The sequence below is a fragment of the Amblyomma maculatum genome, chromosome 1 (genome assembly GCF_055883805.1).
Source record: "Amblyomma maculatum isolate TAMU_Amacu chromosome 1, ASM5588380v1, whole genome shotgun sequence".
Taxonomy (NCBI): Eukaryota; Metazoa; Arthropoda; class Arachnida; order Ixodida; family Ixodidae; genus Amblyomma; species Amblyomma maculatum.
In genome coordinates this window covers 311,514,482-311,630,994 of record NC_139344.1, presented here as the reverse complement: position 1 = coordinate 311,630,994, position 116,513 = coordinate 311,514,482, and the positions used below count along the sequence as shown (strand labels likewise).

Here is a 116,513-nt window from a genome sequence, read left to right as displayed (position 1 = left end):
AATGAGGCGGTACAGGGAGATATGGGCTGGGCATCTTTAGAAGTACGGGAAGCTCAGAGTAAAATATTATATGAGGAACGCCTGAGGAAATTGGACAGTAACAGATGGGCAGCTAAAGTATTTAGATATCTATACTTAAGAAGCGTTGACTCACAATGGAGGAAAAGAACTAGGAAACTAACTAGTAAGTATGCTAGTCACAAAGACGGAGAAATAAAGAGCGTTAAGCAACAGGTGAAAAACACGGAAGGTAAAAATTGGATAAAATCGATGGAAAAGAAACAGAGTGTGGAATTATACCGAAAGTGAAAAAGGCAGATCAGGAAGGAAGCTTTCTTTGATAACTCAAGAGGCAGTGCCCTACTTTTTGAAGCTAGATCAGGGTGCCTTAGAACACGAAGCTACAAAAAGAAATTTAACAATGGAGATGACGCATGTGCTGTATGTGGTAACTCCAGTGAAAGAATTGATCATATTATACTCGAATGTAATGGTACCCATCCAGAAGTTGATGCAGGCGCAGTCACTGTTCCTGAAGCTCTGGGGCATTGAGGAAGGAAATAACTTAGGGGAGGCCCTGACGTCATTTTTTTGAAGCCGGCGCGGCCGCGCCGCGACCGGACGCTGCAACGTCTCTCCTCCTCCTTTACCCTCCGCATTCTCTTTCTCCGCGACGCTCACGTACCTAGGGCCCTTAGCAACGGTGTTGCTAGTGGCCCGAGTTTTCATAGCAACAGCGTCGCCGTTGCTAATGGCCCGACTTGGCTAACCCTAAATTTTGACGTCACTTCCGCCACACTTTCTCCAACGCATTGGGAATGGCAAGGGCCTCTCCTAATGAAGTTGTTTCCTTCCTCCATGACTGTGGAAAACCAGTTGCCTTCCCCTTCGCCGCGACCGATCACCACCACCCCAACGAGCTTCGTGACAGCGCCGGATGGGAGAGGAGGTAAATACCTCTCCTTGAGGGAAGGAGACCAGCCCTGTATACATGGACTCGACAGAGTCGGGTCGAGTAAGCCTGTCGAGTAAAAAACCAGTTGTCGGATTCATGTATACGCAGTCGGGTCGAGTAAAATAGCCGCGGAGCGGGTCGCGTTAACTCGCTTGCAGGAGGTAGGTTAACTCGCTTGATCCGCCTGTCTAAAAGCATGTAGACGCTGTCGAGTCAGGGAGTCGAGTTATGGCGAACTCTGGGATTAAAAGGCAACTGGATCGGCGAGGAGCGCGAGCGATGTTGAATGCTTTTTAGCCCTCATCAACGATAAAAAATAATAATCGAAGCTCTCAGTAGTAAAAAGCAGCGGAATCAAATACGAGTAAGAAACTTGCACAATCACTTCAAATCTCGACGCTATGCGCCGCTGCGATACTTATTCGCTGGAAAGCGAGTTCATATGTAGACACAAATCGGGTCGAGTAATGGTGACCTCGCTTACTCGACCCGGTGCTGTCGAGTTCATGTATACAGGGCTCAATGCGGGTTCCCGCGAGAAGACGAGAGAGAGCTTCTGGATCCAGCCGGCCACGAGAACGGTCGTCTCCCGCCGCCTCTCCCGGCGTTAGGCACACGCTGTGCACACGGAAGGACCCGTCGTGCACGACCGCCCGTCTTCCGGTTCCCAACGGCGAAGCGACCGGTAAATGCCGTACGCTTTCGCCGCCTCCCGCGGCCATATTCACGGCGCGTGCAAATGTCCGCCGCCGAAGTCGCACTCCCATTCCCCAGCCGGTGAGTCAGAAGTCCTTCTTACGTAGCCTTGCCCTTCCAAGCAAAACCTTGTTGATGTATATCTAGTCGGCATGCTCTGTATTATTTGCAAGTGCAATAAATGGTATTCGAGTATTAAGTATACACTCTCAAAATGACAAAAAAGAATTAATAAATGTGAGAGAAAGCCCGCTCCGAACCAGAGGTTATCGCAGGCAAAAACCAATTGAAAATAAAAGAAAATGGGAGACTCCCAAGAGAAGATTTAAAGAAAGCCAACCAGAAGGGTTTTCTGGCGGGCTAGTTGGTGCTTGTCGTTCATGATTAAACTGCGCGAAAAAAAACACGGACAGAGACAGAAAACACGTACACACACAGAGCGCAGAAGACAAAGAAAAATATGGCACAAATGTCGGGCGACAAAAGTGGTTTTTAGGGCAGAAATGCCCTGCGGCAAAATGGCTCATTATAGAGACGAAAAAAACAACACGAGGCTGGATCAAGCGTGCCAAGATCCTTGCGATGTGCTCGCAAGTGTTCATGATAAAGGAAGAGGCGGGGAACTATGGGAAGGGAAAATAAGTCAAGGAAAGAAGACGAGGGGAATAAAAAATGGAAGAGAATGGAGAGGGTTCAGTTCAGTTGGGGGGGGGGGGGGGGCAGTAAATAATGCAGGTCCCAAGAACAATAAAAAAAATTGGGAGAGAAAAGAAAACAAGGAGGAGAAACAGGTAGGAACAAGGAAACTGATGCGCAACTAGTGATAAAAAAAAGGCTGTGGTTAAAGGTACGTATGTCGGACGGGCCCGATCAATGGTCTTAAAGGTACGTCCGACGGACCTGGTGCGTTTTTCTTCGGGATACATCGGACGGATCCGGGAAATATTTTTCAGAGATACGGCGGACGGACCCGATCAGGTGTTTACGTCGTTGGGAAAGCCGGACGGATCCGGGAGGGGTACGGCGGACGGACCCGATTGGTGGGTGGGGTTCGTCCGACAGACCCAACCAAGGAGGTTATATAACCTCCTTTGGACCCAACGCATTTTTCTCCGATATGGGCCTTGGGATCCGTCGGGAAAGCCGGACGGATACGAGATCCCCAGATGTGGTTGTAGAAAATATTCTAGTTCACTGTAGTTGTAGGTTGTAGTAACAACATGGTAGCCATCATCACTATCAGCCTGATTATACCCACTGCAGGGCGAAGGCCTCTCCCATATTTCTCCACCAGGTTCTGTGCTAGCTGCATCCACTTGACCCCTGCGAACTTCATAACCTCATCCGCCCACCTAACTTTCTGCCGCACCCTGCTAGCCACATAGCCAACATGCCAACATGGTAGCCATATATAGCCAAATCGAAGTTGGTATGTGGTGTGCGATATATGTGCGAGGTGCAAGAAGTATGTACTACATACTGCATGCGTGAAATGTGAAATTACAAAGAATGGTACAATGGCAAGAATAGTGCCTATAATGATAGATATACTACGTGATGGCATGATGATAGGTTTACGTAAGTTGGACCGCGGCAGGGTGGCAAGCACGACCAGAGCGCAAGCGCATGTAATCGCGGTGTTGAATATCTACCTTGGTGTTGACGGCCAGCCCGCGGCCCGCACGCCCGCTCATTTGGTCCTCGTTATCATGTGGATTAACGTCTACGACGGTCGTTATGTAGTTATGTAGTTTTGATTCTACAAAGTTTCCTCACTTCCATCTGTGATGAGATGCGTCACGTAACGCATCGCTTCCTGCTCGCATTGAGGTTTGGTGCTGCAAGTTCTACGTAGTACATATACAAGCGGCGCTGAAAAAGCTGGGTGCCGCCGGCGTGTCTCTAACCCAAGCATCGAGTCATTCGTGTTTGTTGGAGGTGTGGTTTGTGCTTACCGTGAGATGCTGTGATGTACGGATTACGTCCTACTAGAGTGCTGTGTGAGACTACGATGAGTGCGCCGATGTCCGGACGGACATCAGTGTGTCCGTTTATGATCGGCGATGTTGCACGTGCATGTCAGTGTTTATTAGGTGCAGTGGTAATTTATTTACACGCGCTGTGCAACAATCAGACGAAAATAAGTCATCGACAATTTGTTAGCCTGTACTACAGAGCTCAAAACTCGGAAAATGGGAATGCTCATGATGCAGTTTTCGCATGTTGGAGTGGACCGAAAAATAAGTGCCCAGCCCACACCGCCGAGATGCGCATTACTACAGGTGAAATGGTTCAGGTTTCTGTAAAATAGCTGCCTAGCACAGCACCTTCCCAAATGTTCAGGCTTTGTTGTTGAAGGCCACTTTATCATAAATAATTCATTCTGGAGGCCTCGCCGTGCCCACGAAGGCTTGTGACGACTAATAGCCGGTGCTGTCCGTTATCATTGACGCAGTTGTCCCAGGTTGCGCATGCGCCCGTTCCATTTGGTGGCTTCCCACTCAGGCAGCCGCGAAAGATGAACGTCGTGGCTGTCTGCAACAATTGACACGTACTTGTGGCGTGATCCAAAGTTGAGGCATATGACACAGGAAGGCCGGTAAAAACAGGACAAAAAGGTTCAGATGGCTTCATTCTGGAGGCCTCGCCGTGCCCACGATCGAGAGCTTCCATATGGGAGCTTCCTCCATGTCTGCCTCAGCGGGAAGAAGAAAAAAATAGCTCACAAAGTGCGGCTGATGCGGCGGCGCAGCTTCTGACGGGTGTCGCCTATCGCGCAGCGCGGGGGCTCCGATGAGCATCGAAGTGAATTGACCTTGTCGAAGTCGTGCTCGCGGTGTACGCATTCCTATTACTTAAACTCTTAACGTTCCCTGCGCGGTGACCATAAGGCGCCTGGAATCGACTGTCTGATTCGACTCTCTTTGCGGATCATGCGTGGTCGGCGCCGGGCGGATGAAAGAGGCCAAGCCCACCGGTCCGAGTTACGCCGAGTCGCGGACTGAAGTTACAATGACAATTGAAGATACGCCTGGACAGTCATTAAACCTTTCATAACTCTCCATTCATTGGCCTCTGTGTACGCGCAAAAAGTAGATAACAGTCCATTTTTTACATGTTTACAGAGCAGTGATGCATTCGCAGCTCGTCTTTCCTTAGCGCGCAAGCCTTTACGCTTTGCGAAAACTACGTCTGTCTAAACTATCGGAATCGAAACCTGAGCACGTTTATCATTCGTAATTCGTTAGGTAGCACTTGACATGCGTAGTCGCCTGCAGGAAACCATGTCTTGATAGCTGTGTTTAATTTTTACAATAATAGAGCTGCCAATAGATGCATTATACACCCAAAATATAAAGTAAAAATTCATGGGAACAAATCTAGCTACTTTTACCTCCTTGCTAGATTTTTTTAGCTACTTTCACGATACCATTTCGCTACTTTTGGCTTTTGCTCACCGACATTTGGCAACACTGAGCAGCGGACAGCAGCCATGCCGAAGGACGACCGAAGCCGAAGCTGAGTACTTTTCTTTTACCAATTTTTATATGTAATCGTATAGTGGCGGCAAATTTAGAGTATAATTTAGCTTAAGATCAGAGACAGGGAAGTGAAAACATATAGGACTTAAATCGCTTAAATAACATAGAACAGCGCTAGGAAAAAGTATTTAGGCCTAGTCCGGAAAAATTTTCTGAGCAAGGCGAATTCTGTCGCAGAGTTGAGGCTATGGGGCGGCCGGCCAGGAAAGCAAAGGGTGGGGATCCTGGGGATCTCGTCCAGTGCGGAACGTGTGAGCGCTGGTGCTTCCTGGACGAGACAGGGTTTGAAAGCATGATGGAAGCTGAGGAGGCCAGCTTGAAATGCAAAATATGCACGGTGGTGGAGAAAGTAGAGGGGGAGCTGACCAAGGAGGTAGAACGGATGAGGAAGGAGCTTCAGGAGGAAAGGAAGAGAAGGGCGGAGTTTGAGACAAGAGTCGAGAAGGAGTGGGGCGTCAGGGTGGAGAACCTACAGCGCGAGTTGAGAGAGGTACGCGATAAGGCAAGCAGATTGGAAGATCAGGTGGAAGAGTGGACAAAGAGACAGGCAGAGGGACGGAAGGCACTCCACAAGAATGCAGGCAGTAATGCCACCCTGGACGACGGGGGGGCGGACGCGTCACAGGGGGCGCGCAGGGAGAATTTAGCGATTATGGGGGACACGAGCCCCGATGGTAACCGGAGGGAAGAGGGGACACAGGGGTCGAGACAGCAGGGACTGGATACCACTGACAGGGAAGAGACAGGAGCCGGCAGCAAGAGGGTATGGGTGGTAGGGAGCTCTAATGTCACGAGAATTAAAAAGGCAGTCTTAAAGACAGTGAAGTTTACTGAGAAAGTACAAGTGGAAAGCAGGCCGGGCGAGTGTTTTGGGCAGGTAGAGGAGAGGACAAGGGATATGCTCTGGGAAAATAGAGAAGGAGACAATCTGGTAGTCATCCATGCCAGAGTAAATGACGTGCTGAAGAACAGGGGACAAAACCTAGGCAGGCAGATAAGAACAGGGGTGGCGAAGCTACGGGCTACAGCTGAGAATGTGCCCATAGTGATGTGCACAGTGCCGGCAGTCAAGGGACAGGGCCCGTATGTAGCCCACCAAGTACTGAGGGCTAATGAGATGATCTGGGAGGTAGGGAAGGCCCTCAGGTGCGATGTCATGGATGTCATGGATGTGAACAGGGTGATACATGGGGATAGGAACTACCTCCCCTTCACGCCTGATGGCATCCATTACACCACACCAGCGGGATGGCAGCTTGGGCTGCGGATGGGGCGAAGGGCGCTAGCTTTTTTACAGGCGAGCAGATTGCCCCTGCATACCGAGAAGTAGGAGACAAAGATGGAGGGAGGAAGGGCAGGACGAAGGCACGGAGGAGGAAAAAGAAACAACCCGTAAATTTGGCCTTCATTAATATGCAAGGGGGTAGAAGTAGAATTAAATGGGATGAAATTCAGGAGCAGCTGCAAACTGGAAATTTTGTAGTATATGGTGTAGCAGAAACCCACCTTAGAGACAGTGAAGAACCTCCACACATTGAAGGATACTCATGGCTGGGGTGCAATAGAAAAGGGAAGGACCGAAAAGGAGGTGGCCTGGGGGCGTTAATCAAAGGCCAAGATTGGAAAAGGATAACAGAAAGCTGCAGAGAACATATATGGCTCCAGGGTAGAGTGGGAAACCTAGATACAATACTAGGGTTTGTTTACCTAAAAACAGGAAATGACTCGAATGAGGAAAATTCAGAACATTTAAGATGTTTAGCTAAAGACATAGAGGAATTTGGCCAGAATAAGGAAGTGATAATCTTAGGGGATATGAATGCCCATATGGAATTTTTTGATGGAGCTACCGATACGACAGGCAAAATGTTAGGAACATTTTGTGAAACCCAGGATCTCACAATAGTTAATTCAGAAATAAAGTGTGAGGGAAAAATAACATGGGAAAGAAATAACTCTCATTCCACAATCGACTATTGTCTGATGTCCCACAAGCTGTATGACAGGTTAGTAGGTATGGAAATTGATGAAGAAGGGGCGAAGAGCTTAGGAAGCGATCACAAAAGAATTAAACTCCAATTTGGCGGGACAGCGGCCGCAACAAAAATGCAGGTATGTGAAAGCAACCAGAAACTCAATGATATGCAGTTGGAAAAAGGGTCAAAGCGCATTGAAGACATAGTAAACCAACAACCAAACAGAGAATGGACATACGATGACCTAGTAGGAGTATTTAAAAGAGAGCTAAAAAAGGGCAAGATTAGAAGAGGAAAGAGAAAATATAAACAAAAAGCTGGTGGGATGCTGAAGTTAAAGCAGCCATAACGAGGCGTCAAGAGGCATCCAGAGAGCACAGATTAGCAAAGAAGAGGGGAGCCACACCAAGGGAAGTAGAATCCAAATGGGAGGAGTACCTTGAGAGAAAAAGGGAGGCGTCAACCTTAATCCAAATCAAAATAGGAAAAGCTGGGGTCCAGTGGATGATGGACATAAGTAAAAAAGATAAAAATGCTGCAAAGAGGTTTTGGAACCACATAAGGCTACAAGCAAAAAAGACGGAAGGGGTCCAACACTCACTGACCACAGAGGAAGGAAAAAGAGTGGAGGGAGAGGAAGCACAGGAATATGTTAGGCGCACAATAGAAACAGCCTTTGCCAGTCTGGAAGTGAATGCCGCAGAAGAAATGGAGAATAATGAGGACCACAGGGACGAGGAGCAAGAATACAAGATGACAGCAACACAATGGGAAAGAATAGAACGGAAGGTCCCCTTGGGAACAGCAACAGGACCAGATAGCATACCCATGGGATTGATTACCAGATTAGGACAAAAAAGCAAAGAAAATTGCGACAGTTGATTGAACAAACAATAAAGGGCGGTCAAGTACCAAAAGATTGGAAATTAAGCAGGATGAGACTAATATACAAAGGCAAGGGAAGCAGAGATAACATAAAGTCCTATCGGCCAATCACAGTTACATCAGTTATATACAGGGTAGCAATGCAGTTAGTAAAAGTAATGATGGAGGAATGGGCAGAAGGAGGGAATATCCTCGGAGAACTACAAAATGGTTTCCGCAAGGACAGAAGACTAGAGGATAATTTATTTGTGGTTACCCAGTGTATAGAAACAGCAGCTGCAAGTCAGAGACCATTATGGATAGCGTTTTTAGATATTAAAGGGGCATACGACAGTGTAGATCAGAAAAAACTGTGGGACCAGTTGAAGGAATATGGCCTGAATAAAAACCTGGTTCAGTTCATACAAGAAGTGTATGCAGATAATGAGGCAGTGATAGTATGGGAGACGGAAACAACAAAACCAGCAAAAATAAAAAGGGGGCTTAGGCAAGTGTGCCCACTGTCACCGCTGCTTTTCATGATATACATGAGCCAAATGGAAAGGCGCCTGGAGGAAAGTAATAAGGGATTCGATGCAAGCTATATGCAGGGAGGACAGATAGTAACACAAGTTCTACCAGGATTGATGTACGCGGATGACATTGTACTGCTGGCAGATAAGAGGGATGGGTTGCAGGAGCTGCTTAAGATCTGTGGAGAAGAGGGCGAAAAGCTGGGACTGCAATTTAGCAGTGAAAAATCAGGAATAATGGTATTTAATGATGAAAGGGGGGACGTGCTGGAAATACAAGGCACCAAGGTTGAACATGTGGAGAGCTATAAATACCTGGGCATATGGATCAACGAAGGAAAAAATTACCTAGAAAAGCAAGAAGGAATTACGATAGACAAAGGGAAAAGGAGTTCGGATATTATGAAACACAGGGCCCTCTGGAATTATAACAGGTATGAGGTTGTTAGAGGAGTATGGAAGGGTGTTATGGTACCAGGACTCACTTTTGGAAATGCAGTCCTGTGCATGAAATCAGAAGTACAGTCAGGCCTTGAAATCAGACAGAGAAAGGTAGGTAGATTGGCACTGGGAGCACATGGCAACACACCTAATGAAGGAGTCCAGGGAGATATGGGCTGGGCATCATTTGAGGTTAGAGAGGCAATTAGCAAACTAAAATATGATCAGAGACTAACCGAAATGGAGGAATCAAGGTGGGCACGAAAAATGTACAAGCACCTCTTCATGAAAAGCCTGAATACGAAATGGACTAACAGAACCCGAAAGCTCAGATTTAAGTACCTAGAGTTTGGAGATACACCGCAGCAAAACAGCAGCATTGAAAAGCAGGTAAAGGAGGCAGAAAGGAAAATGTGGGAGGAAAGAATGCAAGGAAAATCAGCATTGGGTATGTATAGAACTCGAAAACAGGATATAAAGAAAGAAAGTTTATTCGACAACTCACGAGGGAGCTCATTGCTGTTTGAGGCTAGGACAGGGGCCCTCAGAACAAAAACGTACAGGAAAAAATTTCAGGAAGTAGATATATTATGCGCGGCGTGCGGAACTGAGGAGGAAACAACGGAACATGTTGTTCTAAGGTGCCAAAAACTTCGTCCTGCCCTTCCCGCGGAAAAAGCGGCAGATCTGGAGAGAGCGCTGGGATTTGCTGGGGAAGATGGACGAATGGATGAGGAACGCGTTCTGATAACAAAAGAGAGGTTAGAGGATTGGTGGAAAAAGTCAAGAGAATAAAGAGAGGAAAAAAAGGGAGGGGGGCAGATACGGGCGAATTAGAAGCTAAAAATGGGGAAGAGATAAATATATTTCTTTTAATTTTTTGGCTAGGCGGCGCAAGCTGCCGTTCGATTCAAAGGGCAGAGCCACTATCATCCATCATCCATCCATCCATGCCGGGTTAGCTTTTCAAAGCAATGTCGACTGCTTTGATGGGGCGAGACTAAAACCCGCCATGAATAGGGTTTTTTCGGCTGAAATTTTGTCCCTAGATTTCCCCAAGCGCATTGAACGCCATGTTTTTACAAAGTACCTAAATGCTGACTATTATGTGCCTAGTTGAGTCTGAATTTGTCCCCAGATTCGTGGCGGGCTGGCGGGCTTTTCGGCTCTTTCCTCGTTGTCGCCGACGGCGTCCAGAGCTTTTGGATTAACGAGCTCTGGACGACGCCGTCGTCGGCGCATTCGGGCAGTGTTTGTAAAGTCTCTCAGTTTATTGCCGTGGTGTTGCTGCAGGGGAGGTAGTGCAACGCACCCTTAACATTAAACCATTCAACTGCAAAAGTCGGACGTTCGATTCATGGGTGCCGAGCAAATTTGCGATGTCTGCGTCAACGATCTGACATCGGCCGTCGCTTCTCACGTAAGCCATTGTCATTGCTGTTGTTTTTTGACATAGTGCGCTGAGTGCAGCGGTAGGTGGGTGTCGTGTCCATTTTTGTCCGCGAAATCAATGCGAGAGGTGTCATTTAGCAGTGCATTAAGCTAAACAGCAACCTGGTACTTAATTGTTTTTGAAATTAGCGTGCAGTTTGTCAATTACTTATATCTCTGTGGCATGGATGCCACCTTCTAGCTTTGGAAAGCAATCTGAAGACGGTGCAAAACTCGTGTGTTTTATCAGAACATGTATGGATATATAAACAGTATAGCAAAAATGACTTTGGAAGGAATTAAATTGTTTCCAACAAAGCTTTGCGCAAATACATTTTTTTTTTTCTATCAGGAGCTTGCGACAGCGCAACACGACAACGTAGGCACTATACTGTGTCAGCTTGCTGCTTATCTGCTTATCTGATTCTAATTTAAGATGATTAGCATTACCAGCATTTGTTGTTTTAGTGGTTATTTTATTACATATACAAAAGGAAAGAAAAGATGTTTGCCAGCCCCGGTATCTGATATCTGAAGCACCTGAACAGGGGCGGTGGAATTGAAGGGATAGTGAGGAAGGGGTAGAGGAAATCAAAGAGGTGAACGAGAGGGAGAAAGGGCAGGGTAGGTAAAAATAAAAAATATATATGTATACACTATGACACAATATACAGTAGTTCGCTTGAGGCCCAGAGTAACGAATGCAGCGAGCTGCCAAAATGCGGCCAGGAAGGTAGCTTGCTTAACTTCCTTCAGGTCACTTGCAGCTGCCTTGTTACTGTATACGTGTTAGTAAACTATAAACGTTGGCTGATATCTCATATGCAATGCTGCTTGGTAAAGCACTCACTTCATTTCAGTGTTTACATGTGTATATGCCATTTTTTGTTTTTACTGTCAGCAGTCTTGGAGACGCAGCCGCTCGTTTATTCTGGACAACTTTCGCATCCTTGGCTCCCTACATGTACAGTACATGTACCAAGGTATATATATGTGCATTATATTCAGTATTTTCATTTTATTTTTCAGTGCATGAGTATTGTTTCTGCTATGGATAGCAATTTGTTAAGTGACTGAAAAACATTTATAGCTACAATTAAAACATATGAGTGTCAATCTGTGAGGCCACATTAATGTTGCCATTGTCGTTGGTATTGTCTGGACATGCCACACCCTATACCCAATGAATTACCTGTATAGTCATTCCACCAAACTGAAATTGAATCTGGGTTGCAATACACACTTATACGCTACAATACCCCAGCACTCAACCCAACACTACGTCTCGTCTCGTAACTGCCACACTTGTTGGCTGCTTACTGCACCGAGCTACTCCAGCACTTACTGTTAGCACTACACACCCATATATTGTTTTTTATTTATTTATTTATTTCAAATACCCTAAGGGCCTTTGCGGGCATTGCATAGGGGGGGGGGGGATTAATCAAATAAACACAAATAATTTACATTACAAGCAAAGAAAAAGCTGTAAGCAGAAATAGGTGCACAAAAAACCACGAACAATTTATGTAGCGACATCTAGATGCTAGAATCTAAGAAAGAAGACATCTAGAATGAGAGCAGTTAGGGATAAGAGTAGATGGAGAATACCTCAGTAATCTGCGATTTGCTGATGACATTGCCTTGCTAAGTAACTCAGGGGATGAATTGCAAATAATGATGACCTAGACAGGAAAAGTAAAAAAGTAGGCTTGAAAATCAATATGCAAAAGACTAAGGTAATGTTTAATAGCCTAGGGAAGGAAAAAGTTTACGTTAAGTAGCGAAGCACTGGAAGTAGTAAGCGAATATATATCTATTTAGGACAGGTAGTTACAGCAGATCCTGACCATGAAAGGGAAATAACAAGGAGAATAAGACTGGGATGGAGCACATTTGGCAAGTACTCCCAGATTATGACTAGCAGTTTATCGGTATCGCTCAAGAGGAAAGCATACAACAGTTGCATCTTACCTGTACTTACCTATGGGACTGAAACGTGGAAGCTAACAAAGAGGGTTCTACTAAAGTTGAGGACAACGCAGAGGGCTATGGAAAGAAAAATGGTAGAGATAACGTTAAGAGATAGGAAGCGTGCAGAGTGGGTCAGAGAAGTAACTCAAGTCACTGACATTCTAATGGAAATCAAGAAGAAGAAATGGGCATGGGCAAGACATGTAGCGCGAGGAAAGGATAAGTGATGGTCGCTTAGGGCAACAAACTGGATTCCAAGGGGAGGAAAGCGTAGCAGGGGGCGGCAGAAAATTAGGTGGGTGGATGAGACTAAGAAGTTTGCAGGGGTCAAGTGGATGCAGCTCGCACAGGACCGGGTTAATTGGAGGAATATGGGAGAGGCCTTCGCCCTGCAGTGGGTATAGTCAGGCTGAGGATGATGATGATGATCTAGATGCTTAAATTAGCATTTCCTCATGGTATAGACATCCGCTCACTGGTCCTTGTTGTCATCCATGGCTTGGGCTTGCAACCTCCGACTGCTTGCTCCTTCACACCCTCGTAGGATAGTCGTGCATGGCGTGTGAGTGCCGTACATATAAACCAGTATCCTTCAGTGCTCTAACCTCACCCAGTATTATTGAGCACTAGACTGGCTTCAGCATTTTGCGCTGCCCTAGCTTAAGCATCTGTTGCGAAATTAAATATTAGCAGCCACATTCTCCTGATGTTATTCTTGCTTTAAATGGACATCAGTATACAGAACAACAGAATGATGATGGGAAATCGTATTTCCACAGATACAACACAAATGGAGTTTTAGGCCTCAGGAAAGCTTTAAATAAATATTTAACTTGATCTCAAACAATTCAGGCCTGCCATAGTCAAGCCCCCACTTCGCTAAAAAAAGAAAAGCAAACAAACAGCAACTGCACGCTAAAATGCAAATGCATATGGATACATTGACGTCATTTGAGAGGCTACACATTTCACATTCATGCGACGCAATCGTGCGCAGCCACTGTCACTTCCTTGATACTGTCCAGACCTGTACCTGCTCATTGTGCCTTACGTTCCCTATTCCTGTGAACTGTTTCAAAGCTTTCTCCTTGTCAGCGGCTTGTGTCACCTTCTTCCCACGCTTACAGCCACTTTTGCCCTTGCATGCAACATGCTTGATTCCATGATCTTGAAAAGGCTATAACAAGTTCTGCATGCACATGGAAGCAAATTTGTAAATATGTTGTAAGGCACAATGCTTTGGTCTTATACTGCTACACTTGTCTGTTTATTTGTTTATCTGTTATGTCTAGGCAAGTTCTGTTATGTCTTTTTTTTTTTTTTTTTGTCCTACTGTTATATGTGCTTGGTTTTTCCATAACCACTTCTCTTGATGTCATACGACTCGAGATGCTTGGGGCATTAAACCCCATAAACCAGTTACCAACCAACCGTCTCTTGGCACTAGCCTGATTTCTTTTATTCCACAGTTTTTCAGTGGCAAGAAAGCATGCTGTCATCAGTCTTTCCTTCCTCCATCCTTTTGATCGCTATGTGGTTATTTCTTTCCCTGTATCACATAAGGGGGACGTTCTCCCATGTATAGATAAATCAGCAACCGTGCGGTACCCGCTTATTGCAACATTCTTAACAAACCATATTCACTGCAGCTTAAATGTGGTGCTGTCATTATATCATAAGCAGAACAGGCCTCTCGGCAGCCCTGCTCCTGACCTGAAGCTCCGGATTCTACACGGCCTACCCCGACGTGAAGCAACTTTGCTGTGCTGCCTGTGGGTTTGTGTAGCATTCACAAATTCTCATTCATTTGTGATAGTGATAATGATAAGTGGGAGGCTTAGCGTGCAACAGACAAGGACAGGAGAGGCACACAGGACGAGCGCTAACTTACAACTGAAAATTGGAAGGGAAAAAGTACGAACTCGAGGAAACAATTCATTCATCCATAGACTAGGAACCGATAAGTGCGTAAGTGAAACGTCGGTTGTTCTGTTGAAAAAGGAAGCATCGTTTTTAAATGCTGTGTAAGTTTTTGTATGCTTCCGGTATTTCGTCTCTATTCTGTTTTATCTGCCTTTGGGTGGCCCTAGATTATCTTGAATTATCTTCCCAGTCATGCAAATTCAGGGCTTTATAGAGCATGCGCACATATTGTTTCCTCGAGTTCGTACTTTTTCCCTTCCAATTTTCAGTTGTAAGTTAGCGCTCGTCCTGTGTGCCTCTCCTGTCCTTGTCTGTTCCGCGCTAAGCCTCCCACTTATCATGTATTACCAACTAGCCCAGAACTCTACTTTGCTCTCGTTTGTGATAGGTATGGCTAATAGCCCTGCATGTGCAACCTGTGGGTCTGATGAGACTATAGGCCACATTCTTTGCGAGTGGACCACATACAATGTGGAAAGACAGTTTCTCTGCCCTGCACTAGAGTGTCTATATGGACACCCGCTGACAGAAATCAAGAATATATGCCATTGGCTACGGCGATCGTCTGCGGTGAAGACCTCCCAGGCACTGCTCTGCTTCATGAAAACCACGGGCCTGATCGGTAGACTGTGATTTTGCTGTGATGCGACGTGATATGGCTGTGATGTGACAGTGCTGACTTCATATTTCTGTAACTTTCTTTTACACATCACTTTTATATCCACTTACCCCCTTCCCCCAGTGCAGAGTAGCAAACCGGTTTCTTCTTCGGTTAACCTCCCTGCCTTTCCTCCTCTTCCAACACCCCTGCCTATAGTTACACTCAGAACTTGCCTGTGCAATGAACCTAAACCTGAAGTTGCAAACCAAGATGAGGTGAAAAGCAACATAAAGTACTGCAGTTCATGTTCAAGACTTTTATAGAGACTCCAATTATAGTTTGAGTCAACGGCAAGTATCCGAAGGCTTTTTGCTATGCAGCACGCACAGTGTGGATGTTCTTGATTGCATACAGCTCCCAAATTTATTAAACTGTCAGCACATAGAAACGAAAGAATGCGTCATTTCAAGCATTTAGTCGAGTATCGAGCACACTGGTGATATGTTCATGTTCTCCTTCTTTCCCCTGGCGGTCCGTGAATGGAATGGCTTAGCCGATGAAGTGGTTAATTGCTCATCACTAGATGGGTTCAGTTCACGGCTGGCAATTGTTCCTTGAGTACCCTATATATGTGTAGCCTGACCTCTGTACAAATATAGTGAAACATGTCTTCAGCGTGATTGTATTGTATCATATCCTTCTTTTCCATTTCTTGTTCCACACTGCCATATAGAATTATATATAAATTAGACAAGTGTGGATTGCCAGTATTCCTGTCATTTGCTGTTTCTATATTATGCCCCAAACCTGCAACAGCCTCCAAAAAGAGGCTAGCAGTATGTATGAAATAAAATAAACCAGTTTAGAAAGCTTGTGCCTTTCCTTGCTTTTTGGACGGAATACAAGTTCTCGGGCCATACAGGATCTGCAACTGCTATGGAGGGTCGCACGGACAAGCTAGGCGCTGCCCGATCAGTTTCATTGTCAGCATATTTTATGTATATACTGAGGGATACCCCCCCCCCCCCCCCCCCCCAATTTTTTTTTTCTCACTGTGGCTAAGGCCAGACAGGAAAGGAAAGAGGACAGGCCACTAAGGGATAAATTTAAGAGAATGTGTAAGGTCACTAGGGGTGAGTTGGCTCATTTTCCAAGGCTAGGGAACAGTGGCCTATCTTACCTTTTCTGCCTAGCCTTGGCCACACTGCCATAAGTTGTCTCCGAGTGTAATTGAAGTCGAAAATGACTATTAGTGGGATTTGTTTTTATGCTATGTATGGCGTAAATTTTTTTTCGTAGCCAAACTGAATCTCCCTTTCATGCCTGGCGTCTGCCTATAAACTCGTCGACTTTGCGCCTGATTTAAACGAAAAACGCCACCCTTCTGCGCAAATTAAATTTTCAAAATTCGCGGCCATTATCATCATTATCGTTTTTGTAGCGTCTCGCGCCATCTGTTGTGTATGTACACCAAAAAGAGAAAAAAAAATAAAACATTCAAGATGGCTGCCTCCATGTTTTGCGCTGAGATGCATAAGTGACCGTCTTTTTTTGAAGATTTCTCGTCCTGAATGTTTACCCATAGCAAAGTTTCACGGTCCTCGCTAATAAATAACACGTCCCGCATCCAAGGTGCTGCTTTTTCTTGCAGGTAAGGACATAAGACGTCAAAGGGCCGCCGCACGTCCTCGCGACGGCGCGATTGTTCCCGCTATACGAGATGTTGCGTTTTGTTGCGCCGGTTGTTTTGTGCTTTATGAAAGTTACATCTTTGTGCTTAGGTTCAGAAGTGTGCACCTATGTGCCAAGGAATGGGTGACGCCGGGACTAAGGAGGTTGAATCAGGACAAAGAATGTAGGCTTTTCTCTGGCTGTCCAAACTCTTACCGCTGTTTTTGCCCGAATTCCATCGCTTTTAATATAATTTATTAACCTTTTTTCCTCGCCCAGCACATTGATGAGCACTGTGGCTACGTAGGGCCCATCGCGCGGTATTCGAGGGAACTGCTCTTGATGGCATAGAATGCCACCACGGTAGGCAAGATTTCTCCTTTGGCTACTACTCTTGTCTGCACCCCTCGCTCTGTTGATGACATTCGAAACGGCACCGCATTTTCATTTACCTTATGGAATGAAAAACGCAAGCGGTTTAACTACTACCGAGGCACTTTTTTGTGCGACTTTTATGCTTCTGAGTGTTCTTTGCTAGAAGCTCTCCGGCACCGATGCTTGCTGCTTGTGCTAGTGGAACGGTAGTAGTGGCGTTCACGGTTTACATTGCTTGAAAGCAGTTTGTCTAGTGAACACTTCGCAGACTTGCAGCTTGTGTCAGCAATACGGCTATTTAATGCAGCAAAATGGAAAAATATTAATGCCATTGTCATGAGGCGAGCCCAAGCTTTTAAGAATGGAATTATCTAGTGGTTGCATAGCGTTTAACCCAACAGACAGATGACTCCACAGGCTGAGAATATTTAGTCAGCCATTTCCTTTCCTGTCCTGTGTACGTACCCTCTCTCTATTTTGTAATGTTGGTAATTTCCTACACCTAGAATAAAGCAGCTTGTGCTCTGCCCTGTGAACCATTTAACATCTGCTGTTCTAGACCTGCTCAGCACGAGTGCCAATGCTTTTTTGTGGGTAGTGCACCAATCAGGCCAGTAGAAGACTTTACTGCCAAATAGTGTCATAAGCTTGAGCTTATTGAAGGCACTGTGCAGCTGAAAAAAGCCATTTACAAATCGCCATTCCTTGCAACTTTCAGGCTCCAGGGTGTTTCCGAAATGCAAATTTATTGAAGAACCCTGGCTAGTTTTGTTCAAGCTTGGTTGCGGGTTAAAATGATGCACATTAGCCTGCTGGCAAGCTTGCACTGCAGTAATTTGCACAATGCTAACGAATTAGGAACAGCCCAACAGCTTGAGTAAGCTTGAAGCAACAGCTTGAGTAAGCTTGAGGCTTTGTCACTGCAGCCTCCTTGCACACAGCGCAGGTTGTGCACAAATGTTGCTTGTTTGCCAGGCAAAATCTTCTAGAAAATGTTTCTGCACCTGAAAAATGTTTCTGCACCTGCCTACAGGTACACCAGCTGGGAAAACTTTTCATGCCGTAGATCTGTTTTCAGCCATGTTCACTTGTACCCTGCTGTGGTGGCTCAGTGATAAGAGAGCTTGATTGCCGATCCCAAGGATACAGGTTTACTCTCAGCTGCGGTGGCAGCTGATGGAGGCGAAATGCAAGGCGGCTTTGTACTTTGCGATGTCAGTGCACATAAAACACCCAGGTGGTCAGAATTTTCTGGAGCTGTCCGCTACAGCATCCCTCATAGCCTATAGACATTAAACCCCATAAACCGAACAGAACACTTGTCAACTGTAAACTTCCATAAGGAGAAAATCTATGCAGCTCAAAAGCAGGCCCTGTGGCTGCAGACAGTTCACCAAAATGTATATGCGAAATTAATTGCAAAATAATGTACAATCCCTTTGTGCACGTTACATAAGGCATTGCAATCCAAGGCAAGCACAGATGGTGGAGGTAGGTGCAGCGTATGTCTAGTTATCAAAAGGCAGTATTTCTGTGCATATCAGCAAAGTATATGGGGTTTTATTTCCAGGCTGTAGGAGGGCCACAATTTTAGCCTCTTGGGAACCTTTATTGTGCACTACTAATACTGCTGCATATCATACGGGCATTTTCGCATATTGCCTCTATTGAAGCAGCATCACTTTTCTATGTAAAAGTGAATATTCTAGTGTCTCATTGCAGGTCTGCAATAATCATTGTAAAAATGTTGAGAATCTTTCAGACGACTGTGTACAAACTTGACTAACTACACATAACTTTCCGCATCCACAAAACCATATGCTGGCTTAGTCCTTTATCTCAGAGCTTCATTTGTCATTGGCAATTGTGCCAGTATTGCCAGTGACAAAAGGCACTTGTCCAACCTGCTCTTACATTGCTTGCACTGCCAATGAAAAAGGAATAGATTTGGTAAATACATTGATTGCATTTTCAACTCTACAGAGCAATAGTTATCCATGGAAAAAAAATGTGCATTTCAGTCTTTAGCACACATTTTTGGCATGACAAAAGTCATTTTATGATAGTGCCACACACAAAGAGTGCCGGTGGCGGTGATGCCTCAACAAAAAAGAGCTCTTTCGTAAAGTAGTTCAGACAGCAGCTTCGCTGACAATCTAGAATTTGTACCTGACAGTTACTCTGACCCCGTTTGCGATGTGCGTACACTGGTAAAAAAAACAAAACAAAGATGGCGAAGTGACAGCATGCTTTACTAATGAAGGAAACTTTTTAGAATTAGAATGGTATGAAAAACATTACAACTAAACCTGCCGATGTTAGTATGTTTTTCGGGAGTTAATTTGGCGGTTACCGGGTTAACGTGCAGCTAACTCCATATAATTAGCATCAATTAAATGCTGTGTATCTTGGGGACCATCATTAACAATGTGATGCATGTGAGCCATCACATGCTTGAGTTCATTAAACATACAAGATACGTAGGCACCTTTTATTCAGATAGCATTTGTATACAAAATCAAAAGCACCATGGCAATGTCAGAAGCAGCTTAGGCATATAAGCACAGCCTATTTTGAACATGATGTGGAACAGGTTCCTTAGCCCTCTTATTTTTCAAAGTCGGCTAACAAACAGATGTGCATTTGCAAAAACCTGCATGGTATGCAGATGAGCCATTCCTGCCACTAACAAAATGAGCCACTTCACAGATTTCCATATGGTCCTTCCAGTCTTTGAACTCTGCAAAAAGAAAGATTTTCCAAGTTGTCAAAAGTGAGTCTCAAAAAAAGACAGCAAGAAACAGAACTCTTGTAGACTGGAAAATACAAAATAAAAAAAAAAAAAAGTACAGGTATTGCCAACACCAACGGATTGCACAAGTAAACTGCGTATGTTGACATCAATTTTTGGAAGCAGATTTCAGAGGCTAGGCTACACTGCCATGCAGTCAGCCATAACTACTGCTGGATGAATGTCAACATATCCAAAATGAGTTATCAAGTTGTCCTTTGTGTGCCTTCATAGAGGCTCTGACTAGGCTCAAACATGGCAAATAGACTTGTCCTCCGCACTCATTGGTTCTTTACGATGCCTGTCACTGGAAAGGCTTGAACGAGAACATCTTCGGTGTAACTCCGCCTGGTTGGGTACTTGAAACAAAAGTTTAAGAAACACCATCACCAACCAAATTTTTTATTAGAACCCGACGTTTCGGGTCCAACTCGATCCCTTCCTCAGGGGCGACTAAAGTTTGAGGCCCGCAGTAGCAGGCACACGTGGCGAAGTCCAATTGTGTAGCAGAGCCAGGGTAGCGTCCCCAGATTCCTGTTCACTGCTGCAGCTGTCAGCCGGATGAACCGAAAAAAGACGTGACGTCTTTTGAAAGGGTTGGTCTCCACCACATCAAGTATGTTCACCTCGCCAAAGGCGATTTTGTGGTCGGCGCATTCGCAGTGCTCGGCGAGGGGGGTTGCTTTTCGAGTTCAATTGCCGGGCGTCATTTTTGTGCTGCAATATGCGCAGACAGATTTTTTGTTTCGCCGATATAAGAGGCAGAGCACTCTGAGCACGAGATTTTATAAATAACGCCTGGTTATTTTTCTCTAGGAATACGGTCTTTTGGTAGCGGCAGAAAACGGCAGACTGTTGAAGTAGGTTTGTGCGACACACAGACGTGTTTGCGCAGGATGCGTGCAAGCGCCTCACTGGTGCCCGCCACGTATGGGAGCACAATGCGAGGGCGCTTCGTCGTTTCCGTGTTGACCGACCCTCTTGTCCTGCAAGCTCGACGGCGGAAAGCACATTGGAATAAAGGCGCGTGTATAGCCATTCTTCTTCAGATCGGCTAAGCATAGGCCGCTGCCTGCTACTGCGGGCCTCGAACTTGTCGCCCCTGAGGAAGGGACCGAGTTGGTCGCGAAATGTTGGGTTCTAATAAATAATTTGGTTGGTGATAGTGTTTCTTAAACTAGTGGTTCATCACACCGATTAACAAGCTAATGGCAGAAGGAGCACAGGTAACGTCTTCAAGAGCCTACATATGCTCTTTGCAACCATGTGTTCTTATTCCATCATTTACTATCAGCCAAAAAGAACTCAGTACTCTGTTTGACAGCATTATCTGCACACTGGATTCACTTTTATTTTGTTGCAACAAGGTGCCAATCACGACAAAGGCACTGGTCATCGAACAACAGAATGCCCAGTGCTCAGTTTAAAGGCAACATGTTAACCTGCCAAGTACAATGATCAAGAACAATGTAGAAGCAGTGTTGTGTTGTGGCAATCATTCGAGGTAAATCTCATCATTGTACAACAAAATGAGTAAAAGCTGCGTCCAGGTGGCGTAAAGCGTGGAAAAAAAAAAAAAAAAAAAAAAGCTTTGCGGTATGACTTCCCCCTCAAAGAAGCATCGGCCCAATGCTCTACATTGAATAGAAAGGTAGGCAAAAATAAACATCAAGCAAAATATAAATAGTGTCCATCAGTTATAATAGGGCTTTAGGCACACAACATACAATTTCTGGACATGTATCACCTCTGGGGTACTGTCAGTAACATCTGGGGACAATTCCATAGCCCATTTCATCTAGATGAGTGAACTTGATTTGCGGAAACAGCAGCGTAAAATTTATAGTTTTCATTAAATCCACGATGGTGATTCAGCATCCAAACCTAGAGTCGGTCTGCTGGATTGTAATTTTCATTGTCATTGTAGGTTACGTTAGGCATTGGTGCCTTGCTGGCTTTTTATGCGCAACTGGGCGAGTCGGGCTGCTTCTGCACGCTGAAGGTAGGCAGTGACACTGAGGCTGTCCTTTTCCGTTACATGTGGCATCAGCATGACATCGAGCGCTGTATTAAGGCGAAAGCCTTTAAAGGGAAACTGCACCAGTTGTAGATTTTGATGAGTTTCAAGGAATCAAATGATTACAGCTTTCAGGTTAAGCATGCAAGATATCTTCGCGCTAGCATTTCAAACAATGGCGCAAATAGCGATTTAAACCGCTTCAGCTATCGAGCTTCTCCTCACCACACAGCGACGCTTGGGGGGCACATAATGACATCATTGACGGCACCAGTATGTTTCCCGCATAGAATGGCTTGGTTGGAAGAAGTAAAAACAAGGCTACCAAAATTGAAGGCCCAGGAATATTGTTTGATGGCATCAAAAAAGGCACAGCATGATGTGGGCGAAGGTAACGTAAAGAAAAAATATTACCGTCCGTGATGTCATCATCGAGCTTCTACGCAGTCCTTCAGTGCTGTGAGGAGAAGCTCGAATTGTAATCGTTGATTACTTCATCAGTTTTAAAGATAGCACACAAACACTTTGCAAGCATTACCGACAGCTTATGGAGAGTCAAATTCTTGAATGTCGCAGAATTCTCGAAAAGTGATGCAGCTGCGCTTTAATGGCTCATACTGTCGGCGTTCGTTCGGTCACAATATAGCTTTCGATCAAATTACATCACCTGAAACCGAAACTAATGTCATCGGAAAGGTAAAAATCCTGCATCCACCGGGAATCGAACCTGCATCCCTCGCATCGCCAGCCTAAGCTTTAACCAACTGTGCCACACCCGGGATCGTGAACTGCACATATATCTTGTCTACAGTGATTTGGTTTGGTTTGGTTTGCGGGGTTTAACATCCCAAACCGACTCAGGCTATGATAGATGCCGTAGTGCAGCACTCCGGAAATTTCGACCACCTGGGGTTCTTTAACGTGCACTGACATCACATAGAACACAGGCGGCCTTGCTTTCGTCTCCATTGAAAAGCGGCCGCCGAAGCCCGGTTACGATCCCGCATTCTTGGGAACAGTAGTCGAGCGCCGTAACCACTGCGCCACCCCGGCGGGCCCTTGTCTATCATGAGGATGAGTTAAAACACACATCATAATTCTCCTTGTCTGCGTGATGCTGATGCGGCCACTCCCCTTTGTAGCGAGGGATCACAGAGTTCTTCATTAGGCCAATAAATAAAGGAGAAGAAAAAGAACAAAATACCAACTGCTGTGCATTGGTCAAAAGTCCAGAAAAAAGAAATGAGGAAGGAAAAGGGGGGAGTCCTTCAACAATCTTTTCGTTTACGCCACCAGTCAAGGCGGTGCTTTGTCACCTCTACTGCCCTACCCAGGGTGTGCTCTTTGGGTGGTGACATCGACTGCAGACCAAGTGCTGTCGAAAGAGTCTCCATCAGTGCTGATGTCGCAGTTGTAGGGGGGAGGGCCACAGTTTCGGGCACTCGATCACAACATGCTGTATGGTTTTATCGGCTGCGTCGCACTCGGAGCACTTGTGCGCAGAAAACCACACCGTGCCTCGCAGAGTAACCCGCTGCCGTCCGCTGTCTCGTGTGTTGTCATAGATGTTCTCATTAGCGATCGTGTGTTTTGTGCTGGAGTCCACCGCCAGGGATGACTTTGCCCGTGCTTCGCTGTGCCATCTCTTCATTTCTGCTTCTCAAACCTGGTTATGGATCTGCTCTCTCCACGCAAGCTGGAATATCTCCAACAGGCCGGCTTGTGGAATTCCGTACTCCTATGCCAACCTTCGCGTTCAAAGCATCCATCTGGTGTTGGAGCACTTGAGTACGATGTACTTGTATACCTCGCTGGACCATCTATGGCGAAGTGCTCAGCTGGCGCTGCAAGGCAAGCTTGCGGTTGTCTCACATGCGACGATAGTAGCGCTGACAATGACGCTGCAATTAGTGATAATGACAATGACGGCATTAGCAATGATAACGGTGCATTTAGTTAATAATGATAATGAGAGCAAACGGATGCACCGTGTGCACCAGCAACGCTCAGCCTTTCGCACTTCTGCAGTGTAGATTCCACAGTGCTTTTGGAATTTTCGGGCTCCCTGCCATACACAAGGTGGAATGGAGTTGACCTGCTTCTCCGCTCCTAGCCGGCAGCAACAGCGCGGCAGGCTACTGTGCTGACATTAAAGCGAGAAACTAGTTACATCGGCTTAACTTTCAGGCCGACTGACTGTTAATGCATGCAAGGAGGACAATGCCACGGACAACGAGAAGTGGGTTTTTTACACGACAGATATGATGTGCTTCTCGCTTTCTACAACGATAATTAGTCTGAAGAAGCCTTTGGCCCTTTGCTTCGGCGTTGCGAGTCAGGTAGTCAGTTGCTACTATTATCCACTTGTTGCTAGATGTCAATGTCGGGAAATGACCTAGTAAGTCCATGCCGATCTGTTGGAATGGCCTCGCAAGTGATTGGTTTGGTTGTATATCCTGCAGTCTTGTTAGCAGTGTTCGGTGGCGTTAGCAGTCGCAGCAACTCCTGACATAGTGCGTGACATTAGCAGATAGACGAGGCCAATATGGGCCAATATTATTTAACCTGAATGCGACTGAGAGTAAAATAAAGTTTAGACGCCCAGCTGTGGGCTCATCATGAGGGGCCTGTAGGATTTCATCGAGAAGGCCCACAGGGACAAGTAAGTAGGCGGTCAGGGTGTGAACGCCATTATAAAGCGCAAGGGAGGCTAGTCCACGTTTGAACACTCTTAAGTGGCAAGGATGACTTTCCTTCAAGGTAGTCGAAGTCTGAGTGCTGAATTTGCGTGAAGTAGGCCCCAAAATAGCATCGTTATTGTCTTCTTCCAGCACTTTTGGACAGGGGCTCGTGAAAAGCAGTACCATGTGTGCGTGGCCAAAATAGGTGTTTAGAGCAGCTCTTGGAGCAAGCAAATATGCTTTTTGGAGCAGCTAAATGGAGCAGAAAGCAGGACAGACGTGCTGAAACAGCTATGGAGCGGAAATGTTAATGTTTTATAGCAGAAATATCGGCTTTTTGAAGAAACTTCAGAGCATGTGGTCAATTAAATCTCCAATAAGTCATAAAGGCCTTTCTACCCTTCTTGGCAGCAGAAATTGTGCTGCTTACAAACAGGCCCGCTGTGTTCTGAAGATGTTTTACTGCACACTGACTGTAACCAACATGTGACCAGCGTGCAGTTTAAAGGCCCATTCACGATTGAAGATTGCAAAGGGTGTGCGATTAAGGAACCGCTCAGACTGACCGATGTTCACACTTGCAAAGGCAAACGGTGGGTCGCTTTCCCAAATTGGCCTCATTCAGAACGAGACTTGTCGACCTTGACTGCTCACCAAAACAGAAGCCGAATGTAAACCGAACTTCGATTCATATCAACTGTGTTGCTGATTGGTTACCGATTTAAGACCAGGAAGGAAACGTTGGACATGTGCCTTTTTATATATGGGAGTGCTTGTTGTTAAACAAGCTAACTCTCAAAACGTAAGAATAATGTGCTTCAGATTGTATGCTTAAATAATACAGCATGAGCACATCTATTTTGGCCTTCTCGACAATCTCTAGACGAAGCCCAAAACAAGTCCAAGGATCGCTAAGGTTGCACACTATAGTGAAGGCTTGCCAAAGTAAAAATAATATGCGAATGAAATATTTTTGCTGAAGAAAGAAAAAGGCTCTTAGTGACCACAATCCACGGCATGCATGCAAGAGTGCCGCAGTCACCATGAATAGCAGAAAGCATGGGGATGATATCGTGTAACGTCAGCGCCCAAGGTTGCCAAACCATAAAGCTGCTTTCGCTATTAATAATAAAAAATCATTATAAACTATCTACTGCACTGAAATCTCAAATTTCGAGGATTTATAATTTATGTGAATGGAGTGAAATGCAATAATCAGTTTATGCTCAGATTTTAGCTGTCATGACCCCTTTAAGTGAATATAAATAGTTCAAGCATATGGTACCAACATAAGAAACACTACAGAATTATATGAAAATGTCACTGAACTACGAGCACGTGAATGATTAAGCTGCTAAATTTGAAAATAATACACAAGACGCGGGCAGGGTCATTAAACAGAGCCCTAGAATATAATTTTTTCCATCTCCTCACCTTCAGGTGCATTATCTGCTCTGGTTTAGAGCTCTGCTCTTAGTTTAGTGACTTCATATAAAAACAGAACCTCATCTGGACGTAGAACTTCTCTATGCGAAGAGTGATTTTTCTGTCATGGGCAGAATATCCAGGCTCGGGAACATCTGGGCTTTTCAAAAACATCGCAAAATTATGAATGTTGCTTGTCTTAATCTCAATTATTGAAATGAAATAAATAATTTAAAGAAATCGAATTTTCCAGCGTGTTTACGAGCTTTGCAAGCTCTGCAGACGTATAAAGAAGACCTCGGTGGTCAAAATTTGAGATGAATTCTTTTTTTTTTGTTTTGTTTTTTTGCACACATAATTTGCTCAAAATTAGATACAGAATAAGTACTACATTTTGATTTGTGCCTGAACTTTCGAGCCACATATCTTGCAATATACCGGGTGCACGAGGCATTTGAGGATGCAATGTCGGCTTCAGGCAGAGAATATCTCCAGCAAATATATATATATTTTCACCAAACTTTAGGAGATATTTTTCTTACTGTTTATTTTCACATTACTCAATGAATGCGCCACTTGCAGCAATAACCAATTCAATTCGGCTTCGGAAATGGCTGCATGCACGGATCAGGTGGTTCTTAGAGGTACTGCCCATTGAGTTCGCAGTGGCGACCTTAAGAGTTTTTTGTATTATGTGGCCTTTTGTCGGCTTCTCTCTCAACGACGCCAGTGATTTCAAATCTGGACAACTAGGAGGCCACAAGTTGGGAGTGATGTGGTTATTGGAAGTTGTTGGCCAGCCACTCGTGGGTGACGCAGGCGGTGTGGGCGAGAGCCGAATGTTGCTGAAAGACACAAGATTTTCCTTTCGAAACAGTATCAGTCCAGGGCTTCACAACGGTGGCAAGCACCTCTGCGTACTCGGCAGCATTAACGCGGAGTCCTTCTGCAAAACAGTGTGGCAGCATGACATCACCCTTGTTGCCGACGGCTGCTGACACCATCACAAACAGAAATTTTGTCTGCAATGCTGTCGGCACCTCATTAGCGCTTCCGTAAAGCCATCTTTCATTATGGCAATTAGCTTTTTGGTCTTGATCGAAGTTCTTTTCATCTGAAAGAAAAAAAAAAGCATTCCAGGCTCTTCAGCTTGCCTAGCAAGCGCTTGGACCAGAGCAGACAATTCTCCCGACCTTTACCAGAAAAGAATTGCGGCCTCCTCATGACACAGAAATGGTACCTCACGTCCTCGTGCACAGCAAGCCTGGCAGCTGACTCTACGACATCGAGCTCCTTTGCAATGTCCCACATTGACTTCTCTGGGTTGTCACTCACGATGACTTGCAGCCTCTGAAGAAAATCAGGTGTTCTGACGACGTCTGACCGCTGACTGTGCTTTTTCCTTTTCGCCACAGCGTCACAGCACATCAGTTCTGTCCGCACTTTGTTAACGAAAGGCTTCGCAACATTCAGAAAGTTGGCAATTTCCAAGTCGCTGTGGCGCACGGCCAGTGCGATGAGGACTGCATGGCGTTTCATTTCCTGTGTCAACTTGTGCTTCCATTATGCAACAAACTGCGCAGTATAAATGATAAGGGGTCAACCAACAAGAAGCCGCATGCCTAGATACATATGCTGAGCCTGCTGGTGTCTATGGCGATAAGGAGTAGTAACCTCAAATACCTCATGCACCCAGTGAGCTACGAGACTGCTATAACTGTGCCTAGTGACGGGCAATCGAAGTAGCTTCAACGTCCTCGAGCCTTCCCTCGTGAAGCAGGTGGTCAAATTCATCATTCGCAAAGAACACGCAGTGAGCAAAAAAAAAAAAAAAAAGAGAAATTACAGGCTCTCAATTTGTGTTGGAAGTTTTCAGGTGCAATCAAATCCATTCGCTACAACCCATCATGCTTCGAAAATCCTAATGAAAAGCATGGGTGAAAAATTGTTCAGAGTGCAATACGAAAGACCTGCAGTAGACCTGCAAGTAGTGCTAAAGGAACACTGAAAGAAAAAGTAGGCTTGCAGCGATGGTATACTGGCTCCTAATCACAAAAACACCACTTTCACTGAAAACAAAACTCTTATAAGGTAGAAAAAAGAGAACAGAAATGCAGGCATTGCAGAAATACAGAAATCGCAGATGCATGCACAATGACATGCAAGGGATCCCGGAGGCTGCCTAACATGTATTATGGTTGCATGTTTGAATTGTTAATTTTTGTTTCAAAAATGGCAAAAAGACAGGCTAAATATTGGAAGCCAAAAATAAATTTGCGCTTGGCAGTGCCACAGGCAGTCAGTTTCGTTGTGGTATGTTTTGGTTCTTCGAAGTCACAGCTATGCATTTGGCATCACCACATGGTTTCATTTTTGATATACATGCTTTGGTTTACAAGTGCGGAGCAGCAGAGTTTTCCTCTGATGAAGTTCATGCCCCAGTAAGCGCTTCTCTATTGAAAAATCTGGTATGAAATGCACACAGGATTAAGTTACAACTTACTGGGCAGAATAAACCTGCACAGACCCGAGTGGAGCTGGGAAAGAAAAGAAAGGCTGGAAAAAGTAAGATTTAAATTGCATGGGTGCTTAAGAAAAAAAAAAAAAAAAAGCGACAAAAAAAAAAAGAAGAAAAAAAAAACGGCCTCGAACAGGATTTAATTCTAAGTCCTTTGGAGTTTTAACTGAATGTCTTAGCCATTGCGCCACACGAACAGCTGAGACCTCTCGCATTACATTACTTGTGTAGTGCAATTGCATTTTTTTACACACATTTTTCACTCACCGCTAAACAATTGCATCCCAAGTGTGCTGAATGCTTTTGCTGGCTGTTGATAGTGTCACCGATGTCTCATATCTATGATAAGCATAGGAGTTTGCCAAACTATCTCGTAATATTTCTATTTCTCTATTTTCTACTCTCCCAGTGTGCATGCACAGACCTTACTGGCACATCAGTTTGCCATCTGCAGGGCAGCGACGCTAGAGTACACCACATAAGGTGTAGACACGCAAGGAAGCATTGAGTGAAAGGGAGCTCAGTTGGTTCATATTAAGAAATACAATAGTGAAGGAAACTAAATAAATTGAGCAAAACAGGCCCTGTGTACCCCTTTTTTCTTTTAACTTTCTGCCACAATGCATTGTTCACCCCTTGCTGCTATTCAAAAAAGACGGATCTGTAGCAGTCTTTACTCGTCACTCGTGATGGTAGCTCGGCAATGTCTGTGGCCGCATCCATAGCTTCGCTAGCTACAAACTTTGCCGCCACGCCGGCACTCGTACATTCTATCCTGTTAGTCAAGTGACCTCAACTCTAAAAAGCACCGCATGCTCTGTGGGTGCAAAGGTCAAGATTCACTGCGAGAACTTTGCGGTCAAGCTCAAGATCTATGCCTGGTGCAAACAAATAGACGGCTTTGGCGAACTGTAGCTTTAATTTCAGCTGCTGCTAGATTGCACTGCTCGCTATGCATCAAGAATCACGGAGTCTATGTCTACACCATCGTTTGCATCATTTTCCCAAGTCTAAATCCCTTGGAAGGAAAACAGACCTCTTCAACTTCAAATCGAAATATCTCGGCAATAAATGTGTCTTGCTGCCGGACAAGTGACAAAAAAGTCACGAAACACTGCACTACTGGAATCTGGCAACAAAAAATATTGTGATGGGTCCCATACTGCAGAAAATCTGGCATCCATGAAAAATTATGGGCATGTATCTGGCAAGTGGCAGGAAGGTGACGCAGCACTGCAATGACTGTCCGTCAGATTGTGTGACAACACAAGGCTACATGACATGACCAAGTCAGCAGGTGCTGCCACACAGGGTGCTTTTTATGGTATCAAGTTAAAAAGGAAAACAAAGAGAACATCGCTTGGAGCAATTACGCACCACTATTTGTTTCTTGCAGGTGTATCCGTGACAAAGGTTTGTGCATGCAGGGCTACCTGGAATCACTTGAGGCAAATCCTTGAAGCCTTTGTTATGAAATATTAAATATTGCAGAGGTTCAGCTCTCTTTAAACCAAGTCAAAAGCATTAGCCATCGGCCGGTGCCGCATTTGTAGCTGCCGCTTCAGTCTTGGCTTGATTCCGCATTTGGTAAGCTTCTCGGCAATAGGCTAGTCTGGCTTCTCGTTCGATGTCTTGGCAACCTGTCTGGCATGGTTGCAGTCTCTGTCTTTGGCGCAAGTGGATTCCTCTACATCACACTGCCTCCTTTTGTCATGCCGCCTGGTGAATTCACCCAACACTATGCTCGCGGTCTCGACTGCACTTACCCAGAAATGTTTTAAAGCAACGAACAGAATATGGGTGCACAAAACACAGACAACAGAACATGTTGGTGCCGCTGCAAATGAATGAACGAAATAGCTATTAGAAATGACAGCAGTGCCTACTCTGCTGGCAGAAATCTTGAGCAAAAATTTCTCATCAATTGGCCCTAATTGGCTATACAAGGCCATGTGACATTTTCCCATGAAAATAGCAGTGACTGAAATTTTTCATACTTTCACAATCATCTTTTAGCAAATAATGACCTGCTTTTGTTTCGCACTACATGCGCCATAGTGTCAGCAAATAAATTGCAATGCTGTTTGTACAGCAAGCGACTGCAGGCAAGGGACACGTCTGGGTGATATTTTTGAGGTAGTCGTGTAAGCAAGTTTCCAGGGCAAAAAAATTATGGCATGTAATTTCTTCCTAACAAAGATTACCAAAGTACTGCCTGCTGAGAACTTATTCTCGGCAAATAATTTCAACAGTGTATGGAGCAGAGCATGAATTCGGGCAGCCCAAAAACCTGGGCCGGGCTGGAAAATTGCCGTTTTTATGGGTCTAGACCTGGCTCGGGCTTGACATGCAGGCCTGGGCTTGCAGCTTGCAGTGGCGGAACGAGGCCAGGCTGGGTAAAGCTGTGTATGGCTTCTTTTGGAGATAGAATTCCAGCACTAAAATCATTCCGGTGGTTTATGAATAAACCACTACTAGTACATATGTTGACAGAGAATGAGAGAGAATGACAGAGAGAGAGAGAGAATGACAGAGAATGAACAGAGTTTAATCAGTGCCACTCGGTGTTTTGTCCAAGCAATTTAGTACGAACATGCCAGGCTGCATTCAATGAAACAAGTGAAAAAAGTTAAAAAGGAAAGGCTCAAAACTCGATAGCGAACTGTACTACAATGGAGGTGTTATGAAGTGCTGTAACCTGTCATGCATGACACAGCCCGTTTGCATAAGCACGTGCCTACTGAAGTACTCAACACCATCAGCTTAGGATTTCTCAGAAATCAGTGAGCAAGAGGGTAGCTTCTAACCTTTGTGTTACCGCTAACGGCTGGACATTTGAAGCCTTATAACAGCCCCTGGACAAGGACCTTCAATTGACTGCTCGGCAGGCAGCCATCTGTTCATAAAAATTCTGACTCCCCCCCCCCCAAAGAATGTCTCTACGCTACAATAAATGCTGTAGGATAAGAGCTTATTGCTTTAGGAATCTTTACATATCCAATAACATATACATGCAAAATGAACAGACGCTACCGCTTTTCGTCTCCACAGAGATGTGACAATGTGGCTGTGATTTCTTCAATGAATATGTAAATTTTGGTTTTTTCTGCCCTTGCCCACTAATGTTCCTGGGGCAAAGTTGCCAGGGGCAGTATTTTTGTAGGTGATTAAGCAAAGAACTTGCACCAAGAGCCAATTGCTTATAAGGAGTCATAGTTAAAATGCCCATAATCCACACCTTTTAAATGTACATTGTGCTAGATAGCTTTACATAAAATGTCTTGTCAAAATATTCTTCACCATGCCTTTGCTTCTGTCGGTGCTTTAACTGTGCCCTTCTCAACCAAGAATATTTTGCAAGGTTTGTCTCTCATCTTGATTTATTGTTATGTGCTAGTTAAGCAATACATTTTTAAGGCGCCTGTTCAGACTTACTTTGCAGGTTTGGCACAGGCCCTGTCGTGGAAGCGCAGGCCGGGTCCGGGCCATTAATCATTGCCGATGGGCTTGGAACCATGGATCCGGGATGGTCTTCAAACGTGGGCCAGGGAAGGGGCTGGAAAATCCAACCCGTGCAGGGCTCTAGTAAGGAGTGTAAGAAACTAAAGGTACAGGAAAAAAAAAATCACACACACATAAGGGGAGTTCAGTAGCGAGTTCATTACTTCGAAGCACCTCTACGTGGTCTCCGTGCTACAATGGAGTTGTCTAAACGGTATTTACGTTATCATTTCTGTTGTCTCAACAGAGCTTATCCTTTTGTCGTACCCGACGCAAACTAGGCAAAATTTCATCAAGGGTACGCAGAATATCATCCATATAGCTGCCGCTTTTAGCTGTGAAAGGTTCAGTGCTAGTTTCGAGCTTTTGGTGCTCAATATGTATCACTAGTTTCAAGCTAGTGATGCTCGAGCGATATCATAGGCAAGTACTTCACCCGGATGTGATCAAAACGAACAGCGTATGGAGAATCGGGGCCAAGAACGTAAAAAGCATAAAATGAGCTTCGTCGCCCTAAGCAGCTAATCACTGACGAGTGCCGTGAGTATCTGGTTGATAGAAGACAAAGCATCAAGCGCCAGTTAGCAGCATCATAAGACAGTGCAGTGCTCGCCTTCAACAGTGCTAAATTGGCGCGTGCTGCAAGTGCATACCTTGGCACAAATCCCTGCAGTATGTGACAAATAAGAACGGTAAGCGGACAGCATATAACCACGAACATTGCACGCAAAACTGGCAGCTAAAATTTGAACATGGCGGCACCTTCATTGGCATGCTTTGTCCACAACTAAAATATTTTCACAGACCGGGCACTAACCTTTCTGTACCGAAGCCGCAGCAGATGTGCCAGGGTTGTTCATGGCGCGCACACCAGTCAGTTCGATCGCACCCGTCCGTGCAACAGGCACAGTCTCGTTTACTACAACAAAAGCCACGGCACCAAACCGCCGCCGCGGCACCGGCGGCATCCCCAAGCAGGGTGGGTGGCGGGCGATGAGCGGTGGCCCGCCGGCACGCCGTGCCCTCAACTAGGGACAATCCGACCTAGGGATTGCTAGGGATTCAGGGCGGCTGTCCAGCAAAAATCCAGGCAACACTGGCATTATTCATGGCGAGTTTTAGCCGCTCCCCTTTGATGAACTGGGCCGTGCTGAAAAGGTGATTGTTTTGCACGGCATGACGAGCTTACCTCATTATCGTGCGCTCTCTTCTCTTCTTTTGTTTTATTCTTTACTTTATCTCTTCTGTCCGCACGAGACAGCGGAGGTGGCTCAGCTACAGAGCCAGTAGCTGGCCCGTGCATTTTCTTTTCCTTCTTCCTACAGCCACAACAAAAACAACGTTATCGTGCGTGCATGGCCCGTTATGAGCAAAGGCTCGGGTCATGAACGCGCGCCGTGAACGAGTCGGTACTCCTCAGTGAAAAAGTGAACACGATGAAGCGCTAAACAAGACCATTTCCCGCGATCGCGGGTACATTGCTTCTTTTAGATGTATAGTTTGATTGGCCCGTTTTAATCACATTTTGCAGGTGGCGTGCTGTCCATAATGTGTTGTACAAGGCATGGGTTCCAGGTTATCCAGCACTGCGGCATTACACACCGCGCCGTGCTGTCCTCTATGTGCCTGGTAGCGATGAGAGGAAGATAACGAAGGCTTTTGGTCTAGATGTGGATTGCATGGTCCTTGACTGTGAGGATGGCGTGGCAGCTAGCAAAAAGGTACTGCACTGGGCTTATTGTAATTACTTAAAAATGTGGTAACCTGATCTTATGTTCGCTTTGGTGTTCAGAATGATATCTTTATGAACAACATTTTCAAGGCCTATTAGTGTTACCTGTTATAATTGGCAGATAATTTCAACGTTCATTTTTTCAAGGGCATCTCCAGAGGTTTGGTGGATATCACCAGGTTTCAGTGAACTACTATATACAGTGTAACCAATGGGAGTGATTTCCCATGGGGTGCCTGTCTATGCAAATAGCAAACAAAGCGTCAGCGCTGCTGTTGGCTACTCTGATCGCGTTTACATGTGCTGCCTGCGTTTCTGAGTTGTTTAGCAAACAGAATTGGTAACTTTTCTTGCAGTGAGTGCCTGGTGCATAAAACAACCAAATACATGTTTTTGGCTTTGCAACAAATATTTTAACAGTGTTTACCGGCAATCGCTCAAGTGCTATATTGTAACCCGGAAGTTACTTGAGGCGCTGCGATTACACACTTGAAATCGTCTCGAAACAGGTGATGTTTTTAAGGACATGCGGAGACCTTCATCTATTCCGGTATATATTCTAGTTCACTATTACCAGGTGCACCGCAGTTGTAGCTGTGCACCTGAGTGAGTCGCATAGTCAGTCCACATGCTGAGGCTGCTGTTGTGTCTTGACACAACGAGAGCAATTGTGTCTTCCTAGCTCGGCTAAGTGTTACTGAGGTAATCGTGTGGAATCCCTATTTCAGCAAGAGGCACGAGAGACAGTGGCTCATGTCCTGGGTAGCAGCAGCCGAGGGGATGGGCGGCATAAGGATGTGGCAGTGCGCATCAATGCAGTCAGCACAGGCCTTGCAGCTGATGACCTGCAGTGCATCCTAGGAGCCAGCCACCTGCCAAGCACACTGCTTCTACCTAAGGTGGAAGAGACCAGCCAGCTGGACTATGTAAGCTGATTGGCACTACAGTTGCACAGTGGGTGAAAATAGATAATCTTTCTTTTTGTGCGAAAGGTTTTGTGGATTGCATAAGGGGTGAAAAAGCTTTTCTGTGAAAGACTGTATCTCTTCGTGGCAAACACCATCGAAGTTGTTCCAAAGAATTTGCATGTTCAAGAGTGCTCTTAGTGGTTCAAGCAAGAAAAGGTCATCACACCCAACAGTTGTTATGAAAGAGCGGGTCATCTGAGGCCGGCATTATGCATGCACACATGTGGTGAACATGTGTGCATGCATGTGGTGAATGTGTCATTGCTTTTCCTGGCCTTATTGTCTCAGTGCTTGTCTTTGCTACCTTCCGTCCAGTCCTGTGTTCCATGGCAGGCTTCTCCTTCTGTACTCGTTCAGCATGTGAGACACGGTGCTGACGAAAAGGCTCAGCTGCTACTGTGCAGCATAACAGCATTGTCATGTGCACTTTTTAAGTCATGACTTATCAGCACTAAAAGTATGTAGTCAGGCAGGCACATTACATTTAGCAAACATGACACATTATGCAGTGGATGACTTGGCAACTACATTTAAGGTAGTGCTGTACGTATTGAGCTGAAGAATTAAGAACTTATTGTATAGCTGTAGACATTTGGTTTTTTATGTATGCTCCAGGTGTTGCTCTCTCTGGGTGCTTTTGTAGCAGCAGTATGCCCCATCCTTGCACTCTTGCACTGCACTGTCCTTCCTATATGTCCCCAGTTATGTATTCATTCCCCATGCACCTGCCATCATATGCATCTTCCTCTCACTATGGCACTTTCTTGACTCTTACCATTCCTTGCTCTGTCCACACCTTCCCTTTGACACAATAACCCTCCCCCTGTGGTTACCAAATTCTGGTTGCGCAGACTACGGCTACCACTCTTAGGCCAGGCCTGTTTAACAAAGGCAAGTGCCAGATGACGGACACAAATGTTAATCAGCGCTGTCATTCTGTAGTCGGTACCTTGTTTTACATGCCTATTTGAATAAAATTAAAGCTGTGTTTATATAGCATTATTCATGTGGCTTACTGTTGTGGCTCAATGGTTTGGGCGCTCGACTGCTGAACCCAAGGACATGGGATCGAATCCCGGCCGCTGCGGCCATTTTTCAATGGAGGTACGATGTCAGTGCATGTTAGAAAACAAATTGGTTGAAATTTTCCGAATCCTTCACTGCAGCGTCTCTCGTATCCTGAGTTGCTTTGGGTCATTAAACCCTGCAAAATCAAAATGAAACCATAATACTTGTCTAGCTCATGATGATCGAGTGAATCCCCCTTTGTGCCCTCCTGCGGTGGCTCATTGGTTGGGCCAGGTACTAGTATAGCATCCTTTGTAGCCTTAGTCATTTTAGGAGCCAACAAGTGCCATTACCTGAGAATATTTAATGCGGTAGCATTAAAGGACCTTTTATGCTGAAAATCCCGCATCGGTGTCATCATTGGCATTGTGAGCGAAAAATCATGGCATGGCATAGTAGCTGGCAGCTGACATGACCGTGCTTTGATTTTTCAGTGGAACAAGACCACATATCAGAATGTTGAGAGGAGCTGCCAGCTCGAGTTGCTTACTTGAGCTGGAAGAAGAAGCAACCTGCGAGTGCGACTGCTAGGCCACGCAGGCACATTGGTACAGCTTGGTTAGTTAAAGCAAGGCTTTATATTGCTACATGTATTATGGGAATTGTTTCGGCTCTTGCTCTCTTGTGGAAAGACGACCAAAGTGTGCTGGTGGCCGCAAAGCCTTACTGCAAAGCCTTCCACTCGAATTGGCTGCGCAGCTGAGCCCCCCCAACTGACATTAGAATGCTCATCACAACGGCCACTCAAACTTACGGCCTACCGGGCGTTACAAGCCGCCCTCCATCATCATTCGCCACGCATGCCAAGGTCTTTTCATAACGACCCTTTCGAGGATTTTCAAGATTGGCTCTACCACTACGACTGCGTCACCGCCTACAACGACTGGAACGACACCATAAGTTGCAGAACATCTACTTCGCTTTTGAGGACTCTGCCAAGACATGGTTCGAGAATCATTAGTTGACCCTCACGTCTTGGCAGGAGTTTCATAGTCAGCTTATTCATGGTTTTGGAAGCCCCGAGCAGAAAGCAAGAGTTACAGGCTCTCCAGTGTCGAATCTCAATGAAAGCATTTGTTGAAGATATTGTTACGGGCGAAGAAGAAGCGGACAATGACGTGGGCAGGCGCGCTCGCGCTAGGTCCGCAGTCGTTCATTAAACGTCATCTACCATCGCCTTCGGTCATGTTCTGTCTCCTTTCATCATTGGCTTGCCGCCCCGTAACATTTGGTTGGAGGTGCGGGGTACATCATCATCACTCGTCATCCTGGCCCGGAGCTTCGGCGCCCTGTGTCATCTTGCACCGTCGGCAACGGGTTCCTGGGACGACGCATCACCTGGCTGTTCCCCAGCCTGCTGGACCCGACGCCACATCGCCATTCTCCACCCCCGCCCAGTCCGCCGCCCTGACCAAAAGACACAAAGAAACACAAGCAACCCAACTTTAAGATCCCACCGACCTGAGACGCCACGAACTTGCGCAAGGACATATCACAAGATACAGCGCATGAAAGACCTGACTGAAGGATCCGACCGACCCGAAACGCCGACCAGACGAACCCACCGACCCGATACAACACTACACGTTAAGACATTGCCTCTGCCTGTGCTGTTTGATGCATACCTAGGACCCAGCCATCAAACCCTGGCGACCGGTTCAACGAAAGCTTCCTGGGCCAGGCTTCATTGGTCATCATGGTGGCAAGCCGTTACCTTCTTTCTCTTCAATAACGTCGAAATTTGGGCTTGTTTGTTCATACTTCCAAGCTGTAGCGCACACAAGACGAGGGACTGAGAACGAGAGGACACACACAGCGCTTCTTCTTTCTCTTCTTTCTTCGCTCTTTCTTCACCGGTCCGCACAAGATCACCGTCATGTCACAAATCTGATCAACTTTGACTTCTTCTTTGTCCATTCTTGAGCCCCGGGTAGTGTTATGGGCGAAGAAGAAGAAGCGGACAATGGCGTGGGTAGGCACGCTCGCGCTAGGTCCGCAGTCATTTATTAAACGTCATCTACCATCGCCATCGGTCATGTTCTGTCTCCTTTCATCATCGGCTTGCCGCCCCGTAACAATATGACCCGACTTTTTTGGTGCGCTTGCGCTGAACCGAACACGGGCTAAAAGGTGCGCTTTTTAATTCAGAGTGTAAGAAGCAGCTGTTTGCTGGTTTCATTCGTAGCCGCCCGACCACTGTGGATGAATTTGTCCGTGAAGCTACTGCCATGGAAAAGGCACTGCAGCAATGAGCTATCCAGTATGACTGCGCGCTCCAACTCTTAGGCGTCAGTTGTCCTCGCCTGCCACCAGAGAGTTATGGTCATGTACTCTGGGAGCTTGTGTGCCAAATTATTCGGGCGGAATTGCAACACCTTCACACTGAGCTCCTCGAGGCGCCTCCTGCTACCATTTCCAGCATTATACGTGATGAGCTACAGCAAGCAATGCAGCCCTAGGCAGCCACCTCCCAATCCTCCAGTCCTCTCTTGCGCCGAGGTACTGCACTCACCACCGCCGACCCTGGCTTGCTTTTTTCCAGAGCTTGAACTACCCCAGCAGCGCTTCTGGCCTTGTGCATCCCATGACCAGGCCTGGCAGCCTACACGGAAGGCGGCCGTTTGGCGGACCTCTGATAAATGCTGCCCGCTTTGTTATCATTGAAGAGAGCCAGGCTGTCTATATCGCAACTGCTCGTAGCATCAGATGAGCTTGCAGGGTTTCAAGCTTACACTATCCAAGAACCTACGCTGTCCGCACTTACTGTATAAGCACGGAAGCTCGTGAAACTTGGTTGAAGGGTAGTTGAACCTCTACATTGAGCGCTGTGATTATTTTTGATTGGTTGATATGTAAATTCTTGAGCATGGTGCAGGTGAAGGAGCAGGTGCAGCGTGCCCTGGGCGGAAGGCAGCACTGCCTCGAGCTCATTGTATGCATTGAGACCGCACTGGGTCTGCTCAACTGCCGCCAGCTGCTGGAGCATTCCATGGGCCCACCACTCCAGCTGGCGGGCCTGCTGTTTGGCTCGGATGACTTCATAGCCAGCATTGGTGTGTCCCGCTTGCCATGTTATTCTTTTGGGCTCATCAAGCTCTTTCATTTTCACTGGTGCATCGCATGCTACCAAAAATTACAAGATGTTGCTGTGGGGGTTAATAATGTCAGCTCTTGCAGTTTGAAGAAAGGTCACTGACGGGTGCAACAACAGACACACCCTTACTGTGTCGAGTAAAGGTGTGCACAGAGCAGGTTTTATATATTGCCGTTATAGGTAACGAGGAACTGTGCAGTGCTTCCTTTTTACACTCCAGGCTGGCAGGTGTTGATGGAGATTCCCAGATTTTGCTTTTTTTTTACTGCACTGGGCATATTCAAACATGCTCCTGCTGTAAGCATTTGAAATACAGGAGGCCCCTTTGAAAACAAACTTGAAGAGACCGGAAAAAATTGTTGGTCGTATCAGAAGTTGATCTTAACGGAACACCGCCCAAAAGAGATATTTATATGTTATGTGAAAACAGTGAATGAAATGATTTTGCATTAAGAGGATAACTGCGTGTGCAGTATGAAGTAAGTTAAGCAGTGAAATAATCTAAGCACACTGAGTAAGCTAAGGAACGTTGGATTGTAGGCTGAGGTGCAAATTATGTGTGGAGACACCTTAATGTGATGGCATTAGAATCATATTCCAAGAAAGTATCCTGCATTAGTTGAAAAAGTCCCGTTGAGATCACTTGGTCTCATGACATCGCATGCACCCTGCTCATCAACCTCTCGACCAAACGGGGAAGCAAAGTTGGCAATACCATCACAACAGTGGCTTTGTGCTCAGTCTGTTGGATGTCCTTGCGAATTGACATGCTGCCAAATGCATTACAGTTGCTTGCAAAGGCAGTCCTTTAAACTAGACAGCTCTGCATGGAAGAAAGCCCTTGAAAGGTATGATAGGCGACCCATGCAGCATAGCAGATAATGGTGCACGCAGTATCGCCCCCTGTGTCCGTAAGCACAAAGCAGTAAGGTGCAGGGTGCGAAAGACTCATTCATTGGTAGATGGCTTCCAGAGCACACCAAATGTAAGAATCTGCCATCGTTTAAATCGTTTGAATGCAGGATCAATTGCCCGGTGGCACACATTTTCTCCCAATGTGCAACCTTGTGCAGGTGCTCGGCGCACTCCAGATGCCACAGAGGTGCTCATGGCACGTCAGCAGCTGGTGGTGCTGGCCAAAGCCTTTGGCATCCAAGCTATCGATATGGTCACCATCGACTTGAAAAGTGCGTGAGCATTTTCAGCCGGGCGCACAGCACATGCAGCTGGCTTCCAAACCATGTAAAGGTTCTTTCCCTTTCTTTTTCTGATTGGCGTTGGGCATGAAGGGTGATGATGAGGACGTAGATGTTCACAAATGAAAAACTTATTTTACGGGATAAGACAAAGCTTTAGGGTACCAATCACAGTAAAATCTCGTTGATATGTTTATAAAAAATGCCGGAAAAAAACTTCTGGGAGAACGTAGGATTCAAACTGCCTAAAATTAAAAAATTAACTGCTGAATGAGGTACAAAGGCATCTAGAATTGAGACTTCCACTGCATAAAAGTGTAGATTAGCATCTATGGATATGCACAGCTCCTTTTTAGTCCCGGTTTGCAGAAGGAACGACGAGCAGGGATCATTCCCTTAACCCTTTCGCTGTCTGGTGTTTCTGGCCGTGACTCACAACCAGTGTCGACTTGGTTTCAGGGAACGAGCATTGCGATTTATTTTTTATTATTATTGCTATACAAATAACATAGTCAACGAAAATGCAACATTTCGGTCTTCTGCAGGTGTTGTTAATTAACATCATCATCATCAGCACGACTATAAATTACAGTCCAGCCCACTTATAACGAACTTGATCGTCACGCGGCATTTGTTCGTTGTATCCAAAGTTTGTAGTAAGTGGACCACCTATAATACGGGCAAAAAGAGCAAGCGAGACGAAAGTTAACTTTATTTTTAACTTTATTTTTGAAAAAAGTCCGTGATGCATGTCTGCTTCTTTAAAGCTGATCACATCACTGCCGTTTCTAATTTTTCCAGCGCGGTAATATGTTCATCGCCAAGGCCTCTGCTGCACACAAGTTCCTTAAGCGGCGCGATGTAACCGATTGCGGTTGAAGCGTTCACAGCAACCGGCGGTAGAGCAGCATCCTCGTCCTCGTCGGTCTCTGGGCAATCAGGAAGGGCTCACACTTCATGCACAATAGCTTCGTCAGTGCATGGCTCCGCAATGTCGGCGTCGTCATCAGCAGAAACGAAATCGTGCCAGACAATGTCAGGTTTGGCCAGCTGCGTGTCAACGACGCGTTGCCACAAGTCCTCGTGCGACCGGCCTTCCGGTGGGTGATCTATGGCGTCCTCGGTGCCTGGGCCTATAAAACCCGCCTTGCGGAAGCAATTTGCTATGCACTCCGCGGTGAGTTCCATCCACCCCGCTTTCAACATCTCCACGGCGGCAAGCAAGCTGATGCGAACTGGCATGGCAGCATCAATCGCGATCAACAAGCTTTGCATGACGCGCCGCCGGTAGCACACCTTGAACGCATGAATGATGCCCATATCCAGCGGCTGAATTTTGCAGGTTGCGTTGGGAAGCAAGAAGAGCACTGTCACCGCACTCAAGGAAGGCTGCACATGGTGCACCGCATAGTTATTCAGCACGAGCAGGACCTTCCTGTTTTTTCGTGCCATGTCGCGGTCGAACTCGACAAGCCACTCGGCAAATAAGTCACAACTCATCCAGGCGTTTGTATTGTTCCTGTAGCGTACGGGCACATAGCTTCCAAAGCATCGCGGCTTACGTGACTTGCCAATGACAAAAGGCAGCCGCCGGTCACTGCCGTCCATATTGACACACAGAAGAACGGTTATGCGCAACTTGCTGTTTTTCCCTCCTGCGCACTTGTCGCCTTTCAAGGCATGCGTTTTAGATGGCAACATCTGATAAAACAACACAGTCTCGTCGGCATTGTAAACGTCCCGTGGAGCATAGCTCGTGATTGTTGGGAGGTTGTCGGAAAGCCACGCGTCGACGTCCTCGTTGTTCACAGACGCGGCCTCGCCGACAACCGCCTTGAAAACAATTCCGTGGCGAGCCTTAAACCGGTGGAGCCATCCATTGCCTGGGCTGAAATCGGAAAAGTCCAAAAGGAAGGCAAAGTCTTTAGCCTTGGAGAGCATCAGCGGTCCACTGATCGGAACGTTGCGAGACCGGGCGTTAGCGAACCACTTCAGCAGTGCGTCCTCAACGTCCGCGTAGGTCGCCTTCCGAAGGCGCTTTCTAGTCGTCGGGTCGGCATTCACGGTAGCACCAAGAATTTTTTCCTTGCCCTTAGCAATGGTTGAAATGGTCGATTTTGACAGTCCGTACTTCTTAACCAGTTCGCAGTTTTTTGCACCTTGAGCAAGTTCATTAACAATGGCCATCTTCGTTGCGATGTCGACAGCTTTCCTTTTAGAACCTGAAGAGGCTGGCGTACAGTCCTCCATCGCATCAGGCGCAAGTCAAGCCCTTGGGCTCGCGCGTTGAGGCAGCCTTCAACTCCCCGATCTGGGAAAGGCACGGATGCGGCAACGATGGGAACGCAGTGCCATCGCACAGAGAGAATCGACGGCGCAATGCCCTCAGCACGGGCTGGCAACGGAGCAACAAATGGAGAACCGGTTTGAGCCGGTAGAGCAGGCGCCTGACTTTCCGGATTGGCCGACGCAGATCACGTGGATGCATCACAGCGACGCGGGCGGCGTCACTTTCTCTTTCGTCACCGCGCACGCACGCTTTTTCGTTTTCTTTTTTTACTTTATTTTACTTGCAAAGGAGCGCCGGGGGACGCTTTGTGCGCTCTGTGTTCGCGTCGTGTCAGGGGAACACAAAGTGCGCGAAATTCGCCTGCCGCGGGTTCGCAGTCGAGCGAAACCGCGCCAAACACCGCCGGCTCAGTCAACTACGGGGGCCCGACAGCTTCGCGTTCGCTCTAACCGAGTGTTGAGGCCACAACAGTTTGTTCTATGTGAGACACTGTGCCATTGCCCCAATATATATTTTGACGGTAGCACTGCCCTCGTTCGTACTAAGCAAGCGTTCGTTATATCTGCGGCTGTTATAAGTGAGCTGGACTGTAGATAAATGAGGATAATATGAGGAAAAAACTGTTCGATACTTGAGAGTCCGAATCCGAGCTCGGATCGTATTCATAATCAGAAGTCATTGCTCTAGCCCACAGTCGAACGTCCCGCACGGAGGGCGCACTTTCGGTGACCAGCACAACGGAGAAAAATGGCACGTTGTGAAATCAAGATGACAGAGATTGATGGAAAAACCTCCTTTGCTGCTGCTAGCTGTAAGCAAAGGTGTGGCGAGAAAAAGTGAAAGCAGCGATCTAGTCATTGGAGAGGCAACGGCGCGCCCCCCTGAACTTCGACGCGTTGTTGCAGACAAGCTAGCAGAATAAAAGTAAAAACCTGCAAAGCTGCGGCAGAACAACCCTTAAACCCATAACTGCACGCACACGCCGCATCCTCCCTCACGGCTCAAATCATCAGCACCGCGCACGAGACACATCCGGGTATCATGCGTACAAAGGCACAACTGCGTGAGCGGTTCTGGTGGCCACGAATGGACCAGCAAGTGGAAATAGCAATAAAAAACTGCCACATCTGCCTGGAGGCAGATAAATCTCCGAAAACATCACCAGCACCGTTGCAACCTGTTAAATGGCCTGAGCAACCGTGGCAGAAGCTTGGCCTAGACATTGTTGAACCTTTGGCGCATGCAGCATACAACAACAGATTTGCCCTAACGCTTGTTGACTACCATTCTAAATGGCCAGAAGTACACTTTTGCAGCGAAATGTCTACGAACACCCTAAAAGACTTTTAATAAATGTTTTTGCCCATGAAGGCTATCCAGAAGAGATAGCCTGTGATAATGGACCTCAGTTCACATTGCACGAATTCATCACCTTCCTGCAAAGCAGAGGCATCCGTCTTTCGCATTCGTCGGTATAGTATCCCCAAGCGAATGGGCAAATCGATTCAATCGCACACTGAAGAACCTTCAAGTTTCACTGCTCGAACGACGACCACTTCGGCAAGCAGTCACAGAGTACCTTGCCATTTATCGAGGTACTCCGCACGCTGGAGGAGCGATTCTAGTAGAGGTTGCTTTCTGAACCGAAAAACAGGCCTCGAGGGCCGCTTGGAGTAGAAGTTCGAGTGAAGGCGTGTTTGTGAATACGGTGGTTAGACTGCCCAGAAAGCTTATGCAGGCAGTTTTTGTGTGTGTGTTTGTATGTGTGTGCATGGGCTTGTTCTCTGCAGTGAGACAGGCTTGCATTTTGTCTATGCTATCGCAGTGTCGGCAGCAGATTAGATGAGGTAGCAGCCTCACCAAGTAATTGAGCAGCCATTGATGTGCAGATGAGGAGGTGCTGAGGCGCCATTGTGCCGAGGGGGCAGCCATGGGCTTCACAGGGAAGCAGGTGATCCACCCATCACAGGTGGGCCCCACCCAGGAGGCCTTTGCTCCGAACCCTGCGCAGCTGGAGAGGGCACACCGCTTGGTGCACGAGTTCCACCGGCATCAGGAGCAAGGAAAGGTCAGTCACACAACTGCTGCATGCCAAGCAGTGTGGCCAGCAGTATTGTTGTCTCATGCAGGGTGCATTCGTCTTTGAAGGCAGCATGATCGACATGCCCAGCGTGCGGCAAGCACTCAACGTGGTGGAAGCAGACGAGGTCATTCAGGGCAAGCAAGCAACCTCCGACCAATAAATGCTGGCTTTTGTGCCTTCTGGGCCGCAACTCATTCATTAGCTCGTCACTATTAAAGGCAGATTTTTGAAACTTTCTGAGCCTGAAAGTATTCATTGCTACTTCAGCAAGAAGGCAGAATCTTTGTGAGTTACCCAGGCAGCATTTTGGAGTCACAAATGTGCCCAAGTTGCACTTGACCACCAGATGCACCTTGAGAAGGTTATTTCTTTTGTGAAGTGGCAATAGGCTTGCATGGCAGGTAAGCATGCCTGTCGGATAAATTTGCAACAAAGTGCACGTTTCACGCAGTTGTGCACATGCTTCTCAACTGATTCTACCGCTTGCTGAATGCAGTGTGCTAAGGAGGCACATTAGCTGTGATAGCATATTACAAAGTCATTTTAGAGCGCAGCTCTTTGGCTCCTGTTACTGCGTTTCGTGTCGTCGGCATTGTCCGTCGTAACCAGCTCCCTTCCTCCGTGGCGGCGACCGTGCGTGTTCTCAGATTGCTGTGAGCACTTCTGCCGCCACCGTTCGCTGCTCAATCTCAAGCTTATGGGGAGTAGTCAAAGTTACGTTTATTTTAAGGTGTAGGCAGGCTAGTGTTGAAAGAGTATTTAGTTATAATTGCCAAATCTCCATCGAAAACATCAAAGAAAGTTCCCACTTATCTCAGAGAATTGTGTGTAATGATGTGAAAAAGGTGGTGGAGTAATTAAATTTGCAGTTACGAAGAAGGTGCAGAAATATGTTCGCCAGTCAACAGAAAGAAAATGGATCATACATTGACTGCCATGCCCTCTTGTAGTGCTTTCACACGAAAACCATTGGAGTGAATTCGAACCCATGTACTTTGGTTCAGTTGCCAAATGTCTTAATCACTGAGCAGCTAATGATTTGGTTCGCCCGTTAAGCGGGAGTTAACCATCTCCCGCTTGACGGGGCTGCTCCCAGTTGGCGCCGCAAGTAGCGTTAAACCCACGACCTCCGTGATAAAGTGATTCGTTGAACCAGAGCTGATCACAGAGGCCACAGTTAAATCTGCGCTACTGACGTGGCAGATCTGAGATGGTGCAACATGTTCAGCTGAAACTTCGACACACCAGGCCCTTAGCCACAGAAAGTTTTTGTGCAACCCCGCTTTCACATGATGTTAGGCTTCTAGCCAGAATTCTCTGCACTTTTGTGATACTGGAGAAGGGGTGACAAAGTATGAAAGGACTCTGTTCTAATTATCAGTGTGTTTCAAGGCAATGTATACCTTCTTTTGTTTTTTCTTTTCAATGAACATCAGGGATTATGCTGTTAAAGGCATCATTTTCTGTCCAAGGGACAAAACAAAATATTACTTGAAGTCCTTGAAATTACTATGTCAGGGCCTTGAAAGCCCTTGGAAACCCTCTAACATTTTTTTCTTTCAAAACTCTTATTTATTTATTTATTTATTTATTTATTTATTTATTTATTTATTTGTACCCTCAGGGCTTACAAGAAGCGTTATAGAGGGGAGGGGCTTTTGTACATCATTATATACATGAAATACAAACAAGGTGAAGAACATAATTACATAGGCAAAATGGAGAAAAATGAGTAATATGGCAACTGAACAAAATAGATAAACAAAAACAGATAGCTTATGGTACGCGAAAGAAAAGGAAGTAAGGAACAAAACCTAACAAAAAAAACAGTTTTATATAGGAATAAACTCAGTTTCTGAAATATTTGTTAGTGCTTTGCGAAAATGATCGGTGTCGGTGATAGCAACTAAAGACGCAAGCAGGTGGTTCCACTCGTGACAAGTCCTTGGCAGGAATGAATATGAGTAGGCGACTGTGCGCTGCGAAGGTACATGAACTTTGAAACGATGATTCACACGTGGAGAGATATAAGACGCTGGTGTAATGAACTGTGACCTAAGTATCTGGTTATGATAGTAGATTTTGTGAAAAAGGGAAAGACGTGAGAGTTTTCTATGGGAAGAAAGAAGGGGAAGGTTAAGTGCAATCTTCATATTAGTAATGCTAGCAGTACGATTATAATTGTTAAGAATAAAACGGACAGAACGATTTTGTACGCTTTCAAGGATTTTTATTAAAGTGGCATATCCTGGGTCCCATATTGAACACGCATATTCGAGGATAGGCCTGACATTTGTGATGTACAGTTGTTTTTTTAGAGGTGCTGGGGCTAGGGAAAAGTTACGTTTGAGATAGCCAAGAATGCGGTTAGCTTTCGATGTAATGTATTCAATGTGTTGATTTCATGTGAGATTGTTACTGATATGCACGCCAAGATATTTGTATGAAACAACCTGGTCAAGTGGAGTATTATTAAGTACGTAAGTGGAGCAAGTTGACTGATTTCGAGAGATTCTCATTGTTTTACATTTTGAAGTGTTTAGTTCCATTAGCCAAATCGCGCACTAGTTTACAATGTTATTCAGATTATGCTGGAGTGTTATTGTATCGTTACTGCTTTCGATCTTGCGGTATATGACACAATCGTCAGCAAATAAACAGATGGAACTTGAGATTTGATTAGGAAGGTCATTGATGTAAATTAGGAAAAGCAACGGTGCTAAAATGGATCATTGAGGTACCCCTGAACCGACTGGCACATCAGAAAAGTCACTGTCATTAGTGGTAACATACTGCATGCAGTTAGCAACTCTTGAATCCAGTTTAAAACCAAAGGATCAATGTTTAGTTTGCCGAGTTTTAATAAGAGTAGGTGGTGGTTAATTCTGTCAAATGCTTTCGAAAAATCCAGAAATATACGGTCGGCAATAAAGCCAGTGTCCAGAAATGTATTAAGATCATTACAGAATGTTAATAATTGAGTTTCGCAAGAAAAGGACTTTCGGAACCCATGCTGACTGCTATGAAAAAAATTATTTGATTCCAGAAAGTTAGCGAGATGTGAGAAAATGACGTGTTCAAAGATTTTACAAGGAACTGATGTCAATGAAATGGTCTATAGTTGTAAGGGTTATGTTTGTCACCGGACTTGTGAAGAGGAATCACCTTGCCTGTTTTCCAGTCCTTCGGTAAAGAGCTATTGTTAAGGGAGTTCGTGAAAATTATGTTTAGGATAATGGAACTATATTCTGCAGTGCCCTGCAAGAATTTGGTCGTAATGCCATCAATGCCGCACGAAGAAAATCTTTTTAGATTGTTAATAATCAAGTGTATACCAGATGAATCAAATACGAATGGGTCCATTGGAAATAAATTAGGGGAATTGAATGGGGGAAAGCTGCTAGAGGATGCGGAGCTAAATGAATGGGTGAAAGCAAGGTTAAGTACAGAAGCACAATGACTGCTTGGTATTACATCACCTGATTTGTTAGTGAGGGTAATAGATTGATTATCGTGGCTTTTCACGACATTCCAAAAGCGCTTTGGGTTTGTTTTAAGTAACGATAAGAGGACGGTGTTAAAGAAGTTAAATTTTGCTTCCTTCAAAGCTCTGGTGTATTCTTTTGCTGCAATGGTGTAAGCAGACCGTGGTCCATGGTCCCTGATTAGACTTTCCGCCTTTATTTTTATATATATATAACTTGGATAACGGTTTTGGTGTCTACTTGAGACAAATTTTGGCCCTTAGGGGAAGAGTTGGGAGGAACCACCGTTTTTGACAACAGGATCACTTGTTAAGGGTGGATGAAGGATTCAGCGATTATTGGGTCAGTCCTATATGGTCACAAGTGGCTTAGTGTGGTGGTTTTCTCAGCAAGAACAGTTAATTTGCTAGTAATTAACATACAAATATTAGTGCTGTGCTTGTATGAGGAATGTCTGTAGCATTGAAGAGGTGGTGCAGATAAATGAGGCAGGCAAAACACAAGTACAAGTTCGCTGCTAAGAACTGGTCGTGACATGTTATCGTTGGACTGTGTTCAGCGAGCGGGCAAGGCATCTACGAGTTGGTGGCAACATTGGAGCTCAGTCATTGCAGTAGCCAGAATGAGGTACTTTTTTGTGGCACCCACGCACAGTTTCTTATCAGCTATATCTGTTGCATTCATTTCTTTGCCTTTTTTTCTTTTTGTGGTACTGGCTTGCAAGAATATCCTACTGCAGCGCTGTCTATGGCCGACTAAGCTGCAACTAGTGAGCAAACCGTGGTTTAGTGGTTAGCCTGCAGGCGTTGCTTCCCAATCAGGCATGCAAATAAGTGGAGCAATGTTTTGCAAGTGTATTGCTTATCCAACAATGCCATAGTTTCCCTGTTCTAGCTGAGTCAACTTTGACTGAGTGTAACTCATGATTAACAGCCAGCAAGTTATACCAGAAATACTGACCTATTGTGGTTAAAACCAAACATCCACTTTCTGTTGTTTTAAACCGGAAAATCCAGCTCCTAAATATAATGTGCTGTTATGTACATTTACTGTTCAATGTGCAGGGCACCTACTTATTTTATTTTTATTCGTTTTTGTTATTCCTCAAAGGTCCCTCCTGGGAAATTACATGAGGGGTGGGAATAACACTGCAAAAAACAAGCATACATTATTAAAAATTATGGACGGAGGCTTTCCTATTACTCGGCAGCCTACAAAAAAACCATAAGTTTAAACATTATTTTTTTAAAGAAATTGTGTGTTAGCAGCCACATTTCCTTTTCACTGTGTTTGGTGAATAATAGTAAACACAACAAATTCTCCATTTTATACTACTGTTATTAGGTACATCGATAGGAATGACACTATTATAGACAAAATTATCTTATTTACACGAATATAATATTGTTATGGGGGTGGGTTTATTATTTACAACGTAGGTGGTGAATGCATGAATGCAAGGCACAGTCAGAGGCAGGCTCGTCCCAGTCCCAGTCCACGTGCTTGCACCTCGTTCTTCTCTTCCTGTTGCACAGTGCTTGCTCAAGGACAAGCTTCAGCTGCCCGGGGACAACTGTTAGGCCAATTACGCTGCGCCGTGCCACAAAATCTAGTATTGCAGCGTCTCAGTCGTGCCACTTGAGCCAGCTTCGTCTTCCGCGAGCAGCGATTCGTCGATATCCCTTTAGCGATAACATAGGTTACGTCACTGAACCGATATAAAGCATAAAGGGTCCGGTGCATTGCCACAAAAACTTTTGATACAATCCACGGCGTCATAATGGCGTCCAAAGCCAAACCAATTTTCAGAGTTTGCATCATATTGGACCTTTGCACGGTCTTGGGAGGCGATGGTTAGCAAACGAGCAAGACGGCATGCTTCTTCAGCAAAGCGGAGAGGTTGCCACATGAATGGATCATCGTGCACAAAGAATGGAAGAATTGTGTCCGGGAAGGTTACGTTCCAGTGGGTATATTCGATTATCAGTCCTGGACTGTCCGGAACTACTTGCTGACAGCTGTCCAGCGTTCGATTTTCCTTGTGCAGCCCAGAAGCCTAGCCCACTAGTAAAGCTCCTGGGCCGGCGGCCACATTCAGTCAAACTCGGAGCGCATTCTGAGTACTTTTCGTGTTCCTGCAGACGATATTGTACGCTAAATAATGATACAAGCTCCAGCTTTCCATCTTCGCTTTCTTGTCTTATTTTCTCTACAGACGGAAGCGTCGAGAGCCTCGAACACGGATTGTTTGTTCGTGTTGTCAAGTTCTTCACCTGTTTCGCAGACTTTTCAGCACGCAGGTCTGAAATGGAGGGCCTCAGTGCGTGCGCCCTCTCCTAGGGTGGAGACAACCGCGTTGTCTGCTACGGGATTTTGGCCTACTCTTCTGATCGCGCTTCAGGAGCGCGTGCTGGGATTGAGAGCGCTCCCTCGAAAGTGAGCTGCTTTGCTCACTGAGTGCCACATATCAATATGAATAGAAGACAGATGAAGCAAATGATAAAATCTTACACTTTACGAACTGAAAATCCTCCTTGGGTGCCTATTTTATGCAGTTGTTCTTCAGGAATACACGACCAAACAATACCATAGTGTGGTATTTCGTATGTATATAAGACACCAAATATTATATGACACATTTTGCGAAACCTCTTCATGAAAAGTGGGTGTTTTGTGTTTTAAATATAATAACTGTGCTTATTAAGGGCGCAGTAACGCAGAACACCTGCTGCGCCGTGAAGGAAGCAGTAGAGAATGAGTGAAACAGAAGTGCTCTAGTCGGGGGCTGTGGAATAATTTCGACTACCTGCGGATCTTAATGTGCGCTGACATTGCACAGCACACTGATGGATTCTGTGTTTCGCCTTCAAATCCGGGTATTCCAGTTCAGTAGTCACCATGGCGGGGTAGCCACATCAAGGTAAAGCTCACTCATTGAAGAAATCTTTTTTTTTTTTTATTTGCAGTTGTTTATATGAATTTCCTATCTCAAATGAAAAAAAATTCACACTAAGACTTATGCGAGTTTCTACAAGGTCAATATTTTTATTATAGATCGGTAGCCATCTCTTACATCATTTTCTTATTTCAGACTCAAAACAAAATAGTTTTTCTGTGTTTATTTCTTCATGAAATTGGACCAGGCAAACGATTTTTCAAGTAAATAATTTCAATATAAAACAGTCTCATTGAGATCAAAGCCAGTAATAAACACACTATTATCAGCATACATGATTAGCTGAACACTGTTGTCAATATGAATTAAGTCATTTATGTACAAATTCAGCAAAAGTCTGCCTAATCCTCTTCATTGAGGTACTAAACAAAATATATAAAGGATGATTTGTTTTTGTTACTGTTCATCTGATTCCTTGAATGGGACTTGATTCAATTATTTCCAATACCTTTGCGAGTGCTGGTAATTAAAAAAAAATATCTCTACGAACGCGTGCTCCATGCTCTAGCAGATTTCATAGAGTTCCCTGATAGAATATTGAGCTTTTATATTAGCATTGCATGACATGTTAATTGGATGTGAAGCATGTTTGGTGTTCACAAATGCATGCCATTTCCATAATTTCGACTCCCTTAATTGTACGAAATGTTGGCACAGAGCTGAAGTGTTGCCATTGAATTGGACTCCAAATTGTTGACTGGGGGCCAATATCCAAGTTGGAAATGGTCATTTCCGATTTTGATTTGGCCTCAAAAACAAAATGTAATGTTGCAGCAGCATCCGTTCTTTTGTATTGTTTTATTGTAAGTACCTACAGCACCCATGAGGCATTATTGTAGGGGGGATACAACTACATACAATAAAACATGCAAAGAAGATATAAGGAAACTTGTTAGCAAGGTAACACAACACACTGATAGTGTGTGTTGTGTTACTCAACACACTCAAAACTCCAACCTCTGGTTTCTCCCGCCTCAAAAAACAAACCCATACTGCCGCGGTGCAATCCATCTCTACGTACGTGGTTCGGCTAGAGCAGCTCTTTAGACACAGTGACAGACACAGAGACCAATGAAATTTTTATTTAAGAAACAGCCAACAAAAGTGAACTGAAAACATGGCAACCGCTCGCCCCATACATGGTTACTATACATGGAGGAAGAAAAAAACTTCCTCCATGTTACTATACAAAGGCACACTGCACTTGAACCTTGTCTAGGACGCCTAGCGCGTAGAATGCTTTCGTAAAAAAAGAAAAAAAAAAAACGCGTGTACACAGCATCGAATCCAGGTGCGTACACTTCTGCCTTTTCCCGTGATCTTTGGATGGCGACTATAACCTTCGAAATGTGATGCATTTATATAAAAAAATACACAGCGGCACAAAACCGCGGTGTATATTGTAGCCTATCGCGAGGCCTATAGGCATAGAGTTAATACAAAGATAAGGCAACCTGCAGTGGCCAGGCGGCGCTAGTGAAGCGCAGCGTTCAGCGCCGCCAACGGCGGCGCCGAGTAATCTGAGTAGGCTGGCGCGGTCGGGTTGCGTTCGCGTTGTACGGCTAGAAGCATCTCGGCTCTCATTTTCTGCAGTTTTAAGGCAATCGAATGTCTTGAGAGCTACTTCCGAAAACCAATACTGACGAAAGGACACCGCCTGTTCGAGAATGCTCATGTTTAAAACGTGAACGGTGTCGACGTCACCGCGAAGTGCGCGCCGCTCGCGACGGAACACCCGCGCGCACAGCTTTGAATGTCGCGTGAGTAGACGGAATTTTTTTTAACGAAATTTATTCTCTCAGGGCATTAGTCGGATATGTGATGATGAATTAAGAAATAATTAAATGAATGAAAAATGTTGTAAACGTAGCTTTTCATTCACCTATTGCGTTCACACCTCATACCCAAACATTGAAAGTGCAGAGAGAACCTGAGAAGAGATTGATCGCCGTTTCTTCTTTTTTTGTTCTTGCTGTTTGATTACAGCAGCATAATAATTTCCTCGCGGTATTGCTTTAAAGTTTAATACCATGACGAACACTTTTGTTCGTGGTGCACCTTTCGACAGTGCCGCGGAAGTTACAGGAGGCATGGTGCGGTACCCGCTACGGATGTCGTGGCGATTGCAAGCACTGTGCGGTTGTAGCGTGCGTCATCAACGAAAACTGTGCGTGCCGGGGGCGGGGAGTAGGGGGCCTCCTACACCGTTGGAAAAATAAAGCCCTTAACAACAACAATAACTGGCATGCATTTTGTATCTCCGTACCTCAAGCTTGGGGAAAGCTTTCGTAACGGAGGTCGTTATGAGTTAGAATTTTTTACTGTTGTTACTAATGATGAAATATTCTATCGTCTGAGACAAGAGACTCTTGAGTAGCTTGAGCAGTCGGTGAAAGAAATATTTGGCGCGGAACAATAGAACGAAGTTCCATTCTCAGCGTACACAGTATCACGGGCCTCTACACTCCGCCACTTCAACTTTTTCAGCACCTTAAGAACTAATTTAGAGCTAAATATGCTTATTGAAATCTGTAATTGGAAGTTTTGAAGATATTTTGGCTTTGTGGTTCCGAATAGACACCGCATTAGAAATCCGGTTCACAGATCCACGAACATTTTTTTTTTTTTTATTTCGCCTCCGTTGAAATGCGGCTGGAATACGATGCAGCGGCTGCACGGCTTTGTTGATTTTCTGGACGTATGCCACTCGATCTTGCACAGCATATACCAGTACACGCCAAATTTTGCAGCGCGTACTGAGTAGTGTGCCCCAACCATGCAGCGTGCGACTCCCCGAGTCAGAAGTTTATACCGTTTCCTCCGCTCACGGGCAATCGTCTTATTTTAGCTTCTTGGCGTCTGTACGCCAATGGCCCCATAACAAAACAAATTTCAGTTACATTACTCTCTCGCAGCCAATATCTCCTCTCATCATTCTCCCAGCAAGCGGTACGCTTAGGTCTCCTTCGTGATTGTGGTAGTCTTTCTCGCCGCCCTCGCGCTTATTTTTATTCTTGTTCACATCCGTAGTAGTCGAAGCATCGCACGAGATCACTGAAGTCACTAAATGAGTAAATCACACTCACTGGGATAACAAAACGCGAACGCAGAAGGAACACAGCGGCCGCAACATATACGGCGTCAGCTTCTGCGCCGACTCAGTATTAGCTCCCGTCGGCCGCCAGGTGGCGCCACATGTCTCAGCAAACTCCATTGCAGGTTGAGTGAACGACGCTGGCCACGTGCTAGCTGCAGCAGCTGTGGAATGCACGAGGTAAGTGAGAATTAAGCAGTACAGTACTTTATGAAGCAATACTCAAGACGATTATGCAGTTGTTATATAAAATGTCGATACTTCCATTAACATCGCTGAACAAAGCCGCACCACACTGAGAATACTCTAGCTGTTAACCCTGTTGTATGGGCTTAGCGTACGTCGCGGCAGCAGAGTGACGCTTGCCACGTGTTCTGCAGCTAGCTGCTGCACGAAGACTCGGAAGAATGCGTGAGGGAAGCAGGTAATAAGCACTGTAGCACTTCATTAAATCAAATTTGACACGATTATGCATGCGTGTATTTACGTATAGCCTGGTAAAGAGGTCTAGCGCACAAGTTATTTTGGTGGCCGCGGCGATTGATACGAAGCCACGTGCAACGTAGAGAGGGGAGAGTACGGGATGTGCAGGTCTGCGGTCTGCCAGGAAACATTGGGGCGGCCCTGAAAAGGGCCGTTTGGATGCGCAGCGACGTGACGGCGTGGCGAACACAACGCCCTGCACTCGTTCGTGGCCCTTTGCCGTGCACCGTCAACAGTGGTGCACTGTATACGTCGTACACACGTACACAGTGCCTGGTTATATGCTGCCCTGGATGCTGTAGCGATGCTTCCACTGTAGACATTTACGAGGGTTGCGGCGATGATCTTGGAGAGCTGATCGATGCCACGATCCCTGACATGGGCTGCTGCGTACAAAGAAAATCCTCGGCCTCTTCGCAGCATACGGGAAACGGTGCTGTAAAAGAGTAGAAAAAAGTTGCATTATGAACATAGCGATTTGATGAATGCGCAACATAATACAAAACTTTCGACAAAGAAATCTGCGTTCTTGTACCTCACTCAGGGTTGAGAATGCGCACGGCAGACGTGCGCCTCAGCATAGCAGTCAGGCAGCGGTTAGTTGCCGACGGCGGATGTTTTCGTGGAGGTCTCCATAGCTGTGGCGATTTTTTTTTTTTTTTTTGAACACGAGGAGCGTCCATGCCACGAGCTGCTGCTGCACGAGGTCCTGGAAGCACGTGGGGAGAGACAAGCGACACAGCACTTATAAATAAGGAAAATGCGAGACAATTTTGCGCAATTTATACTTACCTTGACGGTGCTCGCGATCTCCCGCAGGTCGTGTCATTCCGCCCAACGTAAAGCACGGATCGGCGTGCCGAAAGCGCATTCACGTAAACGCGCCACCCCGCCATCGTCGAGCACCTCGGTGACCGCACGCGCCGGTGCCATGCAGCAGCGAGATCCACGAACCGAATGCCGGAATCGCGCGCGTTGCCAGAGCGGGGGGCACCTAGCGATTCCCTAGAGCGTCTAGGGACGAAAAAAAAAACAAGCAAACCTAGTTTTTCACTACGTCACGTCCGGTTAACGCTTCTATCGGCGCACTCGGCAACCGTAGCGCCGCGTGTCGCGATTTTTTCGCTCCGGTCATGATTAACTTGTGTCATTCTTTTTCCGTTGCAGCTGTACCTCTGGTTTTAGGCACAAAACCGCATTTCCGAAAGTAAGTCCGGGCACCATAATTCCTTTCCAAATACCCCTCAAAACCTCATATGTACCTCATACCTGCCTGGTGACAGAAGCGCCATCGCATCGCGCTTACGTCACAGATCGGTGTTGGTCGTGGTTGGTCTATGTATACATTCCTCCCCTCTCATTTGGCGTGAACGGTGTACGCACGCTGGAAAAGTTCTAATGTGGGGTTTCACGACGATACTTGCTATTGTCGCCTCGGAAAATTGGAGTCCGTAGGTTGATGAGGCGTCTTGGACGTGACTGAACTAGTCATGCAGTCCAAGAAGGCTATGAAGGCGGCGTTCAAGGAGTTAAAAGACGGCAAACAGTCGAAGGTGTTCATCGAAAATGACGTGAGTATTGAGAATTGCCATCTGCCCGCTTTGAACCTTGTAAACTGCCTCACGTCTTCTACTATTGACAGTTTTCTACACGCTGAAGCAGCGTTAAAGTGAACACTTTAGCAGCGGAGCAGTTCCTGCATACAAGTATATTGCATACGAATCGGTGTTATCAGTGGGCGCTGCTGAAGCGTTTCAGTTCACATAAAGCGCTTAGCAAATGCAAAAGAAAAAAAAAATAAGCACGTTGTTTGGTGTTTTTTACTGTTTTTGTTTTCACACTCCCTCGTCTCAGTACAGTCAACTGGCCGGGTCGACGTTTTACATGTCGCGTCCCTGTTTCGTATGTCAAATATGCCAGCATTCGAGTTGTGCGCTTGTAATGACTGCTTATCGCTTCTGCTCCTCACGACATTACTGCTTGGTTTCTTCAAAGCGCGATGAACGAGTCGCCATCGTTTAAAGTTACAAGTAACTGTGCCGAATGTGCGTTGCGGATGCGAGGAAAAATCGATAGCGCAGCTCAGCGTAGCTCCAGTCACGCTCAATGGGATTCAAGGCCGCGCGGTCGACCACCATGGTGGGTACGGCCGAAATTAACTATGTAGATGTCACGGCTGATAAGCACGATTTTTTTTTTTTTTTTTGTAGATTGTGCGTAACCTTATTTACAGTTATGCAGACAAAGGTAGGGAAATTTAGGGTCTCGTTGATACGACGTACCCATGAAGAAAACTGACAGGTCATGGGGGAATGTTCATTTCTGCTTGATTGTGCATTGTTAATCACTGTTCTCGTTGAATACTATTTCACAGCGGTCAAATAGAAACATTGTCCCTTGCATTCCTTGGCTTTGGTGTCTGTTAGCTTCCTTCTCGATACTGCCAACCCTCTTGCGAAAGTCCTCAAAAGAAAATCATGCAATAATAAAAAAAATATTGACAAATACTGAATGCATTAAACACAAACAGAAATGGTCATCTAGAGTTCATTTGAATCCATACTGGTCATTTTGTTCCACTACACACATTGACAATATGTTCCACATTTCATTTACTTGCGGCCCTGCTGCAATGGCACAGTGGTTTAGGGCGTTTGACTGCTGTACGCAATGATGCAGGGTCGAATCCTGGACCTGGTGGCTGCTTTTCGATAAAGGTGAAAAGCAACGTGCCCATGTGCTGTGTGATATCTACGCACAATAAAGAACCGCAGATGGTAGGAATTTCCAGAGCCCTCCACTATGGCTTCTCTTGTAGCCTGAGTCGCTTTGGGACATTAAACCCCATACACCAAACCATCATTTACTTGGAGGAAGAAAGAATGCCTGAAAATATTACTTTGAATGCTGCAGTGCTCGATAACCTGATTATGATTTGTTCTTGAGCTCTATTTTTGTATGTTTTCATGTACGATTCCCCAAGCAGCACATCAATAAGGGACTTAAGTGGCAAAAATTGGCAGAAATATGGGTCCCAGCTTGGCATTTGAGAAAAAACACTACTTTTCTCAAGCATCGCCCAAGATTTATGCCAATGAAGGGCTGATGGTCTGCTACAATGTCCCCATATGGTCATCGCGGTCCAGTATGGGTTAACAGGGGTTTTACACTTATTGGCATATTCTGGCTACCCTCCGGCACTACGTGTGGCAAACCATTGGTTTTGCGTTTAAAACACCAGTTGAAAATTACTGCATGCAGTTTGCGGCCTCACCTTGTTTTCAAAGTAGTGAGGTTTTTGCTGTCTACCGTGTAATTTATTGTCATCACTCAAACGTTTAAGGAAGACTGCAGTATTTTGATGTCATGTGTTTTCACTTGCCAGCAGCAAGCATATTAATATATGACTTGTTCTCCAGAAGTGATCAGACATTTAGTGAAAGAAGCAAGCAAAAGGATTCTGGAGAAAACTTTTATTTATCCAATAGGTTTGTGTGGAGCATGGAATCGGGATTCATGTTTTTCTTGCCGCCATCTTGCTCTAACGAACCCGGCACTCATTTGCGGATGAATCCTAGGATTTCAAAAAGTACACTCAGCTTTTCATGTATGGCATCTGTAGAAACCAGAGTAACAAATAAGCATAACTGCAGGATACTGAAACAATGGTTATTATTCAAACAGACCAGCAGAGGAAACATTAAGACGCATACATGTAAATACACAATGCAAGGTCATCATCATCAGCCTGACTATACCCACTGCAGGGCGAAGGCCTCTCCCATATTTCTCCACTTAGCCCGGTTCTGTGCTAGCTGCATCCACTTCACCCCCGCGAACTTCTTAATCTCATCCGCCCACCTAACTTTCTGCCGCCCCCTGCTACGCTTTCCTTCTCTTGGAATCCAGTTTGTTACCCTAAGCGACCATCGGTTATCCTCTCTTCGCACTACATGTCCTGCCCATGCCCATTTCTTCTTCTTAATTTCCACTAGAATGTCGGTAACTTGAGTTATTTCTCTGACCCACTCAGCACGCTTTCTATCTCTTAAGGGCCTGTCACACTAGCACGACACGACGCAGACCCGACGACACCGACGGTCGGCCAACTCGTCGGCCGACTGTGTCTGTGGCCGACCAAGCTGTAGCACTAGACAGACGACGCCAACACGACCGAAAACCAAATGTCTTCCCAGTGTGACAAGTTTTGAGGCCGGGGACACCGACAAAACCAGTCTGCCGACTGTCGGTGACCGAGTCTTCCCGAGATCGGCCGCTGAGCAAAAACTTTCTCGAAACGCAAAGCCGACTCTGTACACCACGTCGACGGCGAATATCTTTCAGCACTAATATACTTAAAAAAGTAGAATCAAAGCCTAATCCTTGACCAAACCGCGAGTGTGAGCCGCCACAGTATACTCGGGGCCGCCGAATGCACGTGGAACGGCAGCGTTTTCTTTTCGAGGCGAGTGAATTCGGGGCGCATAGATTTGCGGTGCGGGTCGGGACCGTGAGCAATCTTTCCGTGTTTTCGAACTGCACAGAATAGTGCAAAATGAACATAGTACGTGACAAAGAATTATGATGAAAAGAAGCGATTATTTTCCTGAAGCCAGCAGAGATGCCATCCTGCGATCCTCCTGCACACTTCGATCGTTGTGTTTAGTCATAACGTCTAGCCGCTGCGTCGCTACTTCGCAAGCCAATTTCACGCTACGTCACGCATCACGTAATAAATGTTTGTTCCATAATTCAATATGTTTCAAGAATTGTGTGCGCAAAAAATCGCAGAACTTGCGTTTAAACTTTACAACAGAACCAACAGCAGCTGTGGTCCCGCGGCCGGCCCTGTGAAATACGCCTAAGGTTTTACGCACTACACGGCATTATTCAAACTATCTGCAGTTTACTCTCAGCAAGCTGGGCAGTCAGTTAAGCGGTAAACGCTACTACTGCCTTCGCGACTTTCACATAGCAAGACAGTATATCAGCTAAAACCATATTCAACTTCTGAAAGCACTGGTTAGGCCTAACTTTTGTGGTGCAGTGGATAGCGCAGCTAGCTGTCGTACAGGAGGTCGTAAGTTCGATCCCACAGGTAGAGATTTTTTCTTCTTTTTTTTCTGCTTTTAATACAGTCTCTTATTCGCCGTGGACAGCTTTTATTTTTCGAACACTGCCTTTCTGATCCGGCAACCACAACCGTAAAATATTGGGCAGTATTCAGTCTTGGCCCATAATAATGACTGGCGAGGCGCTTGTTTTGGTATGGTTGAATTTATGAAATAGAATTAAAAAAAAGCGTCCCTTAATTTTATGAGAATAAACCAAGTAAAATAAAAATGAGAGTAGGTGTAGAAAGGAGAATCTCGCATGGCAGAAAAAAATAAAGGATTAAGAAAACAAATTGTACAGCGACACGAGAAGAGACTGAGAATGGGAGGGCCTAGTCGGTGGGGAGGTTTCACACGTTGTCTCGCTAGTGTGACATAGGAGTTGGGCGACTATCGACCGACAACCGTCTTGCGAGCGACGCGGCGCCGACACCGACAGTCGGCCGACTGTTTTCGTCGGCGCAGTGTGACATAGACGCAGACATCAGGAAGACGCTCTGTTGGCAGACCAAATCGGCGCAGTGTTGCGCTAGTGTGACAGGCCCTTTAATGTTACCCCTACCATTTTTCGTTCCATAGCCCTCTGGGTTGTCCTCAACTTAAGTAGAACCCTCTTGGTTAGCCTCCACGTTTCAGCCCCATAGGTGAGTACAGGTAAGATGCAGCTGTTGTATACTTTCCTCTTGAGCGATACCGGTAAGCTGCTAGTCATAATCTGCGAGTGCTTGCCAAATGCGCTCCATCCCAATCTTATTCTTCTTGTTATTTCCTTTTCTTAGTCCGGATCTGCGGTTACTACCTGTCCTAAGCAGACATAATCGCCTACTACTTCCAGTACTTCTCTACCTAATGTAAACTGTTCCTTCCCGAGGCTGTTGAATATTACCTTAGTCTTCTGCATATTGATTTTCAAGCCTACCTTTCTACTTTTCCTGTCTAGGTCATTAATCATTTATTGCAGTTCATCCCCCGAGTTGCTTAGCAAGGCAATGTCATCAGCAAATCGCAGATTACTGAGGTATTCTCCATCTACCCTTATCCCTAACTACTCCCATTCCAAGTCTCTGAATACTTCCTCTAAGCAAGCTGTGAATAGTACTGGGGAGATTGTGTCTCCTTGCCTAACACCTTTCTTTATGGGAATTTTGTTACTTTCTTTATGCAGAACTATGGTTGCTGTGCAGCCACTATATATATCTTCCAGCACTTTCACGTATGGCTCGTCTACCCCCTGATTTCGCAATGCCTGCATCACCGCCGAGGTTTCTACTGAGTCAAATGCTTTTTCGTAATCAATGAATGCTATGTATAAGGGCTGGTTATATTCCGAACATTTTTCTATCACTTGATTGATGGTATGGATATGATCGATAGTAGAGTACCATTTCCGAAAACCTGCTTGATCCTTTGCTTGATTGCAGTCTAAGGTTGTCCTGATTCTATTAGCGATTACCTTAGTAAATACAATGCAAGGTACGAACCACTATACGTTCCCGGTAAGGAAGTATAACATGGAGAAAATTGAGCATGCTGTAAAGAACGGGGGAAGTCTTAAAGCGGTGATAAAGAAATTGGGCATAGGCAAAAATCAGATGTATGCGCTAAGGGACAAGGCGGGCAACATCATCACGAATATGGACAAGATAGTCAAAGTAGCTGAGGAGTGCTATACTGACCTTCACAGTAGCCAAAGTAGTCAGGACCATAATGAGATTGGCGGTAGGGAAAAACAGTCAGACGTTCTACCAGTGACAAAGGACGAGGTTAAGAAAGCAATAGAAACTATGAAAAGGGGGAAAGCAGCTGGAGAGGATCAGATAACTGTAGGTTTATTGAAGGACAGGGGGGATATCGTGCTATAAAAACTGGCCACCCTGTATACGCAGTGCCTTGTGTCATCGACTGTACCGGAACAGTGGAAGAACGCAAACATTATCCTCATTCAAAAGAAAGGGGATGCTAAGGACCTTAAAGATTACAGAACAATCAGCTTACTGTCTGTTACATATAAGGTATTTACTAAGGTAATTGCTAATAGAATCAGGACAACTTTAGACTGCAATCAAGCAAAGGATCAAGCAGGTTTTCGGAAACGGTACTCTATTATCGATCATATTCATACCATCAACCAGGTAATAGAAAAATGCTCAAAATATAACCAGCCCTTATACATAGCATTCATTGATTACAAAAAAGCATTTGACTCAGTAGAAACCTCGGCGGTGATGCAGGCATTGCGAAATCAGGGGGTAGACGAGCCGTACGTGAAAGTCCTGGAAGATATATATACTGGCTGCACAGCAACCATAGTTCTGCATGAAGAAACAAAATTCCCATAAAGAAAGGTGTTAGACAAGGAGACATGATCTCCCCAGTGCTATTCACAGTTTGCTTAGAGGAAATATTCAGACTTAGAATGGGAGCAGTTAGGGATAAGGGTAGATAGAGAATACCTCTGTAATCTGCGACTTGCTGATGACATTGTCTTGCTAAGTTACTCAGGAGATGAACTGCAAAGAATGATTGGTGACCTAGACAGGAAAAGTAGAAAGGTAGGCTTGAAAATTAATATGCAGAAGACTAAGGTAATGTTCAACAGCCTCGGAAAGGAACAGCAGTTTACGTTAGGTAGCGAAGCACTGGAAGTAGTAGGCGAATATGTCTACTTAGGACAAGTAGTAACCACAGATCCGGACCATAAAAAGGAAATAACAAGAAGAATAAGATTGGGATCTCCCGCAGGGGCCACCTGTTAAAGCAGGTGTTTGCGTGTACTGTGCGACACCACGGACCCCAGCACCCACGCTTAGCTGTGCGTGGCATCGCCGTGTCTGGGGAAAAGGGGATCCTGGTGGTTGAGCCGACGCTGAGTGTTTGGACCTTTATGGCCCCTCGGCGGAGGCAACACACCACTTTGGCCCACGCTTCCCATAGACGGTACCCCCGGGCTGACCCACCCGGGGTAAATCGGCAGTCGCCTTTTCCTGTCCTCCACTTCATCTTTCACTTTCCTATCTCCTTTCTCAGCACTGTCCTGTCTCCTCCTCATTTCTTGTTTTTCCTTTTTTCTTGGCGGCGAGGGTTAACCTTGTGTGGAGTAGCTACCCTGAGTTGCCCATATTTGGTTATAGTAGCGGTGTACTGCTGGCGTGGGCAGGACTTCTTGCAAGTTCCTGTCCCGTCTCCTCGTTGGGCTCCATGGTGGGTGGCAGGCACAACTACCGAAAACACAAACCCTTTCATGGATTCTTTCTCCCAAACAAATGATCGCCCTCCAAACAAAAGAGGGCGGACCGATGCTACAAGCCATTTCTTTGTGAAAACAAAAGAGACTTTCCCAAAGTTCCATGTCATACATAGCGAGGAGCTAGAAAAACCCGCTCGAAAAATCTCCCCTTTCATAGTGTCAAAATGTCTCACTAAAGACCTCGGCCCTGGATACAAAGTATCAAAACTTGCAAATGGTGACCTCTTGCTAGAAGTACAAACCAAGTGTCAGTCCTCCAACCTGAAAAACATTGTGTCGCTTGGGGACATCCCCGTCGTCATCACCCCCCACCGATCCTTGAACATTGTAAAAGGAGTAATATCTGAGATAGACTTCATTGCTCTCACTGAAGATGAAATGGCAGAAGGACTAGCAGACCAAAACGTCATCGCGGTTCACAGAATAAAAATCCGAAAGGATAACAAGGAGATCCCTACAAAACATCTGGTTCTGACTTTCAATAGCTGCACCCTCCCAGAGTCAATTGAAGTCTGATACATCAAAATAAACGTCCGACCGTACATCCCAAATCCGAGGAGATGCTTCAACTGCCAGAAATACGGCCACGGCTCGCAAAGTTGCCGTGGCCGCAGAACTTGTGCGAAATGTGCTGCGAACGACCACAACTCTGATAACTGCACCGCAGACCCACGCTGTGCAAACTGTGAGGGGGATCACCCCGCATACTCTCGATCCTGCCAAAAATGGAAAGAAGAAAAGCAGATCATAACACTAAAAACAACAAAGAACATCACATACAAAGAGGCACGTACCCAGTACAACAAAACCAAGAACACATTTCAGTTCACAGCGAAACCAAATCTCGCCGATGTGGTGCGACAGGGTGGGGCACCACAACGGTCTTCGGCACCTACCCAGACCTCAAACGAGGCTGAGGTAGTGCCATTCCCTGCCCCGGTGGAAGCAGCTCCCGCTCCTCCACCACCCCCAAAACAGGCTACGCGTCCCTCAGGGTCGGCGGGCCACAAGACCTCCGCCCACGAGGCAAGGTCTAAAAAGAAGGAACACGTGCCTCTGGCACGTCCGTCCAGCACCTCAGACGAGGTAATGGACATAGGCCAGGACAGCTCTTTGCCGTCTTCGTCACAGAGACGGCGGAGCTCCTTGGAACGAACCAAAACAGACAAGGCCCGAATCACGGGCCCTGGAAAAAACCTAACTTAATTTCCAAGCTTTCAACAAAATAAGATGGCATTCCTGGTACAGTGGAACTGTAGAGGACTTCTAAAGAATATTAATGACATAAAAGAAATTTTAGATAGTCTCGCCAGTTGCACTGTGCGTACAGGAAACAAATTTAGGTTGCACGCACTCGAATATACTGAAAAAATATCAAGTCTTCCGCCGAGATCGACAGCAAGCAAGCAGGCTTTCGGGTGGTGCGGCCATCATATTGCAAAGTGGAGTTCCAGCTCAAGAACTGAAATTAAACACTCCCTTAGAAGCTGTAGCAGCCACAATAATTGCCTTTAAAACTCTTACTGTGTGTTCTGTCTATCTTGAACCAAATCTTAAAATAACACTCCATGATCTAGAAAACCTTTTTTGCCAACTACCAGAGCCATACCTAGTAGTAGGAGATTTTAATGCACACTCTCCTTTGTGGGGAAGTGAAAAAAGTGATACACGTGGACAGCTTATCGAGGATTTTATTCTTAGTTCAGACATTTGCTTATTGAACTCCTGTAAGCCCACGTACTGCTCACCAAGGTCAGGAAAAATGAGTTTTTTAGATTTGGCTTTTAGTTCACCTTCCCTTTTTAATGATTTTAAATGGGATGTTCTGAACAACCCGTATAGTAGCGACCACCTGCCAGCAATAATTAGCTTATCATCCTCACCATCAGTCATGCCGACCAAACCGAAACGGTGGAAACTTCACTTAGCAGATTGGGAGCTTTTTAAAGTAGAGGCGAATCTAGGAGCAGTTTTTTCAGATGCCCTTAGTGTTGACAGACTAAATGAGTTGTTCACGACTTGCATTATCACTGCCGCTCACCTCACCATTCCACAGTCCTTAGGTGTGGTGCGACAAAAACACAAGACGTGGTGGTCTCGGGAATGTAAGGAGGCCAAAAAGCGGCAAAATAAAACATGGGGTGTTTTCCGAAGGTACCCTACACACGAAAATCTTACAGCTTTTAAAAAGGCCAAAGCTAAAGCTCGATACATTCGTCGCAACTCTGAAAAAGAATCCTGGCAGAAGTATGTCACGTCAATAAATAGCTCAATGACGTCTAAGAAAATGTGGGAACAAGTTCGTAAACTCAGTGGAAACTTTTCCCCGTTTACAATTCCCATCCTCACAGCCCCTGGTGTTCAGACTAGCATAGAAGAACAGGCCAATATACTAGGCGAACATTTCACACACGTTTCAAGTTCGTCACACTACACAGAAACATTCTTAAAATACAAACACATAGCTGAGAAACAAAAACTCCCAACAAGTGGTGGCAGAAATGAATCATATAATAGTTTTATTACACTCCAAGAAGTAAAGAACGTCCTTGCTGCTGGAAAGCAGACTGCGCCTGGCCCTGACGAAATTCATTATGAAATGCTGGCTCATTTATCCAAATCCTCTGTAGAGGCACTTGTGAAATTCTTTAACAAAATTTGGACTCTGGGTAAACTCGCAGAGGCTTGGAAACAAGCCGTTATTGCTCCGTTTCTGAAACCAGGAAAGCCGCCGACCTCAGCGGGCAGTTACAGACCCATAGCTCTGACCAGCTGTTTAGCAAAATGTTTTGAAAGTGTTTTAAACATCCGACTAACTTCCATCTTAGAATCTCATAAACTCCTTAATGTTCATCAGTGTGGTTTTAAAAAAGGGTGCGCAACGACCGACCACTTAGTGCGTCTTGAAAATACTGTCAGGGAAGTGTTCATACATAAACAAAATTGCCTGGCCGTTTTCTTTGACATGGAAAAGGCATACGACACGACTTGGAGGTTCGGGATCCTACGCGATATAGCAGATTTGGGCATCCGAGGCCGGATGCTTAATGTTCTGAAGGACTTTCTATCAGGTCGTTCATTTCAAGTACGTCTCGGTACCACCTTTTCGAGGAACTTTATTCAAGAGAATGGGGTACCTCAGGGGTGCATTTTAAGTACAACTTTGTTTATTGTAAAAATGAATTCTATTAGCAAGGTAATCCCAAAATCTATTATGTTCTCGCTGTATGTCGACGACCTTCAAATAGCCTGCACATCCTCAAACATATCAATTTGTGAAAGACAAGTACAATTAACACTAAATAAACTAGACTCATGGGCTTTTAAAAATGGGTTCAAATTTTCCCCACAGAAAACAGTGGCAGTAATGTTCTCGCTGAAACGAGGTATACAGATCAATCCCAAGCTACACCTAAATGGGATTGAGTTGCCAGTAAAGAGCGAACATAAATTTTTGGGTGTAACGTTCGACAGAAAACTAACATTCCTGCCTCACATAAACATCCTAAAGAGGAAAGCCATAAAATCTAAACATACTGAAGGTTCTCTCTCGGAAACACTGGGGGTCTGATAGGGCGTGTCTTCTACATATATATCGATCTGTTGTGCGGTCTAGCTTGGACTATGGATCCATAGTCTACGGGTCAGCTAGACCATCATATCTAAGGAAATTGGACCCGGTACATAACCTAGGTTTACGCCTTTCTTGTGGCGCTTACAGAACATCCCCTGTTGATAGTCTGTATGTAGAGACGAACGAGCCTCCGCTGAAAGATAGAAGGGCTTCGCTCACATGTGCTTATGTCCTTAGAATAAGGTCGCAGAAAAAACACCTCTGCTATCCAATAGTCTCAACATGCCGCTCACGAGTAATTTTCACAAATAAACCACAAGCAACGAGGCCACTGATAATGCGTTTCGAAGACATTTGCAGTGAGCTAGAAATTCTGGACACCTTGCCCGACACTGCACCAAAAAACAGCCCCCTACCCCCATGGTACAAACTTCCAAATGTCTGTGATCTCACTCTAACACACTTCAACAAAAGCCAAACTCCTAAAGAGCATATAATACAAGAATTTCGCACAATAAAAGAAAAGTACAGTAATTATACAGAGTTTTATACAGATGGATCAAAAACTTCTACTTATGTTGGCTGTGCCGTAGTTGAAGAGAACTGGGAACAAATAATTAGGCTTCCTCAGTGCGCATCAATTTTTACAGCTGAATCTTATGCTATCCTGACAGCTGTAGAAAAAATAGTGAATGAAGACATTGGGAAAAGTGTCATCTACACCGATTCGTTGAGTGTACTGATGGCTTTAAATCACAGAAATGCTGCCATGCCTCTAATCGGTGACATAATGCATAATGTAAAAATGATCACGACACAAGGACATAACATAGTGTTCTGTTGGGTCCCTAGTCACGTAGGCATTGACGGCAATGAAAGAGCAGACAAATGTGCTGCACTTGCCCACAACAAATTGATTCAGATAGTAAAGATACCACATAGTGATTGCTTGAAATTATTAAAACATAAACAGATGAATAAATGGCAGTCCAGATGGAACAACCAAGAAAATAATAAGTTGCGTCTCATAAAGCCTGTACTAGGAGAATGGAAATCGAGCACACATCAACAACGTTTTATGGAAGTGATAGTATGCCGTCTTCGTATTGGACATACACATCTTACACATAACTTTCTGCTAATGAAACATAACAAACCGACCTGTGAAGAATGCGACGAGATACTCACTGTAAACCACATTCTAATTACATGCTCAAAACTTGAGGCACTACGAAGAAAACATTTTACTATATTTTACAATCATACCATCCCATTTCATCCCACCTTGCTTTTAGGAGAAAGAGCACTTGTAAACCTAGCATCTGTTCTCAGTTTCCTAGAAGAAGGAAACTTTTTAAATAAACTATAGGTTTAACATTAACCTTGCTCTTGGCGCATGATAGCCTTAGTTGCTTATGCGCCATAAAACCCAACACAACACAACACAAGATTGGGATCGAGCGCTTTGTGCAAGTACTCGCAGATTATGACTGGCAGCTTACCGGTATCGCTAAGTGTACAACAGTTGCATCTTACCTGTACTCGCGTATTGGGCTGAATTGTGGAGGCTAACCAAGAGGGTTCTACTTAAGTTAAGAACAACGCAGAGGGCTATGGAACGAAAAATAGTAGGGGTAACATTAAGGGATAGGAAGCATGCAGAGTGGGTCAGAGAAATAACTCGTTACTTACATTCTAGTGCAAATCAAGAAGAAGAAATGGGCATAGGCAGGATATGTAGTGTGAAAAGAGGATAACCGATGGTCGCTTAGGGTAACAAACTGGATTCCAAGGGAAAGAAAGCGTAGCAGGGGGCGGCAGAAAATTAAGTGGGCGGATGAGGTTAAGAAGTTCGAAGGGTCAAGTGGATGCAGCTAGCACAGAACCGGGTTAATTGGAGAAATATGGGAGAGGCCTTCGCCCTGCAGTGGGTATAGTCAGGCTGATGATGATGATGATGTAAATACAGCTAGTGAGTCTAGTAGTAAAACCACGGTTAATTAACCAAACTAGATTTTTTAACATATATATCTGAAAATGAAGAAGCCTTGTGCCGCCAGGTTTAGAGGCATGTAGCTGTAGGAAAGCATGTGCTCCTAATTTCTCTTCTGAATGAACAACATACAAGAAAATTCTAACCTTTCATTTAGTATTGCTCTGCCCACAATGTCAGGATTGAGATTTGACAATGAGAATTCTTGAAAAGAAGTCTTCGTCTGTCTCTGTTCATGCCGAAAAAAATAAAAAATAAAGCAGGATGTAGTCCATACCCACATCCAGTGTATCGCATGGTAAAATGAGGGCGGTGCTCACAAATAGGATCTTATGCAGGTCTGACTGAAGTTCCTATTGCGTACGTTAGGTGGATGCAACTTCTGCAAATTGCGAACGGCTCCATATCCAGCGTGCAAGCTTTCTCTTCGAGGTGGTTGTCTGTCTTGGGGACAGCGTCCCTGCCATGGCACGGGAACGTATGACAAGTCGCGAGGGGACGACGAGAGCGTTTTTTGTTGAAAGAAAGGTGCGCAGCCTAAAGTGGCCTGAGTGAGATTGACAAACGTCCGAGGGGGCGAGGGGGCAGTTGACCTTCAGCTTGGAAACAAGTTAAAATGCTCTGCACATAAAATCACGAAGAAGGAACTAGTGCCTCGCAAGGTGAAAGCCAGCGCTCTTTCACGAAGGTTCCGGCAGGAAGAGTAGGGGGAGGGGTAGGTTGCTGTTAGCGGCAACACGGGCACTGCATACGTGTCTCATTTACTCCTGCTGCAAGTGTCTGCATCCCAACAGGGAGGAAAACCTTGCGATGAAGTCTCCGCGCCCAAGTGCGTGACTTTGGACAGCACGTGCGGACACAACTGCAGTGATGAGCGCGTGCGGGTGCCATGCTAATGTACAAGCGTTACCATTTTTTTTTTTATCTCAGTACCCTATTTCTTCTTGCTGTCCATTCACTGTCCCTTTCCTAATCAAAGCTTCATGCGTGTACCACAAAGCTTTTTATTTTTGCAATGTCTTCAATTAAATATTTATTGTGCTACTAATACTCTCCAGTGAAAAATGCACAGCGCAGTCATTCGTCTTTCCAAAACGGTGGCCCGTTCGCATGTAGGAGTAAAAATGGTGGGCCAATATAACAAAACACCTCCGACTATAATAAAGATTATTTACATAGAATGCATGCTTTTTGCTAACTAGGATACCAAAAGTCTAACCAGCATCAATCGTCATTCTATTCATTTCCTTGTAGATGAAATACCTCTGTACTGCTTCACAGAAAAAATTTCGCACAGTGCATATGCGCGGATAGGCTAGCTCAGAGGGGGCGAAGCGCTGTACAATCAAGTTAGCAATTCAAACACAAGGCCAAAACAGGTAAAAAAAGCAAGCATACATGCACTGGCAAATACATAAGATACCGCAAAAGCATAATAAAGACAGGAAACAAGAATTTACAATATTACAAATACCTGGAAGGATGAAAAATGCTCATCATAAAATGCAAGGATGTAATATGGCTGAGACGTAAGCTGAAAGTGGAATCTTGCCACATATGGCTGCCTGCTTTTATGAAGCCGGCCACATATTTCGCACATGCGCCATGTGTGATTCCAATGTCATTGTTTTTCTTCTTGCACCTAATAAAACTGCATGCAATTCCGTTGAGCCAATCGTATCATATAAAAATATTAAGCCTGGTAAATTTGCGTTCATTACACAGATGCTGCTTCAGCGGTGTCGAAGCAATTCATTATTCATTATAGTGAAGGACTTTTGTGATGTTTTTCGAGATACCGGCATCAGAAAAGCATACCAATTTCACTAACAACTTTGACCAACAATCCCTTCAAAATAATTGAACTCGTGCTAGACTGGAGCAATGAGTGGCTAATGATAATAAACGCAAGTAACTGCATATGTTGTTCCATCGTCGTCATTACCCTCTCCTGTTCCACTACCGCATATCTAACGTTCCTCTCAACCTTATCCAATCATACAAATACCTTGGTGTTCATTTTTGTCATGATCTATAGATCATGATATGACGCTTGAAATATGCGTATTCCATGTAAGCTTACATGGAATACGCATATTTCAGGCATGATATCATCCGCTAAAACAACACTAGGATTTTTAAAGTGTCATCTACGCTCTGCATCTCGGTATGTCAAGCTCCTCACATACAAATCACTAGATCAAAATTAGAATATAGATCTCCCATGTGGTCTCTAAAACAAGTATCTCTGTAATTCAATTGAAGCAGTTCAGAACCGTGCAACTAGATTAATTCATTCATTGTATTCTTTTGATATCAACATATCATCCTTAAAATCACAGTCCAACTCTTGCTCATCCATTGCTCCTTTATGTTTGTTTCACAAGTTTTTTTGCTCCGAGCCTTGGTAGGAACCCTACATCTGCATTCCTCCACCACGTATCGCGCCTATTTTCTTCATCATTCTTCCCCCGGACGATTATAATGGCCTTCCCCGAGAACTTGCTGCTCTTTGTTTCTTGGAAGTGTGTACTTGTGCAGTGAAAACCTTATTTTTGTATAACTATTTATTCTGTTCTTGTGTGCCTTATGTAATACTCTCTAATGAGGGTCTTATTAAAATGAAACTAGGGCTTTCGTAGACGGTGTAATGGAGAGGCCAATATGGGGGAAACAAGGGTCATGAAATTGCATTGCCAATATTGGTAGCTCATCGGTGTACTCTCGAGGAGTGGCATCACCAATACTGGGGAAAGATAACACAGGTTTTATGTAGGACTAGGATTTGCCAAGAGGTTCTCGATATTAGGCTGCCGCCTTATGCTGCTTGGGTCTTTCGTGATATTGATTTGCCCTTAGTATCCAAATATATATATTTAATGTGTGTTTCTAATAGGTCCAGATATCACAGGAGTTCCGTGACTGAATCTGTTCTTTTATATCAAAAGCAGATATTAATTCAGTAATGCAGATTCCCGGAGCACTATGTCACATTTGTCCGTTTCCGAATATTATCTTTGATACATGAAACCTTTGTGTAAAATCTTTGAAATTAGCTTGAAACATTAAAAGCGCATATCCCAGAACATATACTAACATATTTATGAAGGTGGTAATCAGGCTTATTGCATGAAGCAAATGTTGTGGCAGACCTGATTCTAGCATTTATTTTAATAACGCCAAGACCAGACACCCTTCACATTTATAGAATGTATATTGTTTCGTCCTGATGAAATTGCATGACTGTTGCTATAGTTCTGTCCAGAGACAGCATTTACTTGCATTGCAATTCAATCCATACCAGACGTTGCATTCCTTTCTAACCAAAACCTGGTGTCAAATGTCCCATCAGGTTTTGATCATTCTGATCAGACTAGCACCAGCATATACCATTAGGGCATGTACGATGGTGTATTGCTGCATGGCTTATTTTTATACCCTTTCCATCTCAAGCAGTTAGGTTTAGACTATTTAGGTTAGGTTTACTGTCCGGAACTCAAGTACCAGTTGCTGTTGCCTAGTGTCAGACTGACAAAACATTACTCATCTCAAAATGTTCAAATATTTGTTGCTGCATGACTTTATTTTATCAGGTTTGTTGCATTTAAGGGGTCATGACAGCTAACAGCTGAGCATAAACTGATTATTGCATTTCACTCCTCGCACGTTAAATTATAAACCCTCGAAATTTGAGCTCATTTCGTATAGTAAATAGATTTAAAATTAATTTTTAATAATAATATCGGAATCTGCTTTCTGGTCTGGCAACTATTGGCCGCTGACGTCACGGGATGCATATTGCCGTTCCCCGAAAACTGCAGCAACGGAAGAGGCGACTGCGTCGCTCAAAAATAAAACACAACCTTACGTTTTGTTCGAGCATGAAGCGCAGTACGGAAACTGAAATGCAATATTAATAAAATAGTTTTCTGGATTATAATTGCTTACTGTAAATAGCGTAATACATCGGAGGCGTTCATCGCGCTATCTTTGGTACGTTGAATAAGTTAAATTGAAAAATTGCCACGGTGTAAATCCGCAAAAAGAGTTTAAAGCGTGTTAAAAGGCGATTGTTGCTGAGAGCTGTCATTGGACGCAACCTAAAGGTAACCTACACTCACTGAAGACAGGAATTGATAACGGTGAAGGTAATTTTATAGTGTAGTATTAAGAACAAAAAAGCATCGTATTATGCTACCTAAAGGGGAACATGGCCCAGGAAATATGGTTGTAATTTATTTTAATGTTGTGAATTTAAAAAAAATCACACATACAGGAATCGAACATACGTCTTACAATCAGGAATGTGGTGTCAATCCACTGCGCCACAGAAGCGACGGCTAGTGCGGTCTTTAAATGCATTCTTATTTGTTTTGATTCAACATAGTAAAGATGGCGCGATGGACGCAGCTAGTATGATCAGGGGATTACTGCAAGCAATTTTAATCCAGCAAACTATTTTATTTCATGCTCATTTTAGTTTATGTACTGCAATGTATACCTAAAAAAAACATATAGCTTTATTGACTTCCTTTTTGTTGGGTTTTATTTTTTAGCGATGCCACCCGGGGGGGCACTTCCGTTGCTGCAGTTTTCGGGGAATGGCAATATGCCGAGATATCATCCCCATGTCGTCTGCTATTCGCTGTGTCGGCTGCACTTTTGTGCGCACGCCATAAATGGTGGTCATCGAGTTTGTTTGTTTTTTTTCTTCACCAAAGCTATTTTATTCACATATTCTCATTTCTCTTGACAAGCCTTCACTATAATATGCGACCTTAATGATCCTCGGACTTGTTTTGGGCTTTGTCTAGAAATTGCCGAGGAGGCCGAAGTTGACGGGCTCATGCTGTATAATTTAGGCATACGATCAGAAGCATATTCTTACGTTATGAGAGTTAGCTTGTTTTAGCAACCAGTGCCCCCGCATATAAAAAGGCACTTGTCCAGCGTTTCCTTTGGCCGTGTACATGTGCCGCAAAAGTGGGGAGTGGTTAGTGTTGTGTTGCTGATTGTTGAGCTATTGCCATCGCTCTTTTGGTCAAAAAACTGAGTAAATCTCAAACAAGCATACCTTGACGCGAGAGCATACCTTGCAACATTAGAGGAGCAGACAAAACTTTTGAATAATTTCGGCTTTCTTGTGCTGTCTGGGATGAAGCTCTCTTTGGGAGTGTCATTTTTTTTGTTTTTATCATGCATGAATCCACTTTGGTTCCTAAATATTCAAAAAAAATCTAAAGGCAGTCAAAGGTGTATGATTGTGATACTTCATTGCTGGTGTAAATAAATTAAAGTGCTTACAATCATTATATAAACATCTTAAATGGCCCCCAGATTTTTGCTTAATAAATTGCAGCTGATAAAGCCTACATGTGCTGTTCCCAAGGACGCGGGATCGAATCCCGGCCTCGGCGGCCGCTTTTCGATAGAGGCGAAAAGCAAGGTGCCCGTGTGCTGTGCGATGTCAGTGCACGTTAAAGAACCCCAGGTGGTCAAAATTTCCGGAGTCCTCCACTACGGCGTCTCTCATAGCCTGAGTCGCTTTGGGACGTTAAACCCCACAAACCAAACCAAACCAAACCATCTCCTCAGGCAAAGCTCAGCGAGAAAGATTTAGCTATGTGTAAGTGAAGTTCTTGCTTTTTAATAGTTCAGTGAATTCAAATAATTGAGGTGATGGTGTCCCTATTACAGAATGCTGAAGTTCTCGGCATAATTGTGCTGTTGCTGCACAGAAATGATTCTCCAATGGGAACAGTACCAGTTCTCGTTGCATTGCATCCTCTTTGTATTGTTTTTGCTCTCCAGTGGTGTGTGGCATTTTTGAGGCAGCGGTTTCTAAGGGCTTTTTTCTTTTCTTGTAGGTGGATATTCCAAAACTGGACAAATATTCTGTTTTAGTGAGCGTAAAGGCGTGTGGCTTATCCTGCAATGAAGACAAAGTAAGTGGCATTTTCTTTTGTCATTTGACTGCTTTTAATTCCTGCTCTTGGAAATAAGATAGTCGTCAAATTCTGATCTAATGTTTGGCTGAAATTCTTTGTATTTCTGCTACTATTTCTTTGCTTTAAATGTAAGCGTATGTACAATAATCTAGTGAAGAATGTTTTTATTTTTTGCATGTATGAGGCTTATACGCTGTGTGGTGTCCACGTGGTTTTGAGTTCTTTAGCATGCTACTCTAGATTTGAGCAGATACAGTTGCGGGAAATTGATGCCTAATCACATAAACGATGGTCATGCGTAGGTGCAAGCTTGTTCTTTGACATGCACCTAATTTCCTTTTCAAGGTTTTAAAAGTCCTCTACAAGGACCAGTCCAAGATCAAGTATCCAGTTTGCTATGAGGTGGCTGGTGTGGTCGTGGAGGTTGGAGACTGGGTGACTACTGTGGACTGTGGAGATGAAGTTGTTGGTATGTTTCTGGGCTGTGAAAGGGTGTGGAAACTTATGGGCTTTAGTCAATGAAATTTTAGCAAGTTTCATCATCATTCTCTGCTGACTATTTGGGAGCTTTTGTGCTTGTACTATTCTTGACAATTTAGCCTTAATAATCGACTTTCGTGCCTCATTTTTCTCTTACTTTTGTCGAATGTGGCATTCGCTTGAATGGAGATCGCATGTTTTTCTCAGGGTTTCCAATTTCTTTCTCACTGTTCTAGGTTTGATTCCTTTGGACTATGGCCAGTCCGGATGCGCTGAATATGTCCGTCTCAGTGAATATGATGTCAGTGAGTATGCTGTTTCTTAAAATCATTTTGTATAATGTAAGCTTATACCCCGGTCAGACGAGCAAGTTTAGTGTCACTTTCAACGAGTGCACTCGCGTTTATTGTCATTCGCATCGTGTCACATGAACTTTAATGACACTCGCTGCCAAACACACTCAGCGTGAAGTGAGTTTGGCGAACTCACACTTTGTTTGGCAGGCGAGTGTGTAGTCTTGACAGCAGGGCAGTGACATATCACTCATACATTTTTTGAGAATTACAATGTTTTGAAATGTTTATGTAATTTCATGAACGTTTCTAATAATAGGCAAGAGATTTAAGCTGTCACCACCTGAAAACGATGCGCGTACACATGAATAGCTACCCTCGCTCTCAGTGCTTGCGCTAAGGCGAAGGCATTCGTCTGCTGCTGCACTTCGATAGTATGTGGTATCTCAAGCTGCATCAACGAAGTTGGAGTTATTTGTAACCCAATCTCTAGAAAGTCGTCGCTTAACAGGCAGCATTTCGCTCAAGCGCCAGCCGGAGACACCACCGCTTTTTCTCCCGCAAGCCGCCAGCGCCAAGCTAGCACCTTTACGGCGCATCCTGCCTTGCTGTCACCGGCGTCAGAAAAGTGTGCGAGAATTTCATTATGAATAAGAGGGCGCAGACGGAACATGGACTCGGAGAAGAATACAAGACAAGCGCAACAAGCGTTGTTATATTCTTCTCTGTGTCCATGTTTCGTCTGCGCCCTCTTATTCATCATGAACAGCTTGCAACTAGCCCAATGTTCCATTTGCAAGAATTTGTTTTTCCCGTAAATAATGATCCCTGAAGTAAAGCAATGTCAGTAATTAATCCTTCTTGGGGATCTTTGACCTATACCGAGTCACTAGTAGGTGTAATTATAGCTACACAAGCAAATTTCTGCTCACAACTTCATAGCCATCATCGCCGGTGGCGCGGCGCAGCTCACCCTTGCAGTACACGTATACACTATCTAAGTCGTCGTCGATTTGAATTGCACCTGACTCTTATTATGAACAGACAGCAAGGTTGACAACAGGGAAGTGCCTCGAGTGAGCCATATATCCTATTAAGTTGGCCATACAAAAGCACCGCCCACTGATACTTCGATGTGAAACAAACTATAGGCCTAGCGACGACCACGGAGGAGCGCCGCATGGCCAAGCGCTACTTGCACCGCGCGCTCTGCCGTTCACGGGCGCTCGCGGGCGGTACTACAGCGGAAAGCTAATAGCATCCGGTGCTGTGGACGCTGTGAACTTCTCGCCTACTTTCGTGATGCTGCGGAAACCGGACCTTTTTCGACGTTGTGTACAACGGCAAGGAAATGCTGTGAAGGCTTGACGATGTTACCGTACGTGGGTGCTGCGCCGCTGGACCTTTTAGGCTGCATAGAAGCGCCGTCGGACATGACTTCGTGTGAAAAATGCATGCTGCTCTGAATCATACTAGCTCGATACCTTTTCGCGCTCGAACACCGGTGACTCTGCTCCATATGCATACTCGCTACCGGCATTTTCTCGGTTAATGATGGAACTCGAAGTCGCAAAGCTAAGTTCGCAATAATCGCGGTTAGCAGTGCAACTATATAGCATAAACAAGGTCGGTTTTGCATGAACAGCAGTAACCATGCACGGTAGCAAAAGGCGTGGTCAAGCTAACATGCCCGTGTGATAACGCAATGTTTTTTTTTTAGTCAAATCCATGTACTCAAATGCACAAATAAACTGTATATTAGCTTGGGGTCATCTTGCTTGCAATACAATTAAATGTTAAGGTACTTCCGTGAAAACTAATTAATTCCGACATAGGGCTAGAGCATCCGCATCGCCACTGCCGTCATTTCAAAATGACACTTGATTTTGCCGTGTGACAGCGAGCACCAAAAGTGTCATTCTTCCTAAGGCACTAAACTTGCCCGTGTGACTTGGCTATTACACTCTGATTACTTGCCAGGAAAAAGACATCTAGAACGAACATTGCTACCTCATAAATCTTTCAGGTTTTGAACCTCCAGCTTTACATCTGCAAATTTTTGTGGTGCAGCCACTAATATAATGGGTGCATTGGTTTTGTGATGATTGTGTAAAAAAGCAGCATTACATTTAACATGAATTGATTGCATTGCTATTGAAAGTGCAAAAATTTTGTATCAGGATCATACTTCTAACCATATTTCATCTGGTCACATACTTCCGAAAGCATCAATGTATTGATTTTGCCTCATTTGCCAAAACAAGGCTGCTCTTCGCATCCAGAATATCTTATTCTTTTTTTTTTTTTTGCATTGTTCAACCTTGCAACTCACAGTCATATCTATAACACTGCGCAAAATAGTTCTTGGACCGAGCGTTTCTGCTGCGCAACATACGGAAATCAATCTATCATTTTGCATTGCCGCCCTCCTGAACGCGCTTGTTCATGTTGGTGTGGATGCGAGCACACAATCTGCATGATCACTTTTCACTGAATTCTATTGCCGTGCATCTGTTTCCTGGAACTTCCGAAGCGGTGCCTCTATTTTTCATTCATATTTTTCACTGGATGCATTCATCGCACCATATCGTTCTCAGTGTTTATGCTTTTCATGTGTTTTTATTTTTTCTATAGATACACTGGGGGGTAGTGATAACGCGTTACCTCTTGTACTCCTTATATTGTTACCCATCACTTATGTCTCTTGTGTAATCTTTGGCATTGCACTTTGTATTTAAAATATTTTTGCACAACCATGACCTCGTTTTCTGTGCTTTTATATTTTTTAATGTTGCTGAACTATACCAATGGAGGTGGGTTTCGTCAAGCTGCTTTTTGCAGCTTTTATCCGTTGTCCCCTTTTTTAGAAGAGAAATGAAATTTTATTTATTTATTGTGAAGTGCAAAACATTGTCTTGTGCCCTGCTTCAACTAGCCCAAATACTACACACTGTTCTGACTGAGCTGCTTTATGTCAGGCAAAAAGCTGTCTTACCCTGATGCTGGTGTACTGAAATACTTAAACCTAGCCTCAACAAAGGTGGGTGAAGGATGGTGTGATTTTGTGTGTGTGTGTAGTTCTGTATTGCCTCTTCACAGCTGGCGTTTCGCTGTCTTGAAACTGGAGCACCAGTCCAGGTTGTTCTTTTTTTTGCAGCAAAGAAGCCGCAGAATGTGAGCTTTGTGGATGCTGCTGGCTGCATTGGGGATGCAGTGAAGGCATACACGGGCTTGCACTACCTTGGGCGCCTGACCAGCGGTGACACAGTGTTGGTGATGGACGGTGCATCCTCGTTTGGAGCTACTGCCATTCAGCTGGCTCAGCACTGGGGTGCCAAGGTTAGTGCACTGGTCGTATAGTGCATGTTTGGCCTGCTGTACTACACCAAAGGCCTCAGGGTTAGCCGTGCATGGTTGAGCCGATACTGAGTGTAAGGCCCCTCGGCATACACCACTTTGATCCCAGCTTCCCGCAGACGACACCTGAAATCTGCAGTTGCCTTTTCCTCTTTATCTTTCACTTTCCTACCTTCTTTCATATAACTTTCCTGTGTTCTCCTTCTTTCTTGGTCTTTCCCCTCTTCCAGGCAGTGAGGGTTAACCTGATGTGGCAGACCACCTGAGTTCTGTCATATTTGGTTATAGTTATGGTGTAAGTGGAGAAATATGGGAGAGGCCTTCGCCCTGCAGTGGGTATAGTCAGGCTGATGATGATGATGATGGTGTAAGGCTACATGTAGAGTCTTCGAAATTCCTGTCGCATCCCCTCGTTGGGCTCCGTGGTGGGCGGCTGACACCATGGCCAAATCAAAAATGTGTTTTTTATGGCTCCTTTATTTTCCAAACATGGTCGTCCTCCAAAAAGATGGCAGACCAACTCAAATATCTCAAGTTCCTAATAGAGGCGTGTACGGGCCGGCCTGAAAGCCCGTACCAGGAGAGAATATATGCATCAGCCAGGCTGGACCAGACACAGTGATTCCGAGTACACGCAACTTTTACAAAAGCACTAATATGGCAATGTTGCGACGGGTGTCTCGATGCACAACCTTAGCTATTTTCCTGCTCGTCATGAATGGTTCTTTGCTAGCCATCATCGACCGAGCAGAAGGGTCGCTTGTGGGCTATTGAATTTCCACTTTCATGGCTCCCGCTTGGTCACACCAGCGCAGACGTTTAGGCGTTTAGGTATCCGTTTGAAATTCGCTCCGTCACAGTTGTCTCTGTTGTGGCTTGCTCCTGGCCTCGACATAGTCCCACTGAAAATGGCACATAGCACCTAGTCAAAGCATCAGTGCAATGGTGGAGTCTTGTGCTTTGAAGGGCATAAGGTGAACAAGACGAGCCCACTGGGCACATTCGATTTTCCAGTCTCGGACTACTTGCTAACAGGTCCCAGCTTCCGCTCTGACAGGAAGCAGCGTGATGGTCACATGATCTTGCAGGCTCGTTCCAATGTTTGCTTTCAACGGACGATCATGTCACCAGGACTCAGTTCTTTCGCAGTAACGCCGCACTCACGTTCATCCTTTGACACAATGTGTAAAACTAAAAATAGATAACAGAGGAGGTGCCAGTCAGTGAGTGATTTTTGCAAACGGAGCGTAACATGTGTGAATGCGAAGCGTTTTACAGAACTCTGTGCAGGGTTGGTTTGCCGTTGCTATTAGCGAAGTTCCTCCAAAGACCCAGCTCACTGCATTTGAAAGCCAACGAAAGCATTTGAAAAGACATTTACAATAAGCGTTAGCTGCTTTAGTACACAGCGGTTCGCATGTGACGCTTCAGCCCTGCGTGTCGAAAAGATTGCAAAACAGCTGTGAAGAACTTGACAGCACGAACAAAAATCAGTGTTCGGGGCTCTGGACGCTTCCAGCTGTAGAGAACATAAGACATGAAAGCGAAGATGCATAGCTAGAGCTTGTGTCATTATTTAGCGCATAATATCGTCTGCAGGAACACGAAAAATACTCAGAATGCACTTGGAGTCTAACTCAATATGGCCGCCGGCTCAGGAGCTTTACTTGTGGGCGGGCTTCTGGGGTGCCCGAGGAAAAACGAACGCTGGACAGCTGTCAGCAAGTAGTCCCAGACAGTCCGGGACTGATAATCGAATGTACCCACTGAGTACGTGGCCACAGAATCAATCCCTAGCTAAAAGTCTGAGCCAGCACGCTTTTGGAGAAGCAAGGCTGTGTACACAAAACTTGCTCTTATTGCCAAGGATGTACTTATTAGTACTTATTAGAAGCAGAAGAAAATTTAGCCTTGCCATATTGTTTTTCTAGGGGCGTTGCAAATACCTCAAGCCTTCTTCGATGCATAAGTCGTTATTTTTGCATACATTCGAACCCGGATATATATATATATATATATATATATATATATATTGAACTCGAAGGGGATCGCGAAATAGTTCTTTATATTGATAATCCGATATACAGACATCTGCTTGAGACGTCGCTTGTGATCATGAAAAAATGAAAAATGTACAGTATTCGTCGCGTAATCAACCCACTCGCGTAATGAACTCACCCTCCACTTTTGCCATCGAGACTTAGAAAAAAAAAAAGCATTAGCTGATGGCATGTCCCTCCGTTTTGGCCGTCGCACCCACAGCTCATTTATTGGCAGCACGCCAAGATGCTGCGCAACAATAGCGTCGTGGCGTGTTTATCTTTTGACTATACTTCTGATGTTAGCTCTTGCGGTAGTGGGAGTGAACTTGGCAGAGTGCCTGTGATGGCTTGATTGCACAAGCCTGGTTCAATTTATCACGTCGCGTTTGGGGCGAGTGGAGTCCGCTGCCACAAAATCAGTGGAAAGCGTGTTAGCTTCAAATCCCGTTTGAAGCGAACAATGCTAAAAGCCAGTGTCATCGCAGCTTACCGCATGCTTTCGTTGATTCATAGATGCAAGGATGGACGACTCTTGCAAAACAGAAAAAAAAAAACCTGCTGCTTCTTAACGTCCACAGCTGCCATAGCTTACACAACGCTGCACTTTAAGCACGACGACAAGGATGGACGCAAAAGGAAAAAAGAAAAATGTGCCACTTCCTAATGTCCCCAGTCACCACGCTACGCCGCACATTCAGTATGGCTTAAGTCTCTTGGTGAGAAGAAAGTACTGCCACACTTTGTACTTTGTTGCCGCCGCGTCACCTCCTCTCTACCTCCTCTGATTCCGAGCTCCGCGCTTCGAGCGCTGGCTGCGTGCTTCTGCTCGATGGGCTCCGCTTCATGCTGATTGGTCTCCCTGGCTGTCCCCGGAGTCGCCCATGGTTGCGCGTGCGTTTTTGCTTTCTTTGTCAAGTTTTTGTTTTTCTTAGCTGTTTTTCACCGGCTCAAGCCAAGGAGATCTTGCGCACGTGGTTTCTCATGTCACGTCCTCTGCAGACGTCACTCAGTATATCTCTCATCCGAATTCTATTAGAATCAGTGTTCAATATGTGCAAAAAAATTTTCAATATGTGCTGGAGCTTGCCGACATTGTATTCCTGTAGCGTCTACAGAAAATTAGTGTTAAAGGGGTAAAATTGCAGCCCTCTGGGGTTAGTCTGTGTCCTCACTAAAGGAAACCTTCTGCAAGAGGGGAAGAATTTTCAGGAACCGAAGAGAATTCATGGTAAACTCTTGCTGCTGTAGGTGATCACCACAGCGAGTTCCGATGATGAGATCCTCTACCTGGAGGGCCTCAAAGGCCAGGTTGCCCGGGTGATCGACCTCCGCAAGACGGACAATGCTGGCTCTGGCTCAGACTTCCGCCCTGGTTATGTGATTGGCAGCAGCAACAACGACAACAACAATGCCAACAATAATGTGGGCGGCAACACTTCCATGCTTCTGCCAGCCTGCATGCAGGTGACGCGTGCACTCACTGCTGTTTTTCTGGACAACTCGTAATGTGTTGCTGACAGTGTTAATTTGGAATTTAATCACACAGTTAATAACAGAGAATGTGAGTGGCGCTTTCAGGGTGCATATTTGGTCCCCACTTAACTATTTTGAAATTGTGAAAAAACTAGGAGATTCTGAGAGGTTCAGGAAAAAAACGTTTTTAGAAATGCAGTATTTTAACAGGCCTCAAGTAAAATATATGGAAACGTGGCTATTTAATTGCTTTTTCACACTTACAAATAATATTTATCTTCAGCTTGCAGAACAAATATATTTCACTGAAATCCTTTGAAAAAAAAAAGTTTACTTAAGGGGAGATGCTACTCGAAGACACTTTTTCTTTAATATTTGACTTAGAGCTATGAAACTCTGGTTAATAATTCACTTTTTTATGCTTATTTCAAATCTGCAGTTAGTTTTATTGTAAGTTGCATAGTTTTTGTTCTGTTCAGTGACAGTGTGTAAAATATACACTCTTTTGCCCCCCTTCTTTGTCATACTAAACTTCCATAAACACACATCGTTGACGGCTCATCTTGATCCATATAAACTGTAGAGTGCCAAAAACTAATAATAAAGTACATATAAAGTATGCTAATGACGTGAAAAATTTGAACCTGGCAAGTCTACATTGTCAAGACACCACCATGTGGTAATTATTTTTTTTTTGTAAATATTTGATCAGTATTTATTCGTGAAAGAGATAACGGCACTCCTCACACCTCAGAGAAAATGTGTGCAAAATTTCATTCAGATATGAGCATCAGAAGTACCAAAAACATGAAGGGCAAATGCTGAAAATTGCCCAAAATTGCATTTTGAGAAAAATGCATTTGAAGTTAAAATTGCATCTTTATTTAAAAAAGAGGGCTTCAATTCCAATCAAACTTTGGAACAAAAGAACAAAATTGTCCATAAAGCAGCCACTGGCACTAGAAACTTCCTGCAGCATATGTCGCTCTCTCATGACCCTTGCGAGTGGACTTCGACATGCGCTTTTTTTTCTTCAGTGTGCGGCGATTTGTGTTCGCTTCCACAGTCAGCTTCAAGGACATTTGTTTCTGCAGTGTTATTTCTCTGGATGTGCCAAGCTATGATGCATTGGCTTGTGGAGTCCAATAATTAAGGAAAATCGCACTAGCTGCTCATATCCAATTCCTATAAAACAGGCCGCCACAGCAGCTTTGACGTTGACGGCGAAGCTTTAATCCGAGCTCCCGCTGTCAATCTCTGCTCGCATCCTTGCTCGCATCCCTGCACGCCATAACTCGCCGCAATCAGTATGTCGTGGAAAGCACACATTGCGGGCAGGCAGAGTTCTCGCAGAGTAGTTCAAGAAACGAAGCGAGTCTGCGCTTTGTAGCCGGTTCCCGAATACTGGAAGTCCGGAACGCTGGCTTGGGCAAATCGCGCCGCCCACAAGAATGTTCACCGCTGCTAAGTCAGTAACTACAGATGACGCCTCATCGCAGGTTATTTCCTCACCTTAGAAATGCCCAATCTTTTTTTCCGAGGCACTCACACAATCTAACGCCGCTTCAAATTCCTCGGAGGCATCTGAAACGCTGGAGGGATCGGCGTCGGTTCCACTAGGCCTAACTGCCACAGGTCGAGTTGTCACTGGATGAGCCTTCTCTCTCGATTTTCGCCAACGTCCGCTATATTTGTGAACAGAACGGTATTTCACTCCTCGGTGACTGCGCTGGTTCAATTGTGCCTCATCCATGACGAAGATAAAGTTGCCGAACGATCGTCACTCGGAAACGCACCTCGACGTAGCATGGAGCCAGCAAGTGGGCTTCGCCACATGCGCGCGCGCGGCGGCCAATGGCGAGGCTTGATTCGTACCACGTGATTTAAAAACCAGTCGCAGCGCTCGAAAAACGCGACGTAGGCATGCTTTTTTTTTATTATTACTTGCGTTTTAGACGCCGGGCAACTGTGGTGATTGGGAGAATGCGGCTTGGCTGATCTCCTCACGTGATCCGCAACGGCGATCAACTGCGCTATGCCGACCGCGGGACGCTCGAAGATAGCATACTTTCGGTCATTTAACCGCCACCGTGTGCTCTTTAAACGTAATTTCAGCCCATTTCCTGTTTAAACTCAGCTTTGATTTTTATTTTCATGAAAGTAGAGATACTAAACTTGACAAAACAAGTAAAAACAAAAAATCAGTCATTTCCGAAAAAACCCGCGTTTTTCGACCCGCATCTCCCCTTAAAGGCCCGTGTAAAACAAGAAATGCTAATGAAAAATTACGTACTGCACCAACTGCAGTACACTGTTTCATTTCTTATTTTTGAAAGTGTAGCTTGTGTATCTAAGTTCTTTTTCTGGTGTGAACTCTTTTGGGACCGTGGAAAATAAGCAGGTGTGTTTGAACAGGTTTGAAAAAAAATATGATAATGAAATGAAGTAGTTTCATGACTCTGCTATCACAATGCTATAATGTATTTATTTGAGCAGCATTTTCAATTACATACAGTTTTTTGTTCCATCTTTATCCATAACATGAAAAATCTCAGAACTTGTTGAAAAAATAATCCTGAAATTGGAGAAAGGTAAAAATATAAAAATAATAAAACTGCAATAAGGATACGTCAAATGTACAAAATATGCTGCACTGTCTTTTTTCGTAATGTGATCCGGCTTGTAATCAAAATTTAAAATCTGCTCTGGAAACTGTGCTCTTAAAGTTGATGCTGCTGAAAAGGCTTCGCACTCAGATGGGTATTAAGCAAGGGGTGATATTCTCATAAATGCTGCTCTGCTTAGTTGTATATGGACAAAGGAACTGGACAAACGCTGAGTTGCGCTTAACCTCAACATTTGTCCAGTTCCTTTGTCTGTGTAAACTAAGCAGCGCAGCATTTATGAGATGTTCCAACTAGCCCAGTCTCAAGCACTTCTTAAGGGGTGGTATGCCCCGTATGCTCAAGAATAGGTTGAAAATACACTTTCATCATCCAGGCTAAATCGGAGCTCATGAAGCTGTGATGAAAAAGCACAAATGGTGCCAGATGTATATTGTATCCTGACCCGAGCTCGACGCCATTTTTGTCTTCATTTCAGACCACCCCGCTCCGAATAATTATTCCTCCGGCCAAAAAAAAAAAAAAAGGGCAAACCACGTGGAAACTGCAGCAGCAGTTGTTGTCATGCCCAGATACAAAGCTTCAGTTGGGAAATGTGGCCGATGGGGTGGTCCCAAAAGAGTGAAATAAAAACCCATTTGGGTACTATAGACTGTGCTGCCTGAAGCCATAATATGTAGGCAGCTGTGCTTACCGTTCTTCAAAAGGCTTTTTTCATGCTAGGATAGTTTGCAAAGGGAGATCTCCATTTCAGGAATCCGGAGGCCTTGGCATAGACCTTGTGCTGGACAGTGGTGTGATGCAGTTTGCCGAGACAAGCCACCGCATCCTATTAAGGGAGGATGCCTATGAGCATCTAGTGCCAAGCAAGCATGACATTGTCTCCTGCCTTGCAGTTGGCGGCCGCTGGATCACCTCCAAAAGCGATCTGCAGGTCAGGCCTTAGTTTGTTAGCTGTGACCATTTGAATGTGCTTGTGTGAATGCTTGCCTAACTGAATTTGAGGCACACCTGAGAAGGTTAATAATACTAACTAATGCTAGAAAGAAGCAGCCAGTGAGGAAAGGAATTATTTCACAAGCTTTATACGTTTGTTGCAGTTGGATCCCCCACACTCCCAGATGATGTTCATGAAGTGTGCCTCAATTGGATTTCTCTTCGAGCAAGCCTGGATTCTGTCATCTACGCAGCAAGGCCGTTACCTGCGTATCCTTTGACATTGCTGTGGAGGGGGGACTGTTTGTGCAGCTGCGGTTTGTCCGTAGACCTGATTATAGTCACCTTGCTTTTTACATTGCAGTAATTGTAAAGAAAGGGCAGGAACCTTTTTGAGAGGCTTGAGTCAAATCTTCATAATTTCAGCCACCTTCAAGTTTGAACTATCGATTATGCACAGTCATTTCTTCCACTTCATAAGCTCAAGCATAGAGTAAATCAAAATAAATGCATTGTCTGTTCTATCTGAAATATAGATCTTGCCACCAGAAATGGAGCTTGAGGGAGAAAACTGAGTATAATTCAGACTTGCATGATGGCTCATTTGTATATATTGCTACGAAGATGACGAAGCGGGCAGTGGCGCGGGGCGGAGCGCTCGCGCCAGGCCCGCTGGCTATTAAAGCATATTTCATCATTATGTCATCACGTCACTCTGTTTCTGTTGTGTCGCCATGTTCCATCGCTTGTCATGCCATCACGTAACATTTGGTTGGAGGTGCGGTTCATCCCCATCCTCGCCTTGCACCATTGAAGCCAACCGCATGCCTGGTCCATCTGCCGAAAGCTCGTGGAGATCGCCGCCCAGCTCTGCCCCAGCCCTTTTTGCTCAGACCCGACCAGCCGCTGTCCCCAGCCTCGTCCCCAGCCCTGACCACAACACACGATGACCAGGAAGAGCCCAAAGCCGACCCTACCGACTCCACGACCTCACGACCACTCGAGCGAAGACAGCACCCCCGCCCAAGCTGTTCGGCGTGTCCATGAGCTTCGGCAAATGGTGAAGATTGGGCTTGATGCTCCGGTACAAGCATTCTGCCCATCTTCGCAATTATTGTGGTGTCCAGCGTTTCATGTACCAATCCTGTGTTTGTGTTCATCGTCACGTCATGCATTGGATTTCTAGCAATCGATCGGGACGATCGCTCGGTGGCCCCGGGTAATGCTACAAAGATGACGAAGCGGGCAGTGGCGTGGGGCGGAGCACTCGCGCCAGGCCCGCTGGCCATTAAAGCATATTTTATCGTCATGTCATCATGTCGTTCTGTTTCTGTTGTGTCGCCGTGTTCCATCGCTTGTCATGCCATCACGTAACAATATTTTGGAATGATGGATCCAGCCTACTAAGTTGTAATGCACTGCAACGTAATAACGTATGCCCATTTTTTTAGAGTGGATTAGGTTTGGTGCGTAAAAAGAATGAAAATAAAAAAGTAGGGGAAAAAATATCTCCCAGTAGCATTGCAATGCACTGGAACTTCTGTCTATAGTAACGTTGATTGGATGAGGAAACACCTTTATTATATCAGTTTAGTTTGATAGAGTGGATGCTGTCTGGTAATTTGGCTGCCTAATAAAAAAAATTGTTGCTTTAGGAGTATCTTCCATCCTGCTCTTGTCATTTTTCATGTTGGTCAGTCTTGCAAAAGAATTGCACAAGTGTAAAGCAAGAAGGTTGACTGGGCGAGTTGGTAAACATTCATTTTAAACTAGCCTAAAGACACGACACAGAGAATAGAAGCAAGCAAGATGGGGCTGTATTAACAACTGCAGTTTTATTTAAGGAAAGAAGACGAAGACTTGCACTGAGATGTGCGCACAATACCCAAACCAGTGAAAAGGCAGAAACAATTCAAAGTCATGATCTTACTATCAAGTTATCTAAAAGAGCAAATTCCTTACTATGAAGGTTAACCGACAGCTTAGCCACATACGTGTCCTTAGCCTTAGCGATGTAAAAAGCCTCAACTATCTCCAGACAAATTTGTTTTTCATTTGCATAAACTACAGAAGTGTCGCTGAAATCGGGCGTGCAGAGAGACGGGTCGTCCTCTGATTTACATTTCCGAGACTGCACGTGCAATGCCAGATTAGAGTTCGCCTTCCCTCCTGGAGAGTTAGCGGTCCGTCCGGCGCACATTAAGACACCTGCCTCTCTGCCCGCATCGACCACATTCTGTAAGGGGTGAGCCTTGTCTTATGTGACACTGTGCACTAAAGACAATTACCAGATGTATTGTTGATCCTCCTTTTAAAGCTGGCACACAAGCCTCCTATCCTGTTTTTAGCTGTGAAGACAACATCAATATCATACTGCACTGCAAATTTCTTGAGTCCGTGCATAACACCGTGGAGTTAAGGTATGGTAGCTACCTTTTTTTGCCGTGCCACCGGGTGCGAGGGACCCTAGCGACGCCACTAATGAACAGAATGTGTCGTCAGCTTAGTCATCTGCAACAAATACTATGTGTGACCAACTTTTGGTAAGAAATATGGCATTATTGCATTATTTACCACTCAGTATACTTTCTCCAGTGTTGCTTGCAAGCGCACATTATGAGGGGGAAAAAACAACAAAAAGAACACGGTGTCTTATCTCTCATTTATTATTTCTTTATTATCTTGCTTGTCACCACGTAACAATACTGTTGGCCTGAGGCTGTTACAGGGTGGTTACAATAAAATTACAGAATAGCAGTACTGCTTTGCTCAGAGCAGGTGAGGCAAGGTGAATATGCAAGAAATGGCACAACTACAAAGCAAGAAATAAGAGAAATTCACCAGGATGTCGTTTTTCTACAGCCGCAAAATAAAACAAATATGTTACAACCAGGAACAAATGTACATTTTGAAAATAAACATACCACCATTGAATTGTTAACTACTTATTTCAAGCCACTAAACAAAAAGATTAGTCAGTCTGGATTCATGTTTATTTATAGTATTTGCTAATAGTATTAGTTCATGCTGCAGTGAGTTCCACTCTATTTTACTGGGAAAAAACGAGTGCTTATGTGTATCTATTTGTGCTGACATGGGTTGGATTTGGTCTTGATGGCTGTTTCTGACTGTTCGAGACATAGGCTTCTTTTTGTACTGTTGTGTGTCCAAGTTGAATGAATTGTGGCGAATGAGATAGAGAAATTTTAATCTGGCTATCCTTCTGCGTTGTGGGAGTGGAGATGGGTCAAGTTTTTCTAGCATTATAGTTTTGCTTTAATGCATACTGGTGCCACAGTGTCTGTATTGAGTGTTTTAAAAATTTCCTTGGACCGATAGTAATGTTTGCTCGGGACCGAAGTGCCAGTTTACGCGGTGTTGGGGGAGAACATTCTGCATCGTGTGGGTCTCTGCTGCGTGTCAGTCGTCATTGTTGTTGCTGGGGAAACATTTTGAGTTGAGTTTGCAGTTTTAGCATGGGCCACACATAATGTTATCGCCTTCAGGCGCCAAAAAATGTTTGAGCACCATTTTGTGTTCTCCACGCTTCAAATCCTCCACGCTTCAAATCACGAGTCTTGAAGAAACTGAAGCAAAACATTTATTCCTTCAATGTATTTTGTGCTGTCCCCATGCGGGGACAGAGCGCCTCAATACAGAAAAAACAATGCACACTACTAACAGAGCCTGCGATAGTGTTCTTGTGACAGCTGGCAGAAAATATGATTAATTATTTGCTGCTTTATTTATAAGCAACTCTTTAGTGTCTACTTGGCGTGAAAAAGATAAAAGCAATTGTTCTGAGCCGACACGCACAAAAAAATTTGGCATTTTTGACAGCGAATCCGGCACTTTGCTGTGCATCCCTCTTGGCGGTAGCACTGAGAGTTCGGTGTGCTGACATACTCCGGCCAGTGATTGTAGCCATCATACCTAATGGTTGCAGTCGGTAGCGAATGCGGGCTAGCCTTCTTTGCAACAGGCTCAGAGTATTCGCTGCTCGACCGACCGCGCTTTTTTGGAGGTGCTCTGTTGAACGCGATTAGGCTGTTCGCAATGTCTGTTTGGAAGGCCATCAAGTCCAAAGTACTTTTCTGTGCAAGTTCCTCTGCACTGGCGTCTCTCAGGTATTCAATCCAGCTGTTGCACAGCGCAAAAGAGAGAAAGTGAGAAATGACCCTCACCGGCCACTTTCTAGTTCTTGCTGTAAGTGGGTACAGTGACATCAAGAAGTCGAGTTTATCGACCCCTCCCATGTACGTGTTGTACTGCACAATCACTTCTGGACATACAATTTCAATATGTTCCTTTTTATGCCTCGCTCCATCGCTTGACTTTTCCAACGTTGCCAATTCCAATTTGTGTGGATGCCATGTTCACGACTCCATTATCTTGCCATCTCACAATGGCAATGTCTCCTTTCTCAGAAACCTTCTCATCCATGCTTCCCCGACCTTCTTTCTTCATTTCTTTGTCACTGTTTAAGCAGCACTTCAACAACCGGTTGGCTCGAATTGTACCGCTGGCAAGAATGCCTATTTCTTTCAGCTCCAGGAACAGTGGCACTGAGGAGAAATAATTATCCATGAAACACTTCAGGTTCTTTTTTTTTTGGCATTGTCTCGACAAGACGCATGACAGTTGATCCGCCAAGTCTGAGATGTGCATGCTGCGCACTGATCCCTGTTCCCTTACCTTGGTACAGCTCAGTCATGAGCTAAGCCATCGGCGCTGCAGCGGGCGAACACTTTCACCCCTTCCGGGTTCGGCTTTCCCTTCACAAACTGTTTTGCAGGGACACGGCCTGTGAACGGAACCATCTGCTCATCTATACTACTGGGTTCCAGCTGCAAGCACCGTGACCTGATGGCTTCTATTACAGGGCACACTTTCTAAAACTTGACCTGGCTGGCTGAGTCCCGCAGCGCGTTTGAGTCTGTAATGTGTAGCACGGCTCTTATTCTAAAAAATCGCTTTGCTGTCATGGCTTCAGCTATTGCGGGAATTCTTGTTGAGGCTTGCCAGTACATTCGAATCCGCGGAAATTTTAAAACTCCCATGAGCATGAGGATTCCACAGAAAACTTTGATTTCTTCCTCACAAGTTCCCAGCACAGTTCCATCTTTTTGGAGCACGTACATGTTAGTGAAAGTTGCAAGGTTACGAAAAAGTGTGGATGAAAAATACCGGGTAAAGTATGTCATAGGGTCCTCTGTCACTGATCCACCTTGAGGCTGGTAGGTGCAGTCAGTGTGGTTAGGTTGAAAAGCTTGGGCCACCCATTTGAATGTTGTCACCTTCTTCGACGACACATCTGGCACTTGTTTGTCCTGCGCGCTTGAAGTTCCTGGCGATGCTCCTGCACTCAGCGCAGTGCTATTTGTGGCAGAAATCTGAAACAAAACACCACATTATTTCCAAACCTCAAAAACAGAAAACGGGCATCATTACTGTATTTTGGGTATCTTCCTTGGTGTGTTCGTCATCGGAGAGATCTGCGTCTGAAATGTCGCCGTTTTGAATTCTTCGAAATAATTTTCCGCAGTGTCGTCATTCAACCTCCTCCTTTCTACGCCGTGCTTGGAAATGCCTGAAAAGATGAAATATTCTTCATGTTAGTGTGAGAGCGAGGCCGCACACTCCAAAAAGGAGCATTTGGGAACGGTGGACTTGAGGCGCCATGTCCCCAAACGGTGACGCTAACGTTCGGAAGTGCATGCAAGGCTTAATACGTTTCTAACAAGGATGACAGCGGTTGTTTCACATTCATGCGACCTTATTTTGATTAAAAAAATGCTAACGCTTCGGTCAGCCTAAATTTGCAACAGTGAAAAATGAAAGAAAACAAGGAGCACTTACTTGTAGCTCCATAGAAGGTAGTGGCATCCATGTTTCCCGCGTATTTCCGGCAGCATTTTGCTGACTTCGCGTAAGATGGCGCCACTTGTCCGTTAAGGCGGCTCAGGGGGCGTGTTCTGGCCGATTCAAAACTGCGTTCTTGCTTCGACTTTTACACAGCAGGGCGCGCGAAGTTCACGTCCCCGGACGGGGACACTGCGCCCGAAGAGGTTATTCTCGGCATTGATTTTCTGCACGATTTTGGAGTAACGGTCGATTGCGCAGCAGGTGAAATTTCTCTGTGCCGCAATATTCTGTCTGCCTTTGTAGAGGACACACCCAACCCTAGTTGCGGCGCATTGAATGTCACCAATGATATATTGTTGCCTTCTATGGCTGCAATATTTATTTATTTATTTATTGTTACCCTCAAGGTAAGAACATTACGGAGGGGAGTGGGTGGAGTACAAGAATACAAAAAATGCACAGCATAAGAAAGTATACAAGTAAAAAACGATGTCAGCATAGTTACGAATTGCGTAATATTGCCCAAGTATTATTTCGGACTCAAAAAATGTATTAGACGATATCCTTAAACAATATGTAAACAGTATTTTCGCGGAAATGTTTAATGCACGGTACTCCGAGGTGAACACAGAAAAATTAAAGCAAAAGTTATACAGTACTAGCGAAAATTTGCATGGTCGACATTACGCATGGCAGACTGGAATAATGAAAAATTAGTGATCGTTGCAATAGGACTGGGAAGGCGATTCCAGTCTTTCGATGTGCGGGGTATGAATGAGTCAAGGAAACTTCTACTATTGCATGCAGTTATGCCCACTTTGTGAATGTGGTCTATGCGAGATGATATATAAGAAGACTGAATGAGCAGTTTATTGCGTAGGTCATCATGATAAAATATCTTATGAAAAAGGCATATACGTGCGAGCTTTCGACGAGGTGTGAGAGTTAACAGGTTGAGATTAGATTTCATCGCAGATAAGCTGACAGTGCGGTGATAGTTAGAGAAGATGAAGCGAGCTTTGTTGTTCTGAGTCATTTCTAGCTGGTTGGTAAGATCATTAGTGCATGGATCCCAAACTGACGATGCGTATTCGAGTTGCGAACGAACAATGGTTTTGTAGAAGAGAAGCTTAGTGTTAGCAGGGGCTGAGTAAAAGTTCCGTTTTAAGTAGCCTAACAGGCGGTTAGCTTTGTTGACAATAAATTCGACGTGAGTTTTCCAGCTAAGGTTAGATGTGATGTGAATGCCTAGATACTTGTATGACGTTACTGATTCGAGAGCAACGTTGTTAAGATGATATGCAGGTAAGTTGCCAGTCGACCTTGACACTCGTGAGAATTTACATTTGTTAACATTTAGTGTCATTTCCTATGCATTGCACCAGGAAGAGATATTGTTAATATCAATTTGTATTGCGCGTAAGTCATCATCAGTTATTATTTCACGGAAAAGGACACAATCGTCGGCAAATAGATGAATTGATGAGGTAACGGAATCAGGGAGGTCATTAATGAATATTAAGAAGAGTAAGGGCCCTTGTGGAACACCAGAAAGGATGGGGTGTAAGCTTGAGTTAGTGCCATTAGCTGCTACAAATTGCTGACGTTCTGTTAGAAATGATTCAAGCCATTTCAGTACATTAGTATCAAGTCTTATTGTGCGCAGTTTTAGTAGCAGAAGCCGGTGGCAAACCTTATCAAACGCCTTAGCGAAATTTAAAAAGATGCAATGTGCAGTTGAATGACGATCAAGAATTGTATGCAGCCTGTGGGTAAAAAGGACAAGTTGTGTTTTGCACGAATATGACTTGTGAAAACCATGTTGTGCATGATGAAAAAACGAGTTAGATTCTAAAAAGTTTACTATGTGTGAAAAAAGGATATGTTCGAGAATCTTACACGGGATACTGGTAATTGAAATAGGGTGATAGTTATTAGGTGAATGTTTGTTTCCAGATTTATGTACTAGAATCACTTTCCCTATTTTCCAGTCTGCCGGCATTGTACTATGCTCAAGAGATTGCTGGAATACTTTAGACAGAATAATCGAGGAATATATTCTCGTGCTTTTTAAAAACTTTGAGTTTATGCAGTCAGTTCTGGCAGCTGAAAAAGATTTCAGGCCTTCAATAATTTTGGCGATTCCATCGGGGTTGATAGTGAGAGTACATTGGCAGATAATTATAAGCGCGACAAAAAGGCATGTTGTTAGACAGGGATTTATTGAAGAAACTGGAGAAAACATTGTTAAATATTGATGAGCATTCACTGTCAGGAATAGGTTCGTCGTAGGAGCTTGTTAGAGTGATTTTAGACCTATCCGCCGTATTAACAACTTTCCAAAATTTTCTAGGATTTGCTAGCAGCATATCCGGTAAAGCCTTTGTGAGAAACATTTTTTTTTTGCATTTTTAATGGCTGAAATATAAGCATCAGTTGCGGCTCAATATGATGACCAGCGAAACTGGCTGTGTGAGGTTTTAGCTAGCCGGTATAAGCGTTTCTTTCGGTTAGATAGCCGCCTATTGTGCGAGTTATACGAATGGGATATTTCGAATAGGAATGAAACTGTTAGTAAGATCAGCAACCTTTTTCTTGAACAATGTCCAGTTAGCTTCAACGGGGCGTAGCTCAAAGCCTTCTAGGAGCTTCGTTAGAAAGAGGCTAAGCTCGTGGTTGATTTGGTTAAAATCAGCGCGATTGTAATTACGCAGTGTTTTAGTAGTCTTTGATCTTTTCTGTTTGGAGATGGTAATGTGAAAATTTAATGCAAGATAATCACTCAAACCTGGTAAGAATGTTATTTCTGAGCATAATTCAGGGCTTGAACAAACAACTGGATCCAGTATATTAGCTGTGGTACCTGTTATGCGTGTTGGTTGTGTGACAATCTGCGCGAGGTTAAAACACGAACACAAGTCTACAAATTCTTTAGAAGTCGAGGAACTGGAATTTATAGGATTAGCGCCATCCAGCCAGTTAATTTCAGGAAAATTAAAATCACTCAGTAAAAATATAGGTGTTTTCGGGAATCGCGTCGTTACAATGTTAATGGTGTCGTGAAGCTCCGAGACAAATGTCGGTGATGAGTTCGGAGCGCGATAACAAGCTCCTAATATAACATGACGGTGGGTTACTTTTAGATGTACCCATACAATTTCCAAAAACGTAGTGATGTTAAGAGCGAAAGATTCGATGTGTTTGTCAACGGCTATGAGGACGCCACCACCTTGCCTTGCGCTCCTATCGCATCGATAGAATTGAAATTTGTTAGGTGAGTCAAGAATTTTACTGTCGCGAATGTGCCCATGAAGCCATGTCTCGGTTAGTACTATAATATCAGCGGAACAAGAGTCAGCAAGAGACAAAAGTTCAGTACATTTTATGATTGCGCTTCTTATGTTAGTGAACAAGACAGACACGTGTGTTGGTGGGGAGCTGCAGCCACTACCCCTCTGTAAACGTTAATCGGATGACGATGCATTTTGCTGCTCAGAAGGCGACTGCGCTGAACTAGTAACCGGCCATGAGAGACAGTTTGCTTTGACGTAGTGTGGGTTAAATCTGATATGTTGTCTGTGATAGGATCGCATGTAAAGCACTTGTTGTCGATAACTAGCTTATTGTACATGAGCTTGAAGAATGGCGAGACGGGTAGGGATTTAGCATATTCGATTAATCTCTTTCTGGCTTGGCATGTGGCTGGGGAAAAATTTTCTGTTATACTAATATTGTTATCTTTTCGCTTTGCTTTTGCGTGCAAAACTTTTTCTTTGGTCTTTTAATTCATGAATTTCACTATAACGGGGCGGTTTCTGGAAGGGTTGTGTTGCCTGATTCTGTACGCTCGCTGAATGTTCGATAAAGCTATCTCGTTATCGAGCAGGTTCAGCACTTTCTCTTCGGTCTGCTGCCATGTCTCATTTTCATCCGCAATTCCGTGGAATAACAAGTTATCGCGCCGACTTCTCCAGTTCGCTCAAACGCACTTGCAAAAACTCATTTTGCTTGCGAAGATCGCTGATTATGTGTTCCATATTTTCTTTAAGATTGTCTATTTCTTCTACTTTTCGTTCAGCGTGCGCAAGCCTGCTGCCTATGTCCCCGAGAACCAGTCCAATATTTTCCTGATCTTGACGGATTTCTTCAACGCTTTGTTTTAGCTCCTGATTACTGGTGGTCATTGAAGCCGACTGCTCCTGCAGAAGCCTGAGGATGTGCAGTATCTCGTCGTTTTGGGAAGTCGTTGCTTTAGTTATAGGCACGCATGGTTCTACTTTGTCCGCGGAGCTTTCAATTGCGCTAGCGGATCCTTTATTTTGAGCACTGCGTGTTAAGAGGGGAGGGCCGGGATTTTCTTCAAAATCTCCTGACATCAGTAATAAAAAACTATTGTTTAGGCACTCGGACAATATTTCAAAGCAAACCCGTGGGCACGGGAACAGCAACAAGGAGCGATTGTTGTGCTTTTGTGCGTGTATAGAAAGACAGTTACGCACCTGTAGCAGTAGAATAGGTTGTCTGTCAGACATGGCTAAAGCTGTGTTGTCCGCGTGCCCACTGAAGAGCGCAGGCAGGGCGTTGCTGTATCTATATCAGGTGCTGCGGAGCATGTCGATGATGCGGTTAGGCCACGTGATGCAAGAGGCACCGGCTATTTTCAGCAGCGCCTCCGTGTCTTTTGACAGCGCAGGGGTGTAGGCCTGTAGTGGAACGGGGCAAACTGCAGGAACAGGGCGAGCCGCAGGGACGGGGCAAGGCGCATGGACAGGATAAGCTGCAGGAATGGTGCCGATGAAGCAGTTGGGCTGAGATTCACCACCGTGCTGAGAACCACAGTGCACCAGGACGGAAAGCAGGACCTGTAGCAGTAGAATAGGTTGTCTGTCAGACATGGCTGAAGCCGTGCTGTCCGCGTGCCCACTGAAGAGCGCAGGGCATTGCTGTATCTTTATATCGGGCGCTGCGGAGCATGTCGATGATGATGCGGTTCGCCACGCAATGCAAGAGGCACCGGCTATTTTCAGCAGCGCCTCCGTGTCTTTTGGCAGCGCAGGGGTGTAGGCCTGTAGTGGAACGGGGCAAACTGCAGGAACAGGGCGAGCCGCAGGGACGGGGCAAGGCGCATGGACAGGATAAGCCGCAGGAATGGGGCCGATGAAGCAGTTGGGCTGAGATTCACCACCGTGCTGAGAACCACAGTGCACCAGAATGGAAAGCAGGACCTGTAGCAGTAGAATAGGTTGTCTGTCAGACATGGCTGAAGCCGTGCTGTCCGCGTGCCCACTGAAGAGCGCAGGGCTTTGCTGTATCTTTATATCAGGCGCTGCGGAGCATCTCGATGATGATGCGGTTCGCCACGCGATGCAAGAGGCACTGGCTATTTCCAGCAGCGCCTCCGTGTCTTTTGGCAGCGCAGGGGTGTAGGCCTGTAGTGGAACGGGGCAAACTGCAAGAACAGGGCGAGCCGCAGGGACGGAGCAAGGCGCATGAACAAGATAAGCCGCAGGAATGGTGCCGATGAAGCAGTTGGGCTGAGATTCACCACCGTGCTGAGAACCGCAGTGCACCAGGACGGAAAACAGGACCTGTAGCTGTAGAATAGGTTGTCTGTCAGACATGGCTGAAGCCGTGCTGTCCGCCTGCCCTTTGAGGAGTGCAGGGCGTTGCTGTATCTTTATATCAGGCGCTGCGGAGCATCTCGATGAGGATGCGGTTCGCCACGCGATGCAAGAGGCACTGGCTATTTCCAGCAGCGCCTCCGTGTCTTTTGGCAGCGCAGGGACGGGGCAAGGCGCATGGACAAGATAAGCCGCAGGAATGGAGCCGATGAAGCAGTTGGGCTGAGATTCACCACCGTGCTGAGAACCGCAGTGCACCAGGACGGAAAACAGGACCTGTAGCTGTAGAATAGGTTGTCTGTCAGACATGGCTGATACCGTGCTGTCCGCGTGCCCTTTGAAGAGTGCAGGGCGTTGCTGTATCTTTATATCAGGTTCACAGCTCTGCCGAGCAAGCAGGCACCCACTCTGTGTTTGTTGAAGCTGATATGAACGCCACAGTGAAAAATTTACCTGTGGTCCGTGCCATCGTCGAGGTCGTAGATGATTGTGAACATTTCGTCGGAACCTGTTTGTTTACCATCAGGCCTCAAGTTCGCTACATTTGACGACTATGACTTCCTTACTACTTGGTCCTTGTCTCCGGATCCTCACCCGCAAGTGGATGCTGACTACAGCACGTATATAAACTGGATGATAACCAAATCCCTTTCATCGTCCGACCAGCAAGACTTGTATGAAGTTCTGGCACCTTACGCATCTGTGTTCAACTTTTTCCAAAAACCTAATTTTTTTGCCACCGCAGTCACGTATGTCACATAAAATCAGCACTGGTGATGCAATCTCAATAAGGCAGAAGCCCTACCCATACAGTGGGGTGACATTCCGATAGAGGCAATGGGGCGGAAGAATCACTGGCAACACTATTGTGATTTTTTTTTTTTTTTGCGGTGAACGCTCGCATCACTAAAATCCATGCAAACCCGCCTGAGACTAGAACAAGATATTTAATTCATTAATGACATATTTTGCCATTATTAGCACTGGAAAAATTATTAGCAATGTGTGCGACCGGTAACCGTAACCTTCTACTCTGTGGGGACTGCAGATGTGTCGACACTTCGAGCAGGCCAAGCACCAACGCATTGCACACCCCTTTGACCGGCTCCCCAACACTACTGTTAGCTCCACATACGGGGATCTGCCAACACTAAAGCAGCCTTCAAACCCTCAGAACTTGACTTACATTGTGCGCCGTGAACTAGAAGCCCTTGCTCCTGCTACATCCAACCTTGCCACAATATCTCTTATTCAGGCCGTTGTCCGCCAGGAGGTTGCTAACTTGGGCACAGCCACACCGTGGAACACCAGAGTTCGAGCTCCGCCCCTTCCATAATCGTTGCCATTACGCCCCGCGACACCTTCACACAATGTTACCGATACCGCAGTCCTGATGAGTGGCATACCCCTGACGATCGGCCGATCTCTTTCACGTGCTTGCATGTAGGCCGCATCTCTCGCCACAGCCGCAGCTGCTGATCCTCATCACCCTGACCTTTCCCCTACATTTACCGCTACTCCGACTATTGCCTCCACTGTTTCTCACTTTCCCTGCTGTTGCCATTCGCCTCTTCTTCGCTGCAGTTCCTCACTATCCTCTGTCGGCCGCTTCACGGGAAACTAAGCAGTACAGCTCCTAGAGGTGACGCTGCATTGGTACCCCGACCTGGAAATTCTCTGCTGCCCGTTGCTTCGCCCTGTAATATTCTTGATATCTTTGCGGATGGTTTTCCTATCTCTCCCCCTTTGATACTGGCGCCCAAGTCTTGGTCCTCAGCTCATTTTTTTTGTCGCCTGAAAAACGTGCAGACACCAGCCACTTTGCCCACTGTTCATGTTGCCAATGGTAGTGCTGCTGCCGTCACTGGCCTCTGCACTGCCCGAGTCAACAGTGCTGGTAAAACATCCTTGTTTTGTTTGCTGTCCTCAACCAGTACCATCACAATATGATCCTTGCTTTTGACAGCGGCCCACCCTGCCCTTATCGACTGCTCCAGTGGCCTCCAATGACTGGACCTTCCTGTCTGCTGAGATCGCCCTCACTCTACACCTCGCCTTCACTCCACCTAGTTTGCTCGCCTGCCCCCCCGACTCTACTGTTTACCTACCTCTGTCACCTTTCCCGCCAGTGCCTGACGGTGACTATGTTGCTTGCCCCATCACCGAGGTCTTTCTTCACTGCAATGTCGTTCTTCCGCATCTCATTGTGCACGCCACCCAGAATAGCATTTACCTTCCTGTCCTGAACTTCAGTCTGTTGCCCCAAGTTCTCCTAAAAGGAATATCCCTTGCTACCTTCTCCCCTCTCACAGACTGCACTGTCTCTGCTCTCACTCCTGGCCCCCGTTCAACTGTCTCTCAAACACACGAATTCCCCACCTCCATTACAGAACCTATTTCCGTGATGATTGCCTTCAACGTCAGCCCTGAGCACTCTCGGAATCTTCACAACGGTTTGTTGTCCTTTACCGATATTTTTTTACTTTGCCAGCAGTTGTCTGCATCAAACATCAGTTGTGACTCACTGTATTGACGCCGGTGATGCAATATCTATACATCGGAGGCCTTATCGTGTGTCCCTTTCAGAGCTCAAAGTCATCCAGCAAGAGATCGACAGGGCGGCCAACAGTGTCATCAATTCTTCAAACAGCCCCTGGGCACCTCCTGTCATGCTCGTTAAAAAAAAAAAAACAGTTGGCAATTTTGCATCGACTATCGACATCTGAACAAGATCACAAAGAAGGACTTCTACCTGCTTCCACGAATAGACGATGCCTTAGATTATTTACATGAAGCTTACTACTTTTCCTTCATCAACCTCCGTAGTATTGCTTTTGTCACTCCCGACGGACTTTACCAATTTAAGGCAATGCCTTTTGGACTTTGTAATGACCCTGCCACATTTGAACGGATGATGGATTCCTTACTCCACGGCTTCAAGTAGTGGACTACTTGTTTATGCTACTTGGATGACGTGATTGTTTTCTCGCCCTCGTTTGAAAGTCACCTTCGTCGCTTCTCGTCCATCTTGGCACATTTTCGCCGTGCTGGATGCTGATGATTTTCCTTGGGTTCTTTTTTTGCTTTGGTTTGTGGACAAGATCTTGTAGCTGGGACAGTTGTCTTGGCAGGCAGGCTTGTGTTTGCAGTGGCAGCAATGCTTGAGAAACTACCATGTAACATTACTTACACTGTATTGGTGCTTGTATGGTTTTTCATTAAGACTTCAACCAATCTGGCTGATGTACGGGTTTCCACAAGGTAGATCCAATCTGCATTTAACGATAGGTTGCTGGTGCGTTATTCTGCATCCACATTCCTTTTCTGGCTGGGTCATTTTACAGAGCCCTCCAAGTTTCCACAGTTAGTCTTGCAAGGCGTGCGTGTAGTGTGCTATGTCAGAGCATGTTAATGAATCCCTCGTGATCGAAATTCTTCCGGAGCCCTCCACTATGGCATCCTTGATAGCCTGAGTAGCTTTGGAGCTGTAAACCCTATACACCAAACCAAACCTTGTGGTTACCAATGACAGAAATGGCTAGGAGAAAGGTCATACATATGAAAGAAGAAAAACTTTAATAGTACAATTGGTACACCTTGCACCTGCGTTGGGCTTGCAGTTTCCAGCTGTACACTGGAACAGGTTTGTTTGTTTGCTTATTTGTTTGTTTTGTTTGTTTGTTTGTTTGTTTGTCCGTACATGTTATAAGAAGCTGCAGTGCCACCTTGTGATGCATTGCAGCATAACCCCCCATTTCTGGCCATGCAGTGCAATAAGCTGTTTGTTCTAAGAACTAGGTGGCAAGCTGCTTGGGCAAATGAAGGAAACAACAAGCTGCATTCTGTAAAGCTCTTTTTAGGGGAATGGAAATATAGAAATTGTGCCGACACCAAGAATATTTTATCGAAGTAATTTTATGTCATCTATGCATAGGACACACGCACATCACTCATAATTTTCTCTTGACAAAAAAAGACAAGCAAGTGTTTGAAATGTGCGGTAATGAGCTCACAATCGATCGCATTTTAATCTCATGCCCGTGACGATGATTTTAAGAAAATCTTTCACTGTATTTTATAATGAACACTTTCCATTTCATCCTGCGTTGCTTTTAGGCAAACAAACATTTGTCGATTTTTCTCTTGTTTGTACATTTCTCAAGAAAACCAATGTTTTAAATCAAATATGAATACCATAACTCTAAGCATTTCGCATAACAAATCATCTAACCTTGTGTTTGGCGCATCATAGCCATAGTTTTATGGCGCTTATGCGCAAAGGCAACCAAGTAATATGCTGTGTATGCACCTGTGCGGCATAATTACATTTCTACCATTGCGAAGTGTAGAGGCTCACTGTTTTGGTCAGCCCCAACCTTTTGTTATTTATTAATGCGTAAGCATTAAATGGGTATGTCAGCAGGTTCGTGTCATCACGAGTATGTTCGCACGATTACGTCTGAATGAAAGAAGTTATAAGAAAAGGAGGTATAAGATGAAAACAATTTCACTGGGTAAAAAATTTGGAGCATGTGGGTTAACTAGGTATACATTTAAGTCAATCTGACATCGAAATAGGTGGGAGGGGTAATGGTGACATCTAAATAGGGTCACGTGATACTCATCTTCAGCTGGTGGGAAATTTGAAACGTTTGAATGTTTGCGAGCTGGAAAGGACATGATTTGCATCACAAATGGGTGGAATGGTTAGAAAGTGTGTAAAGAGAGGTAATCAACCAACCGCAGTCTGTAAAGTTTCAAGAGCGCTGCAAAATCTGCAGTGGAGAAATGTGAAAGCTTGAGCGTTGCTGCTGCACAAGGTACACTGCGCACCCCTTGTCGAACACAACCAGCGTTGAACACATCGTAGTTCATTGGCGTTCTATAATTGGTTTACAGGAAGGAAATGCGCAGTATCTGTCACTCGTGGAATCTCGCAGTCACATCTCTCAGACAACACAGCAACGCTCAGGCTTACACATTTCTCCAGTGCAGATTCTGTAGTGTTCTCGGAAATTTATTTACAAAACAAATACTGCTGTCTCTTTCTTTGGAGAGACAGCTGGGGCGGGTTACAAGTCACATGAGTATAAATTTGTCAAGTAACATTGTCAGGCAATTCTGTCTGAAATAGATTAGTCGGCAGTGAACACTCGGAGCCATCTAAGGCATTCCATAACGTCTGTTGTGAAAAAAAACATTTATTGATAGATTACAGTGTGCAGATTGCATTTGTTTTTAATAACCCGACTGAAACTGTATTTCTGTAAAAAATACTTTTCATACTTAGTGTATGTTCTTTATTCAACACTATTTGGAAGCGCTGTTTTGCCATGTTGCTGTATAATTTTGTATAGTTATCTGCTGCGCCAAAGTTTCCAAGTTTTTGTATGGTGGTGCAGCCCTTCGTCAAGCCATTGCTAGGCTTTTGGCTTGGCTTAACGAAGTAATTGTATGGAAATTGACTGCACAGGGGAGCAACATTTTAATGCCATAGCGTTAAAGGGAACATTATGCCGAAAATCTGGCATTGGTATTGTAAGTATCACGGGCATGGCGCTGGCAGGTAGTAGTTTGCAGCTGAGTCTTAGATAGTTTGTGCAACTTACCACATGATATGAAGAATCAACCTGCCAGTGCTACTCCTGGGTTATGCTGGTCGGTTGGAGGCCATCGCATCATACCCTCAAAGATGATGAGATAGGAGAGCTGCATATTCACATGAGTGCCTCCACTCTAGTCTAGTTGGTCTCTTTGAACCTTTTACTTTGCGGAGCAGCAATGCTTTTCCAGCTATTGCCTCCTTTACATTTTGATACAGACATCCTGATGGACATAATGGAGAAAGTTTCAAGTGGAGTGATCAGGTACCTATGCATTGGCATTGTTCATGATGCTCCTTTCCTTATTGGATACTGTCTCATTGATGTGCTTGGCAGTGTGTAAAGCTTACACGCTTACAGTAGCACATCGTGCCAAGAGAATGCATCACCCTATTTTTCTTTAATGCTGTGAAGATAGATAAAAATGCCTATTCTCCTTGCATTTTCATTTTGTAGTAGCTAAGAGGGTGTTGACAATGCCAACTTTTAAGTAAGCTGCTCTGACCCAACCCGCTGTGACAGAGAAAGAAAGGGCTTAGCAATACAGTGCTGCTTTATTTTCTCATCTGTGTCCGCTGCTGGCCTATTCCAGAGCTGCCCCTTTTTGTGGTACTTGTGTGGTGCTGAAGGGCATGGTGAAATTTAATGTGGTGGTGTGTGCTCTGTTCTGCTGTCATTGTACCGGTCCGTGTAGAAAGCAGTCTGCAGTGTTGTTTTTGCCTCTTTGCAGGCCGCATGTCCACCACACGGTTCCTTTCGAGGCTGTGCCCGATGTCCTCCAAAACCTCACTGGGAAAAGATTGGGCAAAGTAGTGATGAAGATGAAGTGAATGGCCAGCAGCGCTGCAGAAAGCGGCGCATTCCTTTCCAGTTACTTTAGGGCATCATTATGCCCTTTCTCTCTGGTAGCTAGTAGCTGCACCGTTGCCTCTAGTGCAGAGTTCCTTCTATGGTGCACGCATGCTTATGTGCATGTGATTTATGGTCCACCCTGGTTATAGTACCACATCTAGCTGCTGGTAGCTGCTGATGGTTGGCCATCTTTTGGCGCTGGTAAACATTAGATGTATATGTGCAACAAGCCAGCAATATGCACACCTTAACTTGCTCATTTGTGTAGCACGTGCTGCTGAGAAAGAAGGCTGTGGTAGTGTTATCTCCTTGCACTAGGTGTAGACATTTTTTTCCCCTCTTTCCGTCTTATGCACACTGTGAAAATGCAGTTCTTTCTCTTTGCAGTTTTTATGTTTTAGGCACTTCTGTGGCTAGTCATTGGACATTTGTGGATTTGACTGGTGTCGCTATGAGCGAATATGCAGATTTGATGATGGGCCCTTGCGGCTTCAGAATACATGGATTGTGTGCTTAGAAGGACTGACAGCATCTGCTTTTGCATTTATCAACCTTGAAAAGTATGGAGAATAAGTATTACTAAATTTGTGCTCAGTGCACAGCTTGCAGTCTCCAAACATGTGTGGCAATTCTGACTGTTGCGTGTGTGTATATAACAGCCCAATATCCACACTGTAAACTGGTAGTGACTTGTTTGTGTTTGCTGCTTGCGCAAGCATAGACAGTAATGGTGCGAGACATAGTTTTATTTCTGAATTCATTTTGCATTCTCTGTGGGATGTGAATAAAGGCCATGTGTGCGGGTTACTAAGTATCACATTTTCCAGCTGTAAGATGTGTTGTTCCAGTTGTTCTAAAAGCAGAACTGAAGTGATGTGGCCTGCATGCATTTCCTTAGGGCAGGGATTCTCAGTTCTAGCATTGAAAAGCGCTTTCAGACGGGGAACCCTGCATGCCTTGGTTTGCCTCCTAACATGCAACATGCCTCTTATAATGATATTCCTAGATTCACTTAATTAATGGATGCTTCCCACTGTGGTGTTTAGGGTGGATGGAGGCACACATGTGCTGTGCGATCTCAATGCAAAGATCCCCAGATGGCCAAAATTAATCGGATGCCCTCCACTGTGATGTCCCTCGAGTCCCACTAAGTGATGACTGTCTGTGCAGTCAAGGTGGCCTTCTGTGAGAAAGGGATGAAGAAAGAACGCAGCTAGAAAACATGCTGTGTGAGATTAACCGTGTGATTTTGGTCCCATTACAAAGAGGAAAGCTGGGGCAGGGTTCCCAAGGAAATCTGCACGCCTTGAGAGGTACCAAGGAGAGAGTTACATTGCACAAGTTGTGGCAGCCTCCAATACAAGGTTACCATTTTCATTGTTTGCAACCTGGTTGGTCAATGTTACATGAACCATCATGTGTTGCATTTGAGGCAGTGCACTGAGAACATGCCAGTGACATGAGTCTGCCCACAAGTTGCCTTCCTACTAATCTTAAAAACGGCATGTGTTAAAAATTGTGTGCACTGTACATCTTTGATAACGATCTGGATAGGTAGATGCAGTTTCTGTTCACTGCCTCGGCACTACAATAACCTCTTATCTGAAAATGCAGCCATACAGAAGGAGATTTTCTTTATATGCAGGTGCAACTAATGGGCTGGAAAATCTGGTAATTATAACCGTGGCTATGGAATATTTTGTGCGTGTCTACTTGTATATATGCAGACCAAAGACCCCACCCTCAATAGAGCCACTAAAATTAATGCCTTGTAAATTTCATAACATTCCATCTTGTAGAACCACTTTTTGTGCCCCGTCGTCATTCAGAGTTATTTGATGAAGAATCTGCATTATGAAGTGCAGGTTTGTAAGCCACTTTTCAATTATCCACAGCTGCATACCAATTCAGGTGGCGCAGTGTTTTGATTAAGGTTCATTATTCGGTTGCTAATTATGTATTGACTTCTTTTGTGAGCTTTTCTTCTTGTTTTCTTCACACACTGTGCAGTGAGCAATATATTGGCAGTGATGTGTGCATAGTCTATTGTTGTCTTTTCTCCTATAACTGACAAGTTGCAAGTGCTACCACAGTGCACTGTTGTGATTGGCATCCTGCAGTTTCAAGCCAGTCTAGTCTGCTGTGGTTTGCATTGCTAATGCTGCACTGATGCTGCTCGCATTCTTTAAGGTAATGCAGTTGAACTTTATTTATGGGAGATGCCTTTTGTGTGGCTTTTTTTGTTGTTGTTGTTAGATTTGGAAGTAAACAAAGCAACTGTCTTTCTATACGTGCAGATGGAATTGTTAATGTTTAAAACCTAAACTTGGACAAGAAATTACAGGTTGCTTGTAGAAGTTGCAAGCAGAAATTGTGAATGACTTTCTGGTGTTCTGAATTAGTATGTTTTGCAAAGAACGCGCCATTTCTCTTTGTTACCATAGTGCACTAAACAGTGGCACAGTATAGACATTTTCTTCACACACACAGTAGGTTAATTTTTTGGCATACCTGCTCTCAAGCTTGCATGACCTGTCATGCATCCGTCCATGCTATTTGCAATTTGTAGCAGTCTCCCTTTTGAAGATAGTTCTTTGTTCAGTAGAGTTGAAAGTTTGGCCAGTCGATATGCATTCAAAGAGTGAAGAAAAAAAGTCCAAGCCGTGAAGGTAAAGCCCTTGCCGATTTACATCTGAAGTTTAATCAAAGAAACTTGACACATTGCCCAGATAAACTTGACGAACACCAGAAAACTGGAAGAGGCACGCAAAAACAACATTGAGCAAAGTTCCTGTGCAGGGAAACTGATGCCACATAGATGTGCAATGGAACACGCCCGTCATTAGTAGTAGCACACTGTAATGAGGAATAGAGTTCAGATGGTGCAAGTTCACACCCACGGAGCCACAAGGAACGGATAGCACCACCGCAAGCAGAATAAGCACATCCTTGCTGTGTGATCCCTTTATGCAATATTTTTTTTCAGTTATGCATTAACTATGAATATGACACAAGTTTGATCAGATGTAAAAATCAATTTTGCATGAACATAGCATTGTGCTTCAAGACATCATATAAGAGGCAGCAGTTGAGGCCACCTAAGCAGCGCTGCTGCACCTCTTGCTGCCTCTCCCTCGTCCGTCGTGAACACCATTATTTTTTTTCTTACATCCTTACTCCTCACAGCAATCTGTGCTGCCTTCTTTCTACCTTAGCAGCCATCTTCAGGAGTGCTATTTATTATTTTATAGCCATTTGCCTCCGAACATTGGCTTCACGATCTTTGGCGACCTAGGTGCCACGACACTATTCCTTGGGAAATGTCACTCTGTCTAGATGCTCTTTACTATAATAATTTTTTACTAAAGATGTCTACTATGAAAGAAAAAAATGCAGTCATCTATGAAAGGCAAAATGGGACTGCACTTGTCAAGTTGCCTTTATTAAACTTGTAAGAGAGTGTCCTGTAACTTCGGGTTTTATTGTTTGCCTTTATTTCCCAAGCTATTTCAGTCTCAAAAGCATGCCTCCGAGGTCGAGCTGTCGAATTTACTGCTTATATTGCAAGATTCACTGATAACCAGTGCATACCCAGTTTTTGTGTATGCATTTCAAAGCTTTGAAATAACTCAGGCACACCATGTGTACCTGGACTTAGAAATCAGCACAATAAGCAATGTACCATGCTGTGCTCCTTAACATACAGCAGCCAGGAGTAGTATGCACTGCTAAGAAGAGCAGAGATTTTACGTACTAGTTCTACAAGTGACGTGGTCATGGTATAGACACAACTCTATGCTGCAATGGCAGATTCTCTTCGAAGGAAGCCCTCCTGCAGATAGCATTGACAGATTATTACAGTGTGGCAGTTATTCTTATCTCACGGAGTAGGCACCTGCAATTTCATACTGGGGAATAATCGTGCCATAAGAACCATTCGACTCCATTGGGTAGAGGACCTCCTTTGCAGGGTATTTGCCACTTCATTTCTTTTATTTATTTGGCTATGGCTTATATGCAGTTTTTTTTTTCTTTTGTTTACAGCATTTGCATATGCAGGCTAATTCAAGTGCGGCTTAACAGCAAAGTCGGAGTGGTGCATATGTTGTGCATATTGTTGCCACTGGTTCTTTTTTGTTTCAACAGAGTGGCACACTTGTTACTGTGGCATGGCACTCAAACACTGTGTATCTTGATGTCATATTGAAGGCAAGATACTGAAAGCAGTTCAAATTAGGCTCATTTGTATTTTCTCCTACTGAAGAACTGCCATTGAGGCATATACTCATTCCACCTCTGCAATCCTTCATACTCCACAAATATTTTAACATGCAGGACCGATTAAAGGAACAATTAAATAGAAAATGAAGGCGTTCAAACTTGTGCCAACTGTTTCTGAAAAGTTTAGATAAAGTATAACATAGATCGAGAACGTCTTCAAAGTAGCTGGTGAAGCTTTCACCAACCTAGACACTGCTCAGCGTGAAGTTTACACACGGCTGGACGCCCGAAGATGTCAGTGAAGGCGGTCTTGAAAGCGGACCAAGTCGCGAAGCAGTGTTCGTGGTTTTTGAACCAAAGGTTCACTATATTGGTAAAGTAGAAGATAACATTCATGAGCTTCATGCTGTCGTCCCACCAGTTGCAAGTGCTCACCTGGTCGTAGGAGGACAGACAGTCCTCCACACTGTGGTAGTTCGTGCCACTAAAAATGGCGGGATCCCGTTGACGAACTGCACCGGGGCAGCTTGCGGGTGACTGTGAAGAAGCGGCTGGTTGGATGACTGCATCATGGTAGCAGGTGTTTGACTGCATAGCTCCAGGCCGAGTCCCGGCATATACGCCACCATGAATATAACAAGCTTTATTGTAGGGCGAGCTCGTTTACCAAAGCTAGGTCCCTTGCAGGTCCAGACTCTGGTGTTCATCTCATGCAAGGTCACCTTCTATACAAATGATATTGAGTGAAGCACAATGGTGTTTTTTTTATCTAGTGCAACCTGGGCAAATTGCAAAAAATGTGTGCTTTAGCCACAGCTGAGTGGAAGTTTTACAAGCATAAGCTGAAAGTGCTTTTGCATTAAGTAGCCTGCTAGGCCTATTGGGTTTAGCAAAGCCCAATGCAACTTCCTTCACTGCAAAAAAATTCACACCCTTAAAGGTGCACTTCATGTCTAAGTCACACCCTCCAAAATAGGGTGCACTGAGGTACTTATTCACACATTTAATGGGTGCAACGCTGCTTGCTGTACTCAATAAAAAGCCACATTAGTACCCAAAGGCATCTTTTAAAGGTGTGAGTTATGATAGACAAGGGTGTGGTTTGTTTTGCAGTGTTAAAACTTTTCACTCGTATGCCTAGAAAAGTGTAATTAGGGCCAATGCACGTTCAGACAGCAACATTTCTACAGTAATGTGACCTTGAAGGCTTTTAGGCTTGGCTATGCCTGTTGGACTTAAATAGGCATCACACATTCAGTTAGGCTTAGGGAGGTGTAATTATGCCAATATGCTTCAAACAGGTTTAACTAACTGACCGTGGTCGTGGAAATCGGTCACTCATGGCAAGTCACAGCACCCCTGTCACATGGGCACGAAAAATGACAGAAGTTCCAAATGCCATTCACATTGAGCTACACACATGAATACTAATTGCATTCCTCCTAATGCCATTCGCAACATAATTCGACCGGCATTCGACAGTGGAATGGGTATTCTCGTGCCTAGTGCTGATCTAGCATACGTTTTGCATATAAAAGTCACTTTTACTAAAAAACATGTTCATAATACCTCGTTTAAATCAGAATCTATACAAGTCATTGCTTTCAACTTTTGTTGCAACATTACTATGAAGGAATGTGACCACAAGCGGCCCTTGTTGGAGAGTGCTTGTACCTAGTCTGTTTGCCAAGAATGAGCACCATTTGCCAAAAAATAACCTTTATATTTTTCCAACACAAAGTAATTTCCATGAATAGAAATTTATATTTGTTGCAACTTATTTATGCAAATGCTCTATCATCAATGACATTAAATATCTTCGTGTAGCACTGACCATGAAAATAAAGCAGTTTCAGGCATTCGGTGCTTATCATTTTTCATGCCGAGTGGCGGGGTATAACTATGTATAAGCAAAGCTAGGCTCAGCTGTCATGGTAACAGTTGCTTAATAGGCAGATGGAATCTGGTAAACTTCTTTGTGCTGGGCTAGAAATGATTTTGCACTAGGACTTACCTCAAATGTCAAACACTTGCAGTACAAAATACTTTGTTGGGCGAGTTGGTACTTATTCATTATTAATATAAACAGCGCCAACACGAAGACAAGGGACAAGAAACAAGAAGCCACAGTACATGCGCTGTACTGTGGCTTCTTGTTTCTTGTCCCTTGTCTTCGTGTTGGCGCTGTTTATATTAATAATGAACTTGCAGTACAGTGGCATGCATGCCATGCAAGGGTTGACTACAGCAGCATATGTTCCAAAATCAGACACAGGCCATAAACTAAAGCAGCAGCCATGCTTGACAAGGTCAACAAAATGGGTTGTTGAGGGTTTGACAGCGATGGTGATATACATATGTTGGTCAGGCATACCGCTGGGCTGTGTAGCCCAGTGTTTTGTTATGTAAGGGTATGTTCAATCTCAGGTCTGTGTTCCTGTCGAACGTTCAACTAGCAAGGCTGTCTCTTGCGTAGTCTTTTTTGTTAGCACGCGCCTTTCGATATACGCTCATCTTCTTTGCGACAGTCACCGAGCGTTGGTGCGACAATACAGTAAAGTTGCACTTACCGATTTTAAACTCTAATCTTAAGCCCTCCAGTGATATTGCAAGTGCTTAAAACAAACTGTGTTTGATTTCCATTTACTCTTATCACGAATATATGCACGAGCAATGTAACTTGCTAAGCCATAAAATCTTGAAGGATGTTTCAACCAGCTTGGAACTTGCATGTTAGAATGAGACCCCCATGAAGCTGCAGACCTTGATTAAAATTACCGCAGTCAGACTGCTCTCACAGAAAATTGAGCTTTTATATGGTAGGAAATACAGAATGCAGGCGTCTCCATCACTGGCCAATTCTGCAGGTAGCTGACATAATTTTTGTGTGTTCATCTTGGAGGCCACTTCAAGTCTTTTCTGTAACACGAAGAGTTTCAAGTCGAATGGTGGGAAGAAATTGCAATTTTCTCGGCAGTAATCAAATGTCTCTTGCTGCCATACAAACGCTAGCTTATCCAAAAAGTGCCATAGAATTGGGATTTTACTAAGAACAAACAATAAGCAATAAGCCTGCACTTTCGAAACCACTGGCTGTTTGCAGGGCTATGTTCTACTAAAGCAAAGGAACTGGCAAACTGTCAGCAGAATGGTGACAGCAATGCTACTTTGCCTTGGCAAGGTTTGAGCAATCCGTTCAGTATGCAAATACTGTGTCCCTGTTGATGTGCCAACTATGAGTAAAGCTCTCTCAGGAACTTTCTGATGGTGCAGAAGAGTTTTAGGAAATGGTGTATATTGTGCAGGTTAAGCAGTACGTAAGCCAGCATCTCGCCTGTGCTGAGTAAATGGTTTATGTAGGCTCGCGTGAAATGCTTGCATGCATAACACGTGCACTGCTCCAGTAGCGGCACGAACTGGTCCCGATAGCGGCAGTCTTTCATGTCCAATGCAAGCTGGTGTTCTAGCAGGTTTCCTTCTAGCATAACCAAAAGGTCCTCAGCACAGCTGCAACCAAATGACAAGGCCAATCCATCATCGGTGGCAGCATTTGCAAATGCTGTGTCGAAGATATCGACACCATTTATAGCGGCTTCCAGTATGAACTCCGGTCGTAGAATGCCGTGCATAAACCTTGGCTTGTCCTCTGGTAGATGTGAAATAACTTCCTCCATGAGGTCCCTCACGTCTTCATACTTGAGGCATCGAGACGCCGGACCATCGACGTGGAAGCCTTCGATGACGTATCCGTCGACGTCGCGTTTAACAATCTCCTTCACAGAGGCAATGCGGTGATCTCGGCTGTATCCGCCGACAATTGTTCCCAGGATGCTACAATCAGTGAGGGAGCTTGATGCGGATTTTGAGGCTATGCACTGATCCAACAGCGAGGTGGTTCTTTCTACAGCACGCTGAAGCCTCTTTCTTGTTGCATCCTTGGGCGTGTCGCTATCGCACAGTGCTTGGTAGCAAGCTGGCTTGAACGATTCCATGATGCGAGTAAAACTCTGGGCGTTCAGAAGGACACGGCCGCCTTGATCCCACACGGACACCCCGGCCTTGTCGTTGAATCCGGAAGGCGTGCTCTTCATTGGATCCTGTATCCGGATGAAGGCCGCATGCATTGGCATGCCTGTAAATTTGGAAATCCCGGCGGCGAATTCTTGCACAGAACTAGACAAACTTACAAGGGGAGGCAAAGGAAATAATGCCGGGTGGCGGCCAACGTTTTCGATTTTGTGAAGCATGTCGCACGTTAGGTGAGGGACGCTACCGGCCTGCGTGTACAGCAGACATGTCGGCGTCAAGAACGGCTCTGCATCGGGATCTCCTTTCACAGCCAACATCTCGCCGCAGCGGCCACTACGGCCTTTGCACATGTGCGAAACAGAAAATCGCATGATACCGAGGCAGTGCTCCGGTCTTGAACAGAAGTGGGCAACAGCTGGAATTTTGGATTGGAAAATTCGCACCACACGCGCACGTGCTAGGACGAAGCACTGGAATGCTCCGTCGCTGGATGGATGGGTGATGGATGGATGATAGTGGCTCTGCCCTTCGTATCGGACGGCAGCTTGCGCTGCCTAGCCAGCCAAAAAAATCTCTTCCCTATTTTTAGCTTCTAATTCGCCCGTATCTGCCCCCCTCCCTTTTTTTTCTTCTCTTTATTCTCGACTTTTTTTACCAATCCTCCAACCTCTCTTTTGTTATCAAAACGCGTTCCTCATCCATTCGTCCATCTTCCCCAGCAAATCCCAGCCATGGTAGAACAACAAATGGTAGCGTAACCATGGTAGAAGAACAAATGGTAGCGTAACTCCCATAGAAGCCTGCGTGTCGACTCTGAGCGAGGCTTTAGTTTCCCAGCGCCCCCTGCGAACTGTGAGGCACAACAAACACGTGACGTTGCTTGTGACGTCACAGTGACGTACTTTTGGCGGGGAATTTGTCTTTTTACTTATGAACGAAAAACAAGGCCAACAACGACGGAGGCAGAACGATGCTCGGATAAGGCAGAAAAATGGACACCGTAACTGTTCAGCCAACTTTACTTGACATGGATTTCTACTGTCAAGTTTTACGTTAACTGAAATGTTACGGCATCTTTAACCACCTTATCATAGCATCGTTCTGCCTCCGTCGTCGTTAGCCTAGTCTTTCGTCGCGCGTCATGTAAACGCATTCTGGGGCTTATTTCTTCGGGCACGTTTGTGAACAAGGGCCTTCAAGTGAATTCGGCAAGCACATGGATAGAACCACATGGCTTGAGGCATTTCACTAAGGGCATAAATGAGTGAAGCTGCGCTGCACAGAAAGCCAGGCTTTATTAATTCACGATTACTTACATAGACGCTTCACGACAATGAAATCTAAGTGTAGGAGAGCGACCACCGCTCATTCGTCACGGTCTTCATGAAATCCTCGTGATAACAAAATGCATGAGCGTAGGTCTCCAAACGAGACGCGGTGAGATTATAAAAGGGTAAAAGATCTTGCTAACAAACAAAGTATACATATCAGCGTCAAACAACAAAAACAAACGAACGGAATAACTAACGCTAGCGCTAGAACGCCAAGCTGTAAGAGCTTAGGTAGGCAATTCAAATTGGGATTGCTAGTATTTAGAAGTTAATGCGTCTGAGAAGTGAAAATATCTACGATATAGCTTCGCTCCAATAAATCTCGCCCTGTTCATGATTCCCATATTTTACTCGCGCTTCATTTGCCACTGAAAGGAGTCAATGTGAGGTTACAAATTTACAACTTAAGCATTTAACATGTTCATGAGAAAGATCCCATTGACAATAGGAACATCACTGTAATAACAGCTAAAGCACGTTCAGCGAACGTTGGTGCGGTAATACGACGCAGTAAGCAAAACACGCAGCAAGGGGAGCGGAACGGAAGGCTTCGACACGCGTCTTGGGGGCAATAAAATCTCACCTTCACCGCTCAATTAAATCATGCAGCGATACGCCGCTCATGCAGATGTGTGTCCGTAAAACAAGCCACCACTTTTGCGACGTGCCTGGGAGGCCGAGCCGAGCCGCCGAGCTGTGACGCAGCATTGTCCCATCGTCCGGAAATGCGCACATGCAGCGGCAATCAGTTTCTTATCGAGCACACACAGTCTTCGCCTTGCTGTAAAGCTCTACCAAAACCAGCAGAATGAAATACTGACTGTTTGTTACAGATAACCCACTCTGTACGCAGCACGCAACGATGAACGTTGACCCGGGGCCGCCGACGCACCCATTCCGCGGATGAAATAGGCTTTGGTCTGAACCATATCTGAGCTTTGGGCAACTACGCAGCGGATAATAAGTGGCCGAGAGAGGCCGTTAGAAACAAGTTAAAATATTATTAAAAATGTGACACGTTTTTTCTTACGCAAGAAACAAAAACTGCATTCATTCCTGAGCGCGAATATTATGTTTACTTTCTAGTTCTTTGGAGTTCTGGCAGATCTTATTTTCTGTGCGCTAGTAATTTGCCTCACAGTTCGCAGGAGCCCTCATCATCGGCTGAACTTGCAGAGAGCCGGCTCCGTGAACTGCGCATGCGCGCCCAGGACCAAAGTGGAAAGGAGGATATGTTGCTCTGGACGAATGTGACGTCAAATTAGTGCTTGTTTTTACCACACCTTCTTTATTGGAATGCTCCGTCGCTTCTGCGCATGCGCCAGCTGAAAGAAGTGAGGAGGAATAATTTGCCGGATGTGACGTAGCCTTGTTTTGTTTTCTTTGTAAAATGTCTGCCGCTTCTCGTCGCCGTTTCAAGCGATAGGCCGATAGCTGGTCGCCAGTGTCGCCTCCGTGATCGCTCGCAAGCCGGACATGGCTGTGGCGATGGTGGCGGACGGGTTTCTTGGCATTGTAGTTTGAATATCGTAGCCGTGTGGCCGTACGTGTTCCTTTCCACTTGTTATAATACTCCTTGAGCTTCGGCCTCGCGTACTGCTGTTCGTCAAGCAGCATGCTGTGATATTCCCATGCGTTCTAGATAGCACCATCTCCGACCTGTGGACTCTGCGACGCTAGTTCTGCAATGCGTGTCAGCCCGCTCTTGTCGATGGAACATGCCTGCAGTATGTCGCAAGTCAAGTACTTACTTGCATTTCCCGAAATTTACGAGAGTCACTGCCTTTGGATCATCCGGAAGTAAGGTGTACAGCGCAAGTAGCGCAACACATGGGATGCGAAAAACTCGTCTCCGATCGAGTACTTGAATGGAATCTCGCTGTCATTTTTATCGTTGTCCTCGACTTCGACACCACTATTTAGCAGCAGTGGTAAACTTTAATCACCTCGAAATACCAGTATAAAAAGGGGCGTCGTTCCGGTTGGTGTTCCTTCAGGAAGAACGTTAGTCACTACTTGACTAACGTTCTTCCTGAAGGAACGACTGTTCATGTCAGTTCTAAATCCCGGATCCTAAGACGTGTGTATCGTGGAAGCTGGCCACCTGCCGATAATGCTCAATGTATACATATGGCTGGACCTTGTTTGCAACATTTCTAAAATTTTTTGTTCGTTGTAAAGTTCTGCATGAAATATATGTGTATAACCTTTATTGTATTTAAAACAGCATTTTATGCACCAAAATCATCTACTTCAGGTCATTGCTCCAGAGATTCAAAATAACAACATAACAATTCCCTCACCTTTTAGAACACTGCAGTGCCGTACATTTATGACCTGATTTATCTGCAGCTATGAAAATAACTGCTTTGAAAGGGCTCGTGTTGTTATATACCATTCGCGTAGGCCTGTGTAACTTTGATGCCACAGTTCCTTATTGCACATTTTCTTGACTCCTCCTTCAGTTTAAAGCATCTGAGCAATTAGTGGCGATGTATGTACCGAACCATCGCGACCCGCCAAAGCTTATTAAGACGAATAAATGACTGAACCTCATTTTCAGTGAGTAGGATTGTTTTATTTTCTCTCAAATAGTCTGGTAAAAAAAAAAAAAAAAAAGAAAAAAAAAGAAAAAAAATGCACACCTCATTCTCCACTTACCAGAACTACGAACTAAGAAGAGAAAACATTCTCCTCAACATTGTTTAGTCACAGTGGCTGTTGGCTACACAAAGAGCTGCTGATTTCCTTTCTGTTGTCTGGCCAGTAACTTAATGACAGCTTCTGTTCTGGTAGTCTTGATGCCATTGGCACTATAAGGAGGTTCTCACACTGCTTCACTGTTTCATCACATTCCACATGACAGATACGGTAATGCTGGTAATTCTGCATCCGTTGCTGTAGTCAAGGGTGGCACTGATGAATACGCTCAGTGTTAAGATAGATGTCTCCATAGCTCAGTTGGACGATCCATGTCTGCACTTTGGACTTGGATGTAGGACAAACTGTTTCTCAGGCACGAATGCAGTCGGTACTCAGGCATACTGCCTTTGGCAGCATTGCATGTTGTGTATGAAATGGCATAGTGTGCAGAAGTCCAAAGCATTTTCTGTACAATGTAGCAAATGCTTCACATCTGAAGGACAGTCTGCTGACTTTTTTCAACTGTATTTTCTTTATGGCAGTCGAACACTCCGCGTCCAGATAAAAAAAGCATACCTAGATTTAGGGGTAAGAAACACGGCACGACATTTTAAAATGTAAATTTTCGAAATAAGAATGTTGCTTTGAATATCTTTGAAACTTGACAGTAAAAGATGATGTAACTGCCCGCTGCCTAGATAGCGGGCAGTAACGAGCCCACCATTAAAATGAAGGTCAGTGATGCAGTGATGCCCAACACACAACCTAAGGGGTATGTACAGCCCCCTTGTTTTTCTAAGATATTTTGTTTTTTTTTTTTTTGCACACTACTGAGAATTTTATTAATAGCGCTGGGAGACGAGCATGTATGCAAAGGGACACATTGTCTTTAGCTGGCTTATG

The 116,513-nt window shown here is 44.9% G+C and overlaps 4 protein-coding genes and 1 long non-coding RNA gene across 8 annotated transcripts; 2 read left to right on the top strand and 3 right to left on the bottom strand.

Annotated features, from left to right (window-relative positions):
* Nucleotides 1-16,431: 16,431 nt before the first annotated feature.
* LOC146207094 (citramalyl-CoA lyase, mitochondrial-like) lies at nucleotides 16,432-44,581 on the top strand. 3 transcript variants are annotated; one of them, XM_084598985.1, is made up of 7 exons: nucleotides 16,432-16,587; nucleotides 33,447-33,636; nucleotides 34,376-34,573; nucleotides 38,559-38,736; nucleotides 39,851-39,964; nucleotides 44,153-44,331; nucleotides 44,412-44,581. In XM_084598985.1, the coding sequence occupies exons 1-7, from the start codon at nucleotides 16,508-16,510 to the stop codon at nucleotides 44,418-44,420; spliced, it is 948 nt and encodes a 315-aa protein (XP_084455111.1). In that variant the 5' UTR covers nucleotides 16,432-16,507; the 3' UTR covers nucleotides 44,421-44,581. The 3 variants fall into 3 exon arrangements, with proteins under 3 accessions (XP_084455111.1, XP_084454947.1, XP_084455028.1); XM_084598821.1 differs by having other exon boundaries at nucleotides 16,434-16,587; nucleotides 44,393-44,581; XM_084598902.1 differs by lacking the exon at nucleotides 16,432-16,587 and adding an exon at nucleotides 32,890-33,073 and having other exon boundaries at nucleotides 44,393-44,581.
* Nucleotides 19,460-32,883, bottom strand: LOC146207095 (uncharacterized). Its single transcript, XM_084599102.1, has 3 exons — nucleotides 32,733-32,883; nucleotides 31,850-31,996; nucleotides 19,460-19,722 (listed from the first exon to the last, which is right to left on the bottom strand). Exons 1-3 carry the CDS (start codon nucleotides 32,881-32,883, stop codon nucleotides 19,607-19,609), a joined length of 414 nt encoding a protein of 137 aa, XP_084455228.1. The 3' UTR covers nucleotides 19,460-19,606.
* A 6,268-nt stretch (nucleotides 44,582-50,849) lies between the features above and the next one.
* On the bottom strand, nucleotides 50,850-55,309 carry LOC146207093 (uncharacterized). The gene is made up of 3 exons (XR_014706162.1): nucleotides 55,157-55,309; nucleotides 54,900-55,073; nucleotides 50,850-54,800 (listed from the first exon to the last, which is right to left on the bottom strand). It is a non-coding gene; the product is annotated as an uncharacterized LOC146207093 (long non-coding RNA).
* A 337-nt stretch (nucleotides 55,310-55,646) lies between these two features.
* On the top strand, nucleotides 55,647-105,764 carry LOC146207092 (ferry endosomal RAB5 effector complex subunit 4-like). 2 transcript variants are annotated; one of them, XM_084598538.1, is made up of 10 exons: nucleotides 55,658-55,935; nucleotides 74,160-74,237; nucleotides 74,586-74,709; nucleotides 74,957-75,025; nucleotides 78,171-78,352; nucleotides 81,661-81,876; nucleotides 85,264-85,443; nucleotides 85,610-85,715; nucleotides 102,753-102,798; nucleotides 103,265-105,764. In XM_084598538.1, exons 1-10 carry the CDS (start codon nucleotides 55,855-55,857, stop codon nucleotides 103,362-103,364), a joined length of 1,182 nt encoding a protein of 393 aa, XP_084454664.1. In that variant the 5' UTR covers nucleotides 55,658-55,854; the 3' UTR covers nucleotides 103,365-105,764. The 2 variants fall into 2 exon arrangements, with proteins under 2 accessions (XP_084454744.1, XP_084454664.1); XM_084598618.1 differs by lacking the exon at nucleotides 81,661-81,876 and having other exon boundaries at nucleotides 55,647-55,935.
* Nucleotides 105,765-110,401: 4,637 nt separating this feature from the next.
* Nucleotides 110,402-112,143, bottom strand: LOC146207091 (queuine tRNA-ribosyltransferase accessory subunit 2). The gene has a single exon (XM_084598421.1). It carries the CDS (start codon nucleotides 112,005-112,007, stop codon nucleotides 110,841-110,843), a length of 1,167 nt encoding a protein of 388 aa, XP_084454547.1. The 5' UTR covers nucleotides 112,008-112,143; the 3' UTR covers nucleotides 110,402-110,840.
* Between the last annotated feature and the right edge of the window lie 4,370 nt (nucleotides 112,144-116,513).

Excerpts from the sequence above, each read along its gene's own strand:
- LOC146207094 (XM_084598821.1), top strand. The coding sequence starts at position 16,508 with ATGTTTACCCATAGCAAAGTTTCACGGTCCTCGCTAATAAATAACACG. Across the intron at positions 33,637-34,375 it reads GCGTGGCAGCTAGCAAAAAG|CAAGAGGCACGAGAGACAGT; the intron begins GTACTGCACTGG and ends TCCCTATTTCAG. Across the intron at positions 38,737-39,850 it reads TGACTTCATAGCCAGCATTG|GTGCTCGGCGCACTCCAGAT; the intron begins GTGTGTCCCGCT and ends AACCTTGTGCAG.
- LOC146207095 (XM_084599102.1), bottom strand. The coding sequence starts at position 32,883 with ATGCCGCCGGTGCCGCGGCGGCGGTTTGGTGCCGTGGCTTTTGTTGTA. Across the intron at positions 31,997-32,732 it reads TGCGGCTTCGGTACAGAAAG|AGCCCTGCACGGGTTGGATT; the intron begins GTTAGTGCCCGG and ends ACTCCTTACTAG. Across the intron at positions 19,723-31,849 it reads GCCTGTGCCAAACCTGCAAA|AGTTCAAAGACTGGAAGGAC; the intron begins GTAAGTCTGAAC and ends TTCTTTTTGCAG.
- LOC146207092 (XM_084598538.1), top strand. The coding sequence starts at position 55,855 with ATGCAGTCCAAGAAGGCTATGAAGGCGGCGTTCAAGGAGTTAAAAGAC. Across the intron at positions 74,238-74,585 it reads TATCCTGCAATGAAGACAAA|GTTTTAAAAGTCCTCTACAA; the intron begins GTAAGTGGCATT and ends TTCCTTTTCAAG. Across the intron at positions 75,026-78,170 it reads TCTCAGTGAATATGATGTCA|CAAAGAAGCCGCAGAATGTG; the intron begins GTGAGTATGCTG and ends TTTTTTTTGCAG.
- LOC146207091 (XM_084598421.1), bottom strand. The coding sequence starts at position 112,007 with ATGCGATTTTCTGTTTCGCACATGTGCAAAGGCCGTAGTGGCCGCTGC.